General features: G+C 38.0%; 4 protein-coding genes, 2 long non-coding RNA genes, 1 other non-coding gene and 1 pseudogene across 22 annotated transcripts in view; 4 read left to right on the plus strand and 4 right to left on the minus strand.

The window, feature by feature from the left end:
* Window positions 1–433: 433 nt before the first annotated feature.
* SLC35A1 (solute carrier family 35 member A1) lies at window positions 434–24891 on the minus strand. 2 transcript variants are annotated; one of them, XM_077903132.1, is made up of 8 exons: window positions 24620–24891; window positions 22830–23007; window positions 9657–9816; window positions 9328–9480; window positions 6486–6552; window positions 3981–4157; window positions 3396–3530; window positions 434–1357 (listed from the first exon to the last, which is right to left on the minus strand). In XM_077903132.1, exons 1-8 carry the CDS (start codon window positions 24633–24635, stop codon window positions 1230–1232), a joined length of 1014 nt encoding a protein of 337 aa, XP_077759258.1. In that variant the 5' UTR covers window positions 24636–24891; the 3' UTR covers window positions 434–1229. The 2 variants fall into 2 exon arrangements, with proteins under 2 accessions (XP_077759258.1, XP_077759257.1); XM_077903131.1 differs by lacking the exon at window positions 24620–24891 and adding an exon at window positions 23580–23908.
* On the plus strand, window positions 8519–8628 carry LOC144317970 (U6 spliceosomal RNA). Its single transcript, XR_013383833.1, has one exon. It is a non-coding gene; the product is annotated as a U6 spliceosomal RNA (small nuclear RNA).
* Window positions 24577–30149, plus strand: LOC144317154 (uncharacterized). Its single transcript, XR_013383047.1, has 2 exons — window positions 24577–25410; window positions 28024–30149. It is a non-coding gene; the product is annotated as an uncharacterized LOC144317154 (long non-coding RNA).
* An 816-nt stretch (window positions 30150–30965) lies between these two features.
* On the minus strand, window positions 30966–93813 carry CFAP206 (cilia and flagella associated protein 206). Of its 8 annotated transcripts, none has more exons than XM_077903140.1 (13): window positions 93796–93813; window positions 62293–62405; window positions 61603–61686; window positions 59156–59246; window positions 57548–57736; window positions 56200–56358; window positions 54284–54540; window positions 47102–47221; window positions 45026–45224; window positions 43183–43323; window positions 40132–40325; window positions 35693–35836; window positions 30966–32163 (listed from the first exon to the last, which is right to left on the minus strand). In XM_077903140.1, exons 2-13 carry the CDS (start codon window positions 62398–62400, stop codon window positions 31933–31935), a joined length of 1917 nt encoding a protein of 638 aa, XP_077759266.1. In that variant the 5' UTR covers window positions 62401–62405; window positions 93796–93813; the 3' UTR covers window positions 30966–31932. The 8 variants fall into 8 exon arrangements, with proteins under 8 accessions (XP_077759266.1, XP_077759261.1, XP_077759265.1 ...); XM_077903135.1 differs by lacking the exon at window positions 93796–93813 and adding an exon at window positions 89484–89792; XM_077903139.1 differs by lacking the exon at window positions 93796–93813 and adding an exon at window positions 64093–64322 and having other exon boundaries at window positions 62293–62401.
* On the plus strand, window positions 74264–74562 carry LOC144316794 (NADH dehydrogenase [ubiquinone] 1 alpha subcomplex subunit 2 pseudogene; annotated as a pseudogene).
* LOC144317159 (uncharacterized) lies at window positions 90342–94689 on the plus strand. Of its 2 annotated transcripts, none has more exons than XR_013383053.1 (2): window positions 90342–90522; window positions 94158–94689. It is a non-coding gene; the product is annotated as an uncharacterized LOC144317159 (long non-coding RNA). The 2 variants fall into 2 exon arrangements; XR_013383054.1 differs by having other exon boundaries at window positions 90342–90518.
* A 25021-nt stretch (window positions 94690–119710) lies between these two features.
* Window positions 119711–140314, minus strand: C7H6orf163 (chromosome 7 C6orf163 homolog). Of its 2 annotated transcripts, XM_077903142.1 has the most exons (5): window positions 139861–140307; window positions 136214–136308; window positions 134688–134795; window positions 128598–128800; window positions 119711–120215 (listed from the first exon to the last, which is right to left on the minus strand). In XM_077903142.1, the coding sequence occupies exons 1-5, from the start codon at window positions 140006–140008 to the stop codon at window positions 119780–119782; spliced, it is 990 nt and encodes a 329-aa protein (XP_077759268.1). In that variant the 5' UTR covers window positions 140009–140307; the 3' UTR covers window positions 119711–119779. The 2 variants fall into 2 exon arrangements, with proteins under 2 accessions (XP_077759268.1, XP_077759269.1); XM_077903143.1 differs by lacking the exon at window positions 134688–134795 and having other exon boundaries at window positions 139861–140314.
* A 3087-nt stretch (window positions 140315–143401) lies between these two features.
* Window positions 143402–144179, minus strand: part of SMIM8 (small integral membrane protein 8) — a 10394-nt gene continuing 9616 nt past the window's right edge. For all 6 annotated transcript variants that reach the window (XM_077903146.1, XM_077903148.1, XM_077903145.1 and 3 more), the window contains one exon: window positions 143402–143838. In XM_077903146.1, coding sequence (XP_077759272.1) covers window positions 143680–143838 — 159 coding nt within the window. In that variant the 3' untranslated portion in view covers window positions 143402–143679. The remainder of the gene's footprint in view (window positions 143839–144179) is intronic.

Below are 144179 nucleotides of genomic sequence, written 5' to 3' on the forward strand. Positions count from 1 at the left end.
AAAAGTAAGTTAGCTTCCAGATTACTAATTTTTACTTAAAGTATCATTAATATTTCCTTAGCACAAACCAGCCATGGAATAAAATGTGCAATTCCTAAATCCTTCACATTTGGAGAGATGTTCCCCTTCCCAGATCTGTGGTAGCCTCCTTAGGATTTGAATCTTGAGTGAAATGATACAGGGACAGTAATGGGTAGAGTCTGGTCTTTCCAAAAGCAGCTCCCTAAAAAGAGCCCTACTACTGCCCTGACTGTAGACCTTATAAACTTTTTTTTTTTTTTTTTTTTTTTTTGCTTAGGGCTAGCCAAGACTTGGTTTTTATGCAAAGAACCCTAAAATTCTAACATAGAAAAAATGAAAAATTTGGTATTTTGAGTTTTTTACATTTTGCATTATCTTACGGGTTATAATCAATACAAAAAGTGATCATAGATTTCATATAAATAAATTAAGTTTATTGCTGAATTTTCCCATTAACATTATAGAAAAATTTTTTAAAAACACTGAAATTTCACAAATTATTGACAGCCCAATAGTTTTAAACATACTTTATAAAAAAAAGTACAAAAGTGACATTAGAAATATTTTTTGAAGAAAAGTAGATCATCTAACTGCAAAGAAACATGAATCCAGACAATGAATGGCACAAATACAGCACTTACAGGAGTACTCATTCACCACCTAGAAGTCATTGTCTGCATTATGAAATAGATTCAGTTTGAGAAGTTAGACATTCAGTTTGTTTCTGAACTAGCCTATCTTGGTTTTGCCTCTCTTTTGTAAGAAAAGAGCTAGGTCTTTACTGCTGCTGGGATGAAATACTGTACATCAACTGGAGAACAAGGAGGGGTCGTCCTTCTCCCCTGGTACCTGAACAAGAAAACAGTTCGTACAGAAATGGCTTTGGCACTTTAACCCTTAACCTAGTCCCAAACCTTGTTATTTGAATATTGTATCCTCACGTGATTTTTTTAACACCATATCCTCTCCATTCTTTTTATATACATTATATATACAGTAATAAAATTCTTTCATTCTTAAAACAGGTTGACCCAAAACAGGTCACATTAAATCTTTGTAGCAATTCACTCAGATAGCTTTCTTCTTAATTCTTATAACACAGTTAACATATTGTTTGTTTTTGTTTAAGCTACCTTCTGGGATTGACTTAAGGCTCTAGTTTAATCCAAACAGCTTAGTCTTGGTATGAATCTCTTTTGAGGCTGAAATCATACACCACCAACTCTCTCTTTTGAAGCTATTTCTCCTTGTTGGATGGATGTAGTGTCTTGTCTGGGTAATCCATACAGATATATAGAAACACATACAAGAAGAGTGCCCAGAGCAAAGGTGAGTGCTGAAAAGAAAAAAAATAAGTTTAATTTGTATTTGTGTCCTTAAAACTATATCATAATAATTTTAAATTTTGAAATCTTTTATTATGGGTTTATACCATTAGATCATATGGAAAATAAATCTAAGTGTTCTATTTTTATGATAGTAAGGTTTAGAAAGATAATCAATTCTAGCTCCCCAGCACCCCTCACCACCAAAAAAAAGTACAGTCAAGGGAATGACTATACACTTTCCAAGAACACAAGTATGCCTGTCCTGGGCCACTGACAAAGAATATACTAACTTCCCTATATGCTAATTTAAAGAAAAGCAGTGGAATGTGGCTTTTTTCGTGGCACTAGAAACCTGCAGAAATTTAGAGTAAAAGGTAGTTGAGCAAAATTTCTGAGTTAGATGACCAATGACTCAAACCAGTGAAAATTTCTGAATAGGAAATGAAGTGGTGATTTACTGAGTACAATTCCATTTTCTGCTAGCTTTTTTTTTTCTTTAGCTTGTCCAAACTTGACAAACAGGCATTTTATACATAAACACTTATGTCAAAGTCTACGTCAAAAGTGTATATTCTGTTCAAAACTGAACCATATTCTATATGGAATACAAGAGCACAATCTTACTAGCTCTAAAAATGGCACACAGAGAAATGACATCAAGCTATGATTTTAGTTCACTCCTAACTAGCTTTGCCTTCAAAAAAAGGAAGTTAAATCTAAGTAGAAAACTGGAAGAAAAAAAAAAAAAAAAAAAAAAAAAAAAAAAAAAAAAAAAAAAAAAAAAAAAAAGAAAACTGGAAGATTTCTAAGATGTTCTAATTCATTTCCATGACCATCAGCAAGAACACTGACCAAAAGCATTTTTCACTGTTCCCAAGTATCCCTTAGGATCAAAGGCAAAAGGATTTGTTAAGGAAGGATCAGAACTACAATTAAAATTTCACCCAAATCAGGTAAGAAATACATCTAAAACAGCACCTATATACACTGATACTAAAATGGTAAGTGGCTGGCCTCCTACAAAATACATAACTGTGTGCCAGGCATTATTCTAAGCATTTCACCAAAACCACCCTAGCAGATGGGTGATATGGTCAGTCCCATTTTACAGATGCAGAAACTAAGACACAGGTTAAGTAACTTCCCTCCCCCACCCCAAAGCTGCACCACTAATAAATGATACAGGCAGAACTTAAAACCATACTATAAAATGGTTTTGTAAGATTTCTACAAGCTTGGTGTTCCTCTATTTGCATTTATAACAAGAGTCCATTTTAAAATCAAATGTAAATATAAGCCAGGTCTCTTACTTAATGTCAGTATTTAACAGATTGTGGTATAATTGATCAGTAAAGAAAATTATTATTACAGCACCCTGAAATGTTAAGTCAAAATCACTACTTAAATAATTCAGAAGCCAACTTAATGCTGGGTGTGGGCTAAGGAAATATATATTAGAAGGACTCACATTGTGAGGGTGCCAGAATGTCATCTATGGTAATGAATTTTGTATTAATTACATATTAAGTGAAACAAAGATATCTTTGATTTAGATTTGGATTGTTGCTTCAAAACCAATTTATACCCAAGTCTAAAAATTAGGAAGGTACAAACTCAGGGAGATGAGTTTTCTGTTCTTCCTTCATCAGAGAAAGCCTTATTTTAATTGTATTGCTGAAAGGAATCATCCCCTAAAGTCCTTGTATTCATTTTCTTGCATACCTAATCAACACTATGTTCACCTGGACGTAAGAAGTATTCAAGTTGTTTTGTATCTCAACCCTGGGGAGCAGGGAGGTCCTGACTCCAAAAAAGGTTCCTCCGTAGCCCTCTCACTCTCAGTAGACCCAGTACCCCTCAGCATAAGCTCTAGGATGACTGCAAACACCTTAGTACTGCTAACCCGTATCTCATACAACTATAAACTATAACAAAACAATCTGAGTAAGGCACAATGATCAACTGCCATATTTAATAACATGAAATGAATCAAGAAGTGGGAAACTCTTCTGTGTTAAAAACTTAAAAATACAAACTAAGACATACTTATCTGTAACCCAAACAGCATCACTGAAGCAAAGGTAGAAAGGACAATGGCTGCTGCCGCAGAAAAACCCTTCATGATGTTGTCTGTGTACTTGACCACAACGGAAGTGTAGAGGCCTCCAACACTTGCAAGAACTTGTATACACAAAGAGATAAAATCTTAACACTCAAATAATGGAACATTCTATGACAGCAAAGCAATTTTCACCCCTAGAGATGCCACACTAATTTACCTAGGAAAATACTATTTTCCTTACAAGTAGCCATCTGAGAGAGTTTGTACTAAAATCGAGTAATAGTTCCTACAAAACAACATTGTTTTTCACATGCCCAGAGGGCTATGTGGTCTACTACTAAATTGTACACATTTATTGCTAGCATATTAGATACTTTTGATTGTGAAGGCAAAATTGCTTTGGGATAGCTATGCCACAAAAGTCAGTCAATAAAACCAAAATTACATTTTCAAACTGGTGTTCAAAGTATCAAAGGAACAATTTCGAAATGTTATAAAGGCTTAAAACACAACTTAAAAAAAAAAAAAAAAAAAGATCTAGCCAGAACTTTTAATTCCTGGATACTTACAGATGACAAACCATACATAATATGTGTAACCATAGAAAAATCCTTTTTCATTAATTTCAGCTCCATCTGACAAGTAGACGCCAACTAATGTCACAACAATCCCTGAGAGATACATTTGAATGTTTCTCACCCAAAGGGAAGTATCTGAACTCTTTAAAACTTTTTCAAAATACACTCCTGGAAAAAAAAATTAGATATGCAAATATGAGAGATACTATTAAAATTAATTTAAAATGCCTTTCATTTAGAACAAGAACAGAGGTATGATGATGTAAGGTATATAATTCAGGGAACAAACACATTTTACATCAAATGCACATTTATTATGTTGGTTGTGACATGTGGCATCTTAGATATTACCAACATGTATTTTTATAAAGCATAAAGATTAATAACTAAAAAGGAACTTTATAACCCACATTTAACAGAAGACTCAAATTATTAAGAACAGTTTCTGCCTTTATTATAGCAGTCAGATAGATCATAGAAGCTCTCTGTTAATGCCAATAATAGACTTGCTTTGGCCGGCTAGAAAACTATACTATTAGAGTCAATTATCTTAATCATATCCCTGAAAAAAAAAATCATATCCCTGTAATATCTGCCTAGTAATGAAAACTCCCAGCTTTGCAAAATAACCTATATAATCACCACTTGGGATTTTTTACAGAGTAACAACCAAAATAAAATTTAAATAGAACTTGCTGAGTGAAGCCATTTTCCTTTAAAGTAAGGTTCAACAAGCCAAGTTCATACACAATGGCAGAAGGACCATGAACTCCCTCACAGATAATACATTTTGTGTATACATGTATTTTTCTTGGGGTTGAGGGTCCGTAGTTTTTTCAGATATTCTGAAAGAGCAAACGACTCCTTATTACATACACCCAAAATCACATACCACTGCTAAAAGTTTTATACTTAAAAATGAATATATGAAAAAAAACAAAAAAAAAAAATGAATATATGTATTCATCAAAGATTTTCATTATAAACACCATGTTAATTACAGACTTAGAAACTGCCACTCAAATACTAATCAACTAAAAATTCTAATGAAAAACAAGATTGTTTTCGGTGAATGTGTGTTAGAAAGAGCCAGAGAAAGGGAACAAACATATAATGGCTATTCCTATTCCCATTTTTTAATATTCTATCTGAGAAAACCACTTAACTATTAGGTACTCAGTTACTCCAAGCATAAAGGGATATTAAACCACCCACCATTTCCTAAATTGTGTATTGAAAGGTGGAACTAAATAAAATGTTGGACACAAACATTTAATTGTTCAAAATGGTAGTAACGTCTAATAGCGTATTATTTTTTGGGTAATTCAATTTTTGTTTCTAATTTGCTTGTTCCTAAGAATAAAAATTTAGCATGATGCTATCATTAAATATATCCTAAATTTAGATTGTTTTCCTCTTACCAAACATCTTTTCTACAAGCAATATTTCACTTCCATATCCCACCTACTTTCTTAGTCAAAAGTAAAAAGAATCCTAACTTTTGAAAAAGCACAAATAAAGATAAATAATAACATAGCTATAACAAATACACTCTTTGCTAAAAAGAACTTTGAGGTTCTCTGTTGAACTATTTCTAAAACACATGTTGTACTAACATCCATACATTGTCTCTTCTTGATTAAGTGGAGGATTTCTTGTCCCTACACATGAATCTAGACTTTCATGTTTTTTTGATGTTAGTGATTTTGGTTTTCCTCCCTCCCTTTTTGGCTGGTGCTTCTATGTATCAACTTTTCTGAGGTACTCTCCACCCTGCCCTCCTTTTCTCCCTATTCCAGAATTCCTAATCTGTTAAAGCAGAGGAAGAACTTAAGGTTAAGAGGGAAAAACAGATGCTGAGCTGGTAACTGAACACCTAAAGCAGCAGAATCATACCTGAAGATAGTGCCATTTCCAGGAAAATGGAGATACTTGAGCTTTCTTTTTTTTTTTTTTTTTAATTTTTTTTTTTTTTTTTTTTATTTATTTATTTGTGATAGTCACACAGAGAGAGAGAGAGAGGCAGAGACACAGGCAGAGGGAGAAGCAGGCTCCATGCACCGGGAGCCCGACATGGGATTCGATCCCGGGTCTCCAGGATCGCGCCCTGGGCCAAAGGCAGGCGCCAAACCGCTGCGCCACCCAGGGATCCCTACTTGAGCTTTCTAACTGCTAATAACTTCCTCCATTTTCAGAAGTCTTTGTTCATTTACTTTTTGGTCCTTAGTCCAATCCTTAGCTGGACTGATGGTAAGCATGATGTAAGAACATGAGTAAGTATGTTCTCAGATAACAGCAAGTATGAATGAGGTCTGAACTGAATTCAACACTGCCACACATTTACTGAAAAAACAGCTGGCACAAAACAGTAAGTTGGAGGATAAGCCTTACTGGGAATAAAATTGTTACAATGAAATAAGATGAACTAGATCCCTATGTAGAGTTTAATCTTGTTTAAAATTTTTAACAGAATAAAACAATGCATTTATCATTTACCTGCAAATCCTGAGCACAATACAGCAACAGCTATAGCGCCAAACCCTAACAATGGATTCTGTTCCACCTGCAATAATGTTTTAAAAGTGATTAGTGACAAAATTCATCCAAGAGAGCAAATGACTATAAAAATCTGTATTACAGTTCTCTTGAAAGTATATGCCACATGAGACCCCGCTATCCTCTAGAGAAAGAGAGAAACAAACAAAAGGCCATCCCAGAAATCTCTGAAAAAGCACTGAAGTTATAAAATGTATCGCTCAAATTGTAGCCGTGGTGTATGTTTACCAGAACATGCGTGCCCATTTCCTAACAACAGGCAACCTAGCACAGTATTTTGCATAGTCAGCTTGCCTCTTAATTTTAACTTCTGCCACCACCCAAACTCAGGCCCTGATAGTGTCAATGATGTAAATGGTAACAGTTTTACTCATTTATTCCCTAACACCTGCAGGATGAGGTAATGACTTTTAAGCTTTCCTACTTTACTGAATCTTTATCAAATATTAATACCTTACTTACTATGTACTGGATATTTCTCATATACTAAATGAATAAAAATGAGAATGATACATAGTTCTGGTTCTGAGATAGAGGAGGATAGAGGATACTGGAGACTACAGGATAGAGGAGACTGACAGGTATATATAATCCTAATTCTGTGCTAAAAGATGCATGTAAATGTGCCCTAATCTACTGTTTCAACTTTACTTCCTTTTTCTTCCCTAAACTAATCCTCAAAGAGCTTTCATCAGTCTTTCTTCAGAGACAAATACTATCTCAATAGTAAGAGTTGAGACATATGACTATACTATGACAATAACATACCTTATTCAAAATAAAGAGCCTGATAGTATAAGTGATTGTAGCTGTTATTACTACTATTGATTACCTAGCAAAAGGCTAGAACACATGACTTTACTTAAAAAGTTTAATGGGGGTGCCTGGGTGGCTCAGTCAGTTAAGCATCCAACTCTTGATTTAGGCTCAGGTCATGATTTCAAGGTGGTGAGATCGAGCCCGCTGTCTGGCTCCGAGCTGGGCATGGAGCCTGCTTAAGATTCTTTCTCCCTCTGGTCTCCCCACCACTCTGCCCTCCCACACATTCTGCATTTTGGTTTAGGAAAAGCTCACACACATAACACATTTGCGATAAACTGTGAAATGTTTTATGTATAATCAGTTATGGAATGGCTATTCTCCCCCCACCTCCTCTGAAAACTTACAGACTTATAGGCTAATTTAACAAGTCTCTAGTATTCAGAACAGAGGAGGTAATTCACAAGTTACACCCCACACTACTTGGGAAGTTTTAAGACTACTGAAGGACAAGAATCAATGAATACATCTATAAGAGATATAAGGAAGTACTGTGACAAGCAGCAGGGAGCAAGAAATCTTTAGAAATGTATTATGAAAGAAACAACAAGGTTGTCTCAATGGGGAGGAAAAAGATTTGGATGGTGGTGGTGTGACTGTACTCAAACATACAAAGGATCATCATATATAGTGAATTGGGATTTGCGTTAGTCTAACAAGAACAAAGAACAATGAGGGGCAGTTACCAGAAGCTGCACTTTGCTTAAAATATGAAAGAACTTTATAGAGTGGTCCAAAAGTAGGAAAGCTGCCATATACTCTGCGTTAGATTACTGAGCTTTTCACATACATTACCTATATGAGGTGGACCTAGCATGCTTTGTAATGGTGTAAAGTCTTAAAGTTCATATTTCACTTCTGTTTGCCTTACTTCCCAATAAATTATTTCTATGAGAGTCTACAACTGAATTAAATGTGCAGTACATATTTGGTCACTGTCTTGAAATACCACCAAGAATATATTAAATATGTGAAGACAATAAATATTCATCTAAACCTCATTTTCTGGCAGGTGAGGGGGGAATCCTCCACCTAGTTTTTGGCTAGAAACTACCTAAAAAATGACTGACTTCCTACTTGGCACAAGCTCTCCGTACATCCTCAGCCACCTTATATTTATAGGAGAACTGTGGTCTTTTATTTCCTAAGAGGTAGTGCTCGCTTCGGCAGCACATATACTAAAATTGGAACGATACAGAGAAGATTAGCATGGCCCCTGCGCAAGGATGACACGCAAATATCCTAAGAGGTAAAGAGACTCTTCGGTTGTTGAGGGAAATTCAGTTTCCACTTCCTAATTCTCTTTGTAAAAATAATCTATAAAGTATATTACACTTTAAAAAAAAATCAGGCATGTACCTCAACACTGAACTCTTAAACTGAAAATTATAAAGGCACTTTTGGCCCTATTTTAGTTATTGATTATCAGTAAAAACACTACTATTCTATAATCCCTATCACTGACAGTGGGAGTATGTACAAAAAGATTTTAAAAAACTGGGAGTTGAAGGAAAACATGACAATTAGATGGAGAAAACCTTGCTTAGGGTTCTTGAGAAAATGTCTAAAAGGCCTGTGAGTTCTGAACATACAAACTGGAAACTGATAAAATTATATCACAGGTTAGCTGTTAGTGTGTAACTATGGACAAGTTACTTCAGTTGTTTGAACTTCAATTTTGTCCTCCATAAAACGAAGGGAGTTGATTACATTAATGGTATTTTCCATCTCTAATATATTTTAGTCATATTCCCACCCAGAAAAACTAAAGGAGGGGATTCCAATCAGTTATATTATCTGTATCCGAAGGGAGTAAAAAAAAAAATTAAAAATGCCTATCTGTAGGGCAAAGATTCCTTTCAATCAAAGAAATGTAATCATACTACATTCATCAATATGACTGTCTAAAGTGTCATAAGACTTAAGGAAGTCTTCTATTTTAGGTATGGTATTTGTTTCTTACCACAACTTTTGTAGCTTGGGCTGGCTTCCACTGTACAAGTATGACTCCACCACACAGCATAAAAACTGAAATCCACTGTAATTTGCTGAGTGTCCGGTTTAACATTAAAACAGTACATAAAGCAGTGCAGGGAATCTTCAATTGATAGGTCACCTAGAAACAAAACAATGAATTAATGAACTCATAACAATAGTCTGACACAAATATTTGATATTAACAGAATTATGGAGAAAAAAATATAACGTGATAAAGGGTTAATAAAAATCTTTTCACCCTAAAAACTTGTTTTTAAGATCCTATATTTTTTGTTGTCATTCACCTCCACTTACCTGGTATACTGCTGCATCCAGATTGCTAAGAGCTAGGAAAGCCATATTGTTCTGAACAGCATACACTAATGATGGTACACTTAACTTCATCAGTTCCTTGGGGCTCCCCAAGACATTTTCTTTTAAAGATGCCTTGAATCTACCCAGACTACCAGCTTCTCTTTGAAAACAAAAGGGAGAGAAAGAGGTGAGAAAATTAAAGACCATCTTTTTCTTTTTTTTTTTTTTGTTTTTTTTTTAAGATTTTATTTCTAAATAAACTCTGCACCCAACATGCAGCTCAACTCCCAACCCCTAGATCAAGAGTCATGTGCTTTACCAACTAAGCCAGCCAGGTGCCTCTATATAGTGTCCTTTTGATAAGATTCCTTCACACAGAATAGCTGTAAGGTGTTAGGTCTATTGATGTAATTTAGCAAATTTATTTTGTTTTTATAATTTCAACTAATTTTAGATTAAAAGAAACATAACTGTGTAAAAGAAAAACAATTACAAGGGTTTTTTGGGAAAATATGACAATGAGGCTTACCATCATCAACCTCTGGTCAAAGCTCCAGGAGTTTTTAAGTATATTAAATAATGACATAATAGGAAACCAGAATTGCTGATATTACCTATAAAAATTTAATCCCTCCCATTTTAACTGCCATTACATCAAGCTCACCCTCATTATTCTAATTAGATTGCTTATCTATTTTTAAAGGTTTTGTTTTTTTTTAATTACTATACGTTTAAATTACAAACAAGAAAAAAGCTTTGATAATTATGGAAGTTACTTGGGATAGGGATTGAGCAATTCAGGTCAATATTCTTTGTAAATTAGTTCAGTGCTTATGAAATCTAGTACACAATAAATCAAAGCATACTCTTATAAAACTGAAGTACATATCTATAAGCTTGCAGGAAATAATTTTACTATACCAACTGCAAAAAATTTGCAGGAAATAATAATTTACTAATACCAATACTAAACTGTATTTGTAATGTACATAAAGTTTGCTACTTGATGCATACTGATGATACATGCTCTTAACTATTCATATTTTTTCCTCAGGAGGAACTAGTTAATTCGGTTCATATTTGCCCTCTTGAAAATTTCCTGAAAATAAAAAAGTGTGTTTTATATTAAGCATCAACACCATACAAGGGTTTATATCAAAAGGGTCCTTAAGTTCACAATATCCTTAAGAGGACAAGGCCATAATATTTCTGCAGGGAAACAGATCTGTTTCAACTCCAAGTTAATGACAGTCACACTAAGCCTCTATTATGTTTGCTTAACAGAATCAACAGTCATTAACTGAATTTTGTCATATATAAATACAGCAAAAATAATTACACATGTTCTGAAGGGGATCAAAAAGTCAACAAGGTCAAACTTATTACCTATACCTATCCACTGTAGAACTCTCCAGCCCCCAAGAAAATGCTTACATGTGACAGGAAATTTGGCCTAGCATAGAAACAAAAGACATCCTTCTTAGTTACAGGTCTTCTTCAGGTGCCAAATTCAGCATGCTCTACCCCACAATGGTAAATCTATATGCTGAAAAGTAATGCACATGGCGTGGTGGCAGGCTATAAACTCTATTCAGAAAAGGGAAAGAATATCAAAAAGATGACTATGAAGAAATTCTAGGTAGTAGAATTTTCCAGTACTAAAGATTGGCCCTTTAAACATTTGAGTCTTTTTTCAATTTTGAATGCAAATCTAAGATGTCCTATATGCTTCCTCAACACCTCAAAACTCATTTTTTTCAGAGAATGTTTTCCCTCAATTATAGAATTGACGAACAAAACTAAAGAGAAACAATTAAAATAAGAATGAAGAACCACAGGAGTACAGCTCAAAAGAGCTATCGTAACAGGATGATGTATTAGAAAACATACTGGAACATTTTCCTTAATGTCCTATTTCCCACTAGTAAGCACAAGATAGCAGAGATATAAATCTTATAAAACTGTGAAGTACAGGACATTGCTTTCAGTGTACTGTTACTTTTAATGCCTTCTAAAATACTGACACATACTGCTCTATCTGTAGAGTGGTTCCCTAACGAACTAAGAGATACCTGTTTGTACCCATCGCCCACATTCCACTGCCATGTTCATTAATTCCCTACATTGGATTCCCCAAGCTCGAGTATAGTGGCTATTATCCCTTCCCTAATCACTTGTTCTGGGCAATGCCAATTTACCTCTACCCCTTAGAGATACTCTAAGCCTTCAATAATATCAAATGAATTATCGCCTATCCAGAAAAGAGGTGGTCTCTTTATCACTGACCCTCTTTACCTTGTTGGAATATGGACTACATAAGTACCTCATTACTATTCCACCATGCCTGTATCAATATCAGAATTGCTGTGGTCCCTTTTCTCCTTATCTCTTCTACTGCACTTGCAGCTTTCAACATAAAAGAAGTGCCTATGAGACATCACTCGTCAACCTGAGGACTCCTTTCCTTCGTTGTGACAAACCAGTAAATCTAGTGTATCAGGATTGACCTTCAGATCTTTGGCTCTCCTGGCTATATCCTTTCTGTTGAATGCTTAGGAGATACTTATTCACTGCCAGAAAGGCTTCAGTACTTTTTTCTGGTTCCTTTTCTAATGCAGATATTAGAGAAGCCAAGCTATATCAGAATGTTAACTACTGGAGAGTTCAGGTTTCACTGTAGTGCTTTATAATTATAGCAGTATTATATAATTATAATAAAATATTTTGAACTAAGTTACAAAGGCAGAGGATGCTAAAAATAATTTAAAAAACAAAAGCTCAAGAATAGAAAACTATCAGTAAAATAAAGAGACTTAGGGGGCCTAAGAAAGAATATGTGGGAATCTTAGCACACAGTTTAAGGAAATAAATGATTTTAGTATTAATCAAATTAAATCCTGTTTAACACATGTTAAAAATATAGCTCTTAAAGCTTATAATTAGCTTTACTCACTAAAGATAAAAAATAACAATATATCTTCTAGAAAACACTAGTTGTCATCTACTGTTTTACTATTAAACAAAAATAATCAATTCTAAATATACTACAGCCTTGAATATACTATAAAAAGGAACACATAAAAGCCAAAGGTGATTTTTTCTTCCATTTTCCTGCCCTGTTTTCTTAGAAATCAAATACTTTACTAAGTACCTTTTGTAAAAAACAAATGTATTAAACTCCATTGTATGTGACATTGCTAGATTTAAAAAAGAGCATGTGTAATCCAAAAGCACAAATTTTTTTTTTAGATATAGTCTCCCATTAAATTTCTTAATCGAACAATTTGTTTTGATTTTTATTGCTGGAATAGAATGTGCAACCTTTTGTTATCTGAAGAAATTCTGAAACTCCTCATTGATTACAGAGATTCCACTGGTGCCTTCCCCCCTAAAAATTTCCTATCAACAGGCTGAAACCAATTTTTTTCTGACCTATATTTATATTTGGTCAAAAAGTAGGCCTTGTTCTCCCAGCTCCTGATCTGATGAGAACTACTTGGAGGCATCATGTAAGGTACATGCCTTTTACATCCTATGATCCTAAACCCGTTACAACATGGGTACAAAGAGGTGTCAAAAAATGCAAACCCAAAAAAAATAAAAAAATAAAATAAAATAAAATAAAATAAAATAAAATAAAATAAAATAAAATAAAATAAAATAAAATAAAATAAAATAAAAATGCAAACCCAGTGTTACAGATTTTATGAGAACAGTATTTCTGGTCTTCTAGAAGAGTGACTTGACAAACAGTAGCTTAGGAAGTTTGAATGGTTAAGTAAATGTTTAGATCTGATGTTACGTGTAGTAATAAGTTATGAAAAAATATAAACCAAGTCTTAGCAATAAAAAATAAATAATATATATGTATATATAAACAAACCCAGCAGGAGAAACAAAACAGGACTAGATAATCTATAATGTAAGCCATTATTCTAGGAAATGCCAGAAAATAATTAAAATAATAATTTTTCTGGAGTAAAATAATTTTCTCCAGTCTTATATAATGTATTTGGTTTATTACTAAACACACTCAAAATATAGTATATTTACACAACCTGCTAAGTTTACTTAGTCTTTATAGACTGATGAAGAGCAAACAATAAAAAGTGACTTTGTTCTAAGACAATGTGAAAGTTTTGTAGTTTCATTTCTTCATTCCACAAGTGACAGATTTAAATAAAAACTGTCCGTTTTAACAGCTATGATAGCATTTAATAAAGCATACAGCTAACCAGTAATTTTCCTGTGACGTGGAGTAGTTACTAGTTTGAAAAACCAAAATATTTTAGACATTATACTGTTTTAAGTTTTAGAGTATAACTCAGAAATTGGTAATTCAAAGTTCTTTAAAAATCAATTTAATCACATAGAACTTTTGCAACTTTGGACTGTAATCTGTCCCCTCCTCCTAAAAACAGGATTTAGTAATTTCCTCTTCAATTTAAAAGTGATCTGATGTAATCATACATATGCACAACAGTGTAAGAAGATGGGTTGTTATGCCTTTGTTTAGATTGCAAACAACCCAAATGCCCAACAATAGAGGCTAGTATATATAATACATCCAAATAATGGAACACCATGCAGCTCTTAAAAAGATTTAGATTTAGATTTCTATGTACGGACATGGAACAATCTCGAAAATAAAACATTTAAGCAGGAAAAACAACGTAAGGTGGATCATTAGCATATACCATCCATATATGCATAGTATGGGTAATTAAAACTCCACCAATCAGACCATGTAAACTTTAAATCTTACCTAAGCAGCCATCTATTAATTCTTCCCTGCATTCCTATTCTTGCAGTTCTAGCTTACTGAAATAAGTATAATTTCACATTCCAAAAATTACTATAAATTATAAGTAAAATCAGCAAGAATGGGGAAACCTAAAATTACAAACAAACCAGAAAAACTTGTCAGGTTTTTTTTTTTAATGAATAACAAAATTACACTGAAGGGGAAAAAAGAACTGACCCAACTATTCTTTTTTTTTTTTTTTTTTTAAAGATTTTATTTATTTATGATAGTCACAGAGAGAGAGAGAGAGAGAGGCAGAGACACAGGCAGAGGGAGAAGCAGGCTCCATGCAGGGAGCCCGACGTGGGATTCGATCCCGGGTCTCCAGGATCGTGCCCTGGGCCAAAGGCAGGTGCCAAACCGCTGCGCCACCCAGGGACCCCTGACCCAACTATTCTTAAAAAAGTCTTCTTACTGTATGTTCTAAAATGAAAGGCAAAAAGAACTACATACAAATACTGTTTAGTGAGTAGGATTTTCACAGCTCTATGTTAGAAACTGAATCTACTCATGTACTCGAAGATTAAGCAAATAAGTAAATATCTTAAGGATAACAGAACCTAGACGCATCACCATTAGAGAAGGGAGCAACTATGGGAAGGGAAGTTTTAAAGTAAACTGTGTATGAGATCAGAATTACAGATCTCAATATTACAACTCATGGTTATACACACAGACATAGACATACACATACAGAAACATTAAAAAAAGAGGAAAGAAAGAAAGAAAGAAAGAAAGAAAGAAAGAAAGAAAGAAAGAAAGAAAGAAAGAAAGAAAAAGAGAAAGAAAGAAAAGAAAAGAAAAGAAAAGAGAAAAAGAAAAAAGAAAAGAGAAGAAAAGAAAACAGGAAAAAAACTTGAAGATCCCACTGCCCTAATCTGGGATAATTTTAGCATCAAAATAAACAATGATAATGGATTCCAGCCCAATGAATCCATGAATCTATGCTGTGTGTATGAGAGAGAGACAGAAACAGAAAGGGAATGCTTCTTAGAGTAGGCAACTAATAAATGTACAAGGAACAATGAAATTAAGAAATTACTATTTGGCAACATCAATGGGCAATAAATTTAGTGAGTGAAAATGATAGGAGAAACCGTATTTCCTTAGCCACGAAGTATCTCTCCACAAGATATTCATTAATTACAAAGATAAAATGGGTAACTCTATGTGGAGAAACTTAGCAGGCACTACCCTAATCAAATCAAAATTAAATTACCAGTGATGGGGCAAATAGATATTACATGCCTGATGATACACTGCAGTGAGGACACACCATTTCTGTGATACTTCTGGCCACAAAAACAAAAAATACAACTAAATTTAATCATAAGAAAGCTTTCAATAAACATAAATTGACATTCTATGAAATAAATGGACTATGCTCTTCAACAATGTCAAAGACATGCAAAAAAGAAATTTGGGAGAACTGTCCCAAATTAAAGGAAGCTAGAGATGTGACAACTGAATGTAATTATTCTACTATTTAAGGACACTAGGGCAATTGGCAAAATTATCTAAGGTTTGTCAATTAAATAATAATATTATGTCAATACTAGTATCTCAATTTTGGTATTTTATGATTAGGTAACAATGTCATTGTTTTTAGGAAATATGCACTAAAGAATCTAGGGACAAAGCAGCATCTTGTGTGACCTTCCTCTCAAATAGTTTGTAAAAAATGCACAAGTATATACAGAGAAAGAATATAAAATGTACATGGTAAAATGTTGGCATTCGGAAATAAAAAAGAAAAATCAGAAAATAAAACAAAATCACTGAAATGTCTAACAATGCTACTACATTCTTATCTTTGTCTTAGCTAATCAAAACCTCAATTATTTCACTGTTCTGAAAGACCCATAATTTGAAAATTAGAGATCAGGGAACTTGTCTTCTAATCCTCTCACTGCCAATCACTTTCTAGGTATCTTTGGCAAATCTTCCCTCAACCTAAGATTTCTCATAATAGAAGATGAAATTATAGCTACAACTAAAATAGAGGGACAAGAATGGAATGAAAATTGGCTGTATCTACCTGCATGTTTCCCTCACTGTCTGAGGGGAGACCGGAAAGAATGTTTCCTTAACATCACTCTGGTAGCCCGCCACTCTCAATAGCAGTAATCCTGATATCTGAATGCAGTAAATTTAATTGCTGCAATCTTAAAAGATATTTGGCACTTTACACAACACATTTTGACATTGATTAACAGATTGTATTCCACAGTGTAGTTTCTTGCTTTCTAAAGAAGTTAGGTATCTGCTCATTAGGTTTTCAAAAATTCCTTTCTTACGATAGTGCCAAAAAGCAGCATTATTCTTTGGTTTTCCTAAGGTGGTTTTAACTTACAACATTATATATTATAGAAGTAGTTTCCTCATTTAATGCCCAGTTTTCTTGGAGACCACACCAAGGAGTGCATTTCTCTGCCTTTTGTTCTCTTACCACAATCTGAAAGATGTTATATACTGTACTCCTCACCAAAGCAAGTCTACATTTCCTTCAGAAAGTTAAATACCTTAAACACATCACACAGAAAAATTTCAACTGAATTTCATTTATAATTTACTTTTTTTACTATATATAAATAGGGCAAAGAAGATATGAGATTAAAATTAAGCTATTGTCTTCCAGTGTTTCAGCAAGCCAGCTATACCCTTCAGACTACAAAGGGTTTTTACCATACTAATACTACTACCTATGCTTCAGGGGATGCAACCCCACTATTCCAACCCCAGGAAAGGGAAAAAGGAAGAGAAAGAACCAAAGAGAATGGAGTCTCTGCCATGTGATCTGGATTGCCAATATGAATTCTGTCCAAATAGGATTCCCTACATACAGAAACTCCCTACCACCTTAAATCCTGAGAGACTGGCCATTCATTTAAAATAAGAGTCTGGAACCAAATCCATTTGGTCAGGTCAAATTTATTAGACCAAGATTATATTAATTAGTCCCTTTCCAGTCTCAAGTTCTGACATGAGAAGAGTGACTAGACTGTAGATCTCCAAAGCTCACCAGGAACCATCCTGGTACATGCCTTTTACATCCTATGATCCCAAAATAAGAAATACTACACACCAAGCATTGCAAGGCTGGAAAAACATCAAAATAAACTGCCTCTGCTTAAATTCTTAGGACCTAAATATTCTAATTTACCTAATTTGGGCACTTCGTTAAAGTTATGTTTACCTTAATCTGCTTAATTTAACTCCTAAAGAATTCTGAGACACTGACTCTTATTTTTTAAATAAGCTGACTCCTGTTTGTCTACATACTGCACATATTACTGTGTGTTCCTCTTCATGTAGGTTCTGTGGTTTCTGGTTATATTGTCCAGAAAATAGGAATCTTTTAAGGTAAACAGAGTTAAAGGGCATTGAAAATGAGAATACTTTTATGAGATTCCTCTCTTCTGCCAATCTTTTCTAATCCCATGAGATTATATAGTTTATGTTATAAGGACATCCATATTTATTTCTCTAGCCCAGACCTCTCTTCTGTGTTCCAAACTCATCAGTGCAACTGCCTATTTTCCACAGCCCACTTGGATATCTCAGTGGCACTAAAAACTCAATATTGTACCTACCCAAAATGAAAGTATTGATATCCCCTTCCCTCAAATCTGCTTTTCTTCCTGTCTCAGAAAAAAATAACTGTACCCAGTTTTTTATAAGAAAAATGATTCTTAAGATCCCCCTTGCCTCATCTGCTGTAATTGATCCTCATTATTCATGGGTTCTGTGTGTACAAATCTGCCTATTTGCTAACATGTATCTGTAACCCCAAAATCAATACTCTCAGCACTTGTACAATCATAGGCAGACATGTACAGAGATGCCAAAAATTTGAATTGCCTAATATGCACATCCCCAGTCGAGGTCGAAAAAAGACAGTGCTCTGTCTTCTTGCTTCAGTTTTTACACCGTAAGCAAATGCAGCCTATTTAGTGCAACGTTTTCCCCATTTGGGGGCTTTTTGGTGGTGATTTTGCTCTCTAAAATGGCCCCCAAGCATAATGTCCAAGTCCAAGACAGCTGTAATGTGCCTTAAGGAGAAAAATACAAGTTAGATAAGATTTCTTTAGGCAAGAGTTATAGTGCTATTGGCTGTGAGTTCAATGCTAATCAACATATATTAAATAAGGTGTCTTTAAAAAGAAACATGCATAAAACAAGGTTATATATTGATCAGTTGATGAAAATGTTGCGACCAGAGACTCACAGGAACTTAACACTGTTTTTGCCTTAGGAGCAGAGCGATATTCACTAATTCAGTGTCCATGGTAACTTCATAGAACATAACTACTGTGAATAATACAAATCGACTGTGTACCCAAACCCATCACCAACTCCTATAGATTCTCCTTCCAGAACGTAACTCAGATCCATTAGCTTCTATGCTGTCATAGTAGGCCATTATTTCTAGCCTAATAAGCTTCCTTATTTCCAGCTCTTTGCACCCTTCTAATCCATTCTCCTCAAAGATCAAAATGACTCTTAAAGCAAAATGGATTGTCATGGTTAGTCCTTGATTTAAACCATTCAGTTATTTCTGAGGGCACTTTAGATAAAATCCAAACTTCACAGGCCCATGGACTTACCTTGATACCCTGTAGACCTCTCCTGCTTCATCTTAGCACCACTGAGACATACTGATTTGCTGCCGTTATTCCCTAAGAGTCAAGAATTTTCCTGCTTCAGGGACTTCAAACACACTATTCTCTCTTCTTTCTCTGTGCTCTTATCCTACACAAGTTGTACTCAATGTTCAGGTCTAGGTTTAAATGTAACTTTCTCAGAAAGCCTTCCAACCCAAATGGAGACCCTCTATTATACTTATTTGTAGCATCTTCTAGTTACCCTTCTTAACAGCATATATTACTTATTTGCTTAATATCTGGTTCTCCACTAGACTATAAGCTCCATGAGGACAGAACTATACTGTGCTTTAGTTTCATTATCAAAGGTCTCATCACATATTGCTAAAGAAGCAATCACAATATCCTTTTATTTAATTTTATAAGTATCAATCTGTGACTTCCTAGGTTGAAATCAATCTCCTTTATCTTTCACTTTTTTTTTTTTACCATTCTAAGAAATGACCATTCTTAACACTAAGCAAATTCTTTGTTCCAAGAAATATTTTCTTGTTATGAATAACAGGTAGTTTCTATCGATGTGTTCTGAATAAGCACATGAAAATTTGCCAACATATTCTCCATAAAAATTATATTCACTTTAAAATCCAATAGTTTCCAGGGGATCCCCTGGATGGCTCAGTGGTTTGGCGCCTGCCTTTGGCCCAGGGCGTGGTCCTGGCATCCCGGGATCGAGTCCCACGTCGGGCTCCCTGCGTGAAGCCTGCTTCTCCCTCTGCCTGTGTCTCTGCCTCTCTCTCTCTCTCTCTCTGTCATAAATAAATAAAATCTTTAAAAAAAATAAAATAAAATAGTAAGATAAAATCCAATAGTTTCGGGATGCCTGAGTGGCTCCGTGGTTGAGTGTCTGCCTTTGGCCCAGGGTGTGATGCCGGAGTTCCAGGATGGAGTCCCACATCGGGCTCCCTGGGAGGAACCTGCTTCTCCCTCTGCCTATGTCTCTGCCTTCTCTCTGTGTCTCTCATGAATAAATAAAATCTTTAAAAATAATAATAAATAAAATAATAAAATCCAATAGTTTCAAATGCATTTAATTTCATGTTTTATGAATTCATTGCCAGTGCTTTTTCCACTTAGAAACTCTTATGTGCTTTAAATGAATTTTCTTCATCAAATTCTTGTTAGCCATATGATATCAAATGCCAGCTACCAAAACTATGTATGTCATAATTCTTTACTTTTTTTTGGTTGTCCCTAGTCTTGTATACTCTGCAGGTACAGGTTCATAAAAGAGCCTCTCTTGTGAGCCTTTACATTATGCTGGTGTCAGACACAGCAACTTATTATTGAGGATGATCATGTTCATCAAGTACAGTATTTGGTTTTCCATACTGTTGTTATTTCAGCACCATTATCTGACTTGTCTGGCGAATTCTCAGAAATTATTTGGGTTTTTATTTTTATGTAATTTTCAAAAAAAATTTCCACAAAACAAACTACAGCTGACCATACCCATAACATTGAATAACTGAAAAATAAGAAATACTACACACCAAGCATTGCAAGGCTGGAAAAACATCAAAATAAAGTCTATCCAAGTGGTTTCGCAGAATACAGCTCAATGGCTGAGCTACACCAAAGACCTCGCTGCTTTTTTTTACACATTGGTTTTTAAACCTTCCCAACAGTTACAAAACAACTGAATGATTTGACCTTACAGTTTAAAATGGCTGATGCCATGCATGACAGTCCTATTTCATCCTTGAGTCACAATTGTTTCTCCCTGTGGAATTTGGGGAATAAAAAGAAGAGATGGGTTCCCTTCTCCCTCTTCTATCAATATCCCTATATTTGTCTTAAAAGAAGCCAAGCCTTAAGATTTTATTAAACTCTTAGGTTATATAGAAGTTGCTGTAGAGTTTTTGTAGTTGTAGTAGAGGTTTTTGCCTTTGGAACATTGCCTTTTAAAGGTACAATAAGACCTCTCATTTATCTGACATTATCCAGAATGACGAATCCCCCAAGTAAAGCCAAATCTCCATAAAAATGAATCTTATTAAGTAAGAAACTGTGAAAGGTCTGAGATTTTACCCAACTTACAACCTAACAACTAAGCCCAAAAGATAAATTATTTTTTAAGATTATTTGAGAGACAGAGTACCCGAAAAAGAGCACAAGCAGAGGAGACAGTTGGACAGAAAGGGGGAAGTGGACTCTGTTGAGCAGGGAGCCTTAGGAGCCTGAGATCATGACCTAAACCGAAGGCAGAAGCTTAACCAACTGAGCCACTCAGGTGCCTCTAAACTCCAATATATTAAAGCTTGCTACCACATGGCTTCAAGTTATTTTTCTGTTCTTTTCTCCCTCCCCAAGGCATTTTTATACTTTTTCACATAATATTTGTAATCATGCATGTGTTTACTGATTTTCTCTCTTCTTCTAAACCTAAGCTCCAAGCAAGGAGAAACTATATATATTTCATTCATACCTGTATATGCAACACATTTTATAAAACTGTAACACAAAAATCAGTAAATATCTATTAAATGAAATTTAAAAGTATTTATATGCAATGTGTTTCTACCTAAAAGCTTACACACATGCTATTCCTCACTGGTGCTCCACTCTCACTAAATCACATCTTGAAATCTGTATGAACTCTCACCTGCCACATGACCCAAAAGGGTTCACATCTCATAAATCTCCCAATGCAATTTCCTACCGGATTTTACTTAATTCTCACAACCCTATATTATTTTCTGTAATTAAAATATAAAGAAACTAAAGTTTAGAGAGATTAAAAGATATGTGCAAACTCATCTAAGTTTAAAATTAAGTCTGTGTCACTTCAAAGTCCCTATTCCTAAACCTCTCTCATATCACATGCATCCTTAGCTAAAATGATTCTCCTACAATGTCACTGATCCAAAGCCCAGTGTTGGCAGCCCAGTGGCTCAGCAGTTTAGTGCCACCTTTCAGCCCAGGGCGTCATCCTGGAGACCGGGGATTGAGTCCAATCTCGGGCTCCCTGCATGGAGCCTGCTTCTCCCTCTGCCTCTCCCTCTGTGTCTCTCATGAATAAATAAATAAAATCTTCAAAAAAAAAAAAAAAAGCCCAGTGTTGCCACATATTAATGTAAGTATAATATTGAGGAACCTCAGATGATGTACAGGCAAAATAAGGGTATAGAACTTACCAAAAAAAAAAAAAAATGTATACAGATTAGATGATGAAAAGTACTTAGCACAGTGCCCAGTACTTAACACACAAAACACTCAAGAAACATTAACTATTATTATCATTATATGCCTCTGAAACAGAAATCACTAATTTGTTTCTGTGAGGGTCAAATGGTAAAATAGTTCCGACGCTGTAAGCCACACAATCTCTGCTACAACAAAAAGAGGCAGCAAGCTGGGTTTGGCCCACAAGTCATAATTTGCCAACCCCTGGTTTATAGCAACATTCTTCAACCTCAGCACTATGAATACGTGGGGCTGGATGAGTCTCTGTTGCAGAGGGCTGTTTTGTGTGCATCGCAGAAAGTTCAGCAGCATCCTTAGCCTCCACTCAGCAGATGCCAGTAGCATCACCCAAGTGGACACAACTAAAAAAAGATCTCCTGTGGAGCAAAACTGCCCCTGGTTGAGAAACACTGCTCTAGAGCAATCAAACTTATGAAGATGCAGCCAGAATTTTCTAATAAAGAAAATAACTAAGTGGAGGATTAACAATTACACACACTAAAAAGTATTTATACTCACTTAGCTAAAATTCCCACACTTAGCAGTAACTTTATAACTTCTGTGATACACACGGCTGTGGTTGAAAAGTAGAGTTCTTTGTCTGATGTCCTTGTGTATCTTAAAGCTATGGTATAAGCTGCAGCCACCAGGGTCATCACTGCCAAGCAGTAGAACTTGAATAATAAACTGACATTTTCTGGAAAATATGTGCAACAAAGATATTATTTAGCAGACAGCATTATATTTATAAAAATTAATGTTATACCTCAAAATGCTTCCCAACTTCAAGCACAAGATACTTTTTGAAACCCAGGATATTTGACAATTTATTTCAAAACGATACTTTCCGAGTACATGAACACCAACATACATACACAAAATACAGTTGGCTTTAAATATCAACCAGTTAAGCAAAGATTTTGTCCCTGAAGGATGCCCCAACTGCAAGATTATGTGGCATACTGACGCTAGTCTGGGATATAATAAATTACATATTTAATATATCTTTATAATATAATGTTAGCATCACACATTTATGGTAGGCATATAAGACTTTTGGCTAAGGCAGAACAAATATTTATCGGCAATAAGCCTAAATCTGTAAATTACTGCAACTATTTCAGATAATGATTGAATTCTGTAATTTTGAAGCTTTCCTCATCATTAATCTTGCTGTCCCCATCCTATGTTAGTTATCGAAACAATTCTATTTTTTTTTCCCCTTAATTCCTGTTTTGCTACAAAAAGACTCCTGAAGGTTGGACTTACTCGAAATGGGAGAACGCATACGAGCGTGATACACAACTCCAGACAATGTCCCTGGCAGGGCTTTAATGATAATCGTGAGTTCCCCGACCAGGAAAACAACTTGGCACCCATGCAGGAAGATATCCTTTAAGTGTTTGTTTAACATTTACTCAGGGGTGAAGCTAAATATAGTCCGTAGAAGGGTGGAGAAGGAATCCGGGTGTCGCCCAACCTGTCCTAGCTACAGCTCTAAGGTCCAGAAATCCAACTCCGTTCCCAACTTACATACCCTACTCAGCGAAACAAAACTCAGCTTCGGGGTGAATCACAACCACTCTCACGAAACGCCAATCAGTCATCAAATATCAATACCCTAACGTGCTATCCCCCGGGGGGGGGGGCGGGGGGCGGGGGCTGTCGCCCTCCCCCCAGAATATCAGGAGCGTTCCTTCCAACCCCGCACAACATCCTCCAGGGAAGGCGCTCTGCCAACGACTGCTTTCTCCGTCTCGTACGGTGTCAGCGCTGCTGTAATGCCCAGTGATGCTTCCTGCGGCGGCTCCGTGGACCAGCCGCGGCGTGGGCTGCGCGCCCGGAGCGCGCCCTCGAGCCTCTGAGCATCCGTAGGGCAGAAGGCGCAGAAGAGACCGCAGCCGCGGACCCCGCCGGAACCCGGCACCGTCCTGCGCTGCCGCGCGGGGACGCGGGGCGCCCTCGGGGTCCGCCGCAGCCCGGGCCTGTCTGAATTTGGTTCCCACCCGCTGCGGGCTCGTCGGGGCAGAGGCGGGTGGAGCCGCAAAACGCCCCGCGCGGAGTCCGCCTTGGGGAAGCCAGCCGCAGCGCAGCAGGAGGCTGCCCGCCCTGCGCTGCCCTGACAGGCGGCGGCGGCGGCGGCGGCGGCGGCGGCGCGGGCTCACACCCGCGAGCGGCTCCAAACAAACTCCGGGCGCCGACGCCGACGCCCGGCCCCCGAGCTCCGCGGGCGCGGACAGGCGCTGACGCTCGCGCGCCCCCGCCCCCGCCCCCGCGGGCTCCCCCGTCCCGGCGGCCCCCGGCCTCACCTCTTGGGGCAGCCATGGTTCCCCGACAGCCCCGCGCGGAACTGACGCACGCCCCCTCCGCGCGCCCTCCTCGGGACACCCGAGACCGCCTCCTGTGATCATAGAGACGAAAATCCCTCGGCCTAGAGCGCCCCGGCGGCCGACCGTCCGCCGACTTCCTGCCCAGTCTGACACCAAGATTAGGCTCAGCGCTCCGAGCTACCCCCGAAAATGGGAAGACCCGGATGGAGGAGAGTCCTTGCCGACGAGCGCGTAAAAGCCGAGTCCAAGGCGTCGTTCTGTAAACTAGATCTCCCGGCCGGCTAAGGAAGCCGAGTCAAGGGAGCAGAGCGTTGCCTTCTGGGAATTGTAGTCCTCACCAAGGTAACTGGGTAGCAAATGCGACTGGAGGGAAGTCTTAGGGATTGATGCCTGCCAAAGCTGTGATAGAAACCCCCGGAATCCGTAAAGCTTCGGAAACTACTTTTGACAACTTTTCCAACTTCCACCTTGTTCATTGCCTTGCATTCGTACCTCGTACTTAATATGATGGGTGTACTTTTCAGAAGTCCTGTGTCCTTATTGTGAGCATTGTCATTGATTATGTTGACTTGGCCAGGCATGCTAACTACATGATCCTCTCACAACGAAGGGGCTTCAAAAAATATTAGACGTGTCAACAGGCATTTACTTCGACTGCTATAATCTTCACTCTCACTAGAGGATACTACTTAGCATAAGCGATGTTAGAAATAATTCACTGGCAGAATGAAAGCCTTTCCAGATAACGTGGATTGGTTAAAAATATAAAGGTACCTCAGCCCTTCCAGGAACAGATACAAGATACCCAGCAGCCTACGCCTCTTGTAGCACCATCTTTCCCTAAATTGATTTTTTAAAGGTTTGAGTGAGTTGTATACACCATTGTGTTACAATCAGATATACATACACGTAGTCTATTAACATTATTGGGAAAAAATTTCATGCCTTATTAGCATCATATTCCTATTAGAAGGAGCTTTGTAGAGCTGGACATTTGATTAATCTCATACTGGAATACTGTTGGACCTTCCCTGTACTGGGTTGTATGTGTGCTCACCGGTTCTTATCTCCTCTTCCTGTAATTGGTACAGCTCCCTACTGCAAATTTTCTTATGCGTACACTTAAACTAAAAATTCACATATATACCTGAAATTTTAATAATGGAAAACATTCTATCATACATCCCTTTTGTTTTACAACTACGGCTTTGTACAGTTTATCTCTTCCCATTTTTTTAAAGATTTTATTTATTCATGATAGACACAGAGAGGGGGGGCGGTTCATGCAGGGAGCCCAACTCAGGACTTGATCCCAAGACTCCAGTATCACACCCTGGGCCAAAGGCAGGCGCTAAACCGCTGAGCCACCCAGGGATCCCCTATCTTTTCCCATTTTGGAGTATCATTATGGTCTCAACTTAATTCAATTAACTATAATTATTCTCCTTTTGATGCTCAAGGGAGATCTGCACAAGATTTTTGAAGCATTCTTTATTTCTGGCAACAAGAGTTTCCAGTCAATCTTGATATATCCTAGATCATGGAATCCAGTATACTTCAAGGAACTATGGTTCCTTCTGGTAGAGAATAGTATCTCTGTCTCTGTCTCTCTCACACACACACAAACACACACATATACATATACACAAACTGATAATAATTAGCGTGGTAGGTAAAATGCTGTTGTGCTGTTTTTGAGGCATTTTGTGTTCACATAACATCATGCTGCTGAACCTTACTTAATAAATTTTAATTGCCCAAAAGACTTCCTACCCCATTGGCATGAACCTTGACTAGATTTTTGATGCATCTTGTCGTAACCTGTTCAGCCCAAGACCATGAGAGACAAATTTAACATTCAGACAGAATCAGGATTATTGACCCATTCCAATGAGGGAAATAACACACCAGAGGAATTATGTGGGATGTTGCTGGAAAGAGTTACAAAATCTAGGAGACTGATAGATGGGTGAAATTTAAAGGAAGCAATGTTTTGACAGATTCAAAGCAGGGCTACTTATAAAGAAGTGAACATCAGATCTAGACTGAAGAATAGTCTCAGGATCCTGTTTCTTAAAAACAACAAAGTTACCAGATGTAGAATGCTGTGTTCAGGAGCCCCTGAAATGAAAGCTTTCTTTGGAAATTGGTTGGAAATTGAGGCTGCTTCTTTGTGTCCAAGTGCCTTAAATCCTCCAAACAAAAGCAGGCCATTTCATTCCTACTGGTAACTTCGACAGCAAGGTTCCTAACAGTGAATGCTTTTAGAGAACAAAATTTTTCACTGAGTTAGAAAGTAGACACTCAAAAGAAGGAGTGGTTATTATATTTTACTGCAGCATACCCTTCAGGGAAGTTATTATTTCCTGTTAACTTTCCAGCTGGTGTTTCTGTTTGTTTCTCATTCTGAATTATCCTGTCTTGGAGGAAAACCAATTGACATGATGTGCTTTTTACGTGTGCGTAGCCTTCTATACAACCATGGTTATTGCAAGAAGCAATGATCTTGAACATGTGAACTGCAGGGTCATTTGACTGATAATGAGCTAACCTGTGTCTCAAACAGCTACTGCTGTTGCCATTTGAAACCCTAATGATATTTCTGATTGTAATTACCAAGCTGCAGTATTTGCCTTGAAATTCTCTCACTTCTATCTCTGCACAGGCATGAGAGCTACCCTAGTCTCAATGAATTTTATAAAAGGAAGCCCGTTACTGTATCCATTGGCAATATAGTAAAAGTGTAGGCTGTGCAGTAAGCAATATGAAAGGCTTAAGAAAGTTACAGCTAAATTCAAGTATTTAGCTATATAACAGATTATTAAAAGTGGTGAAGGTTCCAATATAGTAAACTAATAACCATAAAGAACATTTAGGCAAATGCAGATACCTAAACATAATTGTTTCCATGACAACTTAAGCATATTTTCCTTATTCTGCTATTAAGAAAATTACATTCCAATCTGCTAGGTTGTTATTTTAAAACAATTATTTCCTATGGTGTAGTATTACTAAAGACAACCTAAAAAGAATGTTGCATTTTATAATTGAGAAAGTAAAAAAAAAAAAATACTAGGAGACAGTGTAAATTAAATTCAGTGTCTAGACTTGAAGAGCACAACATGAGTAACAATCATCAACAATCATCTAAACATTTCTTATTTGAGCTTAACTCTCCCTTGCCTCTGCTTCCTTTTTTAGCTACCACAATCTCATTTCTTTTCCTGCCAAGAAGTACTGTTTTGCAGTCTGTACTTATTTCTACCATTTCTGCTTGCTGCAATCTTACTTCTACTCAAGCCAACTCTATTAAAACAGAGCCCAGCAGTTGCCTACTTCATTGACCTTTTCTCATTTCTCATCCTCTTCTGTTTATTCCTCAGACGTTGACTGAAAGCCATGATGTGCCAAGCATTATTCGAGGCATCGAGAGCTTGAAAACAGAAAGTCGGCAACATGAGGATTGGAGTGCAGTAGAATGAGACACTGGAGACTCCCTTCTCTCCTGGCTAACATTAACATAGCACTTATCGTGTAAATGCTTTGGATGGGTTAACTCCTTTAATCTCCTGACAACCCAGTGAGGTCGGAATTATTAGTATCCCAATTTTCATGAAGAAACTGCAGCAGAGAAATGTTAAGTAACACAGCCAGTAAGTAGTAGACCTTGACCTTACTTCCTTGACCAGAGAGATTCCTTTCTGTCTTCTTTTACCTCTCTGACTGCTCCTTGGTCTCATCTTGTCTCTTCCTCCTCATTCCATCCCTATTCCCTTGGGGATGACCTCCCAAATTATCTTTGTCCAGTTCAAATTCCAGTCACCTCTGCTTTATTATTTTGTCATCCCTTAAGCACGGTTTTTCTAAGTACTGGACTCACTATCTTTTTGATCAACCAGATCCTCTTCCCAATTATCCTCAGTCTCCTAGGGTAGACACCCTGAGGTCATACTGTGATTTTTCTTCCTTCTCCTGAGATGTTATATCCGATTCATTAAATCTCACATTTGCCCTTCATGTCATCTATTACCACGTGCCCCAATTCTTGCAACAGCTTCCTAGCCATCTCCCAATCATAGAATCTCTCTCCTACAGTCAATCTTCAAGAATCTGCAGAGGTTTCCTAATGTCTGACTACAGAAAGGCAACATATTCCTTTCCCTGGCTTTCAATGTTCTCTAAAAGCTATACCAACCTGGCTTATCCAACTTACTTCCCACCACTTCTCAAAAAATAATCTCCTTTTTCCTCTCTCTTCCAATGATCCCTTTCCTCTCTCTTCTTTTCCAATGATTACTTTGCTGGTGAGCTCCTTAGCAATTCCCACCTTGACGATTAAAATAATCACATGACCAGTATCCTGCCTCCAGTTTGTTCTTTTGTTTATTCCCTTTTCCTTCCTTCAGTCATCCAACAACATACAAAAGCCAAGGATAGGGACACCTGGGTGGCTTAGCGGTTGAGCGCTTGCCTTAAGCCCAGGGCCTGATCCTGGAGTCCCGGGATCGAGTCCCACGTCAGACTCCCTGCATGGAGCCTGCTTCTCCCTCTGCCTGTGTCTCTGCCTCTCTGTCTCTGTGTCTCTCATGAATAAATAAAGTCTTTAAAAAAAAAAAAGTGCTACAAAAGCCAAGGATATAAAAATGCCTAGAACACAGTTCAAATCTCAAGAAACTCACAATCTAACAGGGAAAATACAGATGACCACATGTATACCTATTTAGGTACTATGCTAAGGTTATAAATAAAAAGTTGTGAAAACCCAAAGGAAGAAGCAATGAATTCTCCCAAAGCTGATCCGGAAAACCTTCACTGAAACGGTAAAATCTGATCAGGCTGTTTGAGGACAAACATAATCTCAAGAGGGTGTCCTTGGACGACATTCCAGGTAACAGTGAAAATCAAGAGCAGAGAGTGGTGGTATGAAAGACAATGATATCTTTGAAGAGTTTGATTCAACTTGCCTAATATGTATAGTACATGGAGGTAGCAAGGGAGGAACAGAAAGTGAAACTAGAAGATAAATGGATATATTTTGAAAAGTCTTACATAGTATGTGAGGGAGTTTTTCCATTATCCCCTAAGTAATAGAAATGAGTCTTGGTAGGTGTTTAAGTGAGGGAGGTAAAATTGGGGGAAGGGAGCAGTGTGACATGACTGGATTTCTGTTAGAAACATTATGCCAATGAATCAGGTAATAGGACTAAGTCCTAAATGATAGCACTGGTGATGAAAACAGAAAGACACAGACAATTCAAACCACATCAACAGGGCTGGATGACTTGTTAAATATAGGGGCTATAAGATAAAGGCAGTCAAGAAGTTCTTAATGTCTGCTACTGAGTAAGAGAGTGATGCCTTTAGGGCAGCCCCGGTGGCGCAGCGGTTTAGCGCCGCCTGCAGCCCAGGGCGCGATCCTGGAGACCTGGGATCGAGTCCCACGTCAGGCTCTCAGTATGGTGCCTGCTTCTCCCTCTGCCTGTGTCTCTGCCTCTCTCTCTCTCTCTCTCTCTCTCTCTCTAAAAAAAAAAAAAAAAAAAAAAACAGAGAGAGAGAGAGAGAGAGATGCCTTTGACCACAGAAATACAGAGGAAAAAAGAAGTCTGTCAGAGAAAAGTGAGTTTGGCCTGCAACCTGCTGAAAAGGCGATGACTGTCTGATGCAGGGTCCAGCATGTGGTTGGGAATCTTTAAAGAGCACTGGGGCTTAGGTGGATGGTCAGGATCCTAGGAGATGACCATTTGGTCTAGCTCCCTTTATTCTGATTCTATTGTACTTACCAGGCAACTTTCTGATATTAAATTTAGCTTTTCAAACTGGGTTTGGTATTTTTATTATTTGGAAATTTTACTTTCAACCTTAACTCAATAACCTCAAATTAGAACATATCAGCCATTCTTTTCTGTATTTAGAAATCTTGCAGAATCGGGATGCCTGGATGGCTCAGTGGTTGAGCATCAGCCTTTGGCTCAGGTCACCATCCTGGGGTCCTGAGATGGAGTCTCCCATCTGGCTCCCCATGGGGAGCCTACTTCTCCCTCTACCTATGTCTCTGCCTCTCTGTGTGTGTGTCTCTCATAAATAAATAAATAAAAGCTTTGAAAAAAAAAATCTTGCAGAATCGAATGAGGGTTGACAGAACAGATAAAATCAAAGACCTGATGTTGTAAAGCTCAGTGTGCTCTAACCATCCCACCTCCTTCAAGGACAGATCCCGCCCCCGCCCCTGGCCCCCACCCCAGGCCTTGCCTCAACAGCCAGTCAGCCTATCTTTAGCATCATTTCTAAACTACAGGTATGAAAGTCATGAACACTTAGAAGTAGGTCTGTTTGAAGTTAATCTTTATGATATATGTAGAAAATGGATTTTGAAACATACTATTATAAATTACCTTTCACCTACATAGAAAGCAAATTATATAAACACCTTAATAAAAGTCACCAAGGCAGAAAAAAATGCATTAAATATAAATGATCCCCTCACCATTAAAGCATGTTTTAACAGTCCCTCCCTCCATCTGGGAGTCTTTATTATCCAGGAGTTGATATTAGAAGTATGTAAGACAGTACTAAAACTATTGCTCTAAAATTCAGCAATCAGTAATTCACATGGGCCCTACACACAACTACCTATGGGGTCAGGCAGAGATAAGGCAAAGCAGCAGAAATGGGGTCTGGAAGTACCTAGCCTATGAAAGAGCACAGCATCTCTCACAGGAATGCTAGCCAAGTACGTCAAATATTCTGATTTTTTGCAAGGGGGCAGAAATCCAGATTTTATGTAAAATTTCCAGGTTTTGAAAATTCATGTGGACCTCTACTCTCATTATTCCAAATTAGTGAGGTCTTATTATACATCAATTTAATCTATGTTAACATTTAATAGCTAATGAGGCTGAAAATATTGACTAGATTTAAAAATGTTAATGTTTAACATTAAATGTGATTTTAGGAACAAATAAGCTTCTATCTCAGTTACAGTCTTATAAATATATTAATATCTAAAGAGCATCATAATTTCAGCCTTTAATGCTGCCAAACTTTTTCTAACAGAAAATGGGTAGACAGTTTTACTTCCCAATTTTAATAGAATGCAAAATGTGTTACAGAGAACACTTTTTAGTTTTTTGTAGCAGTTTGACAGTGAATATAAGAATCTGGAAAACATTTACACAACCAATACATGTGCCAGACCCACAAAATTAACTAATTTTCACAGATACAAAGATACTTGTCAATATTTGCCACTGTCCATAACTTAGTGAAATCCACTTTAAAAATTCAGTCTCTAACTAGGTCTCATCAACAGCTCTGGTTAAGTTCACCTTGACCCCAGAAGTGATTTTACTCTGTCCCCCACGGAGACCAGCTAGGTAAATCTGGGGCCTGGGCACTCGGGTGCTGCCTTCTCTCATAGACTGCGTGCTAGCATCCTTGGGTGGGTACACCTGTGAATAATTCTCTCTTCTCATGTGACTGAGATCGGTTTGTACTGAGTGAGTAACTTTCTGACGCAAATTGGCCTAAAAAGAAAGAGAATACACAGGAATTAGCCCATCTCTAAAGAACAAATAATATCAGCCTCATGTTTTTTCTCAATCCACAGAGAAATTAGCCCTACAACACAGTATTTTTCTACAAAGCATTAAAACATTAGAAAAACTAGAACATAATAAATATCCTTTGTCAAGAGGTGGGAAAATACATAAAATGTTGAAAACAGACCCAAGGAAAGAACATACAGATTCAAACTTCACAGTGAGTTCACAATTATTTGTTAACACAATCTTCTAACTCCTTCATTATTATACTTTGAGATTCATACAACTTGGATTTTCCCACCATACTTGGTTTATTGTTTTGAAAGACAAAAATTTAAGATTTCCTTTGTCTTTTTTAAATGGACTTCACCCAAGACTTTTAATATAAAAAGTTCCGATGTCTTCAGGTTACATTTTACAGTATTCAACATCCTGCTTGCTCTTTTTATGGATTACTAGTAAACATGAAGTTAAACAGAGGACTCAGGCTGGGAAACAAAAAGAAGTTTATGAAAGGGAGACTAGAAAAAAAAAATGAAAGGGAGACTAGGATGTACTGAAATAATAAGGAAGTCCTAGAAAAAAAAGCTCAGAAGCATTAGAGCCTGTGAGTTCAAAAGCAGAGACCTCACATTCCAGATTTTGAGATATTATGGGTGACTAAGAACTGAAACAATTTCCCCCACACTGAGTTTATTGTCAAATGACTATGACTTGGCTATTCCATTGTCTTCATTAGCATGATTTTACCACTCTAGGAGACCCTTGCCAAAGGGTCACTACAGAACATCCTGAAAGACATACCTTCAGTAGTAAGCATCAATGCACAGATTAAGCCCTCACATTCTTTCCACCCCTGCCCCATAAATCTTCACCTTCTATTCCCATTACTGCTGGGCTGGGTTTTTCATGATCTTTACCCAATCCAGTACAAGCCTTCATCCCATCCCCTGACCTACTCTTGGCATTGAAAGACCTGCCTTCCACCACATGTGGATTCTCAATAAATTCTGACCTTGCTGTTTCCCCTCAGGACACTATCAAGGCTCTGCTAGGGTGGTGGTTCCCCCTACAGCTTTAAGCACTACACTCAGTTTTGTCTTATCAGTAGGTTATATTGCTAATATATGGGGAACTGACATTCAACATAACATAATTCTAGAGCATAATTAGGTCTACAGTGGGAATCAGAATGAAGTGGAGGCTGAGGAATGGGAAGAGAGGGTTCAGTCAGTACACAGTGCAGCCCCACCAAATACCCCGTTCTCTTAACATTTCCAGCCCAGACCTATGCTGGCACCTCTACCTCTCCTATCCTATCCAACCATCACTCCCCTCTTCTCTTTTGCCTTTTTATACCTCAGACCAATTTAAAATGTCACTGAAGTTAATTCTTATTTCACTTCTGTTACATAACTTACCAAGAGGTACTGAAATATTTTTAGTGTATCAATGTCACTTGCGAGACAATTAGCTTCTGAAGAACAAAGCAGTGATATCTATGTTACCTAGTATATATCCAGTGGGCTCAAGTGAGTTTAGTAGATGACAGTAAAGAACATCAGGATGAAGCTTCATGAACTACGGAAGAGTAACTGATAGGAATATTAGCATTCCTATCAGTTACTCTTCCGTAGTTCATAGGAACAAGGATCTGGAAGGTATACCAAGAAACTGATCCTTCCTCATCTCAGGAAATCAAGGGACTGAAAAGCTGCCACCAGAAAGGACAGCAAGAAAAATGTCAAGGATGGTGAAAAGCCTATAAGACACAGAATATACAAATGGACAAAGGCTAGACCTTATATGACAATAGAACTCTGACCCACAACCTCTGTAGCCATAGCTATCAGCACAGAAGAGGCAGGATTTGACTAGCTTCCCTATTTTTTGCTGCCCCCACCATTCAACTAAGGAACAACCAGAGAAAGCCAACTATGCCCACCAAACCAATCATATAAAAGTTCCCACTTAGAGTTAGCCCACGTCCAGTTTTCCCATGTCAACAATATCCAATCAGAGAATGCCTGAAGCTTTCCCCTTTTTTTTCACTATAAAGCTTCCCCACTTCCCCTGCCCACTTTGGAGCTCCCGCCAACTGCAAGTAATGGTGGCTGACTCCCTTGCTATAGCAAACTTTGAATAAATCGCCTCTGTTCTCATTTGGGTAGTCTTTTTTTATTTCCATACCCCATTTTAAAGAGAGAGATAAAATATACTAAGAAAAGGCTACAGATATAAAAGGGTTTATTTCCTTCAGACTCTAAATACTTGTTTAAAATGACGAGGTACTGTAGAAAGAATGAGTGGGAGGAATTCCCGAATCAGACAGGGATGAGAGTTTCAAAACCATCATTTGAGGGCATGCACCTCTTATGATTAATCATAAGAGAATCAGAAGGATGAGAGAGATCAATGCCTGTAGAGAACATGTTAACAACAGGAGGGGACAGTACCTGTGATATAACAGAGATAACCTTCTGCTCCTCAAAAAAAAAAAAAAAAAAATCCAAAAGAGGACATTGAGAGTGCTTTAAATGCTAGAACCTCATAGATTTGCACAATAGATGGGTATAGAAAGAGAGAGTGGGGGATCCCTGGGTGGCTCAACAGTTTAGTGCTGTCTTCAGCCCAGGGCCTGATCCTGGGGCCCTGGGATCAAGTCCCACACGGGGCTCCCTGCAGGGAGCCTGCTTCTCCCTCTGCCTGTGTCTCTGCCTCTCTGCCTCTCTGTCTCTGTCTCTCTCTCTCTCTGTGTGCCTCCCATGAAAAAATAAATAAAATCTTAAAAACAAAACAAAACAAAACAAAAAAAGAGTGAGCAGCTACCATTGTTCTAGTTACTGGACTGTATAATTGGAGAATAGTTTCATGTTTCTGTATATGCTTAAAATTAGAAGACAATAAAAAAAATTAGAAGACAATCTTGCGATGTAAAGCTGGCAAATTATTTGTGAAGAACTCCATGTACAACTTATTGGCTTTAATAAATAATTTAAATCACTAACTCTATGAGTAACAATACATTAAAGTTCCCCAACCTATAGCTCTCAGCCTTAGTGTCATCTTCTCGGAAACTCCCGAACCAAGTGAGCCAAGTGGAGGAAGAAGCAAATATGCAGACTGAAGTGAGAAAGATGAGGCAGAGGCCCAAGCAAACAGGTAACTTGTACACCCATGGAAGCCACAGGAGCAGACACAAGGAAAGCCAGAGGCCAGGGACACTGGTACAAATTGTTGGACTGCATGCTGACTTTCTAGAACTTGATTCAATGGATCTTGAATATTCATTGCCATCTGATCACAACAATATCTTGGAGAAACCCACCTTGCTCATACCAAAACAGTCCCCTTTGGTCCTATGCCCTGGACCTGTGGCTTGAGGACTAACGCTGTTTTCATTTGTGGCTGAATGTAACATATATACAATAAGTCATCTCTTCTGCTGTCTTAGCTAAAGAAAAAACAATCCTCCAACCTATAAATAATTTTAGAAAATATTGTTACAAACCAATTTTATAGCTTTTCTTCTTAATTCCCATTCATTCCACTCATACGATCTCACAATGGTTGGTGGCAATATGTGTGTATCCGTCTGAGTGCTACTTTCACACTTTGTAATTGGTTTTATATAATGTTTGTCAACATCCTTCATCTAAAGAAATAAAGTTTTGTAATTAGTACTTATTAAAAAAATAAACATTTAGGGAGAACTAAAAATATTTATCTAAACAAAAAGATTAGAAAAACAAGAATTTTTGAACATGGAATATACTCATAAAGACAGCAGAGAAAACAAGCTGATAGTAGTGAGCTAAATGTGATAACTTTCCTGGGCATTATGACTCTCTTTGCACCTAACTTTGAGGTATATTTTGGAAGAGGAAAACCTAACATCACTCATTCCTAAGTCAAATGCCCTTCTCACAATTGGTGGCATAAGTGAATACTTGGTTGAAAACTGACAGAAGTTTAAAATAGCCATTAAATATTAAATATGAGGGGGCAGCCCAGGTGGCTCAGCGGTTTAGCGCCACCTTCAGCCCAGGGCATGATCCTGGGGACCCGGGATGGAGCCTGCTTCTCCTTCTGCCTATGTCTCTGCCTCTCTCTGTGTCTCTCATGAAAAAATAAATTTAAAAATAAAAAAAATTAAATATGAATCACATTTGTTTAAAGTATCAAAACATCTTTAGGATATATACATATTTTAATGATAGTTGATGATGGGACTTTTATTTTTTGTTGTTTATTTTTTAATTTAAATTCAATTTGCCAACATATAGTGTAATACCCAGTGCTCATCCCATCAAGTGCTCTCCTCAGTGCCCATCACCCAGTTACCCCATCCCCCCACCTACCTCCCCTTCCGCAACCCTTTGTTTCCCAGAGTTAGCAGTCTCTCATGGTTTGTCTCCCTAATTTTTCTCACTCAGCTCCCCTCCTTTCCCTTATAATCCCTTTCACTATTTCTTATATTCCACGTATAAGTGAAACCATATGATGATTGTCCTTCTCCGATTGACTTATTTCACTCAGCATAATACCCTTCAGCTGATGATGGGATTTTTTAAAGTTCATTTATTTATAATCTCTGTACCCAATGTGGAGTTTGAATTTATGACCCTGAGAAGAGAGTTGCATTCAGTAGCAACTAAGCCAGCCAGGAGCCTCTAGGATAAGGATATACCTTAAACTCAAACTATGCATACACAGCATATTATCCAAGGTGGCTTTGTTTTAGTTAGATATTTTGATTTTCTGCTAGAGAACCCACAGCGTCACTATTAAAACATTAAATATTAACTCCAAGCTAAACAAGATACGATTATGCTGTATATGAAATTGTTGGAGAGGATGGTAGAGTTTAAGGAACTCAGATCATAATGAAGAGAGAAAAGATCAGCTTCTCTTTTTTTAATTCCAGTATAACAGTGTTATATTAGTTGCAAGTGTACAACATAGTGACTCAACAATTCTAAACATTACTCAATGATCATGATCAGTATACTCTTATTCCCCCTTACCTATTTCACCCATCCCCCCACCTCTCCTCTGACAACCACCAGTTAGTTCTCTATATTTGTCTGTCTCATCTTCTCTATGTCCATTTGTTTTAGTCTCTTAAACTCCACACATGAATGAAATCACATGGTGTTTGTTTTTCTCTGACTGACTTATTTCACTTAGCATTATGTCTTCTTCATCCAACCATGTTGTTGCAAATGGCAAGATTTCATTCATTTTTATGGCTGAGTAATATTCCATTGTGAATATATATTCTGTATTTATGTATACATATTGTGTGTGTTTATGTATATACACACACACACACATATATATGTCACATCTCCTTTATCTGTTCAATATTAACTCCTTACTCCAAATCAAGCAACAGATAATCACTGATTGCCTTACCACCTACCTCAAGATACAATTTTTTACTTTAAAATGAATTATGATATAGTTGGATAGATAAAAAAATGCTGCAAGATGATTAGCAATATTATACAATTCAAGTAAATGGCTAGTAGATAATTATAAGGATCACAGCTTTGAAATATGAAAAGAGAAAACTCATTACTATAGGTACTGAAGGCCACTGGAGAAGAGCTGGGAATTAAATGTACAGAAAAAAGGGAAAAACACGATGAATAAATGGGGGAAGGTTATTCTTTGATGGAAAACGAGGCATTACCTACATATTGCACACCTTTCTGATGATCTGATTCTAGCTTTTCACTGTCTTTTAGGTATCCCACAACTCTGTAAGTTATAAATAAGTGATAGCAAGGCCAAATAATGCTTATCTATAGACATGCAAATTCCTAATTCTTTCAAAGTTTTCTATGTAACTTGACAATGTAATTCTCAAATTTATATGGAAAGTAGAGTCAAGTATAGCCAAGATTCTTTAAAGAGGAAAGGATGGGAGAACTTAGTTTACCAGATATCAAGACTTATTATAAGGCTACAGTAAGATATAGGTACAGGGGGATCCCTGGGTGGCGCAGCGGTTTGGCGCCTGCCTTTGGCCCAGGGCGCGATCCTGGAGACCCGGGATCGAATCCCACATCAGGCTCCCGATGCATGGAGCCTGCTTCTCCCTCTGCCTGTGTCTCTGCCTCTCTCTCTCTCTCTCTCTGTGACTATCATAAATAAATAAAATTTAAAAAAACAAAAAAAAAAAACAACAAAAAAAAAAAGATATAGGTACAGGAATTCTTCAAAAATTGAAAAATTGAATAGAGAGCCTAAAAATTAAGCTTGTGCATATAAGACACTGTAGATGCTGGGAAAGGACAGAGTATTGAACAAATGGTCAAGGGACAATTCACTACTCAAATGGAAAAAAAATTAAAATTAGATCTTCACCTCCCCCTAAACACAAAAATTAAATCCAAGTCATAGACTCAGGTATAAAAGGCAAATCCATATTTTTTTTACAAAACAAGGTAGAAGAATATTTTTATGATCTAAGATACTTGAGGATTTCTTTAACAAGACATAAAAGTTCAAGACATGAAAGAAAAAAGATTAATAAAATACATATTAAATTGAATTTTTATTTGTGAAAAGATATCACAAAAACAATGAAAAATATAGAACTGGGAGAGCATAGACTAGTGGAAAACAATTGAGAGCCTAGAAACAAACCCATTCCATATGAGAATTATTAATTCAATGGAGGTGTAATAATACTGAGTGTCATCATATTGAAAAGCATATGTTTTTATTATCATTACAGTCACTGCTGGGATCACAAACAGTTTTAGAAGTAGTCAGACTAAAAAATATAATTAAAACCATTATGTTTTATTAAGACATAATTAATGAAACTACTAATTATTTTAAAAACTCAGTAAATGATACTTCTTATGGATGAGACAACCGAATACAATAAACATTAAAAAATTCTTTATTTTATTTTATTATTTTAATGCAATTCCACTTAAAATCTCAAGAAGACCTAGGAGGAAACTTGGCAAATTTATTAAGAAAATTACATATATATATATATATATATATATATATATATAAAGATTCATGCATCACTATCTAAGACAATTTTGAGAAAGTAAAAGGGAAAAAGCTTGCTCTATCAAATAATAAAATATATCAGAAAGCAATAGTAATCATGACGCCTGGGTGGCATAGTCAGTTAAGTGTCTGCATTGGGCCTGGTCATGATCTCAGGGTCCTAGGTCAGAACAAGGAGCCTGCTTCTCCTTCTCCCTCTGCCCCTCCCCCACTGCTCCTTCTCTTTCTCTCTCTCTCTCCCACTCACTTCCTCTCAAATAAATACATACATACAATCTTAAAAAAAAGAAAGCAATAGTAATTAAAGCTGTATGGTGCCAGTGTAGGGACAGATACAAGGACCTATTAAATTATCTTACAACTCTAAATTATCACCTGTGTTATCTGTGCTAAGCTCCTTTATGTTTTTTTTTTAAGATTTTATTTATTTATTTATTTGAGAGAAAGAGAGCAGAGAGACAAAGCATGAGCAGGAGAAGGGACAGAGGTGGAGAGAAGCAGGCTCCCCGCTTAGCAGGGAGCTCAACAAGGGGCTCAATCCCAGGACCCTGGGATCATGACCTAAGTTGAAGGCAGATGCTTAACCAACTGAGCTACCCAGGCACCCCTGTGCTAAGCTCCTTTAATTTTAGATAAAGAAATAGTATAGTTTCAATTATTTATCTAAATGTGGTCTTTCTCTTCCAAATTTGTCCAGTCTTATTCATCAGCTTGACTCCTTGTTTTCATTATTCTTTATGGATTTCATTAGTTTCCCTCTTCGTGGGTGAATCTTTTCTGATAGCATTAAAGGCCCTCTTCTGATCCTGTCTCTGCTTGGACTTAGGAAACATTCTACAACAAAGTATAACTTTTTCATTAACTACACTTTTAAAAGTCATAAATTCTTAAAATACCAACTCTGCTTACTTGAGAATATGGAATGAGGGTTTCGAACTGTTGATGAAGTTCCAGTAACTGAATTAATTCTGCATTTTTTTTTGCTTTTTCTTTAATTAGATCAATATAATGTTCAGGATTTTCTGCAAATAAGTATGCAGCATCTTTGGTATGGAAAGTGTAATACTTTTCTTTATATTTCAAAATTCCAATTGCTGGATTTCCTGAAAATTAGAAAAGGAAATGAATTAGGTATGAAATATTAAGTGATTCCATGTTTATAATGCATCCATAAAACCATCCCCTATAAACTGCATCTTTATCATATGGCTTTTGTTTTTCATTTTGCTACAATGCTACAATTTGCAATTTTAAATTATATATTTTGTTAAATTATATTTTATTTTTATGTGAAATTCATGTTAAAGTATGATTTACATAAAAATTTACTATCCAGATATAAAGTGTTTGAAAATCTTTTATGAGAAGCCAGTCATCTGATGTTTTTTTCAAATCTCCTTTAACTATACTAACTACTGTATACATTGTTTTAAAAATAATTCTAATTCTATGGGGCACCTGGGTGGCTCAGCAGTTGAGCGTCTGTCTTTGGCCCAGGATGTGATCTCGAGATCCGGGATCGAGTCCCACATCGGGCTCCCTGCATGGAGCCTGCTTCTCCCTCTGCCTATGTCTCTGCCTCTCTCTCTGTGTCTCTCATAAATAAATAAAATATTTAAAAAATAAAAATAAAAATAATTCTATAAAAACTATAAAGATGGGACTTTTCCAAAATACAGGAGGGGTTTTTTTGTTTTGTTTTGTTTTGTTTTTTGAGATTTTTTAGTAATTAGTAGTCTCTACTTCCAGCATGGGGCTTGAACTCACAAGCCCAAAACCAAGAGTCACAGGCTCCACTGATCCAGCCAGCCAAGCACCTACAATACAAGTTTCTGTTAGAAAGTATTTTCCACTGTGAACAGATACTACATAAAATATGGATTATTAAATATCCACATATTGGTGAGAAAAAGTAATATTTTTTTCCTTGTTCAACAAAATGCATTGGCTCTATTCCTGGGACTAAGGTTATTTTTTTTAATATTTGATTTATTTATTCATGAGAGACGGGGTGGGGGGCCGAGACACAGGCAGAGGGCAAAGCAAGCTCCATGCAAGGAGCCTGACCTGGGACTCGATCCCAGGTCTCCAGGATCATGCCCTGGGCTGAAGGCGGTGCTAAACCGCTGAGCCACCCGGGCTGCCCTATTCCTGGCACTAAGGTTATAAAAGAAAACAAAGTTCCTGCTCTCAGTAAATCAACAAATATATCATGGACCAGAGAATACTGCAGAAAAAAATTAAACATAAAGCCAGTTAAACACATAGTGAAAAGAAGAGGATGAGGTTGATATTTTAAATTGGGTGATCAAGGAAGGCTGTAAAATGAAGGAGGAACAAGGTACATAGCTATATGGGGGATAGAGTTTTCCAAGTAGAAGGAATAGGAGGGCAAAGGCTATGAGATAAAAAATGGGCTCAGAATGTTCAAGAATAGTAAGGCCAGTGGGACTGGAACAGTGAGCAAGGGAGATTGGTTGGCAATGAAGTTAGTGACATCATCTGAAAAGGACCCTAACTGGTAAACCACAGTGTCATCTTGGCACTTAAGCCACTTAGTCTACAGTCCTGAAAGGAGGGAAGTCCTACAAAATTCCTCTGAAGTAATGCAGGCTGCTACTGTCCAGAAAATAATGTAGTTAACAGAAATAATGTAGCAAACAAAATAATCAGGACTAGCGTATTCAGAGAGGATTATGAAACTCATAGCTCCTCAAGCCCTCCTACTTTCCTATTTCTATTAGAATCCTAGTTAGTGGAAGCTGGAAGGGGCCAAACAGTTCCAGACTAGAAACCAGGCTCTTCTGAATCTTAGCCCATAGCGTTTTCAACTACATCATGCTACCTAACATCGCCCCACAGCCATGTTTCTCTGTTTGTGTCTCTTATGACTCCCTTCCCTTCTTATTCAGAATGGTGGATGGATAGAAGGATGGATAGAAGGAAGAAAGGAAGGGGAAAGGAAAAAAAGAGAAAAGAAAAAAGAAAAGGAAGAAACCATCTATATTCTGTTACTTTTTACTTCTTCATGGCTCTTGACTGTTTCTTCCCCAGTATCAGTGATCCTTACGGGGCCTCAGAATACTATTCTCTCAGCTTCTTACAGTAAACCTTCTGTTACTCCCATTAAGAAAAATCTAATACCATAAAAAATGAGGCAGAATGTGTGTTCTGTTGCCTGTATATACACACAATTCCAATAATTATTTCTAATAAAAAACAAATACCCAACTACGAAATATAGCAAAAGAAATAACAAAGAAAGAAAAAAAAGGAAGGAAGAGGTTAACGGTGTAAGATAAATTAGAAATAATTTTGTCAAACTGTTTTCAGTATAGCCCTAGATGACTTTTTAATTTCCAATTCATAGAGCACTTTTTGGATAATAATTTCTGGCTTATTCTTTGTTTTAGGAAAGCCCTAGTAATCTATACATCACAGAGAGATTTTTACTTGATAAAATACTGGCCATTTCCTTAGACAGATCTGACTTATCCAGAAATCCTGATCTATGTTAATGGAATGTAACCATAAAGTGACAACATATTGTTTAATAAACATAACCAGCCAGTTAGTGTTGCTCTTTCAAGTAATTACTTTGGAAGATGATATATTTTAGTAATGCCATGTGAATTCCTGAAATCCTTCATTGGACATCTGAGTCATCCCTCTTTTTACAATACTGTGGCATCCATATTTCATTATATACACATTCCATCACTCATCATGCATAGCATAATTTCTTGGTTATGTCAGTCTACCAGATTATTTCATGAGTACTTCAAAGATGAAGACTTTGGTCTGGATCATCTTTGTGGCTCCTTTCCTAGTTCACCACCGATCCCATAAAATTTTAAAAATGAGTAAGTTTTAAAAAAAAAAGTGAATAAGTGACAATAATAGCACTTTATCCAAAGAAAAAATGGGAAAGTCAAAGTAATGTTGTTCCCAACAATATACCTGGAAGGAGAAGACCATCTGTTGTGGTAAATGTATAACCACAGAATCCTCGATACTGAATTAGCAATTTATCAAAATTTGCTGTTGTTTCTGGGAAAAGCCATTCTTGTTTTCTGAAATCCACCAGATGTACTCTATCTTCTAAAATGAAAGAGGAAGACAAGAAAAACTTTAATCAATAAGAAGAGTAAACAACAAGGAAATGAGCAGAAAAGACTGGCTGCTATGTGACTAGAATAGAGAGAGACAGACTTCACTCAAGGCAGTAGAACTCTTCATAATATACTAGGTGGCCAAATACTTTGAATATGATGCTGACATACTAGGACTATTGCTTCTTAAAATGGCGGGGAATGTACTCAATGGAAAGATTCAAGGATTTATCTCTCAGTAATTTACTTTTGATAAGATGTACAATTTTTGTTCTTTACACTTTTAAAATTCTTCCTAATGGTCACTGGTTTACTTATAGACATGTGATAAACACATTGTCTAAATTTTTTTTTTCTTCAAATAAAAATGCATATTTATAAGACACTGGTCTCCAGGGTTCTTATCTTTTGCAATCCTACTATACTTCTGGGCCTGGCTGTATATCAGAACATCAGCTACCACAAATGCCCTTTTGGTCACAACAAGAAGTAAATGCAAATGCTGGGGAAAATAAACCTTCTTTCTTTTTTCCTGCTATGCCCTGAAAGCCTCAAGAAAGGGATGAGATGTGGCAAGTGTTAAATTCTTTTAGAAGAATATTGGGTCTCCCAATTCACTGGGATCAGTAACTGATAGTGTCCTATTGAATACAAAGTGGTGACATATGGTGGAAAATGACACGTTAACTCTAAGCAGTCAGTTGTCTTGCCAATATGGTTGAGTTTAACATCTACTGTTGAAGTGACTTTAACATCTTAATTTCATGTAGTATTTGTGTAGATAGGCTGTTTTAACAAAATAAAAGGGGTAGGAAAAACTAACTGGAAGGATACTTTGAGTCTTTCTGATTTAGTTTGCAGGGGGTTTATATTCTAATAGTTTAAGAATGGAAATTACCACTTCATTTTTATTTTCCACTTTCAACAAAACTTGAATTTGAAAAGGAAATTTAGAGAGTAAATTATCTGATTTCATTTTCTAGAAAAACCTTTTTAGGCAACAACTTTCAGACTCTATTTTGGCATTTCTCATGAACTTCAAGTTGTCTTTAACTAAGAAGATGCCAAAACAGGAAAAAGTAGTTTGTTGATAAAGACAGCCTTTTCATAAGAATCAATGCATCTCTTAAAGGTTCTAAAATAAGCTCAAATGTGCGGGAATAAAATTCACTGATTTATACATTTCAGCCTGACTCTGAGGTGGATATATGGCAAATAGCATTCCAAAGAAATGGAGCTTTACTTGCAAAAAATATGGCAAAGAATAATAGTATTTTCTACTATGAATCAATAATAAAAACACAAAGACTACAATAGAAACACATAGGCAAGGAGCACATTATCAACTAAAATGTTTACAATACCATGAAGAATGGTTATTGCTGGATAGTAAGGTATTCGGTTTATGCGTTTTCCGTTTGCAATATTTTCTATAACAAACATTACTACTCTTTTAATCAAGAGAGATGTTTAATACCTTATCAGAAGGAGCCTGAACTTCTTTTTTTTTTTTTTTTAAGTAAAGTCTACACCCAATGTGAGGCTTGAACTCACAACCCCAAGATCCAGGAACACGGGCTCCTGGGACCGAGCCTGCCAAGTGTCCCACACATGAAATTTTTAAAACAAGAGTGGCTTTATTCTAGAGGCAATTTTAAGAGGAAGAGGAAGTCAAGGATGATTTCTATTACCCAAGTGTTCTTTCACCCTGCACACATCGGTTTTCACAGTCAGTCCATCAAGAAGATTCTGCATCACTTTCTCAGGAAAGAGTAGATCATGAGAACCCAGGAATGGCTCAAGATGAGTTGTTAAATTGCTGAGGACACTAATCAAAACAGTTTCATCCTGGAAGCTAGTCCACAGTCTGGAGAGTGCAATGAAGATGGGCTGAGCAGGAGAAAGCAATGTTCAAAATATAACTGGCTCATAAAATTATAAGTCACTGTACTCTTTTAACAAATTTGTGTTTGTAAAGAAATTCATTCTTCCTGAAGATAAGTCAAAGTCTCCTCAAGTTAAACAATAACATCTACATAGCAACTAGACTCATAAGTTATGAGAAAAAAACTTGGGGACGCTTGGGTGGCTCAGTAGTTGAGTATCTGCTTTTGGCTCAGGTCATGATGCCAGGGTCTTGGGACGGAGTCCTGCATCAGGGTCCCTGCAGGGAGCCTGCCTCTCCCTCTGCCTATGTCTCTGCCTCTCTCTCTGTGTCTCTCATGAATAAATAAATAAAATCTTAAAAAAAAAAAAAAACTTGTATTTTATTTCAAAGCATTTTATCTTAGTGTGATTGTCATAAAGTTAATTTACCCAAAAAAGTCAAACACATTTGATCACCTAAGAAAGTTTCATGGATGCTTGACCTCAAAATATCAAGGGAAAAGATCTTTTTTTTTTAAAGAAAAAAAAAGCTAAATATGACTCATTACCATTAGATTTATCTGGCTCAATTATGATTTAAAAGAACCTGGAAAATCTAGAGATACATCTTGGGGCATATTTTGTGATCTGCAAGTTAAAGATTTTAGGTCAGTGAGATAAAATGTTTTTTATTCATATTAAAGATCACTGACTTATAGAATAAATATATAAAAAATTAATCAGGTCCTACATAGCCTTTTGTTTCTTGGTTTTAAAACCTAATATTAATATAATGAAATATTACTCAGCCATTATTATTTTTTTTTATGATAGTCACAGAGAGAGAGAGAGAGAGAGAGAGAGAGAGAGGCAGAGACATAGGCAGAGGGAGAAGCAGGCTCCATGCACCGGGAGCCTGATGTGGGATTCGATCCCGGGTCTCCAGGATCACGCCCTGGGCCAAAGGCAGGCGCCAAACCGCTGCGCCACCCAGGGATCCCTACTCAGCCATTATAAATGACAAATACATTTGCTTACAACGTGGATAGAACTGAAGGGTATTATGCTGGAGGGTATTATGCTGAGTGAAGTAAGTCAATTGAAGGACAAACATATAGTCTCATTCACTCGGGGAATATAAAAAATAGTGAAAGGGATTATAGTAGAAAGGAGAGAAAATGGGAAATATCAGAGAGGGTAACAGAACATGAAAGACTCCTAACTCTGGGAAACAAACGAGGGGTGGTGGAAGGGTAGGTAGGCGGGGGGTTGGGGTGACTGGGTGATGGGCTGAGGGGGGTGATGAGCACTGGGTGTTATGCTGTATGTTGGCAAATCAAACTCCAATAAAAAATGTATAAAATAAATAATAAAACCTAATATTAGAAATGGTTACAGAAAATTATCAGAGCTTCAAACTGCTCTATAAAATACTGTATATGCATCTTATACCTCCTTAGGACTACCAGATTTGCCCATAAGATGGTGCAGATAATCAGAAAGTCAGTATATAGGCCTAGTAAACACAGTAGTTATCCTCTATCTCTTCATAGAGGTCACAAGTTACACCATCTCTTTGCTGAAGACAATTTCTAACCAGCCACTGTGAACATGTTTTCAATACTGCATTATGAATTCAGTAAAGGTTGCCACAACCTTTACTGACATTATGGCTACCATAACTTATATCTGCATCTCCAATTTGTAGCAATTGCCTACAAAGAGAATTCCCTCATCCAACCTACACTAGTAGTACAAAATAACCATAAAGAACATGACCAACTTTATAAAACAAATATTATATTTTTAGTAATTAAATATAATTACTTCTGATTCAATTATATAGGACTCAAAGGTATACTCACTCTTAAGCAAGGTCAAAGTTGATGGTGAATACTTACGAAGACTTGTGATGTTGGAACAGCTGTCTTTGACTTTATAGTCATTTTTAATTGTTCCAGTTGGGCTCCTAATTGCTTTGTCATCATTTCTACCTCTTGAGCACAGGTAATTACATCTGACTATGAAAACAACATAATGTACATTAACATTTTTATAATTTCACTACAAAAATCATGTATTTTAAGTCCCATATGGTCCCCAAACCTCCTGAAGGTAAGCACAATGAAAGCAGAAATTCTGTTCTCCCTGGTATCCTCAAACCAAGAATGGTACTGGCACATGGATAGTGCTCCAGAAATATTTGTTGGATGGGTGAATCTTTTGAAATACAAAAGCTATAATTTTTCCCAAAGGTATTCTTTTTCTCAAGGTACTGATATGCGCTATAATTATATTTCTGAGAAATGGATCCTATGACACAGATTTGTTCAGCTGTTATTTTCCCATCCTCAATAATAATATTAATGAGGTGTTCCTCCAAAAATTATTTGGATACTAAGGTTTTTATTTTTATTTATTTATTTATTTATTTATTTATTTATTTATTTATTTATTTTTTATAGTCACAGAGAGAGAGAGAGAGAGAGAGAGGTAGAGACACAGGCAGAGGGAGAAGCAGGCTCCATGCACCAGGAGCCCGATGTGGGATTCAATCCCGGGTCTCCTGGGCCAAAGGCAGGCACCAAACCGCTGCGCCACCCAGGGATCCCCTGGATACTAAGGTTTTTAAAAGTTACATCCAAAAATAAGATGTTAAAGATTGACTCTGAAATAATGACATTTATTCCTACTGTATGCTAAAATCATATTAAATACTTCTAAGTCCAAAAAAAGGGATGAGTATAAATAGGAAAACCAAGATGCAGAAAGGTAAGGAAATTGCCCAAGGATATAGTTAATAAAGGGTGGAATCATGGTTCTGTCCCAGACCATCAGAACCTAGAGCTCAGCTCTTATCCATTATATTGTACTGTCTGAGATGTGACTAGAAATGGAAATGGTAAGGGTTTATCAGTACAGTGCAAAAGAGTGACAGTCACTTGAAGAGGAAAAAAAAAGCATTTAAGTCTTCAGATACTTGTAGCCAAACCACAAGCTTTACTAGATATTTTTAAATGACAAATCATTATTTCACAAAAAATATCAGATATTACTGTATTTCAACTAACACAATCTTTATTCACAAATGTACCATTATCCTGTCTTAATTTTACCCACACTATTCTTTAAATATCTCCCTTCCCCTTCCGTCATGCTCCATGTAATTGTCTATCCCATCTAATTAGTCTCTCATCTACCCCATAGTTATTCCCCTTGTTTGTTAGGTTTTAGAAATCAAATATGAGAATGGAGTCCTAAAAATCTCTTTAGATTTGTGCAACAGCAACAAGAAAACAAATGAATCAGCATATGCTCTCCAAAGTAAAAGTTACATCCAACACATAATTTCTTTAAGCCTATAACTGAAGATACTTTAGACTTCCTCTCTGGAGCCATATTTTCAGGGACCAATCACAGAATAGGCACACAGGACTCCTTGATTTTTCCTGATAATGACCTAAAACAATCACTCTGCTTACATGTATCTAAAAGAATTTGTTCACAACGATGTGGAAGTTTTAGTTGTAAAGTTGGTCCTCACAAATAAATAGAAAGATATTCTGTGTTCATGAACTAGAAGAATTAATATTGTTAAAATGTCCATGCTATGCAAATCAATCTACAGATTCAATGCAATATCAAAATTCCAATGGCATTTTTCAAAGAAATAGAATAACAATCCTAAAACCTACATAGAGGCATAGAAGACCCCAAGTAGCCAAGTAATCTAGAGAAAGAAGAACAAAGCTGGAGGCATCACACTACCTAATTTCAAACTGTATTACAAAGCTATAGTAATTAAAACTATAGTAGTGGCATAAAAACAGACACATATATTAATAGAACAGAATAGTGAGCCCAGAAACAACCCCATCATATATGGCCAACTAATTTATGACAAAGAACGCAAGAATATGAAATGGGGGAAAGGATAGTCTCTTGAATAAATGGTGTTAGGAAAACTGGACAGCAACATACAAAAAGAATGAACCTGGACCCCTATCTTAAACCATACAGAAAATCAACTCCTATTAGATTAAGGAATTGAATGTAAGACCGAAGCTATTAAATTTCTAAAGGAAAACATAGGGCAGAGTAAGCTTTTTGATAGCAATCTTGGGGGTGATTTTTTGGATTTGACACCAAAAGCAAAGGCAACAAGAGCAATAATAAACAAATAGGTCTACATCAAACTAAAAAGCTTCTACAGCAAAGGAAACCATCACAACAAAATGAAAAGGCAACCTGCTGAATGAAAGAAAATATTTGAAAATCATATATCTGATAAGAGGTTAATATATTAGATATACAAAGAACTCATACAAATAAATAGCAAGAAAAAAACCTCCCAAACAATCCAATTAACAAATGGGTAGAACATCTGAATAACATTTTTCCAAAGAAGACATACAAATAGCCAACAAATACATGAAAAAGTGTTTGATGTCATTTACCATCAGGGAAAGGCAAATTAAAACCACAGTGAGATATCACCTGTTAGTATCAAGAAGACAAGTGTTGGCAAGATGTGGAGAAAAGCAAACCCTCATGCACTATTGGTGGGAAAAGTAAATTGGTATGGTCACTGTGAAAAACAGTATGAAGATTCCTCAAAAAATGAAAGATAGAACTACCCTATGATCTAGCAATTCCACTTCTGGGTATATGTCCAAAGGAAATGAAAACGGCAACCAGAAAAGATATATGTATCCCCATATTCACTGCAGCATTATTTATAATAGTCAAGACAAAGAAGCAACCTAAGTGACCATTGATGGATGAACAGATAAAGAAAATACGGCATATATACACAGTGGAATATTATTCAGCTATAAAAAAGAAGGAAATCTTGCCACTTGAGACAACAGACAGTCCCTAAGGGTGTTATGCTAAGTGAAATAGGTTAGATGGAGAAAGACAAATATTGTATGATCTTACTTATATGTGAGATCTAAAAAAACCTAAAAACAAGAAAAAACCCAATCTCATAAATACAGAGAACAGACTAGTCATTTCCATTGGCAGGGGGTGGGGATGGGGGTAAAATGGGTGACAGGAGTCAAAAGATATAAACTTCCAGTTATAAGATAAATAAGTCCTGGGGATATAATGTAACAGCATGGTGACTATAGTTAATAATATTGCATCGTATATTTGAAAGTTGCTAAAAGAGTAAATCTTAAAAGTTCTCATCACAAAAAAAAATTGTAACTGTGTGGTGAAGGATGTTACTTACTGCCAGTATTCATTTTGTAACATACACATATACTGAATCAATGCCTTGTACAACTGAAACCAATATAATGTTATGTGTCAATTATATCTCAATAAAAAAGGCAGTTTCACTTAAGAATATCTTTGATAATATAGTAAAAAGAATGTTTTATTAAATCTTGATCCTTAAGTACAAGCCTTTTAGTAATCAGTGTGATGAGATGGAAAGTACATGTAAAACATGTCTGCTGTATATTAAAATGCATAGTTCTCCCAGGAAAATACTTACTGATTGAATTCTGAGCTGAACTAGCATTTTCCCCCCAGCAGAACATCATTTTTAATTGATAAAGCAACTGACCAATAAACTATAACTACTGAGCCTTAGCTATTTGGCAGATATTTTCTTCAAACAAGTAAATGAAATGAGTCTGTCACTTCAGAGAAACAACAGCTTTGGTTGCCAAAGATAAAATTTGCATTTTGAAAAACTTGTATCTGCCACCATGAAATTGACAGCATCCTAACACTTAAACCTATTTCTAATGAGACTGTTGGTGGAAAAAAAATTAAATTAGTCCTCTAGGAATGCTATCACTTAAAAAAAATTTTTTTTTCATAATGTGGTCCAAAAAATGCTTAGGGAAAAAAGCATGTGAAGCTGGCATGCTTCTTCCCCATTCCCTTTTATTTTTTTTTATTTTTTTATTTTTTATTTATTTATGGTAGTCACAGAGAGAGAGAGAGAGGCAGAGACATAGGCAGAGGGAGAAGCAGGCTCCATGCACCGGGAGCCCGACGTGGGATTCGATCCCGGGTCTCCAGGATCGCGCCCTGGGCCAAAGGCAGGCGCTAAACCGCTGCGCCACCTAGGGATCCCTTCCCCATTCCCTTTTAATTGATAAATTCCTCATATTTTGTTCCACGGACATTTTTAACAAGTCTAAAAGAAGTACAAATTCCACCTGATTTGTTTACTTGCATTATCATGAAAAATCAAGAAGTCTGGGGTTGTCTATTCTGTGAATAGCCCTGCAAACATAGCTTAGGGAGAAAGTCTACAAAAGTCTTGACATATACATTTAAAGAAACTGCAGCACTTATTTGCATCATAACAGTAAGTGGCTTTCTCTCTTTGGTGACTGTCTTGCACTTCAAAAGCCCACAGAGGATGGAATTCTGTTCTCTCAGCTATGACAAGTCAACAACATTGTGATTACTCCTCCTTCTTCTCTTTCACAGTATCTAGATTTGTTTACTGTACCAGATAAAGTTCTAGTTGAAGAAAAAAAAATAACTCACTACCTTACTCAGGCTATAATTAAATTTTTTAAATGTTTACATAAGCTGTATGTAGCATTGGCAGAAGAAAAAATTTTAAATCAAAATCAACTCTTCAAAAAGTTATATTAATATACCTATCAAATAATGTGACCTTAAAAAAGAACATTCACAGATTTTATAGACAGGAAAAATTCTCAGCTAAACATAAACTGACGTATTTTATATCCTAGAGATAATACTAATTAAACCAATATCCATTCTGTAATAAAACAACCTTAACTATAACTAAGGTAGATTGATGAGAGAAGATTAGATATTTAAAAACAAAACAACAACAACAACCAAACAGTGAGTAAGCCAAAAAGAGGCAGATGACAATTAGGAGAACTCATTCTGACCCTGACTGAAGTTAACATGAAATAGTCACAAAGAGTGGTGAGATGAGAAAGTTAACTTTCTCAATAACATAAGCAGCAAAGGGCTTAAAAATGAGATACTGTCTAGAAAAGTAAGAGCTCTCCAGTCCCCTACAGAAATAAAATCAGAGCTGTTCTGCTAAAGCCCTAAAACAATGATGACGGTGGCATTAATAAACATTAACAGCATCAGCATAATCATCAATTTAATGAGCTCATAACTAATAACTACATGCCAGGCATTGTTCTATCTTTATATAGTGTGAGCTATCAACAACCCCATTTTACAGATCTGGAAACCAAGACACAGAGAGGTTAGGCAATTTCCTCAAGGGCATAGATTTAATAAGTGGCAAAGTCATGATTAGGACCCATATGTTCTGGTTGCAGAGCCCACGCTCATCACTTTACCTTCTACTCACTGTCTTTCTAGCTCTGACAATGAGAACTCCAATGAGATTTTTAGACTGGAAGTTAGCTGAACATGCCCCATGATTAAAAGCTCTGAAAAGATGCGCTATAATAAATGACATTCTCTACAACATCTTTACGTTATGAGTGACAGTTTCCAAAGGTTCTTTCTTATGATATCACTTCCAAACACAGATAACAGAGTAAACGTGAGGTTCTTACTCTTGTGGACCTGCAAGCACTTCAAAATAAATTGATTGTAAAATCCTCTTAGTATCTGACTAGTTATAAAAGGCTGATAACCACAACTTCATGTTAGAGGAACATCTACCCAAAAGAATCATTCAATTTAGAACAGCTGACCTAGAGTCCTCATTTCTGAAGACAATTAGATAGTAGGGCAGTTGTGAACACCACCTACTAGTTTGTTGCAATGAAGTCATATCATCTGGATGTTTATTTTTCTATTCTCTACAGTAAAGAGAGAAGACAGATCAAGTGCATCCAGAAGTAGTAACAAGTCATTAAGATACAAGTTGAGAACACATCCCGTTCTGTCTTCCAAGACATTAGTAATGTTCAGTCATATAAAAGACAGTTCAAGGATGCCTGGGTGGCTCAGCGGTTGAGGATCTGCCTTTGGTTCAAGGCGTGATCCTGAGGTCCCAGAATCGAGTCTCACATCGGGTTCCCTGCATGGAACCTGCTTCTCCCTCTGCCTATGTCTCTCTCTGTCTCTCTCTCTGTGCCCTCATGAAGAAATAAATAAAAACTTAAAAAAAAAAAAAAAGGACAGTCCATGAAGGACAGTCCATGACTTGGAACGCATGACTTGGACGCATGACTTGGAACACAGATGTTGTATAAAGGTAAACAGTGACCAGTGGAATGAATGTGTTAATTAATTCGATGGGAGAAGTTGCTTTCACAATGTATACATATATCAAATCATGACTTTGTATACTTTGAATATCTTAGAGTATTGTCAATTATACCTCAATAAAACTAAAAAAAAAACAAAACAAAAAACAAAATCATTGACTGATAGGAACATAGCTTGCTATAAAGATGCAGTTAATGAACTGTGTCTGCTAAAACCCTAGGGCAGGATGAAGATGTTCGTTGGTGATAAGGTCCCTCAATCCTTTCTTCTAGATTCCTGTTTTGTATTTTTAGGATTCTGAGTAAGTTTCCATCTGAAAGAAAGTGCTCTGCCACTTTAAAAACAAATTTTAAATCACCACTTTACCAACTTTTCCAACTATTTGGGGATACTGTTTGGTTTGTTCATTAAATCTAAAAATGTTAGCAATAAAAATCTTTTCAACCAATTTTTACAATAACATATGTTCACATAAAAATTATTTAGGTGCCAACTACCTGCCAAAAAGTACACTAAATATGTGCTCTGTGTGAAAACAATGCAGTATCACTTACATGGACACACATACCACTGCTTAACTACAGCATGCTAACTACCACTCCACTGGGCACCAAAGAGAATCAACAATTAGAAATCAATCCCTACTAAAAAAAAAAAAAAAGAAATCAATCCCTACTTATATTTTCCATTAAATAAAAATCCAACTTCCCCATTTCTATTTTAGTTCCCAGCCCTACAGATGCAATATAAGTCAAGCAGTTATTAAGACTGCTTCCTTTATCAATGACCTGATTCTGCCTTTTGCTTCACCCCATAATATATAAAGTGGTTGCATTCTATGGAAAAGGCCAAATCTTATGACATTAACTCACCAAAATGATCTGAAGGAAGACCTCATACTGCCGCACATTATACAGCGCTTCTTTTAACATATATGGCTGAAGTTCTACACTCATAAGCGGGTTCTTTGCTGCTTTCTCCAGGATGGCTGTGTAGCGGTATGCCTGGTCCTGGGCAATCTGAATTTGGGAATCAATGTGCTGAGTGGTGGCTGGGATTGCTTCATGTAGAATGGCTGGCACTGTTTTTAAAAGCATATTGAGAGACACGAAACAATCTACAAAGAAGCCTAGAAAGTGGTCATAATTGTGAGCATTAATTGAGTGAGTTTTTTTCTCAACCAAATTAATAACAAGACATGCATGTCATACATTTCTTCCCACACCATGAAGGAAATAATTGGGAGAAAGAAACCTGTCCAAACAAGAGATATTGTCAGAAAGATAACCAAAAGGTAGCAGATCAGCTTTGCCACTAAAATATAGAAGAATCTAAAGAAGAGACAGGTTTTGGTATTATGTGCTACTGGCCATATGCCTCTAGAAAAGGCATATTTTGTGAAAAAGAAAAAAAGCTATGTGAATTACAAAATTAAACAGGATACAGCAATATAACAGATTAGTCTAGCAAGATAGAGAACTTTATAAAGAATAGGAATTGGACTTTCTAGAACAGTTTTTAGAATAGAAAAACTGACCCTATTGCACTAGATAAGTGATCTAGTAAAAGACACTGACACCTTATCAGTGGGCATGCATAAGGACGTTCCTTCTATGGAGTCCCTGATCAAATACTTCATGAGTGCCTTCAAACTCAAGATGATGAATGCATTAAGTATATAACAGTACAGTAAATGCTCTTGGATTTGCAGTTTACAAATATCTCCTCTTGGACTTTCACATCCCATAACGGCATCAGCCACTCTTTTCAGGATGATTTTTATTTTTTACGTCACAAGTTTTATTTCCTTTTGGTTATTTGACTTGGAATAAAGAACACCATCGCCTGGGGTACCTGGGTGGCTCAGTGGTTGAATGTCTGCCTTTGGCTTGGGACGTGAGCCCAGGGTCCTGGGATCGAGTCCTACACTGGGCTCCCGGCAGGAGACCTACTTCTCCCTCTGCCTGTTTCTGCCTCTCTCTCTGTCTCTCATGAATAAATAAATAGAATCTTTAAAAAAAATAAATAAATACAATCTTAAAAAAAAGAAAAAGATTGTATTTATTTATTCATGAGAGATAGAGAGAGAGAAAGAGAGAGAGGGGCAGAGACAAAGACAAAGGGAGAAGCAAGCTCCATGCAGGGAGCCTGACATGGGACTCGATCCCCGGTCTCCAGGATCAAGCCCTGGGCCAAAGGCGGTGCTAAACCACTGAGCTACCTGGGCTACCCAAATAAATACAATCAAAAAAAAAAAAAAAAAAAAAAGAACAAAAAAGAACACCATAGCCCAATGAATTGGGGAAGCTGGCCCCCAGGCAGGCCCCTCATTCCTTCCACTGATTCTCTCTCCCACACGAGCTTTAATAATAATGCTGTAAGTCTTGCCCCAGCAAAATTAAAAATTACTATCCACTATGAATACTAGCTGTATCCAAGGTAGAGTCAAAACTGCATACCTTAGGGGTGCCTGGGTGGCTGAGTTGGTTAAGTGTCTAACACTGGACTTCAGCTCAGGTCATGATCTCAGGGTCATGAGATTGAGCCATGTTCTGGCTCTGTGTGGGTGTGGAGCCTACTTAGGATTCTCTCTCTCCCCCTATGCCCTCCCCCACCCATCCTCCCACTTGCATGTGCTCTCTCTCCCTGTCTAAAAAAACATAAAAAAAAAAGCCTGCACACCATAAATCTAGGAATGCCAGTGAAATACTGTGCATTATTTTCCTCAATGTGCAAGTTAGATTTTAAACCTGTATAACCTGCAGACTTAACCTAATGATATACCTACAGTCATCAATGCCTTCTCCTCCCTTTCCACAGTCTCGGTTAAACAAACGGATCCCAGTAACAATCATGGTGAGTTCATGCAGTTGGCGTTCTTTGTCCTTCTTAGAAAGCGTTAGAAATGTTCCAAGCTCAGCCTGAGGAAAAACACTCTGTAGGGCAGCTAAAACAAACCACAAGAAGGACAACAAAATGGTAGAATAAAGATATCAGAATTTAAGTCACAGGTTTCTTTCAGTAGGAAGTTGAGAACTGTCTTCCTAGAGCTGCTTCTGTGATTCTCTAAATTTCTAATACTTGGTTACAGAACACATGGCAAAATTTATCACATATCAAAACTGGGCTACTGAAAATAATGCCATTGCCTTTTGTCTCTTTTCAATAATTAAGTATCCATCAGTAATGTTTTGACAATGAGCATGAAAACAAGCTTTCTACTTAGGATTCTGAGTAGAAAAAATGTTTTAAAATAATTGTGGAGGAAAATCATTAAAAGGCTAGAAATCCTGCCGATTCCTTACCTTAAATTATCAAAGTGGGCAAATACTTCCTGAAGATTAAATGGTGTCCTTTTCTATCATCCACTTTAAGTGAGAGATGCAACTCCCTTTATCAATATGAAATCTCCCTTTCCAGCGATTCTCATCATCCAGTCAGCCTGGTACTCTTAATCGTACTGCCAGTGTTTCTCTCCTAAGGATTGATGGGTTCCTGGATATGTACAGCTCTAAGAAAATTAACAATACGCACTCTCCAGAAGTGCTGCTTGGGTTTTAGAGTTGAAACACAGTGTGAAAGGAGTCTGGCTAAGTTTTAACCTCTTACCTGTGCTGATTTTATTTTCAGATACAAAGGGGATCTCAGGGGATCCCTGGGTGGCTCAGTGGTTTAGCCCCTGCCTTCGGCCCAGGGCATGATCCTGGAGTCCCGGGATGGAGTCCTGCCTCAGGCTCCCTGCATGGAGCCTGCTTCTTCCTCTGCCTGTGTCTCTGCCTCTCTCTCTCTCTGTGTGTCTCATAAATAAATAAAAGCTTTAAAAAAAAAAAAAAAAAAAGGAGGGGTACCTCATGGGCATCTGGGTGGCTCAGTGGTTGAGCATCTGCCTTTAGCTCAGGTGGTGATCCTGGGGTCCTGGGATCAAGTCTCGCATTGGGTGCCCTGCAGGGAGCCTGCTTCTCCCTCTGCCTATGTCTCTGCCTCTCTCTCTACGTGTCTCTCAGGAATAAATAAATAAAATCTTTTTTAAAAAATGGGGGGACCTCAGTCTTCAATACTTTCAATTTAACATCTTTGGTAAGATACAACGTTCATATCTTTTCACATGTGTAATGGAAATTATATAGATTTTTTACCTGTTGCCTCTCTGACAATCTTGATATCTGTAGGCGATCCCAGCCCAGAGCACAGAAGCACGTAGCTGACAATCTTTCGGTAGAGGCTTTCCAATTCTTCTCTAGCACATGCTCTATTATCTGTAATTTCTCTCATAACAGGACCTAATCTAGACTCCAAGACCCGGTGATGTTCTTCAAGAAATTCCTCTAAAATTGGCAAAGGACAATGTTCCATATATTTGATTTAGAATTCTCACATAAGAGTGTAGGACCAGAGGGAAAAAATGGCTTGGGTATGGCAATTCTATTGCACAAAAACAAGTATTTTCTTAAGGTGTAGTAATCAAAATAAAAAACACACAGTCGCCAGTAAGTAACCTCAAGGGAAAAAATCTAATAGGAAAATTTATTATAGCGCTTTAAATGGCATACTTTGTCAAAACACGTAAAATTTTCAACAGACAATCCAAACAATAATACCCAAAAGAGCTAAAACCTCCTAATTAAGCAGAAAGTAGCACAGGTAGTACAGTGTATGCAAGCACATATAGTATAAATACACATGTATGTAGCATAAATATTCCTGTTCAATTATGTATTTTTTTATTTTAATTCTAGATAAATTTCCTTTGAGTAGAATAATTGATAATATGATGCTACATCAAGAACTGTTTCTCTCCCCCCTCTTCCTGTGATATGATGGGGTCTAGGCTTAATTGTGGCAGGAGCCACAATTCACTAGTAGTACAATTCTTGCAACTAACTTAGTAAGACACCCCATTTTACTATTTCAAGGGCAATAATTCACATATCAACCATCCACAGTTCACACCTGTACTCTTACCACAAAAACAACTAAGAACTTTATGCAAATTTTAAAAATCTAAATTACGATTTCATCAATTCCATGATTACTTATCACTTTAACATCTCATTATTATTAAGCAAAAAAGCAAGATATATAACATATATATGTAGCATAACTGAAAATTCAATACACAGAGGGAAAAAATGATAACAAAAATCCCCAAATGGATAGTAATGATTGCATTACAGTGGGGCAAAGGCACTCTTGTCTATAGAGAAATTTATTTTCCTTTTTCTCTTGTTGCCAGTGTGTCTTTGATGTATGTACTATGCTATTTACATAAAGAAATATGTTCTAAACTTAAATTTCCCATCATTCATTTCATTTTGGAATAGTTACCTAGGTAAGCATTATAAGATAATAATTATAAAGCAAAAACAAAAAAAATCAGCAAATTAGAATCTTTTAACTTTAATGGGCTGGTTGTTTTAATTTCTATTTATTGTATATTATTAGTGCTATAACAGCTAAAACACAATAGACTTGGAAGCATTACTATCAGAGGCATAATAATTAGAATTGACTTTTAACACAAAGGCCATTGGTGTTTTTCTCATTTACCATTTCCATCTATACTATATACTTCAAAGTTGGAAAAAATTTCAAAAGATAGCTTAAAAATTTAAATTGTTCATTGTAAACCCATTAAAACCCTTACTATCTGAAATACAACAGGAATCTTTTTAAAAAGGTATCAAAATAGGTAGATATATGTTACCTCGACTTGTATAATTCATATCAAAGTAGATATATGTTACCTCGACTCGTATAATTCATATCAAAGTAGACTTGCATCTTAATGGTGTCCAGGGATGGATTTTTACTATCCAACAGCCGACACACACAAAGCTAGAAAAAAATACCCATGAACGAAAAAAAAATACCCATGAATGTTTCTAGTTACATTTTCTAAAATACTCAGAAGTATTCTTTAAAGTTATTTTCAAAAAAATTGAGACACATCAAAGCAGTGGTTTCTGATACTTATCCACCAATAACTCCTTTTATTATTATATTGCTCTTTGAGGACTTCAGGCTTCATAGTTTACCCAATGGACAACAATTATTAAGTAATAAGTCCTTTCCCTGAGGTCACCGATATCACTGTACTCAAGTGGCTAACAGCCTAGTTGAAGGCAAGAAACTTGACACCTTTGCTTAGTCTATGCATCTGAATGTGGCTAAGCGCTCCATGAAGAGTATGCTCCTGGCTAGAGCTCACCTAGGGCTCTTCATTACTATTTATTCAAGACTTGAACAACACTTCTTTGCAGATTTGGGGGGTTACTTGAATTTTATGAAAAGCTGTTCCTCTGCTCACAAAAGTTCTCTAGCTCTGCCTTCTATTTCAAAATTTCTTCCTCTGGTCTGTTTTCTCCCATTTTTCCTCCCACATACATTGCTCATTCCACTTCCTTGCTTTGCCCCTTTAGATGAACAACCTGAATTTTTCTTTTCTCTCCTCTCCTCCAACTTCTTTCTTTCCCTTCTCATCCCTTAGGCTTTATTTCTGCAGCTGCCAGGCACAGCAGCACCAACACTCTCAATGCACCTCCCTGAGCACCAACACTGCTTTTCTGGGAGCGGGACACAGAATGCAAGAGTGAGGCCTGGTCACTGCATCTGAATCCATCCAGGGGTAAAAGCACTGTTTTAAATGCAGACTTTACAAATATGAAAATTAACTCATCCACATGATTTTTAATTAAGAAAAAAGAAAACAGTCTTTTCCTCCGATGCAGGATGTACACTGATAATTTATGTACCTATCATATTAAAAGCATATTGAGTTTAATTATTTCCAACTTAGTTGTATGGGGGGGGGGGTGAGGGGGTAGGAAACAACTCTTCTTGAGCCCTGAAAAAGAGAAAAATTTATTTTCTGACTCTCCTTGATTTTCAGAACTTTCCAATAAAATTTCTGGCTGACCATCACAGTCACTTTGCTAAGTCGTATTGCAAGAACAGGCTTCCTACCACATTTAAAATCAGCACAGAAAGATCCAGCTCCAGGCTACTCTGGAGAATCACGGTGTCTCTACTGCAGAATCATCCTAACAACATATTCCCCCCAGCTCCAGGCTTCCAAGACTCTTCTTGATTCCTGTGGCATCTGCATATGGACTCGTGTGCCACTATGTGAATTGTCAGATGTGAAAGAAGATGGGGATGATGAAAGTTTTCTCTGCCATTTGTTTGAGCCCAGAAAATACCCATATACAAGCCTAGGAAAGCTTGCTTCAAGTCTTTTATGTGAAGGAGGGAATTAATATTAAAATCATTAAGCCTGGGAGAAAAAAAGAAAGTTGAACTTTTAGGAACTACATCTAGGAATGTTCAGAAAATAAATGTAAGCACCTATATCCAGGGAGTCAAACTTAAAACATATGAGAAAATAGGAAGCCTTGGTGGCTCAGTCAGTTAAGCACCTGACTTTGGCTCAGGTCATGATCTCAGGGTCCTAGGATAGAGGCGCTTGTCCCTCTGCCCCTGACCCTGCTCATGCTCTCTCTCAAATAAATAAATAAAATTTTAAAAAAGAATGTGAAAAAACTAATGATGTCTAAAATTCTTAAAACTGGGGTTCAGGCACATATACTTGATTTCTAACTATGAATTATTTGCTGTGGCTTCAATTTTTCCTTTAGAATTGAAAAACACAAATTACACTGAATGAATAATTATCTGAATCTTAATTTAGTGCTAGGTCTATAGTATATGAACAGTCAGTTAATGTTCTCAGTGTAACATTAGATTAATAACAAGATGTTTCTAAAATACACATTTAATGACATTGCTACCTGCCAGTATCCATATCCATCCTTCCTTACCAACAGCCCCAATCTGGATTGGGGACAAGATTTGTTCAGCTGAAAACAGAAAAAGAAATCAATGTCCCTGGCTCGCCTGCAGTACCATTCTGGTCAATAAATGTAAACAGATGGGAAAAATTCTAAGAAAGCTATTACTTTCTGAATATAGTGACTGACCCAACTGGCACATGCAAGATGGTGACCCAGGAAGCCAGGAAAAACAACCTATGTATCTTTAGACTTTATGAGAAACAATAAATCTCACATTTTTTTTGTACCACCAGTTGGTAGGGTTTTGTTTCATGAAGCTGAAGGCAATAATGGCTAATACATATATTGTATTCAGAATTGCAAACAAATAATTTAAAATTTGAGAACTGTCGTATAATCACCTTAACAAGTTTCTGTACATCACTTTTCATGAGGGTTCTATCCATGTTAAAGCCATTATTGGGGTCCAAGACAACAGCTTTCACCTGAGAGTGGAAAGAAGCTATTAAATAATTTTATTTCATATAATTATGAAACTGGTTTGTTTCCATTTTTTAAACTGCCTCCTGATTACTCAGGGGTCGATTATTCAGCTGATTTTCTTATTATTACCCAATTCACCAGTGCTTTCATTAGAGGTTGAAGGAAGCAAGCAATAACCATCACATTTGAATATGGTGTTTGAAAAATTATGTGGAGAAATAAATTGAAAAAAGTGAATAGATTTTAGATTGGGAAACTATTTGAATATTTTATCATATTTTTATTATGTATTGTTAAATCTAAAGCAAGAATAGAGAGACCAAGGCAATGAGTAATTTTTATAACAGTGAACAAAAATACATGCTACAGCTCTGACACAATATTACCGATGCTTCTAAAACAAATCAAGAGCTTCTAAATCAGTGTCTATAAATCTAGAATGACATGCTTCATAGAAAAAAATAATTTTTGCTAACTTGTCCAGTGGCCTCAATATGTTTTCAGCAGAGTAACATTTAGGAAAGCTTCACAAAATCTTAAGAGGGAAATCAGCACCACTTAAAGCTATTTTTCAATAAAGCAATAATTCAAAAAATATTCATTCTTACCATAAAAGCAGCCAGAGTTTCAGAAACAATCTCTCCATGGCCTGCACATTCTTGTCCTATTTCTCGAATGATATTCTTTATAACACTTTCTGCCTGAGTGGGAGGCATTCTGCCTAAGTAAAACAATGATTATTTTTTTAAAGAACAGTATTTATATATGATTTTTTCCTCTTAGATTTGTAAAGAGTCATTCTATTATTTATTAACCTATTAGTATTTATTAGCATCTATAAAAATTTAAAAACTTTTCTCTAATTTATAAAACTGAAGGACTTTGTTGATGACAGAGCAATCAGGACTTCAAATTCGAACGGAAGTATTTCCTATTTTGTGAAAAATGACATAAATAGAGCCATTTTCAAAACAGAACTGGAGCAGCCATTTCAGGGGAACTGCTCTGCATGTCCTCTTCTCTTCTTTACACCTTTGAACTAAGCCCAACTGCCAACATCCCAAGAGTCAGCAAGAACGAGAAAATCCTGTTTGAAAAGCAATAAATAAGAACTCTTGACTAGCGACCACTTCACTTACCCAATGACTGAAGTACAAATCTAGCCCTGCTTGTCAACACCAAAGAGCTCTTCTTAAAAACAACCTACCCAAACATTTTTCTTCCATAAAAACCCTGAATCCACCTCCTTTAATTGGCGAACTATTTGGGTTTCTACCCAAATCTGTACATCCCCAGTTGTAATCCTTTTATCACAAATAACCGCTTTGCCTCTTGAACTGGTTTCTTGTTTTTAGGTTGACAGTTTAAATGCTGGTGATTGCCAAAGGTATACTTATATCATGATATATATTTTTCCAATTTAATGACTAAACTGTATTAGGGAGGTAGATTTAATGAGAAACCCCAGTCCTATCGGTGCAGGTGGCAAAATACAGTTTTTAGGCGGAAATGTTTAGTCCGCCACATTCACTAAGTGATCTCTCATAATTGCATGGGACTCTAGGAAAACAATTCTTGCTCAAATCCTCTAAATTCTCTTTCCTGCGCATCCCAGCTGGAGTTTGGGCTTTTGACTAAAAATATAAATGAAAAAAAAATCAAAACATATTATGTGAAATATGGACATTTTGAAAGATAAACTCCTAAATTATTAATTCCATTTACTACAAACCAATAAAGGGTGGTACGTTTTAATGAGTTTCCCCATCTTCCCAAGCATCAGTAACTGAGCACTGGGATTCTTTGCACGTAGAGAGGAACAAAGGCAATCCGGGTAGATAAAGCGAACTCTCAGCATCACTAATGTTCATTTAAGGTAGCGCTTGGCATTTTGTCCAGTAGAATCAGACGGCCTGGGATCCGTGGCGACCCCATCATTTTCTAGCTGAGACCCTAGGCATTTGCTTCCCCCCTCTGAGAGCCGGTTTCCTTCTCTGAAAACTTTGGTATGACTAGTACCCTCCTCCCAGATTGTCCCAAGACCTAAGCGAGCTCTGTGCACCTACTGGTTAAAACAGTGCGAGGCATAAAAGGCATAAAGTAAGCGATTAGAACAGCGGCTTGCAACAGGTACTCAGGGTCAGCGGCGCCTGCGCGCGTTGGCGAGAGCGGCGGGGGCGGGGCGGGGGCGGGGCGGGGGCGGGGCCGCGGCGGGGGCGGGGCGGGGCGGGGGCGGGGGCGGGGCCGGGGCCGGGGCGGGGCCGGGGCGGGGGCGGGGCCGGGGCCGGCGCCGCAGGGGGTTGCTACGGACTCGCCTCCGCCCCACTTCTCCCCTCTCCCGCGGTGCCCCGCAGACACCCGAAGACTCAGACGCGCGCTCAGCGGGATGAGAGGTCTGACCTGCCGACCTGGGCGCCTCTGACCGGACACCACCCCTGTTTCCGCTGAGTCTGGGCGCCGGGAAAGGAATTCTGACGGCAGCTGAGTCCCAACCGAGGCTGCCCCGGGCGTCCAGCCGCGGGGGCTCCACCTGCTGCGCACGCGGCCTCCTCTGGCGGTACACCTGGGGCTGCGGGGCGCGGCGCCTCGAGGCCCCTCCACGCCCCGCTCTGCCCTGCCTCGGGCAGGCCGCGGTACTCCGCGTGGGCCCAGTAACCGCGGAGACAGAACGCGGAGGCCCAACCCAGGGGGCCTTGTGGGCGGAGCCAACGTGGGGAGGCGTGCCCGCGCCCAAACGCCAGAGACTTTGCCCGAAGGGATGGGCAACAATTTTTTTTTATTTATTTTTTTTATTTTTTTTTAATTTTTTTTAATTTTTTTTTATTTATTTATGATAGTCACAGAGAGAGAAAGAGAGGCAGAGACACAGGCAGAGAGAAGCAGGCTCCATGTACCGGGAGCCCGAGGTGGGAATCGATCCTGGGTCTCCAGGATCGTGCCCTAGGCCAAAGGCAGGCGCCAAACCGCTGCGCCACCCAGGGATCCCCAATTTTTTTTTTAAAGATTTTATTTATTTATTCATGAGAGACACAGAGAGAGGCAGAGACACAGGCAGAGGGAGGAGCAGGCTCCATGCAGGGAGCCCGACGTGGGACTCCATCCCGGGACTCCAGGATCACGCCCCGGGCTGAGCCACCCGGACTGCCCTGGGCAACAATTTTTAAAAACAGAAATGAACAAAATATATAGAAGGTCCCAAACCTGGTAGAGAAAAGCAGGCTCACTGCACCTTAGTGGTTAAGGGTGTCAAACACGAGGTTTCTTAAGAGTATTTACTTGGGTGAAAATTAATGAAGAGAAGTCTCCCTAAAAGCGGACTTGGAAGGCTGGAAGGGGTGCCTGCAAGGGGAAGCCCCTCCCACTCCACCATTAAATTATAGGAAGAATTGCCAATTAAAGACCGCAACGGAAGAATCTTCAAAAGGAAAAGAATCGTCAATTACAGCCTGAACAGGGAAGGTGTACATTGTAACCTATGAGAAATCGAATACCCCTGTACCTCAGCCAATGAGAAATCCTCATCCCCCTGGACTCTTGCTTTTCTCAAAAGGACTTTTTTTTTATTTTTTTTATTATTTTTTTATTTTTTTATTTTTGAAGACTATCTATTTGACAGAGAGAGAGAGGCAGGCAGAGGCAGAGGGAGAAGCGGGCTCCAGGCTGAGCAGGGAGCCCGGTGTGGGGCTCCATCCCAGGAACCTGGGATCACAAGCCCGGCTGAAGGCAGGCGCTTAATGGACTGAGCCCCCCAGGTGCCCCTCTCCAATGGACATTTATTGAAAAAAAAAAAACCCTTCTACCTTCCTCTTTCTTCTCAAGAAAATAATGTTCCTTGTCTTTGTTGTATTTGCCTTTGGTTTTGTGTAACTCTCTTGTCCTAAATTGCAATTGTCTGTTATTCCCGAGTAAACTCGCTTTGCGGGCAAACTAATGCAGAGCTCTATTTTCAAGGTTAACAGTTACTAGTGTGGGAACCTATATGGCCTCTAAAAGGGAGCCAAGGCGGAGGCAGGAGCCAGTTTGGAGAGGATGGGAAAATCGAGAGGTTGTATTGTTGTATGGAGTTTATATAAAAGTATCTAGTTTTAAAAACCAAAAGCAAAAAGGATTGTTGTGCCCAAGATTGCGAATCCGAGAAACCACCAAGGAGCCGACACCCATGCAAGTACATGGGGGTTTATTTACAAGCTCGAGTTTGGGTCCAAGTATACTCCATACAGCAGAGCAGGGACTTGGACCCCAAGACTAAGAAGCACAGCAGTGTTATAGGGGCCAGTGGCCAATGAGATTATAACATACGCAGAAAGTTGCACAGTCATGTGGTCCACACGCAGGTGGCCAATTGAATCACGATTCACCCTATAGTGACCATTTGAACTAGGCTATTATTCTGGTTAGAGAATTGGCGCGCAGGTTTGGCGGGCAAAAGAGGGGTTTTCATTCCTTGGCTGGTTAAAGGTCAGAGGTCCCGCGTTCGTAAGTGTTCTGGTTTCTGATAAGGGTGTGCTTAATAGCTAAACTAGGGTGAGGGAGTGCCTTAAACAATAGGCAGGTCGTGGCGGTGGGGGGGGAGGGTACATGAGATGGCAGGTGTAGCACAAAATGGAGTTAGTCCTGCTCTGCTTGTCCAGGGGTAGGGGATTTTTGTTAGATTTCCTGGGTCCCACAGGATCACAGTTTAATTTCATGTCCTGTTCAAAAGAAGTCTGTAACAGGATGGTGTAAGATGCCAGAAGAGAAAACCACATTCAGGAAGTACATGATAGGGATCCCTGGGTGGCGCAGCGGTTTGGCGCCTGCCTTTGGCCCAGGGCACGATCCTGGAGACCCGGGATCGAATCCCACGTCGGGCTCCCGGTGCATGGAGCCTGCCTGTGTCTCTGCCTCTCTCTCTCTCTCTCTCTCTCTCTCTCTCTCTGTGTGACTATCATAAAAATTTAAAAAAAAAAAAAAAAAGGAAGTACATGATAAGGACCACACCCAGGACTGGAGTTGGGATGATGAGGTTTTGTTTCTTAACATTAAGGTTGATTAGGCCCGCCTACTGACCTGAAGTACGAGACAGGATTAACTCTATACCAGAAACCAGTATCAACAAAGTTTTATTTTTAAACAGGCTACTGCCAGTAATTTTTTCAAACAGTAAAGGAATACAGTTGACCCTTGAACATCCTGGGGGTTAGGTGCTCTGACACCTACCTGCCTGTCCCCCTAGCCCTCACCTCCACGTGGAAAAATGATATGTGACTCCCCAAAAAACATAATTACTCATAGCCTACTGTTGACTTGAAGCTTACCGATAATATAAAGAGTTGATTAGCACATATTTTGTATGTTGTATGTATTATATTCTGTATTCTAATAAATTTAGAGAAAAAAATCACAAGGAAAAGACATTTACAATGCTGTATATTTATTTTTAAAATACAAAATGTAAAAAAATGAAAAAATTAAAAAATTTTAAAAAATACACATAAAAGTAGACCTGCGCAGTTCCAACACATGTTGTTCAAGGGTCAACTGTACAGAATATATTTTGCTTAAAGATATTTTTAGATTACTAGGAAATGAATAACCACAGGAATGCACAAGTTATAGTAAAAAAGGATTTTATTTATTTTCCCCTTCTAGAAAATTCTCCTAGAATATGGATGAAGCTTGTGCAAAAATAGATGTGCAGAGTAGCAAGTTATAATAGCAAAACGTTGGAAATCTAAACACTTGATATTTAAGGAATGTTGACAAAGTGAATATAAGGCAGATATTAAAAATAATGTGAACAAAAACCTTAAGTATGTGTCTAATGTTTTTAAAAGCTAAATGCAAAATGTATATACAGCATGCCTTCGATTATATTCATATATATGCGTATATAATATATATATATATAAAGTGTATAACTCATGTACCAGTATTCTTAGCAGTGTTTGGATCTGAGTAAGGGTAAGGTATTATTCATTTTATTTTCTTTATTATTTGAGATGGCTAAGTTATTATTTTTATTTCTTTATACTTTTTTAGTATTTCTAGATTTTCTTTGATGAGTATATATTGTCTATGAAACAAAATGAAGGAAAAAAATAATGGGGAGAGGGGATAGCTATATGTAGAGAATGAGCCCAATTTGGAAACTGTAAATAGACAAGGTAAAACAACCAAAAGGAAAGTAAAACAGCAAAATTTTAAGTGGTGATATCTAGGCAATAAGATCATGGCTATTTTCTTCTTTATACTTTAGGATATCTACCAAAATGTTTTTCATAAGTGTATTTCCTAAATGTTTCCTAAACATTTCCTAATGTGTCTGTCTGATGCTAATTGCCCATCTAATATCAATTTTCTCTTCTTTCTTACTAAACCTGATTGTGTGGTTGTGTTGTGAATGATAATGTTCTGTGCCAAAAAGAAAGAAAGAAAAGAAAGAAAGAAAGAAGAAAGAAAGAAGAAAGAAAGAAAGAAAGAAAGAAAGAAAGAAAGAAAGAAAGAAAGAGAAAAAGATCTCACACCCTCTTTCAGCTAGAGGTGGAAACATGTGATATGGTCCTGGCCAGTGAGATTTAAGTGGAACCACTGGATAGATGTCAGAGAAAACCCTTTCATTTTATGTCTATCTCCTTCCCTTTTCATTGTGCTTGAAATGAGAATGTACTAGCTGAAATTCCAGCCTTATTGTGAACATGAAGATGAGGACTACAAAAATCTACAAAGGAGCCTGAGTCCTTGGTGATATTATAGAGCATTCATATCAGTCTTTTTGACTAGCTACCTCTGGAATTCCCATTACATCAGAGAAAATGAAACCCTACCTCATTAAGCCATTGTTATTTAGGTTTTCTGCTACATTCAGCCAAATTCAATAGGTACGCCTTTAAAAATATTATTTAGCCTTTTGTGCTTACTGAATTATTGGTTCTAATTCTTCACTCTCCTGACATGAACACTCTAATTCTTCACTCTCCTGACATGAACACAGACTTGTATGCTTCCTCCCCCTTTGACTTGGAGCTTAGTTCTAGGACTTGCTTTGCCCAATGGGATGTGTGGAAGTGAGAAATGTGCCAAATTCAGAGACAAGGACTTAAGAGACCCCGTATTTCTCCTTTTCCTCTTGAATCTGTATCACTGCCATTAGAAGAACATATCCTGGGAATTCTTTGGTCCCAGGAGAAGAATGAGAGGCAAATGGAACAAAATTGCCTGAACCAATCTTTCAGTACGATATACAGCTATCCAATTGGGCCCAACCTAGATCAGCCTAACTCCAGACAAGCTGTAGATGTGTGATAATTAAGAAGTGTTGTCTTCAATCACTAAGATTTTTAGTAGTGTATTATACACTATTACAGTGGAACTAGTTCATTTGTAAATCTTTCAACAATTCAAATTTCTCATTTATAAAACATAGATAATAACAGCATCTACCTCACAGAGTTGAGCATAAAATGTGGTAATACTTATAAAGCATTTAGCATATGACTGATATAAATAAAAGGATCATTAAATTTTAGATATTATTATTACCCTTATCACTATTATTGAAAAAATCAAGTATGAAAATATATTTCACATTCCCATGACTTATTGGACTTCTAGTCCTTTAGAACTAATTTTTTCTAGTTTTAACAAGGCAGCAATTTAAAAAGAAACATGGGAGACCGAGAGAGTGCCTCCAGAGAATCTTGTCAGAAAAAAATAATGGTAGGAGATATATTTACCTTGAGAAAAAGATAGCATGAGAACTGTTAACATTTTTGTTTAACAAGAAAAGACTTTAAGTATCAGAATATCAGAGCAGAAATCTACATACAGTAGTGGATTTAATTTAACATAAAGAAATAGAGCTGACCAATTGTGATGGAAGTCATACTAGAAGAGCTGAGCTCCAGTTTATTAAATGTTTTTATCTCAAAGTTAAAGGATTACCTTCAAGGATGTTGTGGATTTAAAAATCCACAGCTAATATCACACTCAATGGGGAAAAAATAAGAGTTTTCCCCTAAGATCAGAAATGAGACAAGGATGTCCACTCTCATCACTTTTATTCAAAATAGTATTGGGGGATCCCTGGGTGGCGCAGCGGTTTAGCGCCTGCCTTTGGCCCAGGGCGCGATCCTGGAGACCCGGGATCGAATCCCACGTCAGGCTCCTGGTGCATGGAGCCTGCTTCTCCCTCTGCCTGTGTCTCTGCCTCTCTCTCTCTCTCTCACTGTGTACCTATCATAAATAAATAAAATAAAATAAAATTAAAAAAAAAATAGTATTGGAAGACCTAACCACAGCAATCAGACAAGAAAAAGAAATAAAAATCATCCAAATTGGTAAGGAAGAAGTAAAACTTTCACTATTTGCAGATGACATGATACTATATATAGAAAACCCTAAAAAGCACCAGAAAAATACCAGAACTTATGAGTTCAGTAAACGTGTAGGATACAAAATCAATATACAGAAATCTGTTGCATTTCTATACACTAATAGTGAAATAGCAGAAAGAGAAATTAAGAAAACAATCCCATTTATAATTGCACCAAAAAAAAATATCTAGGAATAAAGCTAACCAGGGAGGTGAAAGACTCATACTATGGAAATCATAAAACACCGATGGAAGAAATTGAGGTTGACACAAACAAATGGAAAGACATTCCATGCTCATAGATTAGGAGAATAAATACTGTTAAAATGTCCATACTCTCCAAAACAATCTACAGATTTAATGCAATCTCTATCAAAATACCATTGGCATTTTTCACAGAACTAAAACAGGTAATACCAAAATTTGTATGGAACCACAAAAGATCCCAAATAGACAAAGCAATCTTGAAAGAGAAGAACAAAACTGGAGCTATCACAATCCCAGATTTCAAGATATACTACAAAGGTGTAGTGATATAGTATGGTACTAGGCACAAAAACAGACACATAGATCAATGGAACAAAATAGAGAGCCCAGAAATAAACCTATGCTTGTGTGGTCAACGAATCTATGACAAAGGAGGCAAGGATATGCAACAGGAAAAAGATAGTCTCTTCTACAAATGGTGTCGGGAAAACTGGACACTATATGCAAAAGAATAAAAATGGACTTTTTTATGTGGACAAAACTTGACTCAAAATGGATTAAAGACCTAAATGTGAGACCTGAAACCATAAAATTCCTAGAAGAAAATGTATGCAGTAATTTCTTTGACATCACTATAGAAAGGTTTTTCTAGGTATGCTTCCTTTAGCAAGGGAAATAAAAGCAAAATTAAACTATTGGGACTACACTGAAATAAAAAGCTTTTGCACAAGTGAAGGAAACCATCAGCAAAACAAAAGACCATCCACCAAATGGGAGAAAATATTTGCAAATGATATATCTGATAAGGGGTTAATATCCAAAATATATAAAGAACTCCCACAACTTAACAGCCAAAAAACAATTAGTTCAATTTAAAAATGGGCAGAAAACATGAACAGACATTTCTCCAAAAAAGACATACAGATGACCAACAGACACATGACAAGATGCTCAACAGCACAAGTCATCAGGGAAATGCAAATCAAAACCACAATGAAATATTACCTTGCTACTGCTAGAATGTCTAAAATCAAAACACAAGACAAGTGTTGGCGAGGATGTGGAGAAAGGGGAACCCTCATGCACTGTTGTGGAGAATACAAACTGGTGTAGCCACTGTGGAAAACAGTATGGAGGTTCCTTAAAAAATTGAATACATAATTACCCTATGATCCAGTAATTCCATAACTGGGTATTTACCCAAAGAAAACAAAAACACTAATTCAAAAGAAAAATGCACCCCTGTGTTAGCCAAGGTATGGAAGAAACCCAGGTATTCATCAACAGATGAATTGATAAAAATGGGGTGGTGTGTGTGTGTATATTACTCAGCCATAAAAAAAAAAAAGAATGAAATGTTGCCATTTGTAACAACATAACATGAATTTAGAGGGTATAACGCTAAGTGAAATAAGTCACTCAGAGAAAGACAAGTACCATATGATTTCACTCATATGTGGAAATCTGAGAAACAAAATAGAAAAAAAAAGAACAAACAAAATAGACTCAACTATAGAGAACAAACTGGTAGTTGCCAGAGGGGAGGTGGGTGGGGATGGTGGGTGAAATAGGCAAAGCAAACGAAGAGTACACTTATCATGATGAGCACTGAATAATGTACAGAGTTGTTGAATCACTATGTTGTACACCTGAAACTAATATAACAATATATATTAATCATACTGGAATTAAAAAAAAAAAGAATGTTGCAGACTTCATTCCTATGACTAAGTGACTTTAAGATATCAGGAACCACCATACTTTTATAGAAGTGAGTATATATTTTCTTTTTCCTAAAGTCTTTTTTTTTTAAGATTTTATTTATTCATGAGAGACAGAGAGAGAGAGAGAGATAGGCAGAGACACAGGCAGAGGGAGAAGCAGGCTCCATGTGAGGAGCCTGATGTGGGACTCGATTCCGGGACTTCAGGATCAGGCCCTGGGCCAAAGGGAGGTGCTAAACTGCTGAGCCACCAGGCATCCCTCTTTTTCCTAAAGTCTTAAGAGCAAATGAGTTGAATATTTTAGTGTTTATGAATTTTTTGAATGTTGAACAGTGTAAATGTTCTCCTTGTTGAGTGTCTGAATTTTGTTGTCTCCCTTGAAGTAGTGCTGAGCTTTCTTTGTTCTTTTTCAGACAGTAAAATCATTTGTGGATCACTTTGATTTCTTTGAGGACTATTTTTAAGCTTTACTAGAATGGGTCTAGAGTAGTCTTCACTCCAAGGAGAATTTGTCCCTACTCCTAAGTTATGGCTGCTTTGAGGTTTTCACAGAAGATTCTCTGTACTCTGGCTGGCCACAGATCCAATGTCTGCTCATCTTCTGTGAATTCTGGGAATTATTTAGCTTACAGCTCTCTAGTCATTCTTTGCTCAGACTCAGATTTATGGAGCTCTATTTTTCCCCCTTAGCTTCCACCTTTCAAATTCTTCTACCTTTCAAATTCCATTTCCCTCAGCCTCTGGGAATGCTGCACTCCATCTCTTCAACTCCGCTGGGTCTCCAAACTCTATTTGAGTTTATTTTCTCATGATCTGGAAAATTCCTCCAAGCAAAAAGTTGGGGAAACCAATTTCATATGTTTTTTTTCTCTCAGGTATCACACTCTTTGTTTTCCAATGTCTGAATACAATTGCTTTACAGATTTTGTCCAGTTTTCAGGCTGTTTGTGACAGGAAGTCCAGTTATTATTTTGTCATGGTCTCAGTAGAGCCCTGAGTAATCTTGGAGAGAGGATAATAGGAAATAGTCACCTAGGAGAGTAGAAAAGTATGCTTAATAAAAATTTTCAGCTCATTATTGGGAAGTGTGAATATTCATTTGAAGGTTATAATCATGAATATAAGGTGAAACCAATCTGCCATGTAAAGTGACTTTATTCAGACATTGTTCAGTAGTCCAGGAGCAGCATGGGAAGAGTAGATGGTGGTCTACTCTGGATTTGGAGTGTTGCCAGACTAGCTGTTATAATGATAGTCTAGGGCTTTTCAACCAGCTTTAATCAACAAAAGCAATTATGCAGTTCTTTAGATATTGCAAAGATCTTACTAAGAAAATTTCCAGTTATTCACAGAGATATAATTAACATTTGGAAGAGTACTTTAGGGTTTACAAAGTTGTTTCACAGATAACAAATGAGCTGTTCCTTACAACAGCCTCACAAGAAAATGAACTTTTGTCATTTCAGTTTATACATTTCATATTCAGAGTGTGTAAGAGACCAGCCTAAGACTATGCAATTACTAAGTCACAGAACCATCTTAGTCCAATTGCTCTAAACAGTCCTTACAATTTGAAGGGAACTCTCAAAGATTCTGTGAGAAGTTCTACTCTTTCCTCCAGAAAAATACATAAAATCCCTAAGTTGCATATAATTTCAGAGAACTCACAAATTCCCTGAAGCTCACGAAAGTGTCAATGGCCTCTTAATTAAAAATCTTTAATGTACCTGTGGGCCCTAGGATGGCTTCATGGTTTGAACATCAACTCTTGATTTCAGCTGGGATCATGGTTCAGGGTTGTAGGATCAAGCCCCAGGTCACAATCTGTGTGCAGCAGGGAGTGTACTCCCAATTCTCTCTCTTCCTCTCCCTCTACACCTCCCCACACCCAAACCCACCCCCCACCACTGCTCAAATAAATAAATCTTAAAAAAAAAAAAAAAAGAATAATGTACCTGGACAGGGGTTAGTTGGATATTCACTTTATAATTATTTATTCAAGGGCACATATGTATCAACCTTTTCTGTATATATATTTCAAAACTAGATAAATATACTATGAAAGAAGAAAAATTACAGGTCAATATCTCCAATGAACATAGATGCAAAAGATCTCAAGGAAATATTAGCAAATCAAACTCAACAATATATTAAAAGGATGATTTACCATGATCAAGTGAGATTTTTCCAGAGATGCAAGGATGGTTTAATATCTACAAGTCAGTCAACCTGATACACCTCATTAACAAAATGAAGGACAAAAATCATATGATCAAGGGTTGGGTACCAGAAGAGATGTTGGTATCTGCAGCAAGTCAAGGGATCCAGGCCTAGCTGGGCCTGCAAGAGATTGGTGTCCACTTTGTCAGTGCTTTCCTGGCAGTCAAGGTGTCAGGGAATTCACTGAGAAACCCTATACGGAGCTGAAGAAGACAAACCCAGACCTGCCCATCCTAATATACAAGTGCTCCAATGTGCAGCACAAGTTCCCAATCCACAATGAATGTGGCCAAGAGAAGAATGTGTCTTTGAACAACTTCAGTGCTGATCAGGTAACCAGAGTCCTAGAAAATGAGCTAAGTTGCAAAGCCTGAAATCTCCACTAAGGATTAAGCACAACAGCATCACAGCCTGAGCTTTGCTGGACTGAATACAATGTGGAAAATTATGTTTTCTTTCTTTATGAAGCTTGTGCTGAAAAATGTGATCTCGCGATATCTTTTTCTCATTCCTCTTTCCAACCTTTGTTGTACAACCACTGAGGGAAAAATAAAGTTTTATTTTGTTCATCCAAAATAAAATCATATGATCATCTCAATAAATACAGATAAAGCACTTGACAAAATTCAGCATCCATTCATGATAAACATCCTCAGTGAAGTGGGTATTTTTTTTTTTTTAAGATTTTATTTAATCATGAGAGAGAGGCAGAGGGAGAAGCAGGCCCCATGCAGGGACCCCGATGTGAGACTCGATCCCAGGACTCCAGGATCATGCCCTGGGCCAAAGGCAGGCGCTAAACCACTGAGCCACCCAGGGATCCCTTGAAGTGGGTATTAAGTGAACATACCTCAACATAATAAAAGCCATATGTGACAAATTCACAGCAAATGTCGTTCTCTGGTGAAAAGTTGAAAACTTTTCCTCTAAGATTAGAAACAGGACAAGGATGCCCACTCCTACCACTAGGCACAATAAAAGGCATTCAAATTGCAAGGAAGAAGTAAAACTGTCACTTTTGCAGATGACATGATACTTTATACAGAAAACCTTAAAGACTCCATTAAAAATTTTTAATTAATAAATACATTTAGTAAATGTGCAATATACAAAATTAATATTCAGAAATCTGTTACATTTCTATACACTAATAACAGACTAGCAGAAAGACAAATTAATAAACACTTCCAGGGACACTTGGGTGGCTCAGCGCTTGAGCATCTGCCTTCAACTCAGGACGTGATCCTGGAGCTCTGGAATCAAGTTCCACATTGGGCTCCTGCATGGAGCCTGCTTCTCTTCCCTCTGCCTATGTCTCTGCCTCTCTGTGTGTCTCTCATGAATAGATAAATAAAATCTTAAAAAAATAAATAAACATTCCCATTTATAATTGCATCAAAAAGAATAAAATACCTAGAAGGTGAAAGACCTATACTCTGAAAACCATAGGATATTGATGAAAAAAAGTGGAAACAACACAAATAAGTGAGAAGATAAATCATGCTTATGGACTTGAAGAATTAATATTATTAAAATTTCTGTACTGTCCAAAACAATCTATGAAATCAATGTAATACCTATCAAAATATCAATATTATTTTTCATAGAACCAGAACAGATAATCCTAAAGTTTGTATAGAACTACTAAAGGCTCCAAAAAGCCAAATAAATCTTGAGAAAGAAGAACAAAGCTGGAGTTATCACACTCTCAGATTTCAAAACTATGGTAATCAAAACAGTATGATACTGGCCCAAAAAAAAAGACACATAGATCAATGGAATAAAGGAGAAAGTCCAGAAATAAACCCAGGATTATAGAGTTAATTAATCTACAACAAAGGAGGCAAAAATATACAACAGAGAAAAGATATTCTCTTCGGTAAATGGTTTTGGGAAAATTGGACAGCAACATGCAAAAGAATGAAACTTGACCACTCTCATACCATATACAAAAATAAACTCAAATGGATTAAAGACCTAAATGTAAGACCCAAAACCATAAACTTCCTAAAAGAAAATGCAGCCAGCAAATTCTTGGCTATTAGTCTTAAAAATATTTTTTGTGTCTGTCTCTTCAACAAAAGCAAAAACAAACAATTGGGACTACAACAAACTAGGAAGCTTTTGCATAGTGAAGGAAATCATCAATAAAACAAAAAGGGAAGCTACTGAGTGGGAGAAGATATTTGCAAATGATATGTCTGTTAAGGGATTAAACAACAACTCGATTAAAAAATGAACAGAGAGGGCAGCCCGGGTTGCTCAGCAGTTCGGCGCTGCCTTTGGCCCGGGGTGTGAACTTGGGGACCCGGGATCAAGTCCTGCGTCGGGCTCCCTGCGTGGAGCCGGTTTCTCCCTCTGCCTGTGTCTCTGCCTCTCTCTCTCTCCTCTCAGTGTTTCTCATGAATAAATAAATAAGTAGTTTAAAAAAAATAAAAAATGAACAGAGAACCTGAATAGATGTTTTTCCAAAGAGGACATAAAGATGGCCAATAGATACATGAAAAGCTGCTCAACATCACAAAATCATCAGAGAAATGCAAATCAAAATCACAATGAGATATCACCTCATTCCTATCAGAATGGCTAGTATTGGGGATCCCTGGGTGTCTCAGCGGTTTGGCGCCTGCCTTTGGCCCAGGGCGCCATCCTGGAGTCCCGAGATCGAGTCCCACCTCGGGCTCCTGGCATGGAGCCTGCTTCTCCCTCCTCCTGTGTCTCTGCCTCTCTCTCTCTCTCTCTCTCATAAATAAATAAATAAATAAATCTTTAAGAAAAAAAAAGAATGGCTAGTATTGAAAAGAGAAGAAATAAATATTGGCAAAGATTGGAAGAAAAGGAAACCCTTGTGCATTGTTGGTGGAAATAGTTGGTGGACCCACTGTGGAAAAGACCATATAGGTTTCTTCAAAAATTAAAAATAGAAATACTCTATGATCAGGTAATTCCACTGGTGGATATTTACTCAAAGAAAATGAAAATATTAATTTGAAAAGATACATGTACTCCTATGCTTATTGTAGCATTATTTATGATAGCCAAGGTATGGAAAGCAACACAAGTGTCCATGGATAGATAAGTGGATGAATATGTTATGTATGTGGAATATTACTCAATCATAAAAAGAATGAAATATTGCTATTTGCAACAACATAGGTTGACCTAGGTGGTATTATGCTAAGTTAAATAAGGCCAACAGAGAAAGACAAATGCTATATGATTTCACTTAAATGTGGCATCTAAAAGCAATAATTGAGCAAACAAAATAAAATAGAAATAGACCATAGATATAGAGAACAAACTGGTGGTTACCACAGGGGAGAATGGTGGGGAGATGGGTAAAGTAGGTAAAGGGAATTAAGAGGTACAAACTTCCTCCGGTTAGAAAATAAATAAGTCACAAGTATGCAGATATGCAAAGTATAGCCTAGGAAATATAGCCAATAATATTGTAATAACTATATGCTGACAAATGATGGTGACAGATGATAATTGCACTTATGATAAGCATTTCATGGGGTATATAAATATTTAATCATTATGTTGTATGCCTTAAACTAATATTGCATGTCAACCATACTTCAAACAAACAAGCAAATAAATAAAATTATTTTTTAAAAATCTATTCTTTATGATTTTCAACTATCTCCAAAGGTGACAAATGATGAGGAAAGCATTAATTCTTTGTTTCCCCTCTTTTTCTCCATCACAAGAATCAGCCAGTTGAGCAACAACAAATCTTAGGATTAGATTTTCACCACCTAAATCAGGGAGAAATTGAAACTTTTACTGTAGATACCCAAACATGGGGTCCTCTTCTTTCATGTATTATAAAAATCAAAATTATTAAAACATAAAACGAATAAATTTAATCAGTGAATTATATTCTAATCAAATTAAAGCCTCTATAAAAATGTGGAGGCAATAGTGATTCTTAAAATTATTTGCCCCTTAACCAGGTAAATTTCATACACATAGTCCTAATCAGGAAAACCTGATCCAAAGCATAAAAACCTTTGCTAATATCACCTCTGTGGCAGTGATTCTCAACTCTGGAGAGTGAAGGGTAGCATACTTTGGGAGTCCCTTGTGATGAACTCTGATATGCCCAAAGTATGCTACCTTTCACTCTCCAGAGTTGAGAATCACTGCCACAGAGGCGATATCAGCAAAGGTTTTTATGCTTTAGATCCTGTCTTTTACTCACCTACTCCCATACTCATCTCCAATCTTTAGCTAACAACCAATTCTTCATTAATGTCTTTCAAATCAGTTCAATTCTCTCCATTCCCATTTCTCCTGCATTAAAGCAACTATCTTTTCTTGTCTGGATGACTACAACAACCAAGCTTCCTGACTCCAGTGTTGTACCCTCCAAATCTTTGCCTATACTAAAATGATATTTCAAAAATATAAATCTGATTGTATCATTCCCCTGCTTAAAATCTCATGAAGGCTTCTGAGTAGCCTTGGGGTGAAGTCCAAACTCCTTGGCATGGCATAAAAGGGCCTTTATGATCTGATCTTGGCTCCTCTCATCCAACCTCAGTTCAAGCAGCTGCCTCCCTCCTCCTCCCAGACCACACCCTTTCCATTCTCTGAGTATGTTAAGTTACTCACTGGCCACCTTAGCATATAGGTTATTCTATTTGAAAATCCCTTTCCCTCTTCACCTGGCTAACTTTTTCATGTTTCAGAAGTCATGTCTCCTGTGAAGCACTCTCTGACCTGTCAATATTGGGTTTAGTTCCAAACATTTTCACTGCCCCTCAAAGAAAGTTCCATACCCATTAAGCAATCACTCCCCATCTCCCCTCCCCACAGTACTAATATGTGACAGAGCTCTCAATACTCTAGAGAAGTCTATTTTCTTCTCTGTTTCCTCCACTAGACCACAGACTCCTTGAAGGCAGGGAGATTCTGTGGAATCTCCAGGACCTAACAACAGAGCCTGGGATGAAACAGTCACACCAGAGTATTTGGGTTAGGGAGGTAAGTATAGTGTGGGTGAGTGAAAAAAAGGAGAGAATTTTTAGAAGTCTTTAATGTCTTCACTGAAAGGTGGGAGTGATTTCAGAAGGAAATAATTTTAGAGGGAAAGATAGAAACATTTATATTATAGGTCTTCAGAACTTCCTTTGACTCTACTTTTGGCTCTCCTGCTTTAGGATCCTCTATCTATCCCCAAACACGCTTTTATGCATCCCCAAGAAGGATTGTTCTCAGTATTCTCTTCTTCCCTCCATGCCTCAAACTAGAGCAGGGTAGTTTCCAATGGTGCCTGGGCTTCAGAAGGTGGGTGCTGAGTTAACTGACTCCTAAGCTTGCAAAGCTTCTTGAGAGACCAGGTACTGGTCTTGAGAGACCTGGTACTGGTACCAGGTGGGTATGGGGGACTGAGATTTAGTTCCAGATTGAATCTCATCTCTGTGATTCTCTCCCACTATGGGGAGCACTATGGCATGGCTCTCAAGGATGAATGTTAATTTGGTACAGTCTAAACCCTTATTAAAGGAAGAATATGTTCTCAATTGTCAAGGAGCTTACTTTGCTTGGCTCGTAAGTCTTCATTTTTGTGAGGAGGGATTTTCTGAATCTCCCTTCCAGGTTTGCTGAAATTATAGAAGAGCTACATTCTACTTTCAGCAGCTGTCTTCTTATGACCAAATAAAGGGCTTGGATGCATCAGATTATTTCAGTTCATTTGTCCCTCTGATGGGGAGGGCTGGCCTGCCAGTTCCACCTGGCACACTGCAAGTAGTCATATATCACCTGGATTTCTCACTTCACTCCAAGCTCAATAACTCTAACACCGATCTCTCTAAAGCAGTCCCACTCTCTGCATTCTTTTTTTTTAAATTTTTAAAATATTTTTATTTATTTATGATAGTCACACACACAGAGAGAGAGGCAGAGACATAGGCAGAGGGAGAAGCAGGCTCCATGCACCGGGAGCCCGACGTGGGATTCGATCCTGGGTCTCCAGGATCGCGCCCTGGGCCAAAGGCAGGCACTAAACCGCTGCGTCACCCAGGGATCCCCAATCTCTGCATTCTTTATTGGGATGAATTGCCTTTGACTTAATAGCAGGCCCACTGATTTAAGCAACCCCAAACCTGCTTTGGGTAACCCTGCTTCTCTCTCCTTCTAATGCTTCACACTCAGATCTGTCACTAAGCCTATCCATTCTACCTTTTTCAGCATGTCTCATATCCATTCCCTTCTCGAACTACAGTATTCTAACTGAGGCCTGTTACTGGAATCTCTTAAAGTTTTCCCCTCCTTCCAGCCTGCACCACTCTCAAATGCAAAGCTGATCATATAATCCCCTATGTATATCCCTTTGAAGATTTCCCATTACCTACAGGAGAAAATTCAGTTTTGCATCCTTTGCGTTGGATGCAAGTTCCTCCTTGATCTGGCTGGCCTCTTTATCACTAGACCTGCACTGTCTAATAGGATGGCCACCAGCCACATGAGTTTATTTACGTTTAAATTGGTTAACGTTACATGAAATTTAAGATTCAATTCCCTAGTTGCCCTAGCCACATGTGTCTAATGACTACTGTATTCAACTATGAAGACATAGAACAGTTTCATTGATGCGTAAATTTCTACTGGACACTCATCTCACCCCTACTGCACCTGAATTCAAACTTCCAAACTATTCTTACCTAAGAGCCTTCTATGCTTTAGCTGAGGCAGCTTCGTTTACTGTGCCTTTCAAGATACAGCTCAAATGTCTCCCTATTCACTGAAGTCATTCCCAACCATGTCTCCCACTGTCATACAATTGGTCATCTCCCTCTCTGGGGCCTCTATTGCACTCTTTGCTAACCACTGTCATTGCGCCCCTAATACTCCTTGTCACCAATTGGTGTTCAAGTCTATTTCCTTTCACTACAGTGTGAGTTTGGGGGCAGGGGCAGGGTCCCAGTGTTATCCATCTGCATACTCCCAGCTCCTAGACTAATGTCTGACATAGAGTATATAATCAGTAACTATTTCTGTGAATAAATATTACAAATAATTATTCATAAATTCAAGATTCAATCAGCCTTTAGAAATAGAGAAAACCCCAATTTAAACCCTTCATCGATGGTATAAACCTTGAAGAAGAAATATATTTTTGGTCAGGTCATCAAAATACTTCTCTTAAATCATGGTCTCCGGATGCCTGGGTGGCTCAGGGACGCCTGGGTGGCTCAGTGGTTGAGCGTCTGCCTTCCACCCAGGGTGTGATCCTGGAGTCCCGGGATTGAGTCCCACATCAGGCTCCCTGCACGGAGCCTGCTTCTCCCTCTGCCTATGTCTCTGCCTCTCTCTCTCTCTGTGTCTCTCATGAATAAGTAAATAAATAATCTTTTTAAAAAATAAAAAAATAAATCACGTCTCATGCTAGAATTGTATTCCATTTAAATTAATCAATAAGAGGCATGAAAGTTTGAGTGGATAATTGATATGATTTGATAGGCATGGCGAGGTGAGGCTGACTGCACATAGAAACAACTCTGGCTTCAGTAATTATTAGGTTAACACCTAAAATGTTTAAAGCACACACACACAAAAAAATAAAACAAAATAAAATAAAATAAATAAAATAAAATGTTTAAAGCTAGCATTCAAATATTTACTAAGTGCCTGGGTTTAAAGTAACACATGATCTTTATGAAAATTTTTTGGGAAAATACCAATTGCCTATAGCTAAATTAACAAAGATCAATATTGTTAACATGTTTGTGTAATTATTCATTACATGCTTATTCATGCATGTCTCCTTCACTTTCTTTTTTTTTTTAAGATTTTATTTTTAAGTAATCTCTACATCCAACCTGGGACTCGAACTTACAACCCTGAGATCAAGTGTCTCATGCTCCACCGACTAAGCCAGCCAGGTGCCCCTGACCAGAGACTTCCCACCTTGCTGCAGAGGGACATCACCTAGACTTGTAAGTCCTCTCTCTGATTCCCCTCTGCCCTGGACTTCCCTTGCCTCTGTCTTCCTTTTACTCTTGGGTTTTGCTCCTCCACTTGAGCTTTAGGATCAGCTAAAGTTTTCAAGTCCTAGAAAACAACCTATTGGGATAGATATTGGAATGGTTTTAAATCTGTAGATCACTTTTGGGGAACACCGGCATATTTAAATCTTTTCATCTTTTAAGTTTTCCTACTGCCAAAAATAATATGTCCCATACATTTTGGTCTTCTTTATTGTCTTTCCATAAAGTTTTATAATTTTTTAAAAGATTTTATTTATTTACTCATGAGAGACACAGAGACATAGGCAGAGGGAGAAATGGGCTCCCTGTGGGGAGTCCAATGCAGGACTCTATCCCAGGACCTGGGGATCACGATCTGAGACAAAGGTAGACGCTCAACCACTGAGCCCCCCAGGTGGGCCCCCTAAAGTTTCATCATTTTAATCATAGAAGGCTTGAACATCTTTTGTTACATTCTGAATGTTTGTGGTCAGTATGTAAAAATATATTGATGTTTGTGAATCAATTTTTGTATTTAACAAATGTGCTAAACTCTCTTGTTAATTCCATATCTGTAACAGCCACATCTGATCTATCATTAGATTCTTTTTGATTTTCTAAGTATACAATGACATCATATGCCACTAATGACTTATTTCTTCCTTCCTTTCTTTCTTTTTTTTATTACTTCTTTTCTTATCCATTTCCTTTTTTAATTGATGGACTTTATTTTTAAATTTTTTAAAAATTTCTGCTTGAGAACTTTTCTTTTTTGCAGATTTTATTTATTTATACAGAGAGACAGAGGTAGAGACACAAGCAGAGGGAGAAGCAGGCTCCATGCAGGGAGCCTGATGTGGGACTCAATCTTGGGACTCTGGGATCATGATCTGAGCCAAAGGCAGATGCTCAACCGGTGAGCCACCCAGGCATCACTATTTTTTAATTTTTTAAAGACTTTTTTTTCTTTTTAGCAGTTTTAAGTCAATAGCAAAATTAAGAGGAAGGCATAGAAACATAGAAGGCAAAGATCCTAAATAGATCTTTTTATAAGAGCAGTCCTAGGTTTACAGAAAAAATTAAGCATAGTTTTCATTTATACCCTCTTCCCACCCACCCACCCCTCAAGTCCCTCTACATCTTGCATCAGTGTGGTGCATTTGTTACAACTGATGATATAATATAACTGATTATATTGATATAATATTATTAACTAAAGTCCATGGTTTACATTAGGGATCACTGTGTTGTATATTCTGTTTTTTTTTTTTTAAATAAATATCATTGGTTTCAGAGGTAGAAGTCGGTGATTCATCAATCTTAGATAACACCCAGTGTTCATCATACCCCCTGCCTTCTTTAATTGTATATTCTGAAAAAAAAATTGTATATTCTGTTTTTGACAAATATATAATGATAGGTATCCACCATTATAGTACTGTCTTCCAAGGTGCTTGTCTTATTTTGCATTCTCACCAGCAAGAGTGATTTCTATGTGCTCCACATCCTCACCTGCATTTGATACTGTCAATATTTTGGATCTTCATCATTCAAATAGGTATGTAGTAGTATCTCATTGCTTTAATTTTGCAATTCCCTAATGACATATAAAGTTATACATTTTTTTATCTCCCCCGCCCCCCCCTTTTTTACTTTTTAAACACATCTTTTCAAATGCTATTTATTATCTGTACATCTGTTCATATTTTTTGCCCATTTAAAAAATCAAGTTGTTTGTTTTCTTGCTGTTGAGTATCAAGAGTTCTTTATGTATTTTGAAAAATAGTCCTTTATCAGATATGCATCTTGCCAAGATTCTCCAAGTCTGTGGTTTGTCTTTTCATTCTCTTAATCAGCTCTTTTGCAGAACGGAGTTTTTAATTTTAATTAAGTCCAACTTACCAATTTTTTTCCTTTCATAAGTGGTGCTTTTGACATTTTATTTAAAAAGCTATTGCCAAAAAAAATAAAAAATAAAAATAAAAAAATAAAGCATTAAAAGCTATTGCCAAACATGGGGCACCTGGCTGGCTCAATCAGTAAGGCAAGCAACTTTTGATCTCAGGGTCATAAATTTAAGCCCCACATTGGGCATGGAGCCTATTTAAAATATTAAATTAAATAAAAAAATAAAAAATTATTGCCAAACTCAAGGACACTTAGGCTTTTTCCAGTGCTGTCTTCTAGCTTTGTACAGTTAGCTTTATGATCCATTTTGTTAATTTTTGTGACAGGTTTAAGATTTCTGTTTGTTCACTTGTTTGTTTTCTACTTCTGGATGTCCAGTTATTCCAGCACATTTGTTGAAAAGATTATCCTTTCTCCTTAGAATTGCCTTTGCTTATTTGTGTGCGTCTATTTCTGGTCTCTCTATTCAATTCTACTGATCTGTTTGTTTACTCTTTGACCAGTACCACACTGTGTGTTTACTGTAGCTCTGTACTAAGTCTGAAAGCCAGTAATGTCAGTTGTCCCATTTACTTTTCATGTCTTTTTATCTCTTATTATTCTAATTTGGATTTGTGGTTAGATATTGAATAGTAGTAATAGTAATACTGAACTCTATTATTCTCAGAGAAATGCTTATATTATCATATTAATTATACTATTTCCTGAAAATAAATATCTTTTTGTTGTTGTTGTTAAGGAAGTTCCCTGCTATTCCTGATACGGGACTTTGCATTTTATTTTTTAAAGATTTTATTTATTCATTGATGAGAGACAGAGAGAGGAGTAGAGACATAGGCAGAGGGAGAAGCAGGCAACCCACAGGGAGCCAGATGCGGGACTCCATCCCAGGACCCTGGGATCACGACCTGAGCGAAGGCAGACGCTCAACCACTGAGCCAACCAGGCACCCCGGGACTTCCATTTTAACAAACACTCCTGGTGATTCTAGTTCAAGTGATCCAGAGACACACATTTTGAAAAAGTAATTAACATGAAAGAAATACCATGTCTGGCAAGGCATTCCCTACCTTTCCAGAATTATATACAAATTCTGTCTTTGATTCTGATGAACAATGATATACTTATGTATTAAACATTAAAAAACATAGATTAGCTATGTTGATGACTGAGTAATAAACATGACTTAAAATGCCAAAAAGTCATAATTTATTGATACTTATATTTTTTACCAATATAGAATTGCTGAAGACTTCTAATACAATAAACTATACATAACCATATAACCATAACCACAACCAAGATAATGAACATATCATCAGTTCCTGTCCCCAAAGGTCCCTATTGTCCTTTCATTCCTCCCTTATGCTCCTATCTCAGGCAACCACTGATATGCTTTCTGTCTCAATAGACTGGTTTGCATTTTCTAGATTTTTATATAAATGAAATCACACAATATGTATTTTTTGCTTGTCTAGCTTCTTTCAGATAGTATAATTGTTTTGAGATTCATCCATGTTGTTGTGTATACCAGTAGTTCATTCTCATTTATTACTGATTAGTATTTCATTATATGGGATATACCACAATTTTCTTATCACTAGTAAATCTCAGTTTTTAATGTGGTAAAAATAAGTTATTTGTCTCAGTAGAACAGAGTAGAAACTCTGTAACATTACAGAAATTCCCCAAACAAGAATATGAAGAACAAATTATGAGAAGGAACTGTTTTGGGATGCCTGGGTGGCTCAGCGGTTGAGTGTCTGCCTTTGGCTTAGGGCATGATCCCGGAATTCTGGGATCAAGTCCTACATTGGGCTTCCTGCATGGAGCCTGCTTCTCCCTCTGCCTATGTCTCTGCCTCTCTCTCCCTGTGTCTCTCATGAATAAATAAATAAAATATTTTTTTAAAAAGAGAGAAAGGACTGTTTTGATCAAAGGTGAGATCTTTGTGATGAGAATAAAGTCTGAAAGAGATAAATAAAGCAGAGGAGGGTGAGGAATTTGGAAAGCAAGAATAAATTATGACCTGAGAAATCAACCATAAGAATCTGGTAGCAGGTATAACCATGAATTTCAAAACATTTAAATTTAATGAAGTTAATTTATCAGTCTTTTTCTCTATGGTTAATACATTTTGTGTTCTGTTTAAGAAAACTGCCTACCCCCAAAGTCATGAAGATATTCTAAGTTGCCTTTTGGAAGCTTTATCATTGCCTTTCACATTTAGATACACACAATACTGTAAATTGATTTTGATCTTTGATATGAAGTAGAAGCCAACATTCTTTCTTTTTGTGTTTTCCCGTATGGATATCCAGTTGATCCAGTACCATTTATTTAAAAAGAGCTCTTTCCTCTTCACATTGCAGTGTTTCCTTTGTCACAAGTCGAGTATGTGTAAGTGTGTTGTCATTGGCCTGTTTGGTGTATCCCAGTCTTTTATCCATCTTTGCATCAATATCATAGTGTATTTATCAATTTAGCTCTGTAATAAATCTTGGTAAGAACAAAGTATCCATTGTTCTTCTTTAAGATTATATTGGTTATTTTTAGCTCTCTGTCCTTCCATATAAAACTCACAATCATTGTTAATTTTCACAAAAATATGTTAGATTTTTGCTGGTTTCTTTTTTTAATTTATATTTTTCTTTTTTCTTTTTCCTTTTTTTTTCTTTTTTTGCTGGTTTCTATAGATCAGTTAGAATCTATAGATTAATTTTTAACATCTTTATAATATTGGGTCTTTCAATCCATGAGCATAGTCTATTTTTTTATTTACTTAGTTCTTTAATTTCAATGATATTTTATAGTTTCCTATGTATGTGTTTGGTATATCTTTTGTCAATTTGAGGACCATTGGAAAAGTACTGGTGCTTAAGCTCCTCTCCCAGAGATTCTGAATCAGTCTGGTTCCAGGCATTGATACTTCTCCAAGACTCCCAGGTGGTTATAGTGTGCAGCCACAGCTGAAAAACATTGCTTTGGAAACCTCTCTCAAGGCTGACATTAATCTATCATCAGTATTCTTGTGGTGTTCACTCAGCTAAAAACTGTTCACATATATTATCATCCAATCTTGATCCTGTATCTCTGGAATCTATCAATGTTATCTTATTTGGAAAGAGTCTTTGCAGATATAATTAAGTTAAGGATCTTGAGATGAGGAGATTACCCTGGATTATCTAGGTGGGCCCTAAACACCATTCCAAGTGTCCTTATAAGAAGAGGCAAAAGAAGACAACAGACACACATAGAAGGTACCGCAAAAAAGAGAGAGGTGTAGCTACAAGCCAAGGGAAGCTAACAATCTCTAAAAGCTGGAACAGGCAAGGAACAAATTTTTCTCCTAAAACTTCCGGAGGGAGTGTGGCCTGATGATACCTTTATTTTAGGCTTCTGACCTCGAAAAGCTGTGAGAAAATAAATTCCTGTTGTTTTAAGTTACTTTGTTCATGTTATTTTCTTACTGCAGCCCTAGGAAATCAATACAGGGCCTAATCAGATGACATTTGCTCATCTAAACCTGCGACTGTGCCCTAAAACAAACATATAAATAAAGTGAAGTGATTAAGACTTTGGATGTAAACAGCCTTACCAGCTGTGTGATCTTGGAAAAGTTAAGCTTTTCTTAATTACTTTTCTAATCTGTACAATAGTGCCTACCCACTGTATGGTTCTTGTGATAATTAAATTATTTAATGTATAGAAGGCCCTTGGAAGAGATTGTGGAACAAGGTTAATACTTAAGAAGTGCTAACATGGGACCCCCTGGGTGGCTTAGTTGGTTAAGCATCCCACTCTTGAGTTTGGCCTCAGGTCATGATCTCAGGATTGTGGGGTTGAGCCCCACCTTGAGCTCTGTGCTCAGCAAGGGGTCTGCTTGAGGATTCTCTCTCCTTTTCCCTCTACCCATCCTCCAACTCACACATGCACGTTCTAGTGCTCTTTCTCTTTCTCTCTCAAATAAATAAATCTTTTAAAAAAATAAAATGTTAAAGAAAAAAAGAAGTGCTAATAGTTATTGTAGGAAAAAAATCTCATAAAGAAAGGATGTGATATATCAGGTAGAGTGGCTAGGTGTTATTTGTTTTGGTTTTGCTTTTTAAGGAAAAATATCTCTTCTTTTCTAAGACAGAGTTTTAATCAGAGGTGCAGAGGGAACCTCTAAGGCTATGTGGACCAGATACTATATTCAAAGTGTTGAATGGACATGTACATTTTTTTCTGGAGAGAGGGGTCATGGTTTTATCAGATCCTCAAAGAGTTTTATGATTCCGTAAAAACTAAGAAGGATTGAAAAGACAGAGGGTAAGAACAGAGTGGCCTGTGGTGAGGGCATGCTTACCACCCACAACACTCCACCCTCACATTCTCCATCTTCTCATCGAAACAAACGTTACAATTATCATGTTGAGCAGGGTGGCCAAGTAGCATAGCACAGTAGTGGAACCGAGGGGTGGCTTGGGGACAAGAGCTTTAGATTCATCTTACTTCCCCAATAAATACATCTCCAATAAATACTTCCCTCAGGATGTTGTTGCCCTAGCCTATCCTATATAGAACATTCGAGTGCAGCCTTTGACATAAATAAGATAGTCAATAGTGTATGTGCAGGGAAGGGAGATTTAAGATGAGGCAAAGATGGAATTGATGGAGCAGGGAACCTTTCTTTCTGCATCTTAGAAAACCATAAGAGGAGGAGTTGGAAGCAGAGGAGTCTTGAGTAACCTCCCAACACAGTAATCCTGTTTTTTTAAATCTGTAGTGACCCAGATTTGTTCCATTTGCATACTGTCTCCAGCAGTACCCCCAAGCAGAGGACACTAACAAGGTCAAAGTTGATGAGAAACAGTATGGGAAAGTGTGCCAAGCTGACCAGGATGGAGCTGAGTTTACCAAGTGTGGATTTCAGGAGGTCCACTGGGTAGAAAAAAAAAGAGTAGTACTATGACTTCTGATACTGAGTGAGATGAAGCTGAGGTCTGTGGAGCCTAAGTATCAAGAAATGGTGAAATGAAAGTTTCCTGGTATGTGACCAGTGCTGTTACTAAAATCATACTCCAATGTTGGAATGGTTGGAAGCCCAAATTTGTGGTGTCTACAGCATGTATAAGTGAGGTACTGTTAAGGCTGAATAGCAACCTCTATGAGGGAATTAAAGGGAGTATGTACTGCCAAGTGTGTGACTTTCATTCCCAGGAAGAACAATAATCAGGTTGTTACCCTCAGAGGTAAGCAGAGCTCCTAAGAAGGAAGCTCCTCCTGCTACATTAATATCATCTTTCATACAAAAAAATCAATGCAAAGGATTACTTCCAAATTCAACCTCAATGATATATAATATGTGGCAACCACACGAATGACTCAAATGATTCCTATGTAGACCACAGTGCTTATTTTCTTACCTGTATGTAAGGGAGCCATCTGCTGTCAGAATAGGATCCTCCAGCTGCAAATTCTTCCATTTCACCCTCCAGCTACATAACTACGTGAGCTACCTCCAGATCAACAATACTGTAGAATTTGAGAAGCTGACATGAGATCACTGTCAGGGAGAAGTAACTCACAATCCCCCCATCTCTTTTGCAAGTCTGAAAATATTCATTAAGCACATAAATCCATTTATTACACATTGCAATTCTCAAAGAGAGTTCTGTTGTGCTAGAATTAATAAGGCAGTCTGTAATAACACATGTCCCTGCCAATTTCCTTCTTAGTGTTTTTGGTAATACTATTCCTTCCTGAACTTGTCTTTGCCTGTCCCGATCCTACCCAACCCGCAACTTCAGTTCCAGTCTCATTTCCTTTGTGAAGACTCTGTCATTGCTCCAGCACACAATGGCCTCTCCTTGGACCTCTGCTCTGTCCCTGAGGCCGCGCTCTTGTGGGCACTTCATCATCCATGCACTGCTTCATAGTAACATATGCTCACAGCCAGCATTTCCCATATGCCCACACTGTTGTAAGCACTTTTTAAAACTTATTAGATCTCATAATAACCCTATGAGGTGGTTGCTATTATCATTTCCACTTTACAAAAGAGGAAATTGAGGTCTAGGAAGGCTAAAATAAAACCCTGCCAACATCATCAAGGCTATTACACAGCGTGGCCACCATTAAACCCACACACCCTTTCAGATGTGTTTGTAAGCACCCAGAGGACAAGAACTCTTTCTTTCTTTCTTTCTTTTTTTTTTTTTTAGGACAAGAACTCTTATAAAATTCTTTGGGAGTTCTCACAGTGCCTAGCCTAGCAACTAGAATCTTAGGGGCTGAGGTCCAATGTTTTATTACAGTTTACTAATTTTACATGAGGTCAGAAGACCCAGAAAAGAAGATCATTTTATCCCATTAATCAGGCTGATAAAAAACTAGTCTGACAAGATACTATAGTAGTAACAGGAAACGTACCAAGGATGTACTATAAGCCAAGCACTGTGGTAGGTACGTTTATATATCAACCCATTTAATCCTTTTATACGTCCTTTCAGAGAGGTACAATTATACATATTTGATCATTGAGAAAACTGAAGCACACAGAGAGGTAAAGTAACCTTGCTTGAGGTCACAGAGACTCCAGCCTATGCCTAATCTACACACTATCATGTCACACTTACCATGGAAGAATTCTTATTTGCAAAGGAGTTTGGAAATTGTGAAGAATATACAATGAGAAGATGGTCTTCCATATATATATATGGAAGAGGCATATATATGGAGAGGCAGAGATATAGGCAGAGGGAGAAGCAGGCTCCCCACAGGGAGCCTGATGCAGAACTTGATCCCAGGACCCTGAGATCATGCCCTGGCCCTGAGCCAAACGCTCAGCTGCTGAGCCACCCAGGCGTCCCTGGCCTTCCCCATATTATACCACCTCCCAGTCTCATCGGAATGGTGCAGGAGGGAGGATCTCCAGAGACGCATTGCACAGTCCTGTGGGGATCTCATGGTTACTGCTGCCAGCAGGAGCTGGCCTCAGGGGGGCACTGCTCCCCTTTTAACACTTGGCTTTTATAGGTGTCCTTTTAAAACTCACAGCGATCCTAAAAGCAAGTCTGGAGCATTTGAAGGTAATAAGACAAACAAAAAGCATACGTAACAAAGGATACCATAATCTGGTTGCAAGCGGTGGTCTGCTCTCCAAGGCTTGGACAAAATGGTCTCTTGACCTTCCTTTCTGCTGAGGCTCCATTCTGTGTTGACCCCACACAAACACTCACCTGGCACCTTTCTTCTTCAAAGTCAGGCCCTTAGAGGGCTGAGTTTGGGAGAAGTAAGACTTTTCTGTGAGGTGACACAATATTCAGATTCCTGTTTCCTGGAGGAAGACCCATTTCTTTCACAGATGACAGACACTCCCATTCAGTGCTCTTTTGTGGAGATGGCTTCCATTTAGCCACTCCCTCAGGAATGAGACCTGTTTTTTAATTTTTAATTTTTAAATTTTTATCTATTTATTTTTTGAGACCTGTTCTTAAGCCTCAACAGGACATCCTAAATCTAATGTCTGTAGAAGATATTTACGTGTACAGTAGTAGGTGGCCACAAACTCTTTTCTTTTTTTTTTTTTTAATTTTTATTTATTTATGATAGTCACAGAGAGAGAGAGAGAGAGAGAGAGGCAGAGACACAGGCAGAGGGAGAAGCAGGCTCCATGCACTGGGAGCCTGACGTGGGATTCGATCCAGGGTCTCCAGGATCGCGCCCTGGGCCAAAGGCAGACGCCAAACCGCTGCACCACCCAGGGATCCCCCCCCCCTTTTTTTTTTAATTTCACAAACTCTTTTCTTCAGGGTATCGAAAAATAGAAAGAATTCTCACACCAGAATGCCTCTGAGATTAAAGAAGCCAACACAATGAATGCACTGCAGCCAGGAACACATCTGACAAAACAGTATGCACGTGCACATGAGTCTGCTGTGCATGGATTAGGAGGCGGTGATGGGCATTTGTTTCTAGATACCATAATTTGGGGTATTAATGACTGGGATATCATCAAGAAGGTTACATATGGAGATAAAATCAAGGACAGTACATTCATAATCACTTCTACTGATGCTACCTCCAAACCTGTTTGCTCACTATTGCCAGGAGCCTGACTACCTTGAGGAGAACCTCAGACCCATAATTGTAGATGCTCAAAAAGCTATCCATTAATGTTATTAAATGCCTGTTTAATGCTTTCATTTTTAAAAACCAACTCTTTCTGAATTTAGCAATGATGCTTTCCTTACCTAGAAGTTTTTTCTGGGCTTGCTTTTGGGATCAATTTGGTTTTAGCTTCTAATGAATCCACCCCATCTAGTCCCAGGATATATAGACTCTTGTAAGTTCCAGCAGTTCCTTCTAACAAGGCGCACATCGCAAGTATAAGGCAGTGCTGAGTCAGTGGTTATTGATGAGGACAGATGAAACAATTTCTTCTTCTCAAAAAACACTTGGGTTTTTTTTCTTGAGAATGAAAGACATACAGAGAGAGGGCAGAGACACAGGCAGAGGGAGAAGCAGGCTCCCCAAGAGGAGCCTGATGTGGGACTCGATATCAGATCCCGGGATCACACCCCAAGCCAAAGGCAGACGCTCAACCACTGAGCCACCCAGGCATCCCTCAAAAAATATTTCTTTCTAGTTATTTAGAAACAATGTTATCAATCATATCTAATTTATAGATATACCTGTTTTCTAAGAAGATCTTCTGTGGACATAGATATCTGTGATATCTTTGCATAAAGTAAAAGGTCTGCAAATTTGGCCTATAGGCTAAATTCATCCCCTGCTTGTTTGTTTGTTTTTTTTAAAGATTTTATTTATTTATTCATGAGAGACACAGAGAGAGAGGCAGAGACACAGGCAGAGGGAGAAGCAGGCTCCATGCAGGAAGCCCGATGTAGTGATCCCGGGACTCTGGGATCATGTCCTGAGCCAAAGGCAGATGCCCAACCACTGAGCCACCCAGGTGTGCCACTGAAGCACCCCACTGCCTATTTTTGAATGACTTCCAAGCTAAGAATAATTTTTATATCCTTTAGAGGAAAAAACCAAAGAACACTAGTATTTTGTGACATGTGAAAGTTATTTGAAATTCAAATTTCAGTGTCAGTAAGAAAGTTGGATTGGAATGCAGCCATGCTCATCCACTGTAACATCACGGCAGCTTTTGTTCTACAGCAGCAGAGCTGAGTAGCCACAGCAGAGATGATATGGCCTGAAAGGCCAAAAATATTTTGTATCTGGTCCTTTACAGAAAAAGTTTAGCAACTCCTGACATTGTGTAACAGACTATCTTACTTTGAGGCATAAACTTTTAGCTTCATTCTTTTTCAAATCATTTATAGTGGCCTGATTTTACGGATAAGGAAATAAGAGACCCAAAGTGGTTATAAGTAGTTTGAGTGATATAGAGCCTGAACTAAAACACTTGGTTAAATTATCTAAGCTCTCTAAACCTTAGTTATATCACTTACCAAAAATTGTGATGGTGGATGGGAAAGGGAATAACACGTGCAAGGGGCTTAGCATACAGTCTGACAGAAGTGTTGACTAAATGTAGCTATTTTTATTAGCTAATAATATAAGTATACTATTAAAACTCAGATCTTCTGATTTAAACCAGTACCCTTTTCACTATAATAAACTGTATTCCCCCCAAAGAAAAAAATAGGAATAGGTTATATAATCATTGATTGTTTTATCAAGACTTGAGATAGTTCTACTCACTCTCCAGACATCTGATCCACTCATATCCTCAAGTTTCTACCGGTGTGACATCATAATGACCAGAGATGGTCTTTTGGGAGACAGATATCACTTACTCAGGAAGGCCTTACAACCACTTCTCTTCTGATCTGTCCAGTGAGGATAAGGATGCTCATTCTACATAACTGGAAGCTCAAAGAAAATAATAGACATGAAAGCATTTTGAAAACAGAAATGTTGTTGTAGTTAAATCATACATCTATGGAGCCTTTTGCAAAAGTAGATGATTCCTAAGATTGCTATCTGATCATAGGCTATTGGGAGTCTGGTCATCAGGTGAACTATGACTTAACCGCTAATTCTTTTTATTCCTTGATTTGGAGACGAGCAAGAAGCACCCAGCTCAGAACCTTGGAGGGAGTGCCAGCGATAGAAGACAAGAAGTTGTCAGCAGAGGAAAGTGAACAAGTGAGGGATATTCTGAAGTCCCTACCAGCTGTGTACCTAAGCATTACCCATGCCGTGTCTCTCTCTACGGACCCTGTCTCCCTCTATCCATCCGCCTTCCTTTCCTCTTCCTGTCTTCCCTGTCCTTCTATCTCCCTCCCTGTGTGCCCTCCTGTCTCTCCTCTCTCTTACTTCATCCTCAAGAATATCATTAGTCTTTATACAACAAAATACTTCAATTCCATGTTCTTAATGTTATATTATTATTCTACTCATGTAAATTGTTGTTTCATGTTATTTGATATGAAAGAGATAAGTAGGACTTTGTTCCACTTATTGTGACGAGCACTGAGTAATGTATGGAAATGTTGAATTGCTATATTGCACACCTGAAATTAATAGAACATTGAATGGTAACTATCCTGGCATTTAAAAAATAAATGAAAATAGGACTTTCCTGTTTGCAAAGCTCTTTCACATGCATTATTTTGTTAATCTTCAGGGTTTCTCAAAACCCTACTAAGAAACAATGTTCCAAATTATAAAAACAACAACAAAAAAAATTATAAAAACAAATAATGATAGCAAAAAGCTTTCACCTATTTTTTTTCTAAATAGGAAAGTGTCTCTTGACTGAGCAAAAGAGTTTCCTTCATCATGAATTTAGAAATCACTTGGTTGATTTAGCTCTTTGCTTTCTGATTCTACTGTGGGTATCTTTCTCTGATCCATTTTGAAGATGTTAATGATTATGTTATTGACTAGCAAGTCAATTCCTATTCTTTTTTTTTTTTATTTATTTTTTCAATTCCTATTCTGTAGATTGGAGGGCCTCCATGATTACCTGTGACCTCTCTTTCCCGTTTCATTCCTCATGAAAAGAGAGAGTGAGGTTCTTGTCTAACGGAGTTGAAGAATGAATCTCAAAGAAGAGAGAGTAAAGCAATAGAAGTTTATTAAGCCAGGATACAGAGAAAGCTCTCAGGAGTAAGAGGGGTTGCCAATGAGGACCTCCGATGAGGTCTTTTATTTAGGACTGACCAGGGAGCTTGTGGCCTTATCATTCTTGTGACTTCTTAATTTGAATAAGGGCTGGTGATAATATCTTTAATGACTTACTTCTTCTTTGGGGTCTGGCTATTCTTTGTTGGTCACAGATGACTGTCATAAAAAAAAAGACACCCACTGCCCCCAACCCTGACACCTAGGGCAGGGTGTTCTGCTTTGTTCCCTTATCTCTTTTTTCCATACACGTCAGCATTTTGGGGATTTCTGTGAGCCTGACCATGTAGCCTCCTACCTATCTCTCCCTCCCTAGCCCCACCTGTGCCTTACTCACCCATGACCCCTCTTTATGTACCACATAGCTTACATTTTCCTGACTGTGCCTTTCCTCATCAGTTTAGCTCTGCTTAGAGTATCCTACCTTCTCACCAAATCTGCCAATGGAGACTGGACTAGGCCTTCAAGGCCCTGATCACAGCTAGCGTTACGTTTCTCTCAACTCCTAGAGCCCTTTGTCAATGCCTTCACCGGAGCACTCCCTACATCTGGCATTGTAGTCATTGTTTAGAAACCCATCATCTCTGCTACTATCTGACAGATCTCTGTAATCCCTGCAAATTTAGGGCAATGACTGCAAACAATAGATTTTCCACACTGCTTAATGAGTGACCAAGCTTACCACTTCCAGCCTAAATTTTCTATACAAGATATGAAAAAACTCAATTTTTACAGGTTTTCATTACATTTTGAAGTGAAATCACTTTCTTCATTTAGTACCAGATTTTACTTTAGCATTTAAAAGATTTTATTTATTTATTTGAGAGAGAGAGCAGGAGTAGAGGGAGGGGCAGAGGGAGAGGGAGAAGCAGATTCCCTGCTGAGCAGGGAGCTAGATGCAGGCTTCATTCCAGGACCCTGGGATCAGGACCTGAGCTGAAGGCAGACGCTTAACCGCTTAACCAGCGGTTAAGCCACCCAGATGCCCCTACCTACCTTAGCATTCTTTTTTTAAGATTTTATTTATTTATTCATGAGCGGCACAGAGAGAGGCAGAGACATAGGCAGAGGGAGAGGCAGGCTCCCTAGGGGGAGGGAGCCTGATGCTGGACTCGATCCCAGGACCCCAGGATCACGATCTGAGCCAAAAGCAGATGCTCAACCACTGAGCCACCCAGATGCCCCTACCTTGACATTTTTGACATGCAATTCGATATGCTAGTGCTGGGTGTTTTTCCACCTAAAGTCATAGTTCTGAGAAAAATGAAAAACATCTGCCATAGGCATTTATTCAAGCACTGCAATTACATAAGGACTAGGCAAGCATGAATATGAATCTGATGCTGACCTTTAGGATGGCTTTCAGTTTTTCAAAACTATTACATGAGCTCAAGGCTAGCTTTACTTTTAGATTCCAGTAATCTAGAAAACACTCCAAATTATTTATTTCTCTGCAATGGGTCATAAAATGTGACATTAGCATCCTGGAAAAAAATTACATTTGAATCCACTTATAGTTGAAAGAGAATATGTTTGATGATATTTTTGAAAGCACCCCCTCTACAAATAAAGCAGGAATAGGTTATATAATCATTTATTTTAAAATGTTAATGGTATTTTATTAGGATTCAAGATATCTGATCCACTAATGTCCTCAAGTTTCTGCCAAGGTGACATCATAATGACCACAGATGGTCCTTTGGGAGATGGATATCACTTAGTCAGGAAGAAAATACAGTATATTTTCAGCTCAGATTTCTTAGCAACATAAGGAATTAATTTTGTTAAAATCAAAAGCCATAAAAAAAAAATCAAAGCCATTTCCTCTGAAAGCTACTGTTTCTTTCTCCTTTCAAGTTCGGGAATCTCCCCCACACCCAGACCTTTTCATATATCCTTTTAAAGGTTTATACAACCTATCCATATGACTTTCTATAAATAGACCATCCCTTTTTTTCTGTTATAAGGCTTTTCATATTTGTTTTTTTTTAAAGTAAACTTTATGCCCAGTATGGGGCTCGAACTCACTACCCTGAGATCAAGAGTCAGCATGCTCTACCAACCGAGCCAGCCAGGTACCTCAAGGCTTTTTATGTTTGAATAGAAATAAAGGAAATACTGAATTGAGTTTAGGTGAAATAGGGGCTAGGAAAGCAAGCTTGGTGGCTTGGCCCTGGGATTATGGAAGGAAATATGTGCAGATGTGTCCCTGCTGGAAGAGAACGGCATTGTCAGTTTTCCTGTCTTCTCAAACAACTTCACCCCTGCAGAAAAGCGCAGTGTCCCTGATAGCACTCCCAGTGACTGCTGGAACGGGAATATAAGCATTCCTAAAATGGACCTGAGGCTGAATTCCTGGTCCCCCTGAGGGGATGAATCATAGGTTAAATCTTTAGAAATATGGCTTGTGAATAAAAGCTGGTTGATTTGTTATTGATTAAAACCATACTGGGGGTCTTCCTTCTCCTCTTCACTTGTAGACTCTCAAAAACACCCATAAGCCCTCCCTAAGCCTCTCTCAACTCTTGCCCTGCTCCTGTCACAAGTAAATAGCTAAGTGCACATTTAAGTTTATCATAGTCTGAAGGGCATTTTGGGGGAAAACCATATATTTGAAGCAGTTGGGAATCTCATCTTAGGCAGTTTGTCAGAGAGTTAAAACATTAAACTATTCCTTCTAGGTGCTCCCTATCATCACTTACTGTTTTTATCAATGAAGTAGATTTAGGTTTGCAAGGCTGGTCATTTCCTCTGAGGCATTCTGCCTATAATTCCTATAGTTATACACCAAGTAATGGGGCCTGAGAACACAGGTTCGCAGGTTTTTTATTCTTTTTATTCTTGCAGAGATTCTTAAGCTTACTCAGTTTTTTTTTCTTTTTCTTTTTTTTTTGCTTACTCAGTTTCTGACGATTTAGTGTCTCAATAATTTTTTCATTGGCAAAAAAAAAAAAGAAAAAAAAAGGGATCCCTGGGTGGCACAGCGGTTTGGCGCCTGCCTTTGGCCCAGGGCGCCATCCTGGAGACCCGGGATTGAATCCCACATCGGGCTCCCAGTGCATAGAGCCTGCTTCTCCCTCTGCCTGTGTCTCTGCCTCTCTCTCTCTCTCTCTCTCTCTCTGTGACTATCATAAATAAACAAAAAATTAAAAATTTTTTTTTTCATTGGCATCCCTAGCCCAAAAGAAGTGCCTAACTCTTCTGGATGTATGCCCAATCAAGTACCTAATAGGTTTAAATAACCCAATAGCAGCAGTTTGCATGGTATCTGACAAATGTCATTGTGTTTCCCTTGAAATTTAAAAATACCCTGCTTCACCTCTGTGAGTTTGCTGCAGTGCCCCAGGGCTCCTTGGCACACGGTTGGAGAATGCAGCCTTAATGTTTTAGGGTATTTAACAAATAATCCAATTCCAATTCATTTATGATTTCCTTATGAAAAAATAAATAACAACTGCTATGATTTTACTTCTCTCTAGGTGATAAAATGATTGGCATGTATTAACATAAAGAGATCTCAGAAACATAATGTGAAGTGAGAAAGGCAAGTGTTGGAGTAATGTATACAAGATAAGAGCATCTATTTAAAGTTTATCTCTTATTTATGAACACAAAAGTGTAGTAAAATGAGGATGAGAAGGGAGTGCACTCAGGAGAGCGGTTGTCTCTGAGGAGGAGAGAAAATGGAATTGAAAAGACAGTAAGGAAAATGCACATTCTATCTGTGCTATTTTGTGTGTCATTCGACTACATAAAGTAAACATGACCTTGCTTTGGACTGAATGTGCTCCCCCAAATTCATATGTTGAGATTCTAATCCTCAGTGTGGTGGTGTTATGGGGTCGGACCTTTGGCAGGTAGTCAGGTCATGAGGATGGAGGCAACAGGTGCCCTTATAAAAAGAGACACAGACTTTGCTTTCTCCCTCTTCTCCCTGCTGTGCAAGGACACAATGAGCAAGATAGCCATCTGCAAGCCAGGAGGCAGGCTCTCACCAGACACTTGATCTGCTGGTGCCTTGATCCTGGACTTTCCAGCCTTCAGAACTCAGAAATAAATGCTTGTTGCTTAAGCCACCCAATCTATGGCAATTTGTTATAACACCTTGAGCTGATTAAGGCAATAACCAAATGTTGACACTTGTTATCTGGGGAGTGGACTATCTATAGGTTTTTCTTATGATTCTCTGTACTTTTCTATATTAAAACAAAACAAACACACAGAAACCAGCAAGAATTGAAAGCACAGATCAAGCATTTTTTTTTTTCTATATTGATCAACTCTTCAGCTATTTCATTTAGTTTTGGATCATAAAATAATTCTGAATCCTTTCTGAGGGTCAAAATAGCCATGATACCTACTTATTCTATCGCATTCAAAAACCACATCTGCTGTGCTTTATAAGATTAGTTGCTTATTAATCCTAATAAGGTGTAGCTTTTGCTATTAATCAGTTTCAGAAGACAGATTTACATTCGAATTTAACACATTATTGTGTTAAAGAAGAGACCAGGAGCACCTGGTGGCTCAGTTAAACATCTGATTCAGTTTCAGCTCAGGTCATGATCTCAGGGTCATGATATCAAGCCCCAAGTCAGGTTCCCCACCCAGTGATAAAGATTCACTTGAGAATCTTCACTGCTTGAAGATTCTCTCCCTCTGCTCCCCCCACCCCCACCTCAGCCCTGCTCACACATGCATGTGCTTTTGCTGGTGCTCAATCTCTGTCTCTCTCAAATAAATAAATAAATCTTTTAAAACAGAAAGAAAGAAAAGAAGGAAGGAAGAAAGAAAGAACATCTTGATAAATTTTTTAAAATTTCAATATCTTACATATGGTAGACGTTTGATAAGTGTCTTTGGAATCCGTGAAACTAATTTGTCATTTTCTCAACATTAAAAAAAAACTAGCAATGAGAAAGAAACTTCTAGGCACAGAAATGTAGTAGTCTGATAATGTGGCTTGTCATTTTTATTATTTTTTAAATGTGATATATTCAGATAGTTCAAAATGAAAGGTTTAAACTGATACGCAATAAAAACTAAGGCTTCATCCAACACTTGATCCCCAGCCACTCAGTTCTCTCCTAAATAGGCAACCAAAATGACCAGTTTTTGTGCATATGTCTGGAAAAGAGATATTTTATCCATGTACAAGCAAATGGATAGATACTCTTTTTTTCTTCTGTTTATACAAATAGTAACATACTTATTTTCATGGCTCTAAATACCACCTATGGATGACATTGATTAGGCAGTCACTGGGATGTCTAATAAATATTTCAAATTCAACATGTGCAAACTGAATTCTTGATCTTTCCTCCAAACAGGCTGCGTCAGCCACTTTCCCATTCTGTCCACGGCACCCCCAGCTTCCTGCTTGCTCACTCAGTCCTACTTGACTCTTCTTCACATGCCACATCTAGTCTGTCAGGAAAGCCTGTTGCCTACCAGGAAGACTTTTCCAGAATCTGATCACTGCCCACCATCCCTTCTGCTGTCACTCAGGTGATGGCGACCAGTATCTCCCATTAGAGTCCCTGCCTGCCCTGGCTTTCCAGGGCTCTCCCTGCCTCCACTGCTGCCTCCCACAGCCTATTCTCCACAACCACCAGACTCTAAGTTCCAAGTCATACAATGCCATTCGATGCCTCAGATCCCTACAGGACTCCTTGTTCCTCAGAATGAAAGTCAACCTCCTTACATGGTGCTGGACTGATCTGCCTCCCACTGTCTTCCTCACCTTCTCTCTTGCTACTCTTTCCAGATCCTTCCATTCAGCTGCTGGCCTGCACCTGCACCAGCAGACATATTCCCGCCCTAGGGCCTTTTACTCCAGCTCCCAGGCCTGGAACTCTTCTTCAGACACTCTTCAGACAAATTCCTTCACCTCCTTCAAGTCTTTGTTCAAATCTCACCTTATAAGGCCCAACCTGACCATGGTATTTTTTATCAGTACACATTATCTTCTCCACCCTGAGGCCCCTCCATCTCCCATATTCTGGTCTACTCTTTCTTTTATCCATAGAACGTCCAGTTCTTGATATACTATTATGCAATGTTCATCATTGTTGTTTATTGATTGTCTCTTTTAACAGAATGCAAGCTCCACTACAGTTAAGATCTATTTTATGGACATATCCCAAGTGTCTAGTGTGATGTCTGACACATAGCAGATGCTCAAATGTATTTGATGAATACATGAATGTATAAATAGATTATACTATGCATATCATTTGCACCTTGACTTTTTCACTAAATGATATATTCATTCATTCAACAAATACATTTTGGAAATCTCAGAAATTTTTAATCAGCACATACATTCTTTTTAATTTTTTTTACAGAAGCTTATTATTTCATCAGAATTACATCATTAGAAAGATGTATTGTGGGATGGCTCAGTCAGTTAACCATCTGCCTTCGGCTCAGGTCATGGACCCATGGTCCTGGGATGCAGCCCTGGGTCGTGCTCCCTGCTCCATGGGGAGCCTGCTTCTCCATCTCCCTCTGCCTGCCACTTCCCTTGCTTGTGCTCTCTCTGTCAAATAAATAAGTAAAAACTCTTTTAAAAAATTTATCATAATTTACATAATTCATATAACTGGTTCTATTTAGATTGATTCAAATCTTTTATTTTTACAGAATAATACTGTAATGACAGTCTGGTTCATGCGTTATTTTACATGTGTAAGAATATCTGTAGGATAAACTGCTAGAATTGGAATTGCTGGGCCAAAGGGTATATTCTATTTAATTTTAATAGGTATTGCCAAATTTAATTCTATAGAACTTGTACCAATTTACATTCCCTCCAGGAATGTATGAGAATGTTTGTCTGCTCCCACTGTCATCAACACAGTTTATAATCTTATTATCTTTGCCAGTCTGATAGGTAGATAATGAATTCTCAGTGTAGCTTTCATTTGCATGCCTCCTATTTTGAGTGACTGGAACATTTTTCCATAGGTTTAAATGATGTTTGATTCTTTCTTATTTCCTATGGTTGTTGATCTATTTCTTATTGCTTCCTAGGAGTCCTTTATATAGCAGAGAAATTAGCCCTTTGTCTGTGATAGGAAATGCAAATACTTTTCTCTGGTTTGTGGTTTGACTTTGGACCTCCTTAGGACTTTTGGCCTAGCAGATTAGAAAAAAAAATGTCTTTATGAAGTTGAATGCACCATATTTATTCACACTTTATTCTTCTGAATTTTGCATCAGACATAGACAGCTATCCTCAATCTGACTTATTTGAACATTCTTAAATGGCTTCTTCCAATACTTTTGCAGTTTTATTTTTACTTTTGAACCTTGATCCACTTGAGATATCTCTTGATGTGCAGTGAGATAGAAGTAGATAACTTCACTAGGACTACCCACTTTTTCCCCAAGCCATTTATTGAATAAGCCATTTTTTTTCACTATTTCCAAGTGCTATCTTTGCCCTAAGCTAAATTAATAAGTGATATTAAGGATATTCCAAACCAAATATTTCATCATTTGGGACACCATCCCTAAGTTCTCCCTATATCCTTATATTTTATTCTTTTTTAAAGAAGATTTTATTTATTTATTTACGAGACAGAGAGAGAGAGCAACTGTGGGGAAAGAAGCAGAGGGAGATAGATGGACAAGCCGACTCTGCACTCAGTGTGGAGCCTGACATGGGGCTCAATTCCATGATCCTGAGATCATGCCTGAGCCGAAATGAAGAGTCCAATGACAAACTAACCGAGCCACTCAGGGGCTCCTATATTTTATTCTTAAATTCTATTCTGTGCCATTGAGTCTTGCATCTATTCATGTCTCGGGACCACTGTTTCAGTTTCTAATGACATGTAGTGAAAAGGCCTAGTGCTCATCATCACAAGTACTCTCAGAATTCCCTTAAATATTCTTTCTGCTTATTTTTCCACGTGAAATTTAGAAACAACTTGTCTATTTCCTCTTGAAAACAATGCCAGGACCAAGCCCCAAGATCAACAACAGAAGTAACAACAACAACCTTGTGATATTTCTCTGGATTTCTATTATATTCATGCCCTGCAGCTCCAATCTTGGCTATTGCCGTTAGCGTATTAAAATCACTGGAAAACAAAGTCTTTTCCTGTCCTGCATCTGAGCTAATTTTTATTGGAGTTTTGGTTGCAGGGGCAAGCATAGTTTTATCTTCATAGCTGCCTTAGGCTGTTGTTCTGGGCTCTGAGCCTCAGCAATGCTGATATCCTTCTATTCATATTTTTCCTTATCAGTTCATGCTATAGCATAATTTAAAGTGGTTTGTTCAAAGTCATAATTATAAGGGACTTATCATAATATGCATTTTATTAACTTCTTTTAGACAGAAGTCTTATAATCCTGAAACAATCTTGCAGTCATTCCAATTCAAGCTGTATGTTATGACTCTGTTCTTTAAATTTTTAAGTATATTTTCCACTTGAGTTCTTAAAGTTTCAGAGACACGACTGGTTTCTATGCAACCACTCAGGTGAAGTACATACTCTGTCTTGCTACTTTCCATTCCGTAGTGAAGTGCTTAGCATCTGTAGTCAATAAACATACTCCACAGGATGAAAGAGAAAAAAAATTGAGTAGAAGAATTTTAAAATAGCTGTCAGTAGGCTTTTCATAAGATTAAATTTTCAAAAGCTCAAATAAAAAAAATTTACCGATCATAGACTAAGTATACTTTAAAATCTACAAGCAGTAGATAGGCCATAATTCACATACACAACGCACACATACAGCACATAAAAAGAATGAGGAAATAAAATATAATGAAATCAGTACATCCTAAGATTTAGATAAGTGGCGTTAGGATCTGCATGAGAAATGCAGAACCATATGTGTTTGTGGGCTCATTTTTATAGGGATAAAAAAATAACATTTGGAGTACTTCCTTTCTCTCAGGAACTATGCTAAACACTCGATTGAATCCTCACCAAGACCCTATGGTCCAGGCTCAATTATTATCTACACTTGTGGGTGAAAAAAAAGTGAGGTTTAATAAGCAATTTGTCTAAAGCCAGACAGTTACCAGCTGGTAGACCAGGATTTACTCCTAGGAAGCCGGACTCCAGATCTCTATGCTGCTACTAAGCACAAATGAGACGCTAGAATGGGAGCATTTGCATGGTTTCATCCTAAATGGTGTAATAATAAATGGTCTTTCAAAATCAGCTTTATAGAAGTTTAATATACATAATAAAATTCACTAATTGTGTGTACAGTTAAATACATGCTTAAAAATGTATTCAGTGATATTATCATCACCAAAATTATAATACTGAACATTTCCATTACTCTCCAAAATTTCCCCATGCAACTTTATGAATTCCCCTTTGCCCCCAAACTCCCTGGCTCCTGGCAACCCCACTGATGTTCTTTCTGTCATGAGAGTTTTGCCTCTTCTAAAAGTTTATATAAATTATATAGTAGTTGTCTTTTGAGGATAAATAAAAAAAAAAGATGTTATTTATTTATTTCAGAGAGAGAGAGAAAGCATAAGCATAGGGAGAGGCAGACAGAGAAGCTGAGCAGGGAGTCTGACTTGGGGTTCCATCCCAGAACCCCAGGATCATGACCTGAGCTGAAGGCAGATGCTTAACCAATTGAGCCACACAGGCATCCTGTTGTCGTTGTTGTTGTTGAGAGAGAGAGGGAGGTGAGGGGTGCAGAGGGAGAGAGAGAGAGAGAGAGAGAGAATTTTAAGCAGACTCCAGGCCCAGCGTGGAGGCCCAGACTCCAAGCCCGGGCCCAATGCAGGGCTTGATATCACAACCCTGAGATCATGACCTGAGCCAAAATCCGGAGTCAGATGATTATTCAACTGCCCAGGAACTCCTTGAGGATGAATTTTTAAATTTATCATGATGCATTTGAGATTCATTATGTTATTGCATGTATCAGTAAGTTACTACTTTTTATTGTTGAATGCAATCCATTGCATACATATACCACAACTTGTTTATCCACCAATTGATGGATATTTGGATTATTTTCAGTTTGAGGTCATTACAAATAAGGCTGCAATGAACATTTGCATACAAATCATCTTTTGACATGTTTTAATTTCTCTTGAGTAAGTACTTCAAACATGACTCCTAGTTTGTATGGTATCATGTAGTCATATGATAAGGTTATATTTCTTTATAGGAAACTTCCAAATAATTTTTCAAAGTGTGTGAACCATTTTGTATTTCCTCCAGCCATGGGTAAATGTTCTAATGACTCATACCCTGGTCTACCCTTGGTATTGTGCATATTTAAATTTTAGGCATTAGTGTGTGGGCGTGTTTGTAGTGGTGTTTCATTGTGGGTTTTTTTCCCACAACTATTTATTGAAGGCCTATTATTTATCATGCATCATGCTACCCACAGGGAATAAAATGGTTAGTAATGCAGAGTTGATCCTTGCCCTCAGAGTTTAAAGACCAGAGGAGGAGACAAATAAGCAATTATAACAGAGAATGCTAAGCAATATTATATTATGGCACCTCCTAACACAAATACCTGCCATTTTGTGTCCACCAACTCTTCTTTTCCATAATCAAAACATTTAGATGCAAAGTTGCTCAGAAATAGAAAAAAAAAGACTTTAGTAGAGGTGATTTTATTTTTTAAAAGATTTTAGTTATTCATGAGAGACACAGAGAGAGAAGCAGAGACATAGGCAGAGGAAGAAGCAGGCTTTCTGTAAGGACCCTGATGTGGGACGTGATCCCAGGATCCTGGGATCACACCCTGAGCCAAAGGCAGATGTTCAACCACTGAGCCACCCACGTGCCTAGTAGAGGTGATTTTAAATTCCTCTTGAATACATTTTTTTTCTTGAATACATTCTTATACATTCTTGTACATATTAGCTGCTTTGTCAGTATTTATATCTTGAAAATCAGTTTGAAAATACACAATTCTTTTAGAACTCTAGACACAGGTAACCTGATATTTTTTAGAGTAAAGAACCAAAAACATAAACACAGCATCATTCCTGATATGTGCTTCTAGAATCCTATAGAATTAGGATTTGTAAGCTGATATTACTTTTGAAAATTCTTTGAAAAGACAAGAGGAGTGTGGTCAATTTTCCAAACACTTATAAAGTTCTATGTAATTGAGTTCTGAAGATACACAGGGAGAGCTACAGCTTTTCAGTCTGGAAGACGATGAAGACACTCTATCAGATCACCCCATTATAGCAGTTAGTATAGTACTACCTGAGCAGAGATGACTGCACAGCACAAAGCGAACCAAAATAATGGCATTTCTCCCACTCATGGAGAGACCTGGGGAGGATTTCACAGAGGTGGCATCAAGGTTAAGTGGTGAATTATCAGATCCAGAGGTAGGATGGAAGAAAGATCCAGGTGGAAGTAGTCAGGTATACGGCTACTCCACCTTTATTAAGACTTTAATAAAGACTTTAATAACTTTCCCAGAAGAGCAGACCAGTACCTCTCAGATGTCATACAGTTATCTGAACCATTAAAATAATGATAAAAATCTGGTGTCTAGAAATTCCTCCATTCAAGCAAAGATTAGGAGAACAGCCATCCCAGAAAATACGGACTAGGTATAGCCCCACATTTTCAGTTTACCTAGGCTGATATTAATCTGTTCTGAACAACTAGGCAGGAAACAACTAGCCATGTTCCATTGTTTAGTAGGAAAAAACGGAAAGATAGCAATCAGTGTGAACAACAGTATAATTAAGAGAAGTCAACTTGGCAAGGGTTCTTAATTTATACTAAATTGAAGTTTACAAAGCTCTCCTTCCAATTTGAAGGACTACGAAAGAAGGTAAGGTTTTGTCTTGAATGAAAGAATGTTGGTTTAGGAAAGTAACTTAATTTGTTAAGGAAACAGAAGCTTTAAGACAATTCTCCTAAAATTTCAACAGGAGCCAATGCAATGCGTATTCCATTCCATTAAACTAACATCCATAATGCTTATGAACTGGGATTTACTAGAAAATCCCTGAAATGTCACTCTAAGTACCATTACTTCTCTGAAAAATGGCTTTTCTTTCACTCTGGTCTCAGGGAGGGTCTCAGGCTTGAAAGACTAGCCCTTGTCATTTTACAATTAGATGATGTACGAGCATAAATACTGTAGGAGACTAATATTCCCTATCTATAAAATGAAGCTAGTAATATCTACTTCGTAGGATTCTTGTAAGGTAAAGTATATCGAGTTCTTTTTTTTTTAATTTTTTAAAGATTTATTTTTATTTATTTATGATAGACAGAGAGAGACAGAGAGAGGCAGAGAGAGAAGCAGGCTCCATGCCTGGAGCCCGACGCGGGACTCCATCCCCGGACTCCAGGATCAGGCCCTGGGCCACAGGCAGGTGTGAAACCGCTGAGCCACCCAGGGATCCCCAGTATGTCGAGTTCTTAGCATAAAGCTGGCACCTGGGGCAGCCCAGGTGGCTCAGCGGTTTAGCGCCACCTTCAGCCCAGGGCGTGATCCTGGAGACCCAGGATCGAGTCCCCCATCAGGCTCCCTGCATGGAGCCTGCTTCTCCCTCTGCTTGTGTCTCTGCCTCTCTCTTTCTCTCTCTCTCTCTCATGAATAAATAAATAAAATCTTAAAAAAAAAAAGCTGGCACCTAATAAAATGTCAACAAAATGTATTAATCACCCTGTCTTTCTAGCCAGGGTACTGCAGTGAACTGCAAAGAGATAACCGTTAGCAGTTTGACTTATCTCTGAAAGCCTGTTCCCCTGAACATGTCCTCCATAGAACCATCTTCTGACCAGTAACATATCTGTGCGTCTCAAGATATCCTGAAGCATCATTTTCTTTTTACAATAGGGGCTGGGATTCCTCAAGGTAATTAGAGATGGAAGATAATTGAACTGGGGATAAAATTTGCCCTTTGGACAAAATAAAAAATAAAATTCTAATCCTCATCAGTTTGGAAAAATCATTTCAATAGAATAGTCAAAAGAGAAAAAATTTGAGTTGCATATTGTTTCTTTTATTCAAAGGTTGAATGGTCAAGCCACCTAAGACTTCCAGATTTTTCTCTTTTTTTCCTGTGTGATCTCTGGTTGTTCCCATTTCCAAATGGCGATTGTGGCTTTCCAAGGAAATGTTCAGGAGGGCAGCTGCCTTGGAGGTAGGTTGCCAGGGCTCCTCAACATTAAAATATGCACATGAAGGCTCCAGAAGGGAATGTAGCTGCAAGAGGCCTTTGCTAGCTGTTGGAGGTAGGCAGGCATGCTGCCCTGCCTCTTTGCCCCAAAGTCTGTTTTTGGTTGTCTTTTTAAAAGAGCCCCTCAACAGATGCTCTATTTAATAATTTCATTTTATTTTTTAAAGATTTTATTTATTTATTCATGAGAGACAGAGACAGAGGCAGAGACACAGGCAGAGGGAGAAGCAGGCTCCATGCAGGGAGCCCGATGTGGGACTCAATCCCGAGACTCCAGGATCACACCTGGGGCCCAAGGGAGGCGCTCAACTACTGAGCCACCCAGGCTGCCCTATTTAATAACTTTAAAAAGGCAAACCATTTGTAGTCATTTAACACAATCTCAAAGCCTTGATTGCAAATGATGGTGAGATTGCCCGCATGGCCAAAATTATCATATGCTGTGTCCAACTTCTCAAGGTACACCACTACTTTTTTTTCTGGTGATCCCATAACGGAGCAGTTGATGTTGCATTAAGAACCATCGAGGCCTACCTTGAAGACCCAGGTGCCCAGCAGCTCAGGGTCTAAGTGCAGCTGGCAGGTGTCTGGCAGCAAAAGGATGGAGAGCAGCCAGCAGGGCCAGGGATCCACGATGGTGGGGGCCCCCAGAGGAGAGAAGGAGAGAGCAGGAGCCAGAGAGCAGCAGGCTGAGAATCTCATTTTAATTTACGTTTCCCTAAAACTAATCTTGAATAGCTTTTCATGTATTTAATTGCCATTTGTATATCTTCTTTGGTAAAAGGTTCAAATTTTGGCAGAGAAGGATTTTTTTTTTCCTTTTTAAAGATTTTATTTATTTACTTGAGAGAGAGAGATAGCGAGAGAAAGCATGAGCAGTGGGGAGAGGGAGACGCAGGCTCACAGCTGAGCAGGAGGCCTGACTCTGGGCTCTATCGCAGGACCCTGAGATCATGACCTGAGCTGACGGCAGACACTTTACCTACTGAGTCACTCAGGTGCCCTGAACTGTGAATGTACTTTATATATTCTGCACTAATGACCTTTATCAGATATATATTTTCCAAATATTTTCCCTCATTTTGTGGCTTGCCTTTTTAGTTTAAAACATTTTCTGGTTTAACTTATGCTTTGTTCTCTGACATATGGGTTCTTTAGAAGTTGTTTAATTTCCAAATATTTAGGGATTTTTCAGATATCTTTCTGTTACTTTGAATTTAATCTAAATAATAGATTTCACATACTTTCAATCCTGTTAAGTTTATTGAGACTTGTTTTTTGGCCCATTTTATGGTCTTTATTTTATGAACATTCCATATATATTTGAAATGTTAATTAGGTCAATTTGCTTCCTAGTGTGGTTCATGTCTGCTTCATTCTTACTGATTTCTGCCTTCTTTCTTCTGCCTCAATTACCAATTGAGGATTGTTGAGGTTTCCAACTATAACTGAGGACTCATTTATTTTTTCTTTCTATCAGTTTTTGTGTTATATAACTTGAAGCTCTGATATTGCGTGAATACACATTTAGTGTTATTACAATCTCTTGATGAATCAATCTCTATCATTTTGAAATATCCCTTTTTTCCCCAGGTAAGTTGCTTGTTCTTAAATCAACAATGTCAGTAATTAATATAGCCATTCTACTTTTCTTTTGACTAGTTTTTTCATGACATTGTCATTTTTCATCCTTTACTTTTAACCTGTGTATCTTTACACCTGACTTGGATTTCTTATGAGTAGCATATGGTTAAATCTTGCGTTTTTGTTTTGTTTTTTTTTTTTTAAAGAAAGAGAGGCAGAGACATAGGAAGAGGGAGAAGCAGGCTCCATCCTTTCAAAGAGCCTGTAGTGGGACTCGATCCCAGGACTCTGGGATCAGGCCCTGAGCCAAAGGCAGACGCTCAACGGCTGAGTCACCCAGGCATCCCTTTTTTTTTTTTTTTAAGATTTCATTTATTTATTTATTTATTTATTTGAGAGAGAGGAAGAAGGGAGAGAGCCAGCATGAACAAACATAGTGAGGGTCAGGGACAAGCAGACTCCCCGTGGAGAGTAGAGCCCAACTCAGGGCAATCCCACCACCCCAAGGTCATGACCTGAGCCGAAACCTGAAGTTGGATGCTCAACTGACTGAGCCACACGGTGCCCCAAGACATGTTTTTTAATGCAATCAGACAATCTCTACATTTTAATTAGAGTGTTTGGACCATTTACACTGAATTTAAGTAAATCTGCCATATTGATTTTTGTTTTCTATTAATCTCACCTTTCTTTTTCTCTCAATTTTTGCTTTCTTTTGGTATATATATATAGGCTTAGTTGCTATACTTATTTGTTTTTTTTGTTTTAGTGGTTGCTCTAGGCTTTACATTGTACATCTTTAAGTTATCGTGTCTACATTCAAATAGTACACCACTTCACACAGGTGTGTAAGAGCCTTACTATGGTGTGCTTCCATCTCCCACCTCCCATTTGGTACAATTGTTGTCATATATATTACTTCTACATTTGTTATAAACCCCACATTCTTTTTTTCTTTTTTCTTTAAATAGTCAACTATAAAGAGATTAAGATGAGGAAAAATGTCTTTTACCTTTACTCACATATTTATCACTCCCACTGTTCCTTATTCCTTTATGTAGATTCAAAATTTTATCTGTTATTGATTCCTGCTGCCTAAAGAACTTCCTTTAATATTTATTATATTGCAGAAGGGTTAACAATAGATTTTCTCAGTTTTTGCTTGTCTGAAAAAGTCATTCTTTTGCCTTCATATTTGCAGAACTTTTCACTGGGTATAACTGGTTTTGCTTTTCTCTCTCAGTACTTTAAAGATGTTGCTACATTGTTTTCTGGCTTGTTTAGTTTCTGTTAAGAAGCTTGAAGTTCACTGTCATTCTTTGTTCCTCCACAGGTAAAGTATCTTTTTTCTCTGGTTGAATTTTAGCTTGTTTTTTAAAATCACATACTTTCAACAGTTTGATTTATACACTTCAGTGTGGATTTCTTTATACTTATTTTGCTTGGAGTTCATTAAGCTGAATAGATCTGTGGCTGTATATTTTCCTCAAATTTGGAAAATGTTCAGCTATCATTTCCTCAAATATTTTTTCTGCACCTCTCACATATGTTTCCCCCTGCAACTCCAATTACATGTATGTTAGGCTTTTTTAATGCTGTTCCACAGGTCTTTGAGGCTCTGTTAATATTTTCAGTCTGTTGTTTTGTGATTAAATTTGGACGTTTTTATATATTTTTTTAAGATTTTGTTTATTATTTGAGAGAGAGAGAGAGAACACACAAGTTTGGGGGATAGGGCAGAGGGAGAAGGAGAAGCAGATTCCCTGCTGAGCAGGAAGCCTGATGAGGGGCTCAATCCCAGGACCCCAAGATCATGACCTGAGCTGAAGGCAGAGGCTTAACTGACTGAGCCACCCAGACACCCCTCAGTTTTGATTCTCTTTCTTTCTTTCTTTCTTTCTTTCTTTCTTTCTTTCTTTCTTTCTTTTTTTTTTTGTTTGGATTTCTATTGCTATAACTCCAAATTTATCTTTTCCTCTTAATCCTACCCAGAGTATTTTTCATTTCACATGTCCTATTTTTCATCTCTACATGATTCATTGAAATACACACACACACACACACACACACAGAGGTACCTGTACCACATACCACTTTGAGAGATGCTTTAGATGGCACATGCACATGTCCGCCCAATTCAACAGATGTTAACCTCTACTACTTCAGTCTCAGGAGACCATACTGCTATGGCATGCACTTAATCCCTGTATCCATTTCTCCAGAGTAAACCACTACCATTTCCCCACTGCAACAGACTCTCTTGCTTCTGCTCCTCCTTAGTGCAACCCCACTCTTTGCTCTCATTTCTGTACCTTTCTCCACCATCTTCCTTAGCCTTCCTGGTACCTCCTTCCTCCCCAGTTCTCTGCTCACACATTCCACTCTCAGTTCATCTTTCTTCAGCCCAACCCTCAGGATACTGTTTCATTTCCCAGCCCGATGCTTCCCCAGCCTTCTATTTCCTCAACTTCCATCAACACCTTCTTTTCACTCTTCTCCCAGCACTGAACACTCATTTCTCAGATGCTCACGGACAGCTTCAGTCAAACTCTAGTTCTTCCAAATCAACCTCAAAACCTCCTAACCACCTAACCTCCAAATTCCATTCATACCTCTGTATCCATCCTAACTTTTCTTTCTCAGGCTGGAATTCACTTTGCTGAGGCTCTGTATGCATCCCTACCAGAATCCTGTCCACTCTTGTTCTTAGCCTTTGAGGTCATCATTACCTGCTCAGATCCTCTTCTTTCTGTCTGCCTTTAGCATTTCCACTCTGTCCTGCCAGTCTCTGTGAGGTCATAATGCTTCCTCCTTCTCTCTTTATTCCCAAAACATGATGTTTACTTAAGTAAAGAGTTACTTAAATCAAATATCAAGTAAATAATACAAAAAAGAGTTCTTTAGATATGGGAAAATTATGATGAGAGTATGCAATGATTGCCTTTTGTTAACTGATCCAAGGAGCCTACAAAATCATATTAATACAAAAGGCTATCTTTTATTTTCAGTTGATGATTTCAATAATAACCTCCTTTATTTCTTTCACCTCTTATTTGGAAATAAAGGATACTAAATGGTCTTTTACTAATTATTCAAAACTTAAATTCATAAAATGCAAAGCAAAATTAGTGATAATTTTAGGCATTTCCTTAACAATATATTGTGCATATTGTTATGTTGCAAAGTCAAGACGAGTCATAAAGTCAAGATCAGATACACATTTCAAATAAACTGAATTACCAAATACTACTTGTTTGCAGAGAAGTCTCAGAGTATCAGTGTTCTTATGGAAGCAGATAAATGCCTAGAGATGAGACACAGGGTGTGACTTAGACATACTTCCTGGAAACTTGCTTGCCTAGATTCCTCAGCAATAGAACAGTTAGGTTTATTCTCACAGCTCACCCATTATGTGTTGTTGTTTTTTTTTTAAGATTTTTTTTTTTTAATTTGAGAGAGAGAGAGAGAGAGGGCATAAGCAGGGGGAGGGGCAGAGGGAGAAGGAGAAGCAGACTCCGCTGAGCAGGGAGCCTGACACAGGGTTCCACCCTAGCACAATGGGATCATGACCTGAGCTGAAGGCAGATGCTTAACTGACTAAGCCACCCAGGCACTTAACAACTCACCCATTAGTTTGGGATGCATCCTGGTCAAAGTCTACTGAGTGTATCTGTGAGAGCAGAGAGCATGAAGCCTCTAGGGTTGCCTGGAACTGAGTGATCACAGTTACAGGATTTTTTTTTATCTTCTTGAGGCCTTCCCTGAGGCTGTGATTCTCCTTGGATTTCAAGTAACCCAGAGATCACATTTCATCAGATAGGACTCTGTTGGCCTAAACCAACAGAGGAAATAACTATCTCTTCCTGGCCACCTGACAGCTTTGAGAACAACACTATGTAAGAACTAAAAAAATTTGTCCTTCAGATTGTAGAAGTCACTTTGCTGGGAATAAAATTTGTATCAAGCCATTCCTTCACTAAAGTGGACAGGACTTAGTACTAAGCAAGAATATCAGTGAGGCTAGAAGGTGACTCAGGGTAAACATTAACACCTGCCAGTACAACATAACATGAATTAATAAATGGAGCAATGAGCACAATACTTTGCTTCTCCAGCCCTTGAGAATATTATAACATGCATATTCACTGTCTTTCTATTCACTTGGCTGACTTCTCCAAGATTAATGACTACCATGTATGTCATGTACCAAGAACCCAAGCAATTAACAGTACCTGACATCTAGTACATTGATTCCTGATGCATGTTGAATAAGCAGGAGCAGTACTTAATATCCCATGTGTCTCTATATATCCCATATGTTTCTAGAGATTGTATTCTCTAGATTGTAGAGATTCTAGGAATATGAGATTTCTAATTGGAATCTATAATTCTATAATTCTATTATGTAATTAAATGATAATCCTTCAAATGCACAAGTGGTACAAATAGCCCTGCGTGGGAATCCTGAGTTGAGAGTGAGGGTACTAGTGCAGTATAAAGTGATATGTCAAGGATACTGCCTGGCTCTGGAGTTTGTTATGGGTCTTCTGCAGAGTGTCCTCTATGGTCTTCAGTCCAGCAGTGGGAACTAGCATCTAAAACAGGTAAGAAGGAAAGAGAGCTATTAGAAATAGGAAATATCACATGTGGTCAAGAATAAAGAAAGCAAAAAGCAGACTGACAGGCTTGGATCCTGAAAATTTTAAGACCTAACATGCAGTTGCTATATACAAAGGGATAATTTTAACTTCATTCAACTCAAGATTCAAGTGTTCATATTGGGAATTAACTAGAGTAAAACCCACTTATTTTCAATCGTGCAATTTGGAATCAGATAGCAATGGGTTGAATGCATCTGAACTTCTCAAATAGTCTGAAGATTTAACCTCGAAGTGCCTGAAATTCTTCATGTGGTTGCTGTGGAGTAGAAGTGGAATAATGCAGGTGAAGCCTTCCCTTGCTGCCTGGCTTGTGATAACCAGACAACAGATGGCAATGCTTTCTTCTCTCCTCTGAATGATCTCAACTACGTGAGGAGAGTTTGGTGGCAGCAAATGAATGTCAGACTCCCCTGATATGAGAGTGAAGCTAAGTTTTGCCGAATAGTGTCTACCTGGTGTCAGCATGAATCAGGGCGTCCCCAAACTAGAATATGCAAGCTTTCAAAAGGTCAAGTGGAATCTCAGTTAGGGTGACTTATTTGTAATATGAAGGTCCATTGATTACTAACTAGCCCAACTCCTGTGTTTTGTGACTAAGCTGGGTGGGGGCTTCTCCACCTCTCCCAGTGGTACCATGCATCAGTTTCCCAGCCTACAGATCTATTTTTTCTAAAAAACAAAATATTTTTTTTCTTGGTGGAATGACTTCTAGAAAGTTAAACTGAGGCAATTTCCTAGCATCCCGAGATAGCCTCCAAGAATTAATATATACTGCTTCCTATATATCAGAGATCATGGGAACTGCATGTACAGGTAACTTCTAAGACAACTAAGAAAAATGTACTCTTTAAGTTCTCCTTAAAAGAATTCTCTAAGGGGCACCTGGGTGGCTCAGTTGGTTAAGTGTCTACCTTTCGCTCAGGTGATGACCCCAGAATCCTGGGATTGAGTCTCAAACCTTGCTCAGGGGAGAGTCTGCTTCTCCCTCTCCCTCTGCTCCTCTTCCTGCTCATGTTCTCTCTCACTCTCTCAAATAAACAAATAAAATCTTTTAAAAAAAACTATTCTCCAAAATGTTTACAGTTTTAATAACTTACCTGGTGCTTAGTATCTAAGGTCTATAATGGTCTCTTTAGGTATCATACTCGAAGTAAATGATACCAAGAGAGTTAAGTATTCTCAAGTCAAGTTATGCTAAAAACAAAAACAAAAACTGGTTCCCTCAAGGAATCTTTTTTTTTGCGTGTGAAAATAGCCCAATTTAGTCTCAATCAAGTTTCCCTGGAAAGCCTTAGAGTAAGGGTCCCACTGAGAATTCAAAAACATACCTTACTTTCAGTTTTCACTTGGCTTAGAGAGTCTCACCTTTGAGCTACAGGCAATTGATCTCTGTTCAGAACCCCAGGAGGAATCTGTCCTTCTTGACTTTGGAACAGTGGGAGGGAGCTGTTGGGTATTCCCCTCCATAAATTCACCCCTGGACCTTGGGATCTGGGAGAGCTCATCAAGCACATTCAGGGGAAAGTTGTCCAGTTCTGCTCCACTTCATTCTTGGCTCCTAGTCATGGCCACTGGAGCAATCAGGTTTCTGCACAATAATTGGGAATTGCCCTGCTACAATTACAATGTATTGTGAAAGCAACACATCTTTGGCAGCCACTCAGTGTTTACATAGGTACTAAATTTGGCTGATGTGCTATAATCGTGGAAAACACATGGACTTGTGGTCAAACAATTCTGTGATCTTCAGCAAGTGACTTTGCTTCTCTGAGTCTCAGGTTCCTCATTTTAAAATGCAGGTCCTCATAGGTATCTTACAAGCTTTCTGTGAGATTGCAAAAGACAAGGTTTAGTAAGGAACCTAGTACACTGTCTGATGCACAGCACATAATCAGTAAATGGCCATTGCTATATTTTCCATTACGTCATTTTTAAAATCCACTAGGATCATCCTTATCAATGCCATAGAAACAAGAGACTATTGAGAGGTCCCATAGAATGTGGCACTGGAAATATGAGTGACATCTCATTTGTAGTCTACTATCAGCCTTTCCTGCTTTTTAGATCAAATTATGCAACCATGTTGACCTCTAATTCTCAGGGGTATATTTTATGGGAAACATTCAAACTAGGAAGAACTATGGGTTGAGGTGATCAAATCACGGTGAAGGATTTGGGTAAGTGCAAAGATGATGTTCCTTGAACATCAAACATGAACACACATGTTCAGTGTGACCCTGGGAAAGATAAAGCTGAGTGAGAACAAGAGAAATGAAAGAAGACTCTCGCACCAGGGTTGGTGTTAACTTCAGACTCTAAAGTAAGTGGCAAGTGAGGGCCTGGGATCAGTCTGTTCTGATAGAATCCCTAGGATCACCCCTATGACATGACGATGATTAGTACTTTGGGGAGTGGGCAGGTAGTCCTCTGGTGGATCCAAATTGCTTTAAAAACTCTAAGGAAAATGTTGGGTGGGATTGAGGTCAGAACAAAGACTGCAGTATGAACAAGGAAAATACTCAAACCACAGATAATTTAATTTCTTCCAATCTGAAGACTGAGTAGCTAGGTTCCTTTTTTCAAACCCAAAATACATTCCCTGCTTTCTTTTCATGTTACTCACTATATCACTGATGCCAAAGGAGTCCTGCTTAACTGTGGCCATAAGGTGAATCGCTTCAGAAGACAGTCTCCTCTGTTGCCCTGCAGTATATGCTCAGATTTGAATCTGGGGTAGGACTCCAATAATTCAGATACCACAATCTTAGGTACAACTTCATTTGACTTATATGAGACAAAAATGATGCATGAGAGAGAGAACAGACCATGTTCTTCCTGTCCTCATCACAGAACCCACAAAGCCATACACTTGCAGAGTACCAATCAGGCACCAAGGCCTTGATGTTCAGACTGAACAAAATAATGACTAAAAACATGGACCGAAGACCCATGCTCTCTGGCTGTGACCATTACAAGCTGCATGACTTTGAGAAAGTGACTTAACTTGTGACTGTGCTACTGGTTCATACCTTTCACAGACCACAAGGTGTGAAAAATGAATGAGTTAGTTATCTTGTGTACCATGTTCAGTGTGCCTGGCACACACTAGTGCCCCCACGTGTTAGCTGCTATTATCTACTTGATGTTGAAAAACCTTAGGTCTCTCTGTATCCATGTGCCTGTGTCTTGTAATATTTTGAACCCTAGCTCTGTCATTAGTTGTGTGCCTGGGGAAAATTTTTTAAACTACTCTAGCCTAGGTTTCTCTTCCTATAAATAGGGGACAATGGTGACACCTGGGTGGCTCAGTGGTTGAGTGTCTGCCTTCAACTCAGGGTGTGATCTTGGGGTCCTGGAATCGAGTCCCACGTCAAGCTCCCCACAGCTTCTGAGAGAAGCTTCTCTCTCTGCCTATGTCTCTGCCTCCCTGTGTGTCTCTCATGAATAAATACATAAAATCTTTTAAAAAAGGAAATAGCGGAAAATGATCATTACTTTCAAAAGTCATTGTGAGGATCAAATATCAATGTTTTTAAAGTGCTTCACACATATAAATACCTGAATATGTACATAGTAGTTTTTATTTTATTATCTATAAACTGTGTAGGATAACAACAAGCCCTGTCCTGTCTCTCTCATGGATTGTTGTGAGAACATACATAAAAAAGCAGTGTAAAGCACTATATATAGATGTTATTACATCCAGCACGTAGGCAATCAGTTAGTAGGGATTGTTCAGTCCCACAGTATCAGGAAGCTAAATAAGGAAGAGAGTGTAGTCCATTATGTGATTGTAAACAAATTGCTGCTTTTACCATTAGGAAATCAAAGAATGGTCAATGTAAACAAATCAGCTTAAGGCTTGCTCAAGAACAGTACTTTTTAATTTACTGAAAAGTGCTTTCCAAGTTTTTATTTTATTTTATTATTTTTTTTAAAGATTTGTTTCTTTTTTTTTTTTAATTTTATTTATTATTTATGATAGTCACACAGAGAGAGAGAGAGGCAGAGACATAGGCAGAGGGAGAAGCAGGCTCCATGCACCGGGAGCCCGACGTGGGATTCGATCCCGGGTCTCCAGGATTGCGCCCTGGGCCAAAGGCAGGCACCAAACCGCTGCGCCACCCAGGGATCCCCCCAAGTTTTTATTTTAAAGCCACCAACACAAGTTGGTGATGAATAATCTAAGGATGTTATGTTGCAGGGTGCTGGGTGGCTCAGTTAAGCGTCTCCCTTCGGCTCAGGTCACGATCTCAGGGTCCTGGGATACAGCCCTGCAACAGGCTCCCTCCTCAGTGGGGAGCCTGCCTCTCCTTCTCCCTTTGCCCCCCACTCATGCTCTCTTTCTCTCTCTCAAATGAAGAATTAAAATCTTAAAAAAAAAAAAAAGGAGGCAACATTGGACTGGATAGAATTTTTGGAGAAGTTTTTATGGCCTGGGTATTCTTTCATTTTAATTAAGTAGATGTTGATATGTGTTGGTTCTGAGCATTGTGGTATTTAACAGTTTTCTGCATTTTAACCCAATGAAGGTGGGTTCAGAGTGCTCCTGGGCTTGAGTATAAACAGAAGAGAACTCCCTATCCCTGAAGCAGGAGACTGACCTCTGAGGACATATTTTTCTTTCACAACTGGCCAATATAAACGAGTCTTCTCTGAATTGCTTTATATAGGGTTCTCAGAATTCAAATTTTATCTTATTGTATTTAAGGGAAATTGCTTTTTTTCCTACAATGCTATTGCAGGTCATGAAATAATAATCTTTACCGGAAATTAGCATACCTCTCCACAATGGGAACAATCTAAAAACATATCCCTTTACTTGCTTTCAATTGCAACAAATACTAAAATAGTTACATGTCTGATGTAAACATGAATAGAGCCAGTTACAGAAATTTGTTTGGACTTTTTCCAATAAAACTTTTCCCCTCCTAATTAGTTTTGATCCCTCTCACTGTTTTTTCTCCTCAATTAGATTTAGAACTCAAAGTATCCTGGAATGTGCATTTTTAATATTTTGATTTTCCGTCAAAATGCCTGCAGTCCAATAGTATCCTGCACATAACTGGGGATCAACACATAGTTTTTGAGTTAATTTATTTAGTCTTTGGAACAATGACTTTTGTAGTGAAATTTCAGTTGTAGACTTTTAATCAGGAGTTGTTTCATTCTCCTGAATAATAAGACTGGAAGGTGTTTTCTTTCTTTCTGGCAGTATAAAATCTGCGTGTCCTGGCGAAAGCTTAGGAAACGTATAATTGATGTATTTTTGAAATGCTGCCCTTGTTTCCTGTAATTCCTCCTCCAGGAAATCTTTCCAGTTTGTCATAATGCCTAGTTGTTTTGCTATGGACAGCAGCTCCCCCTGAGTGTTAACCAGTTTATCCATCACATTTTCAAGCGTGGCCTGATGTGTCTTCTCTGCTTCTTGAAGTACTTCCTGAACTTCTTCTTGCTTCTGTCTCTGAGTCATGCAATAGTAAATGTTCATTTCATGTTCTTTTTCTTTTATTATCTGGGTCATACTCTTCTTCTGATCCTTCATAGCTGTTATACCAGTATTCAAAATTTCCTCCGTGGCTAGTCTACAAAAGACACGGATTTATAAGTTAGATGAGTTAGCCACTAAAAACAAAATGATGTTGTTTTTTTGCCTCAGATATATGAGAAATTTTTGCATTGTTTAGATGAGCCATCAGTCTGAGACAGGGGAGTAGAGATGAGCTTTCAGATGCATTAGCTGTTAACAATCCAAAAGTATTTTTCCAGCAGGGAGATTGCCCACTGACTTCCCTACTGGGGGCTAGTGTCTGATGGTAATTTTAGGGACCTGAATCCTCTGTAGCCAGAAAGCTATGAATGCAATGCAATTAAAAATGAAGAAGTAGGGTCAAAATTTTAAACCCCTAGAGAAAGTATTTCTGTGTATCAATCCAGCTATTCCCCTCAGCCAGAAAGAAGGAAACTGTACCTAACTTTTATCTGAACAATACTCTAGGATAGCCACCTCAAACCTTTTGGTCTCAAAACCCCTTTTCACTCTTAAAATGACCAAGGAACCCAAACAACTTTTGTGGGTTTTTTGGTTATATCTAGTGACACTGGCAGTGTTAGAATTAAAAGCGAGACATTTAAAAATTATTTATACATTTATGTAAGGTATGATTAAACCTCTTAAATGTTAAATGTAATTAATTTACCTTTTGTCAAAGATACATTTTCCAAATTAAAAAACTTTGGTGAGAAAAGTGGCATAATTTCACATTTTTTGCAAAACTCTTTACTTGCTTGGCTTAATAAAAAAAAAAAAAGGTGGATTTTTCACATTGTTTCAATATGTTGTGACATCACACATCATAAAACCCTGGAAAATGTCACTCTGTACCTGTGAGATAATGAAAGTGAAAAGGCAAATAATATCTTTGTATTATTAAGAAAATAGCTTTGACCTCAGGGACTCCCTGAAAGGGTCTCAGGGATACTGAGCTTTCCTTGGACCACACCTGGAGAACCACTGCTGAATGGGTTCACAGACCTCTGGTTGTATTGTATATAATTATAATTTATACCAGCCAACTGTTTTGAATTCTTACCACGTCCCAGGCATGTAAGTGGATGAGCATCCCATTCATAAATTAGAGCTCAATGTTTCCTCAAAATGACTCCATGAAGTGGGTCTATTATTCTGCCTATTTCACTGATGAGGAGACTGAGGCTCACAATAATCAGGTGACTTGCCCTGTTTCACTTAATCAGTACAAGTGGCCAAATGAGCAACCCAGGTGGTCTAAGTCCAGGTCACAAGCTTTTAGCCACTTTTGGTAGACGTCTTTGCTCAACCTAGTTTGAGTAGAACCTCCCAAGATTTCAGAATTCAATAACTTACAAATGCTGATTCAAATATGTAAGACTGTTCCTGAAAATCCTTCTCCTCTGCCTCTGGGTCTAATACAATCTTCCTAAGACTTAGCCCCTGCTCTATCTTCTAACTTCTATCCTCCAAGATGCAATACTCTCATTGTCTCCAGTTTTTCCAACTTGACTTTCAAATGTGACAGACTTCCCCAATCATGAGGTAAACATCAGTTGTCCTTAGCCTCTTGTTGCTACTATGTAATATTTCCTCCCTTTTCCCACCAATCATGCTATACCTATGACTAATAATAAGGATTAACATTTACTGAGTATTTACTGTGTCCCAGGGACTGTGCTAAGAATTTTACATGCATTACATCTCATTTAATTTTCACAATAGCTCACTGAAGATGGTACAATTTTTATTTATTATTTGTTATTATTCCCATGTAACAGGTGAGGAAATTGAGGCTTAGGGAGATTTAGTTATTGTTCAGAGACACAACTGGGCAAGTGGGAGAGCTCTTGCCCTAACCACTATCTGCTGCAATAGCATAACAGGTCATTATAAAGTTTTTATTGGGAGGACAAAGCAATGAAAGTAACATTTTAGAATTGTTATTCCAGTAATAGTGGCTAAACTGAATAGTAAAGGGGTGATGTAGATAGACGAATAGTTACTATTTTGCAACATTCTGGGTGTGCAATGATTAGGGTCTGAATTAATGATGAAAAAGAAAGGAGTAGGAAAAGGGAGAGAAGGGGTAAGTCCAAGAAATATTACAAAGCCGTAAGTGCCAGAGTTTGTGTTGGCTAGGATAAAGGAGAGGCAGAAAGAAAAGGAATCAAGACCAACTTCCTTTCTCAGTGCCATGTTGGGGATGCCCTCAGGACAAGCAAAAAAAAAAAAAAAAAAAGAAAGAAAGAAAGAAAGAAAGAAAGAAAGAAAGAAAGAAAGAAAGAAAGAAAGAAAGAAAAAAAGAAACAACCCAACTGTCCATCAATAATGTAGATAAAATAAATAAATAACACAGACAGTAAATTGTGGTATATTTATATTATGGAATAATGTTCAATAACGAACTATAGTGACATGAAAAAACAAATGAATCTCATAAACACTGTTATGCAGAAGAAGCCCTATAAACAAGACATCTACTGAGCCCATTTATGCAAAGTTCAAAAAAAGGCAAAACTAATCTATGGATTTAGAAGTCAGGAGAGTGACTACCTTTGGCCTCCTATCACATATGTGAAGAACTGAAAAAAAAGGTAATGATTGTGAGGAGTATGAACAGGGACTCAAGGGTATTCTTTAATATTCTATTTCTAGACCTCCATAGTGTTTTAAAAGTATGTCCATTACTTGATAATTCACAGAGCTGCACACTTATGACTTCTGCATTTTAATCAATTATCTGATATGAATAAAAAGATTTAACTAAATAAACTTCATCTATCTTAAAAAAAAAAAAAAGACCGACTTCCTGGTTCTCAGCCTTGGTCACAGGAGAATGGAAGTGCTATCAGTGGCTAGAGCTGGGAACCAGCCTCTACACATACCCTGAAGATTTAGTCTGATGTTTTATAGAATGTTTAGGATATTGGAGACATTGTGAAGGTGGTGAGCAGGGACCCTGAGGCTTTGATCAGAAGGAATTGGAAGGAAGCTTCGAGTCAGCCCCAAATCCTCATGGAGGAAGTGGTGCTCCTTCTGGAACCACCACCTTGTCACATGCAGATGTGAACTTCCTGCCTGGTTGGCCTGGCTTTTTCTTGGCCCACAAAGAGGATGTGTTCATCTATGGGGCCAACTAGAAGGCTCCACCAGAGCTGACCCTAGGTAAAACTGCTCAAATAAAGTTCATCTTAGATGAATCATGCTCCCACCCTCCATAACAGCCCCCTTTAAAACTCCTCTCAAGATGGGTTCTCACTAAAAAGATCTGGTATTTTTTGGAATGTCCTTTTCAACTCCTCCCAGCCTGCATTAGAGCCTGCATTTTTGACCCTTTGGGATTCACTCTCTTTGGTTAGGTTAGAGTATCGCTGATCTTTATTCTGATAATTTCCTTGAAATCATGGAATTGAAGACTGGAGGAAAGTGGGTGCAGGGCATGGAGAGATGGTCTGGAGTGCCCATTCATCCTTCTATCTTCCCTGTCTGGCATGGTGCCTGGTATGTATACAACAGGTAACCAATAAATGGGCAGACAAGTGGGTAATATAGATGTAGTTCTCTCCAATACATTTTTTTATGCCAAATAGCACCAATTTAAAAACAGCTAGAGTAGAGCATTATAAAGCCTGAAATAATTCATACTTAAAAAGGATTCTTACTATACACAAAATATTCATCATAAAAAATAGTCAGTTCTTGTGGTATATCTAAAATATTTTTTGATTTATACAAATTACCCATGATAATTTTTTTCTCAAAAGATAGCCTAGAAATCACATCATATGGTTTAGTAGTTTGTGTTTTTTTTCTTTTCTCCAAATGAAAGCTTAGACATTTTTTCTCTCTCCTCAAGTATCTGAAGGATCACTATGCATAGCAGGGAGGCAGAGCTGGAAGCCAAGGGTGGATGTGAGGATGAGACTCAGCACATTTTGGATCCACTTGACAAGTAGAGGCATTCAGCATTTTAACCAAGCCTTTCAACCAGTTGTAAAATACCTGAAACAGAAGTACCTAGGAGGCTCACCAACACCTGGCAGGCATCTAGCAGGCATCTAGCAGAAGGAATGTCAGGTTCAATTTGATGACTTCCAATGCCTCTTCTGACACTATGTGAATATTCATGCTTTTTTCTGTAAGTGGTGAGGTCTCTCTGCATCTCTCACTTTATAAGGCTCTAATCTTGGGATTTCAAAATTACAAACCATATTTACATGTAGTGGTGGCCAGAAATGGAACTATTTTTTAATAATTTTAGTGTGTGTCCATATATATCTACTGGATTCAGTCTGATATTTTATAAAATGGGTTCTCAGAGAAGAAAAATAGACTACTAAATACAAATTGAATCTGATATATAATAATCCAACCTTATTAGACTCTTCGGGGAAAAAAAGCATGGAAAAACCATACTAGCAACTGATTTGTGCTTTGCTCTTTAGGGACTCTCTTAGCTCTCTCTCACTGCTTTTGGTTGAAATGGTACAAGATACATTGCTCACAGGTTGAAAGAATAATATCTGGCTCTTCATTCTCTTCTACCTATTAACTGAATTTTTCATTTTCCCCATATAGGCTGCTAAGAGCACACTTTTCAACCTCCTTTCTATGTCCATCAGTAAAAGTCCTAGCTCTCAAGGCAGTAAGAACCATACTTCATTTCTCCATTTCTTCAATTCCTAAATTATAAAGGGATTTATTCCCAAAATTCATTTGTACATCCAATGTTCAGAGTGATATTAAGCATTTTCCTGATGAGCCCACAATAAACTATTAATCCCTTTTTTAAAGATTTTATTTATTTACTCATGAGAGAGAGAAACAGGCAGAAACACAGGCAGAAGGAGAAGCAGGCTTCACGCAGGGAGCCTGATGCAGGACTCGATCCTGGGACTCCAGGATCACACCCTGGGCTGAAGGTGCCGCTAAACCGCTGAGCCACCCGGGCTGCCCTTAATCCATTTATTTCATTTGAACTATGGGACTGTTAGCAGTATTTTAATCAGTTATGACCACTGTGTTTTAAAGAAAATACATTTTGATTTTCTGTGAAACTACCACACCCTGATCTTGCAGGAGGATTAGTGATACCCCCAAACAGAGGCGACAGACATTATACAGGTTTGGTGGGGGGGCATCTTCAGAGGCCACCTGTTAGTGGCACATCTATATCTTGGGGTTATTCATATTTTTCACCTTCCCCTGGTTCTGCCTCACTACACTATCCACCTTCCCCTCTACATGTTGTTCATGCTTTCTCACTCTTGCCAGTCTTTCACAAATGGGAACACCTTCCTTCTAAGGCTCAATCCAAGACTAACTGCCTCCAACAAACCTACCTCACCACATAGCACACAAACTTGTTGCTTCATCTTTTCAGGACTTTCCCAGCACTTATGTGTTCTTTGTACCCATTCATCTAGCCTTGGTGTATGGGGCTGTCATGCTTTAGTTATTTCACATGTTGAGTAAACACCCTTATTTCCTTGTACCAGAACTCAGGCCCACATCCACAGAAGACACTTTATAAGCTCTGGTGAAATGAGCAGGGTAATGTATTGGAAGGTCATAAGCTTTGGTGTGGTGTAGACCAGGGTTCACATCTGGCTCTGTCACCTCTTTTTACACGGCCTTTGGCAGGTTGCTCTGTTTCTCTCTTAAGACTCAGGGACTTCATCTGGAGATATGGAGGATGGTAGTATCCCTTGGGAAGGGACATGAGAATTCAGTGAGAAGCACACAAAGGGCGTTGCATATGCTGGGTATTAAATAAAGGGTAGCTATCATTAGGAATTATAGCCATGAACACTAACATTCCTGAAGAGTCACTTCATTCATGCTTTGTCTTGGGCTAGAAAACATTTAGAACCTTTCCAAACAAAACTTGCCTTCTTACTTCTCCCTCCCTCCCTCCTTCCCTCCCTCCCTCCCGCCCTCCCTCCTTTCCTACCTCCCTCCCTTTTTCCCTTCCTTCCTTCCAGAGAAAGAGTACAGTATCTCCTAATCTATTTAGAATCTAATTACTCCAGTCCACAAAAAAAATTTCTGTGAATTTAATGTATTTGTCATAATACATAAATGCTCTGAATCCTTAATTTTTCAGTGGAAGCTTATAGCCAAATAAAAGAGCTATAGCCAAATTCTAAGCAGTGGTCCTTCTCCCTATATTAGTTTCTGCTAATGCTCTAAAGAACACTGGGATCCAGGGATGCCTGGGTGGCTCAGCAGTTGAGCATCTGCCTTTGGCTCAGGGTGTGATCCCGGGGTCCTGGGATAGACCCAAATCGGGCTCCCTGTGAGGAGGCTGCTTCTTCCTTTGCCTGTGTCTCTGCCTCTCTCTCTGTCTCTCTCATGAATAAATAGATAAAATCTTTAAAAAAACAAAACAAGAAAAACCAAAACACTGGAATTCAGCAATGACTAGAAATAAGATCTGATGTGCTGCTGAGTGGGTTCAGCTAATTGGAACACATTCGAACCTTTGTTTAATAAATATTTAGCACATGCATACCATGTGCCAGGCTTTCTTCCAGGCATTTGGAATACATCAATGAACAAAATGGACATTCTAGTTGGCTATCCTTCAACAAGAGACATGAGAGTTCCCTAATTTAATAAAAGGCAACTGATTTAATAAAAGGCAGCCATTGAAAATCTTCTACTCAAACCTCACAGAGGAAAGGGCCAGAGGTGGCGAGTATGGTGAAAGCAGCAGAGTGAGGGAAGGAGTAGATATTGCAGGTGTGTGAGGAGTAGACCCAGAAGCTCCCACAGGAGAGGCAGTGTTCCTGTAGATGGAAGGTGGGGAGAAGGTAGAGGAGGATACCTCTTTCACTGCATTGCACCACAACTCATTTGGGAGTTACCACCTTCCCTTTCTCCCAGAATCCTCTTTCACCTTACTTCTCTGTCTCAACAATGATTTATCGCCTATGCATGAAGGAAGGTACCACCTAAACAGTCACAGCTGCAGCCCTCACTCTTCCTTATCTGCAAAATAAGAATCCTAGGGATTTGGCCCTTGGCCCTGTTCTAAACAGTTCTAACAAAGAAGATTTTACCCATTAAATACATACAAATAGATTCATTCCTAAAGCCAAAGAGCAAAACAAAAGAAACAAGTCCTGGACTAAAAGGCCAAACAGAGGTTTCAGTCTTGGTTCTGTTGCTGCAGCTATATGGCCTCGGACAGATCACTTAACTCCTGGAAACTGTGCTTTTTCTTTTGGTCCCAATAATCACTAGGGATCCTGACTGCTGTCCTATTAAAATCGGTCAACTCCATCAAATGTTCGTTGCATACATAAAAGTGGTTACTTCAGTATTCTTTAAAAAAAAAAAAGTGATCTAATTTATGTAGGCATTATTTGTGATTATGTATAAATATAAAGTTGTAATTATGTCAAAAGGGCATGGAAGGACATAGACCCCATTATTCAAAATGAAAATTTGGGATGCCTGGGTGGCTCAGCAATTGAGCATCTGCCTTTCGCTCAGGGTGTGATCCTGGTCCTGGGATTGAGTCCCACATCGGGCTCCTTGCGGGGAGCCTACTTCTCCCTCTGCCAGTGTGTCTCTGCCTCTCTCTGTGTGACTCTTATTAATAAATAAAATCTTTAAAAAATAAAAATAAATAAAATTAAAATCCATGGGAGATAGGGAGGGTAGGAAAGCAATGAGTCAGGATTTAGCAAGTTTTGCCCTACGTATTTCCAAAGTATCAATTTACAGCATATATAACTTGTATAATAAGGAAATGACCAAGAAGTAACACATCCATGCTGGTGTATCATATTGGTTAGTGGATGTGAAGATTGACTTTTATGTGTTTATGCGGAAATGTTTCTTGATTCCTCTCCTCAGCCTCTTAAAACTGGAGATACAGAATGCAAAACACATTATTTAGGATGGTATTATGTCTTGAGAGGGGTGAGAGGAAGAAAATGTGATTGAGGAAGAAAACATGGGAGTGTCAGAAGTGGTAGCAATTTTATTTTTTTTAATAAAGATTTTATTTATTTATGCATGAGAGACATAGAGAAAGAGAGAGGCAGAGACACAGGCAGAGGGAGAAACAGGCCCCATGCAGGGAGCCTGACATGGGACTCAATCCCAGGTCTCCAGGATCCCATCCTGGGCTGAAGGTAGCGCTAAACTGCTGAGCCACCAGGGCTGCCCCGCAATCTTCAATCTCTTCAGATGAGTGGTAGGTCCTTCAATATTTGTGCTGTTTTTCTTTAAACCACACACACACATATACATACATTCTACAATGTTATATACTGTTCTCTATGTTTGATATAATCCATAATAAAAATGTAAAAACACAGAACCTGGGAAATACCTATCTATGTGCCTCAACCTTATCCCTTTCTCCAAGTTGATTTGGCCAGAGTAAGATACTGATTTGCAAATGTGTTCTCTGGAATACCTTTTCTGGGCCTGGATTGCTTCTTGGGCCATCTGTCTTTCTTCAGCCCTGGCCTTCTCCACAGCCTGGACCTTTTCCCTGTGGCACTCCATCATAATCCTCTGGATTCTATGCATCATGCGTTGTTCTGCAGCCAAGTGTTCTCTCTGCAGTTCATCTTCCATGTTTTGGTGCACCTCTATCTTGGTTTTGGCTGCCAATTCCTTAAGCAATAGTTAAAGAGGTTTAGATGTTAAAATTTTGATGTTTAAAAATACACACTAGGAGGTTATTAGAATCAGTTCATCAACCCAGTGGAATGTGCAGCTGTGAACACTGATGACTTAAAAGAAGAGTGTGGGAGTGCCTGGTTGGCTCAGTCAGTGAAGTGTCTGACTCTCTTGACTTCAGCTCAGGTCATGAACTCAGGGTCATGAGATCGAACCCTGCCTTGGGCTCCACACTGGGCATGCAGCTTGCTTAAGACTCTCTCTCTCTCTGCCCCTCTGCCCCCACTTGTGCTCTCTCTAAAAAAATAAAATAAAATAGGGGCACCTGGGTGGCTCAGTGGTTGAGCATCTGCCTTCAGCTCAGGGCATGATCCTGGGGTCCTGGGATCGAGTCCCACATCAGGCTCCCTGCAGGGAACCTGCTTCTCCCTCTGCCTCTGCCTCTCTATGTCTCTCGTGAATAAATAAAATCTTTTTAAAAATAAAATAGTGTATATAATATGGAAAACTTCATTTATATGATGCTAATGCCAGAAATGTTGCAAACTATAGAACGTAAATATTCATATAGGTAATATTGGAATATTCCCAAAATGCTGAATGGGAAAATAGGTCTTTTTATTCGTTGATTGTCCACATATTCTATAATATCATAGTATATTTATACATAATTAGAGATACATAATATGATTCTCCTTTACAAAGTCAATCCTGGAAAATGACAGAAATAATGACTATGCCCCCTGAGTGTCTCCTGGGTAGAAGGGAACCTGAAGTTCAAGCAGGTAATAGTTGCCCATAACTGTGGTTACAGAAGCTCGTCTGCCAGATCTCTTGCCATTTGAGCATTTCAGCTCATTAGCATTGAGGAACTCTTTCTCGTTCACCAAGGGGACAGGAACAAGTGCTCCATTGCTTCAGGGTAGAAGGACCTGTGGAGGATGACTTCGGCCAAGTAAAGAGAGGAAGCACTAGTCAAATTGGGACTCAAGAAAAACAGATGCTCAAGGAAAATCCTGTAACCATTTTGGAAATGTCTACCAACTCTGCCGTGTGCCAGGCACTGTGCTAGGCCCACGTACTACAAACACAAGAAGGCAGGAATCCTCCTCCTCAAAGACTCACTGTCCAGTGGAAGTCTAGTGGAAGAAACCAGCAACTTAATCATGCAATGAATGTTTTAGTAGAAATGCAAGAAAGGAGGAGCTGTGAATTCTGTCTAAAGTTTCAAAATTTTCATTTAAAGGTAAATTTTTATCTCGATTTAAGGGATAACAAGATAGTATAAAGAAATAAGTTATTTTACATAGTGAGTCAGTGGAAGAACTAGGAACAGAAACAGAATTCTCAATGCCAGTTTCTTGCTTCATTGCTGGCTGTGATGCTAGGGTCTTTCAAGAGATCCATCGATTTATTTTCATTCCAGAAATCCTGTACAATTTAATTACAATGAGCATGTCTGCTTGCTTTTCTCTCTCTTTCTTTCTTTTGAACTCTATGTCTCAAGGGAAACTAAAACCACTTTAGCTTTTTAGACAAGTGTTTCAGCTATTAAAATATTCGTTAGGGTTCAGGTTGTTTTTTTTTTTTTTAAGATTTTATTTGTTTATTCATGAGAGACACACAGAGAGAGAGAAGCAGAGACATAGGCAGAGGGAGAAGCAGGCTCCATGCAGGGAGCCTGATGTGGGACTGGATTCTGGATCTCCAGGATCATGCCCTGAGCTGAAGGTGGCACTAAACCGCCAAGCCACCCGGACTGCCTAGGCTTCGGTTTTTTTCAAGAGGAAGCAAGTTTTCAATTTCTCACTTCAGCTACTCCAAAGGTGAAAATTTTAAAAAAGGAATAAAACAAGAGAAAACAACTTAAAGAATCTCTCCAGAGTGGCTGCAGGTCATGTATTTAGAAAGAAATTTTAAGGAAAACACTGGCTATTTAGAAATGCCAGCTAGGTTTTCCATACTACAGAGGCTTTGTCTCTTAGAGGACTAGAGCTTTTTGACAATAAAACATTTCAAATGGAAATATTTATAAATGTCTTTAACATTTATCTTACTTCATAAAAAGAGTAGAGCGAACATACTTTGACCTTTCTTGACTTTGAACCTTTCTTTGACCTTTCTTTCCAGGCTGGTAGATAAAACAGAATGGTTGTATTGAGCTAAATATTCTATGTCACACTTTAGTTAATTGTTCAAGTTATGGGGCTACTTGTCTCTGTCAAAAATGACCCCAGACTGCTTTGCTTTTTTGAGATCTGATAACTGATTTTTGTAATTTTTTGTTCTTCAATGCTATTATGCTGAGGACTGTCTGTTCTCATTACTGTTTGTGATCTCCTTTTTATCATTTCTAGTTTCTGACATTTAATTTATTCTGGATTTGTGACACTGAGCAGCCACATCTATTGGGTTCAGGCTTTTGAGTAAGTGTAAATAATATTTGAGTGGGGAATGGAGAAGTTCTGCTATGAGTAATAAGCCTGAGTTGCTGTCTTGTAGTCAGAGGCCTTTATTTAAATTCCTCAGGGATATTTTAAATTATTTCTGGGTCTTCAAGTGTATTCTCAGTAATTGAGATTGCTGAATGCTTGAGTTTTAGATAGATGAAGTAGTATCACAAAATATTTCTATCTGAATCACAGAATTTAAAAATGTCACCCCACCCCTTTATTTTGTCTGGGTTCTGAACTTGGATTCAAAGAATTAAACCAAGTCCTTCTTTTATGTAATGACATATTAAATGCAAAATCATTTTACTGCCTCACAAAGCATGTGGAATATATCTTTAAAGTTACAAAAATAATTCAATGACTGACTGTTTGGCAGTGTTCTTATTCAATGGAAAGTCTCCCAGTTAAATTACTTTTACTGAAATGCATTTTGAATAAATCAGCCCATATATTGAGATATTGTAAGAAACAGCCTCATGAAATCCATCAAATTTACTGTGCTGATGTTTGACAGACATTTATGACATAATATCTCCCTTAGGAGAAATTTCTCTCAGCTATCACATGTAGGAATATCTGGACCTCTCTGAGTATCTGATCTGTTTTTGCCTTATGGACATGGTGATTCATGGCATTTTTCTCTTTGCACTGGCTGTCAGAAAGTTCAGAGCCCAAATAGTGATAATTGCACAGGAACTCATGCATATATACAATTTTTAAGTTTTTAATTCACTCTAGACTTCATTATATTTTCTACTCTAGTTTTCCCTTAACTTCCATTTTATCAGTTGCTTTTCAATATTCTTAGATTTGAAAAAGTTAATCTAAATCTCTTTTCAAAATACTACCTGTCCATTGGATAAGGTCTAGAAATTTTATTTAACAGTAAGCATCTGCAACTTATGCCAAATTCTTAATATCATAAAAGAGTAATACCTGGTGAGGTCTACATATCCGAATTTAATAATATTTGGTTTCAGAATAGCTTGGTTTTCTGCTCTACATATTGGTAATCTTGAACTGTAACATGTGTGAGAATCAGATGGACTGCTGGTTAAAAACCTTGCCCCTGACTCTGTAGGTCAGGTGAGGCCTGAGAATCTGCATGTTAAGCTCCCAGGTGAGTAGATTCTAAAGCAATTGTTTTGTAGACATTCCTTGAAAAGCAATAATGATGTCTATGTCTGGGTATACTAACTTGAAACAATCCTATGCATCCCTCCTAGACAAATCATTCCTTCCTTATACTAAAAGTGTCCCTGAATTGTCTTGGTGGCTCAGTAGGTTAAGTGTCTGACTTTGGTTCAGGTCATGATCTCAGGGTTCTGGGATTGAGTCCCATGACAGGCTCTGCACTCAGTGGGGAGTCTGCTTGTCCCTTTCTCTCTCCCTCTGCTCCTCCCCCTCCCCCACCCCACACCCTGCTTGTGCACTCTCTTTCTCAAATAAATAAATAAAATCTTTTTGAAAAATGTTCCTGAGATGGCAGTATAAATGTAAATTCCCAAACCCTAGACAAATATTTTAGAAAGGTCAACCTCCTTCTAACTTTTCCCCTTTACATTTTCTTAGGCTTTTTCTATGTTAGCACCTAAGTGTATCAACTCCACCCAAAGACTATCCGGGGTACAATCAATGTGAGCTCCTTGAAACAGGCTAAATTATCCTTGCATTTTCACAACCTAACTCCAGGAGCGATATTTAAAATGTGTATGTATATCCTCTGGCTGCAGCATTGGAGCAAGGTCCTGGAGTTCCTCACTAATTTAAAGGGTTGACCCTTACTGGATTGGAGGAGGCCTTAGAGTCTGGGGGAGAAGCCCAGTGATTGGGGAGTGGTTATCTAATAACTGATAGAGAAGTATTTAAATTCTTAATGGCCATACCAGAAGATGCCAACTGAATATGAGGTCCACCTAGACATGCTATAAACTAAAATAGGGAATGGGAGTGAACCACTGCAGCCAACTTCTCAGGACCCATGGCCAGTGGAGCCAAGCAGAGAGGATCCTACTACTGTTCAGGAACCTTGGGGCAGAGCTCCCTTTCCTGTCAACAAATTTCCTGAGGACAAGGACAGCCCATTTAATCCCATCTAATGCCAATATAATATAGGGTAGGTGCTCATTACCGAAACAATGAAAAAATGGGCCAGTGGTCCCTGAACTATGTATTAGTTACGTTCTTATTAAGTTAGGCCAAACCTGGGGCCAAATTTCTGCCACTTTCTCTCCAGCCTCTGCCCATGAGTCGTCACATCCACACCACATCCTGTTCTGCCCCTCCCATGGCCGACATATGAAAACAGTTCTATATTTTTTTCCCTTGATCAGATTTTGTGACTGAGGTACTGAACTAAATAATGAATTCCTGGACCTCTGCCTGGCAGGTTTGCTAGTTACTGACAGTTGTGTGCTTGAGCAAGTTTCAGGTTAGAAAGAAGACCCCTCAGGATGCCTGGGTGGCTTAGCGGTTGGGGGTCTGCCTTTGACTCAGGGTGTGATCCTGGGATCTGGGATAGTGTCCCACATCACGCTCTTTGCGGGGAGCCTGCTTCTCCCTCAGCCTGTGTCTCTCCCTCTTTGTCTCTCATGAATAAATAAATAAAATCTTTAAAAAAAAGAGGACCCCTCATTTTATGAGCTCTGGTGCCACAGGAAATACTTCAGTAACAGCTCAGGGGCCCTCTTGGCACCACAGTAAATACAAATTGAGGGAAGAGGATGCAATCAGAGAGTCCAGGAGAAGGAAGAAACAGACTACTTCCTTTATTCAGCCCCAATTTGAACAACTGGCTAAGTCCAGGCTCTGCACTGGGCACGGGTCTCAAGTGGGAATGAGAGAGACAGGCCTTATCAGAGGCCACAGTCACATGGGGGGCAGAAATTCAACAAGTAATCACACAATCTATTTAACTACAATGCTGATGGGTGAGGACCACTGTAAAAGGGGACAATGTGTCGAGGACAGTGTGTGGTGGCAGGGCAGAGCTGCTCAGGTAAAGCTTCCTTTGAGTAGTAATGTTTGAGCTAAAACAGATGAAGTTGAACAGATGAAAGAACATTCTAGCAAAGACTCCTGAGGTAGGAAGGAAGGGGATGCATTCAGGTTTGAGGTCCCCAAAAAGGGCTGTGTGAGACAGAAAAGGGGCTGGGGCCAGAGATGTGGTGGGTAAGGCACATGGGGTAGCTCCTTTGGGCCTTGAAACCCCATCAAGGTTTGGATTCATCAATCAGAGACCATGGGATTCTCCTGCACCCACCCATCACTGCTGCCTCTCTTCTGTGAAAATCCTGAGTCTCTTGACCAACCTCCACGAAACACCCACGGAGGTTTTACATATTTTGTTTTTTCTCTTATTCCTTTGCCAGAGCTTTTTACTGAGCTATGCACCCTTAAAAAGACAACAAATAAGCTGTTGTGAAAACCTGTAAGTCTTTTTGATGTTCCTCTTCCAGGATCTGAATATTAATTTTGTGTTTGTCATTTGCTTCCTCAAGTGCTTTCTCAATTGCTTGTTTTTGACGTTCATCAGCCTTTGAAAGAAACAGCCCGTATTTATTAATGTTTATGTATTAATGTATAAATTTATATTAATACAAATTTTTCATGTTTACTGAAAATTAGCAACTGCCATGGGGACCCTAATTACTTGTTCTGTTTCCATCTCAAATCTCCCACAGCAAACTGACTGCCTCAGCCAGAGATGCCCTAACACATCCCAACTGATGGCTAACATCACTGTTTTGGGAATTGCTAAAGAGAGTTTTTCTGTAAGCTGCTGGGTTGTCTTTTCTTTGGCACTTATTCCTTGCTTGACTATCAAAGTAATGTGTGCTCATTGCTGAAAATCTGGAAAATACAGAAAAGTGGAAAGATGCACAAAGCTAGAACTTGCTGAGAAGGGCGGCTGAGCACCATCCCTGGCCTCCTGCATCAGGTGTTCAGAAAGAGATTTTATTATTTTATTTGAAGAGAATGCCCAGATCATTAGATATGCTGACATTCAAATGGTAGATTATTCATAAAGGCATTGCTTTGTACTAAGGTATATAGTTAATAGTTTGCAATTGATTTGAATTTTCCTATTATTGATGAACAGAGAGGACTACTATGACTTTTATTCATATTACCCTTCACACTTGGAGCATTTGCACTTTGTATTTGAATACCAAGTTTGTGCCTGCACTAATGCTGGATAATTCTAACACTCTTTGCTATGATGTCTGTGTTATATAGAAACTGAGAAATAATGTTCTAAGTAAGCACTGTAGCTTGTCCTGCTCTCACAGAGCATTAATTCTCTTTAGGAAGTTGTTTGTATTATTCTACCTATGACTGCAAGAAGTAGGGGCTAGAGGATTGATATTTTGTTCAGTTAAGTGTCTGGGATCTGACTGTGAGCCCCAACACCCTCAAATTGCCTCTATAGCCCTCAGCAGTCATAGGGACAAGGTATTAAAGACTTTGGAGAAAAAGGAGCAAGGAAAGCAGGCCATAAGGTAGCATTTGGAAAAAACAGGAACTTGGTCAGGGGTGTTATATACCACATAAATGGATGGTCTACATATTAAATAGTAAGCAATAATAAGCAATTGCCAACAAGGATGTCATGTTTTTTGGTTTGTTTAAGTTCTAATCCAATGAGAATAAAGGGAGCAGGAGTCTTCCATACAGAGGGGCAATTTAGAAGGAAGCTCCTAATGGTGTCTGCTGCTCACTAAACACCTCCTGTGTATCAGACACATTATTTTACTGAATTCTTTCAATAATCCTATAGAATACTATTTTTCCTCTTTTACATCAAAGAAGCTGAGACTGCAGAGTTGAAGAACTTGCCCAAGGTCCCACAGATACCCAGGATTCGAAGCCAGTTCTGCTTATTGTTTTGGACAAATCCAAAAAGTGAAAGAACTGTAAAGATGCATTTAGGTTGATATCCAACTTCTTTTACCTGAACCCACACATCAGCTTCTGCTTTTGCAATACGTTCTTTGAGTACTGCCTCTTGAAATTGCTCTTCTTTATCCAGAATATCTGCCCCGATATCTGTGTATTTGGGGAAAAACAATCACATGTGTCCACAGACTGTTTTTTCTTTTTTCACTATCACCTAGTTACTTATTAGTGTTCTCTAAAAGATATACTCTTTCAGATGTCAATCTTTTCTTTAAAGATACCGATGAAAAGGGTAGGTCTTTCCCTAATTAATGAGGAAGAAGCTCACAGCACCACCAGGTCTGGAGACAGTCTGTTCCCTTCATCACACTCAGGCCACACAATAAGCAACTGGGGAAGTAAAGTGGCAGAAAAGAGCACATTTTGTGGTCTCAGAGCAAAACAGTAAGAGAATATTCAAGTGCTATTAGCACATCATCCTGCTCCTCTCTCCCTGCCCCTGAGTGCGGGTATTACCTCCCTCAGTAAAGTGGTAGCAGAATGTTCTCTTCACTCTGTTACATGCCTCTCTTTCTCCATGGGTAGGTCTTCATAGTTTGGCTGCCTCAGTTGTGGAGTGAGTAAAGGGATAGCTGTTTAGTACTTCTTGGTCAATAATCTCATTTAATTTCCACATGATAATATTCCCATAATAGCCTCCCTATTTGGACAAGAAAATTAAAGGCTAAAGAGGTTAGAGGACCACACAGTACCAGACAGCTAGGGACAGAGCTAGACCTGCAGCCAAGCTCCATCTTGGCCTGCCAGAGCAGACTGTTAGGTGGCTCAGGACCTGTGTGCAGGTGATAAGCCTTTTCATTGCTCAAGGCACACACAGAGGGATCTCTGCCCCAATCTCTTATACTACTCTTCATTCTATTTATTTCTCACATCTTAGATTTGTTGAATTGTTAACTTTTCATGTGATTAGGTCTTGATGATCAGCTTCCAAAAATTATAAAGCATATCTTATATTGCAGTGTCTCTCTCTTGATGCCCAGCTTGGTGATAAGCACAGATAAGCCACTGTGGACATACGTGTTTGCCCAATGTCTCTGCACTCCCTCAGGACCCATTTCTCTCAAGAATATTCCTCTCTTACCTCGGGTCGTTCTGAGGGGACTACAACTCCTAGCAACCAATCTGTTTGGCCCATCATATTGTTCCCATTCTCCAGGATTATATATGATGATGTAAGGAGAACATGGCTTTTTCCTCTGAGATTCCTAAGCTAGAGGTAATAGCCACTTAGAGCAATCTGGAACCACTTCTACTCTTCCCAGCTGCTAGAGTAAGCCTGGCTGCGGTAGTAAACAATTAGGCCAACTCATTGAGAGCAAGCGTGGATAGATCTAGGAAGAAAGGTGATGAAGCATGGGCCATCAGTGTCCTGAACTTCATAAAAATATGATACAACTGTGGGCTGCTCTTACTCTTTTTTATGCCTAAATTCCATTATTTTATATTAGTTACTTTCAACCCTGATTGTTCAACAGGATTCTTGCATAGCTTAAAAAAAAATAGTTGGAAAAGACTACTAATACAAAGAAAAACTTGGATGGATCTCTCAATGGCATTATACTGAATGAAAAAATGCCAATTTCAAAGAGTTACATACTGTATGATTTCATTTATATAACATTCTCAAAAGGATAAGATTATAGTGATGAACAGATTAGTGGTTCAGGCTAAGGTGTATTAAGGGGTAACACAAGGGAGTTCTTTTGTAGTGACAGAACAGTTCTCTGTCCTGATTGTGGCAATAGTTACATAATCCTATACATGTGATAAATTTCATAAAATTATACACCAAAAAAAAAATGCATGTGAGGTCTGTACCTGAGTTAGCAGTATTGTTCCAATACCAATTTCCTGGTTTTGACAATACACTAGCATTATGTAAGATATCAATGAGAGAAACTGGAGAAGGAGTACAAGGGAACACTGTTCTGTTTTTTAATCTTGTGAGTCTTAATTTCCAAATAAAAATTTAAAAAATTAAAAATTTCCAAATAAAATTAAAAAATTATTTTAATAAAAATAAGAAACAAATATAAAAAAATAAAAACCAACAATGCTGAACCCTGATTCTGAAGGTTCTGATTTAGGGAGTCTGTGTTGAATTAATATTAAGTCCAATGACTCTGTATTTAGACATTTGTAGTAAAAACAAATGTTTTAAAAGCTGTGTGCACTGGGTCACCTGGGTGGCTCAGTCGGTTAAGTGTCAACTCTTGATCTCAGCTCAGGTCTTGACCTCAGGGTTGTGAGTTCAAGCCTCATGCTGGGCTCTACATTGGGCGTGGAGACTACTAAAATAAATAAATAAGTAAGTAAGTAAGTAAATAAATAAATAAAAGCTGTGTACACTGCTAGGGTTGAGGACTACTGCCCTATGCAATATTCATTTAACATTTTTACAGACATTCTCACATGCTTCTGAATTTACTTACAAAGAACAGAGAATTTTGACTCTTGACTTAGTCAATGATAAATACAGGTCACTGAATATAAAATATTAATTTCTAACTAGATTTAATTTGTCCACTTAATGTTTAGATTCAGATATCTCAGAAGGCATAAGGAACCAATCAATAAACACACATTTAAGAAAAGATAACCGGGATCCCTGGGTGGCGCAGCGGTTTGGTGCCTGCCTTTGGCCCAGGGCGCGATCCTGGAGACCCGGGATCGAATCCCACGTCGGGCTCCCAGTGTATGGAGCCTGCTTCTCCCTCTGCCTATGTCTCTGCCTCTCTCTCTCTCTCTGTGTGTGTGACTATCATAAATAAATAAAGAATTTAAAAAAAAAAAAAAAAAAAAAAGAAAAGATAACCACTGACATGGACGTAAAGTCAAATAATTTTAGATATTATTATTAATAAGTCATACTAAACATGTACTGAAAGTTAAAATCAGTTTTGGTACTGATATTTGTAGAGGACAACTCCAATTTGATCTCCCCTATACTGTAGTGTTTTCAAAATACTCTCCATTCTTTAGCTAGCTTCTCATATTTTTAAAAATCAGGAGTGAAATCAAATCACTAGTTTACCAGTTTATAAGAAGAGAGGATCAAAGAAGTATTTTGAGAGTCCTTAGGAAAACATTCCTAAGGCTCAAGTCAGACTATAAACTTTGATGGGAATAAGAATAGAAGCAAAAAATTGTGATGACAAGCTGATTTGCTTAGACAGTAGTCTCCGGTTATCTCCATGTTAACTATATTTATGTCACCAGCTACTAGTAAAGGTTATAGTGCCACCCACTTATTAAGGTGTTGCTTAGGGGTATTTCCTCTCCTGTATGTAAGGAAGGTGCACAAGTATGGGCAAGAGCAAAAAAACTCCCATTTACTATTACGTGTCAATAAATAGCTCATTAAAACCTCATAACCAACCTACAAATAGGAATTAGCATCCCTTTTTAATATAGGATCCCTAACACCCCTATAAGGAAACAGATTGAGAGGCTAAGTGTACTGTCCAAGACACAATAACTGGTCAGAGGAGAAGCAAGATTTCAACCTATATTCTTCTCATGCCAAAGAGATACTTCTGGCAAGATAAGCAACTTTGATCAGAAGAGAAAAGTCTACATAGCAGAAAGAATGACACAATATGCTGTCAAATACTAGAACAAAGGAAAAGAACATTCACTTACCCAGTATATCTTTGTGAGTGTAAAAGCGTGTCTTAAATGGCTTGTATTCATGGATCCGTTTGAAGGTTTCCCCAAAAGGGGCAGGTGGAATTATTTTATTACAGACAGCACAGCAAACAAAGCTTGTGTAATTCGGATTTCTGATCATAATTGAATTTTAGATGTCTTTTACTATGTGCAGTTAAAATACTCTTATGCTACCAAAAAAAAAAAAAGTTGTAAGAAAAGCCAGAAGTTTAAGAAAGCTGGAAGCGATTCCAGGTTTTAGAACATTAGAAGCTGATAAGAATGAAATGATTTGCCATGATTAGGTAGTGATTATGTGCCTAATGGCAAAGAATGGTATGGAAAGCCTTTGCCATATAAGGTACAGGCACTGGATTTGGGAAGATTTAAGCAGTAGCTCTCTTCCAGACTCTAGCATTAAATTGTTAACTTACTTAGCAACTGTTGCTAGGTAAGACAAGCTTTGCTCATAAAAGCAACTAGAAATAATGACAAAAGGAGCATGGTACAGCCATTCATATCCTAGATACTCTGTACTAGTTTCCTTTTGCTGCTATAACAAATTACCATACATTTAGTGATTTAAGACCACGCAAATTTATTCTCTTGAAGTTCTGGAGGTCAAAAATCCAAAATGAGTCTTATGAGGCTAAAATTAAGGTGTTAGCAGGGCTGGTTCCTCCTGGAGGATTTAGGGGAGAGTTTTTCCTTGCCTTTTTCACCTTCTTGAGGCCATTCAAATTCCTTGGCTCATGGCCTCACATCATGTAGCTAGTCTTTTCTATCCCTGTATGCATGGTGACTTTACTTCTTCCTCTGATCTTCGGCCTCCTTCTTACAAGGACCTCTGTGACTATATAAGGCCCATATGGATAATAAAGGATAATTTCTCATCTCAAAATCCCTATCTTGATCACATCTGCAAAGTCCTTTCTGCCATATAAGGTAACATGTTCATAGGTTCTAGGAGTTAGGATCTGAACATCTCTGGGGGTGGGATGGGACAGGGGAATCATTATTCAGCCAATCACACTTTCTCTTCTCTTTTTCCTTCCGTTCCCTTCCCTTTCTTTCCTCCCTTCCTCCCTCCCTCCCTTCCCACACTTTCTTTTAAATGGTTTATTTAAAGAAGTGATTTCTTTTAGGCCAGCAAAGGAGAGAACTTAATTTTTTTTCAGGTTATCTATAAATGTGATGTTTTGGTGTCATGGCAATAAAACTGGGAAACATCAAAGTATCTTAAAGGAAAAATTACTTTCCTTTAGTCAGCACTCCAAATTAATAAGCCTGATTTTTAAAATCACAGAGTAAGTTGTCATTGTCCTTGTTTTAAAATGGAAAGTCTGCATCCCAAGAACCATCCTCCATGCCTGACAAACTAGGAAAAATTGGTCACCCTATAGAGGATAAAGCTATAAACCAATAAAATATTTAGGAAATTCTTAAAAACCAATTTATCAATTGAATAGCTGTTCCTCTGGGCAAATAGCTCTTTTGTCAGGACAGATTAATTCCCTGGGCAAAAAGGTCACTTACCACTTATTAATTGTTTACTTACTGAACTTGTCTCCACACCTAACCTATTACATTTACTAAGTTTTGCCCAATCTCAACTAGATTTCCATACCGAAAGACCTTCCTTTAATTACTTGAACCCTGACTCCAAAATGCTGTACAGCTGTTAGACCATTTCCTTCTTAGACACAACTGATTTTGTCAAAGTGGCATTTTTTCCTTAAGAGAATGATTAAGAACATCAATACACAGCCAGGCAGCCTTGGACACTCTGCACACACAAAGCCTGTGCTGTAACTTGTAACCACTCTGTAAAAAGTATCATAGTTAGGTTACTTGTTCCTAAAATTCAATATGATTGTTCCCTCCTATTATTTTCCACAGCTGCATGCCTTGCTGAATCCACTGCATATGTATCAACAAATATTTCATAAAGCCTCATAGCCAATCTGCAAGATATGGATTATCTATCAGAAAATAAGGCAATACAATTGGGAGTTTTTCTTTGAAAAAAAAAAAAAAGCATATTATACTGAGGTATGATGTTTTTATTTGATTACAACCAAATGTTATCTATTTTAATTTTTGTAAATTAATGTTGCAATGATATTATAAACATGAAACAAACTTTCTTATGGTTATTTTTCAGTAACCAAAAGCAACAATATGATCCTATTTAATATAGAATACATCCCTATAAGGAAACAGATTGAGAGGCTAAGTGTATCATCTAAGGCACAAAACTAGTCAATGGAGAAGATAGATTTCAACCCATATTCTTCTCATGCTAAACAGACACCTGTGCAAGACAAGCAACTTTGATCAGAAGAGCTGATAAAAGTGTATATGGCAGAAATGACATATGCAAATATGCATGTATTCATACACATAAATGTCATATGGCTTAAGGCTGCTCTGTGCATTTCCCACTGCCCTTCTGTGCTTCAATGGTCTCTTGATAGTTCACCTATCTCCCGCACCAAATATCAATTTATTTTGTTGAATAATAAATAGAGGAATTATTAAAGATGACAGTGTGACATTAAATGAGTAAATTGAAAATATAAGAATTCTAGTTCTTTAACAGCCAAGAACATAGGGATACCAAAAACAAAAGATAATACTTTAAATCAAAAGGCATTTTATACCACTTATGTGCATTTTAAACTGATGCAGTGTACTATATAGAGAGGTATAGCAAAGAAATATTTAGGGCTCAGGAATAAAGATTTGATTTAGTTGCATATTGATAACAGTTAAACTCTTTAATATCTACAAATAAGACATAATTGCATTTTCACATATCTTACAAAACCACAATAAAGTACTGGAAATTAAAAGCTCAAACTATGATGATAAACTCTGCCTACGTAATTATTGTTACTTGGTAATAATAAATGATACAAAATTTCATGGATAAGATTTATTACTGATTACAGTGATTTGGAAAACAGGATAAAAATTTACAAATGAAACACATCCAGAAAAATCTAAATTATATAAAGTAAAGCCAGGAGAGTAAGAAGACCTTCTTTTCTTATCTATTAAATAGTTCTAGTTTTAAAATAACCATAAGGAAATTTGGTTTTATGTTCATAATATCATTGTAATATTAATTTACAAAAACTAAAATAGAATATTTGGTTGTAATCACATAAAAACATCATACCTCAGTATAATATGGTTTTTTTGGAGAACTCCAATTGCATTGGGTTATTCTTTTATTAATTTTAGTAGTTGAGTGGGAATACCTTTTCAAAGGAAATAAAATTCTGGTCCAAAAGTAGCTGAAATGGAGTACCTAAATATATGAGCCACCTGTGACTCTAAAAATTCTTTGTCTTGAATGTTGACTGCAGGCTTCATAATAATTTGCAATTCTTTCTTTCTTTTCATAAATAACAGGTTCTGTGCCAGGAAGAAAATGAACATTGCCTTTGCGGACAGCAAAACAAAACAAAACTCTCACAACAGTTGCAAATGAACAATTCACCTTAAAACATTAAAAATACCCTGCAAATTTCACAGCATTGGGTTCTTTTATTATATAGAACTTAATAATTAACAAAAACAACTTCCGTTCTCTTGGCACTTTGATACGAGGACTTAATTGAGAAGCTCCCACTGTGGAAAAAGAATTAGGTAAGGGCTGCAGCCTCAGGGCCTGGCTGCAACTGCTACCTTTTTTTCCTCATCAGCACTTTCCAGAACAAGAAGCTGATACTATGCACTCACAAAGTCTTTCCTTTGAAGATTTCAGGGCCCTTTAAGAAGCTCCATTGGTGCTATCCAGCACTATTAGTCCCATTTAGATGTTCTTCTCCTCATGTAACTGTGTCCCTCACTATCAATAGCTTCGTACAGGTCCTTTTTATTCTCTTGTGTTGCATGTAGATAACCAATATATGCCACGCAAAGCGAAAGAGTTATCAATCCAAAAGCCATTACAGGTTTGTTCTGCCAAAGACAAAAAAAAAAAAAAATAAATCCTCATTAAGACTAATAATTTGAGGAGACCCAAATATTTGTGGCACTTCCCCCTTGACATACCAAGTCTTTATTACCACACTAGCATTCCTGTGGTGATATTTTCCATTATAACAATTTACCTAGTTCCTTATTCAATTACTTCAGCTCCTGATCATTCAAAAATTATAGAAGACTCTTGCTTCTCCTCTCTAGTCTTTCTCCTGTCTCCAACCTGGTTCTCAGGCCTCCACCTTCAGGAACATGGTGGTTGGAAGAGAGGCGAAGGGAAATGAGGCACGGAAATGGATCTGGTCCGCAGAGTTTTCATT

Source organism: Canis aureus, chromosome 7 (genome assembly GCF_053574225.1).
Source record: "Canis aureus isolate CA01 chromosome 7, VMU_Caureus_v.1.0, whole genome shotgun sequence".
Taxonomy (NCBI): domain Eukaryota; kingdom Metazoa; phylum Chordata; class Mammalia; order Carnivora; family Canidae; genus Canis; species Canis aureus.

Bases quoted from the DNA above. Each gene is read 5' to 3' on its own strand.
- SLC35A1 (XM_077903131.1), bottom strand. From the start codon at position 23,724: ATGTTAAACAAACACTTAAAGGATATCTTCCTGCATGGGTGCCAAGTT. The intron at 4,158-6,485 runs GTAAATGATAAA...TTTTTTTTCCAG, and splicing joins ATTGTGCTCAGGATTTGCAG to GAGTGTATTTTGAAAAAGTT. The intron at 1,358-3,395 runs GTATGTCTTAGT...TTTTCTTTTCAG, and splicing joins GCTGTTTGGGTTACAGATAA to CACTCACCTTTGCTCTGGGC.
- CFAP206 (XM_077903134.1), bottom strand. From the start codon at position 63,781: ATGCCTTTTATGCCTCGCACTGTTTTAACCA. The intron at 62,406-63,750 runs GTAGGTGCACAG...TGTTTTACTTAG, and splicing joins GCCTCGCACTGTTTTAACCA to GCAGAATGCCTCCCACTCAG. The intron at 35,837-40,131 runs GTAAGCAGAGTT...TTATTTCTTTAG, and splicing joins CCCTCATTCCATATTCTCAA to ATGAAGGATGTTGACAAACA.
- C7H6orf163 (XM_077903142.1), bottom strand. From the start codon at position 140,008: ATGATCAGAAATCCGAATTACACAAGCTTTGTTTGCTGTGCTGTCTGT. The intron at 136,309-139,860 runs GTAAGTGAATGT...CCAAATACACAG, and splicing joins CACTCACAAAGATATACTGG to ATATCGGGGCAGATATTCTG. The intron at 120,216-128,597 runs GTATTCCAGAGA...TGTCTTTTGTAG, and splicing joins GCAATCCAGGCCCAGAAAAG to ACTAGCCACGGAGGAAATTT.